At 44.4% G+C, this 144,179-nt stretch overlaps 1 protein-coding gene across 1 annotated transcript; it reads right to left on the reverse strand.

Moving 5' to 3' along the window:
- Positions 1–9,843: 9,843 nt before the first annotated feature.
- Positions 9,844–117,198, reverse strand: LOC137352299 (cortexin domain-containing 1 protein). Its single transcript, XM_068017586.1, has 2 exons — positions 117,140–117,198; positions 9,844–10,077 (listed from the first exon to the last, which is right to left on the reverse strand). The coding sequence occupies exon 2, from the start codon at positions 10,021–10,023 to the stop codon at positions 9,844–9,846; it is 180 nt and encodes a 59-aa protein (XP_067873687.1). The 5' UTR covers positions 10,024–10,077; positions 117,140–117,198.
- Positions 117,199–144,179: the final 26,981 nt, after the last annotated feature.

The raw sequence follows: 144,179 nt of genomic DNA on the forward strand, positions 1-144,179 counted from the left end.
AGCATGCTTGCCTTCATCGGTCGGGGCACAGAGTATAAAAATTGGCAAGTCATGTTGCAGCTGTACAGAACTTTAGTTAGGCCACACTCAGAATATTGCGTGCAATTCTGGTCGCCACACTACCAGAAGGACGTGGAGGCTTTGGAGAGGGTACAGAAGAGGTTTACCAGGATGTTGCCTGGTCTGGAGGGCATTAGCTATGAGGAGAGGTTGGATAGACTCTGATTGTTTTCACTGGAACGATGGAGGTGGAGGGGTGACATGATAGAGGTTTACAAAGTTATAAGCGGCATGGACAGAGTGGATAGTCAGAAGCTTTTTCCCAGGGTGGAAGAGTCAGTTACTAGGGGACATAGGTTTAAGGTGAGAAGGGCAAAGTTTAGAGGGGATGTGCGAGGCAAGTTCTTTACACAGAGGGTGGTGAGTGCCTGGAACTTGTTGCCGGGGGAGGTGGTGGAAGCAGGTACCATAGAGACGTTTAAGAGGCATCTTGACAAATACATGAATAGGATGGGAATAGAGGGATACGGTCCCCGGAAGTGCAGAAGGTTTTAGTTTAGGCAGGCATCACGATCGGCGCAGGCTTGGAGGGCCGAATGGCCTGTTCCCATGCTGTACTGTTCTTTGTTCTTGACTTCAGTTTTGCCAGGGATCCTTGATGTCACACTCGGTCAAATGCTGCCTTGATGTCAAGGGCAGTCAGTCTCACCTTACTTCAAGTGGATATCCAAGCATTTTTAAAATATGATGAGGGTTTCTGCTTCTACCACCCTTTCAGGCAGTGAGCTCCAGACCCCCACCATCCTCTGTGAGAAATGTACTCCTCAACTCCCTTCTAATCCTTCTAGCAATTACTTTAAATATATTCAGCCTGGTTATTGACCACTCTACTAAGGGAAATGGGTCCTTCTTAATCACTCTATCTAGACTCGCATAATTTTATAAATCTCAGTTAAATCTTCTTTGTTCAAAAGAAAACAACCACAGCCTAGCCAGCCTTTCATCATATCTAAAATTCTCCATTCCTGACAACATCCTCATAAATCTTTTCTGTACTCTCTTTAGTACAATCACATCCTTCCTGTAATGCAGTCACCAGAACTGCATGCTGTACTCAAGCTGTGACCTAACTACTGTTTTATACAGTTCCTCAGTGCTCTTATACTTGATGCTTTGTCAAAGGAAAGTATCCCATATGCCTTGTTAACAGTCTATCTCGCTGTCCTGATACCTTCAGAGATCTGTGGACATGCACGCAAAGGTCCCCCTGTTTCTCTATACTTCTCATCATCTGGCCATTTATTGTGTATTCCCTTGTCTTGTTGTCCTAAATGCATTACCTCACACTTCTCCAGATTGAATTCCATTTGTCACTTTCCTGCAGTCCACAGCTTTCTTCCTCACTATCAACCACAAGGCCAATTTTCATGTACTTACCTGGCAGTGGAGTGGCAGACAGCAGAACTGGGAGTGGAGTGGCAGACAGCGGACCCGGGAGTGGAGTGGAGTGGCAGACAGCAGAACTGGGAGTGGAGTGGCAGACAGCAGGCCTGGGAGCAGAGTGGCAGACAGCAGACCCGGGAGTGGAGTGCCAGACAGCAGGCCTGGGAGCAGAGTGGCAGACAGCGGACCCGGGAGTAGAGTGGCAGACAGTGGACCTGGGAGCAGAGTGGCAGACAGCGGACCTGGGAGTGGAGTGGCAGACAGCAGACCCAGGAGCAGAGTGGCAGACAGCAGACCTGGGAGTGGAGTGGCAGACAGCAGACCCAGGAGCAGAGTGGCAGACAGCAGACGTGGGAGCGGAGTGGCAGACAGCGCACCATGGAGCAGAGTGGCAGACAGCAGACCTGGGATCAGAGTGGCCGACAGTGGAACCAGAGTGGAGTGGCAGACAGTGCACCAGGGATCAGAGTGGCAGACAGCAGACCTGGGAGTGGAGTGCCAGACAGCAGGCCTGGGAGCAGAGTGGCAGACAGCAGACCTGGGAGTGGAGTGGCAGACAGCGGACCTGGGAGTGGAGTGGCAGACAGCAGACCCGGGAGCGGAGTGGCAGACAGCAGACCTGGGAGTGGAGTGGTAAACGACAGAACCAGAGTGGAGAAGCAGACAGCGGACCAGGGAGCAGAGTGGCAGACAGCGTACCAGGGAGCAGAGCGGCAGACAGCAGACCCAGGTGCAGAGTGGCAGACAGCAGACCTGGGAGTGGAGTGGCAGGCAGCGGAACCAGAGTGGAGAGGCAGACAGCAGACACAGGAGCAGAGTGGCAGACAGCAGACCTGGGAGTGGAGTGGCAGACAGCGGACCGGGGAGTGGAGTGGCAGACAGCAGACCCGGGAGCGGAGTGGCAGACAGCATACCTGGGAGTGGAGTGGCAGACAGCAGACCTGGGAGTGGAGTGGCAGACGATGGAACCAGAGTGGAGAGGCAGACAGCGTACCAGGGAGCAGAGTAGCAGACAGCAGACCCGGGAGCGGAGTGGCAGACAGCAAACCTGGGAGCGGAGTGGCAGACAGCGGACCTGGGAGTGGAATGGCAGACAGCGGACCCGGGAGTGGAGTGGCAGACAGCGGACCTGGGAGTGGAGAGGCAGCAGAAGACCCGGGAGTGGAGTGGCAGACAGCGGACCTGGGAGTGGAGTGGCAGACAGCAGACCTGGGAGTGGAGTGGCAGACAGAAGACCAGGGAGCAGAGTGGCAGACAGCGGACACGGGAGCAGAGTGGCAGACAGCAGGCCCGGGAGCGGAGTGGCAGACAGCAGACCTGGGAGCGGAGTGGCAGACAGCGCACCAGGGAGCAGAGTGGCAGACAGCAGACCCGGGAGCGGAGTGGCAGACAGCAGACCTGGGAGTGGAGTGGCAGACGATGGAACCAGAGTGGAGAGGCAGACAGCGTACCAGGGAGCAGAGTGGCAGACAGCAGACCTGGGAGCGGAGTGGCAGACAGCGCACCAGGGAGCAGAGTGGCAGACAGCAGACCCGGGAGTGAAGTGGCAGACAGCGGACCTAGGAGTGGAATGGCAGACAGCAGACCTGGGAGTGGAGTGGCAGACAGCGCACCAGGGAGCAGAGTGGTAGAGAGCAGACCTGGGAGTGGAGTGGCAGACAGCGGACCCGGGAGTGGAGTGGCAGACAGAACACCTGGGAGTGGAGTGGCAGACAGCACACCTGGGAGTGGAGTGGCAGACAGCGGACCTGGGAGCAGAGTGGCAGATAGCGAACCCGGGAGTGGAGTGGCAGACAGCGGACCCGGGAGTGGAGTGGCAGACAGCGGATCTGGGAGTGGAGAGGCAACAGAAGACCCGGGAGTGGAGAGGCAGACAGCAGACCCAGGAGTGGAGTGGCAGATAGCGCAACAGGGAGCAGAGTGGCAGACAGCAGACCCGGGAGTGGAGTAGCAGACTGCGGACCTGGGAGTGGAGTGGCAGACAGCAGACCTGGGAGTGGAGTGGCAGACAGAAGACCAGGGAGCAGAGTGGCAGACAGCGGACGCGGGAGTGGAGTGGCAGACAGCAGACCTGGGAGTGGAGTGGTAGACAGCAGACCCGGGTGTGGAGTGGCAGATAGCGAACCAGGGAGCAGAGTGGCAGACAGCGGACCAGGGAGTGGAGTGGCAGACAGCGGACCCTTAGAAAATAGGCGACATGTTTAGATAGAGGATCTGGATCGGCGCAGGCTTGGAGGGCCGAAGGGCCTGTTCCTGTGCTGTAATTTTCTTTGTTCTTTGTTCTTGATATGATGAAATGGCCGAGGCATTGAACAGGTATTTTGTATCGGTCTTCACAGTGGAGGACATCAATAACGTGCCAGTAATTGACAAAGAGACGAACGTAGGTGAGGACCTGGAAACAATCATTATTACGGAAGAGGTAGTGTTAGGCAAGCTAATGGAGCTAAGGATTGATAAGTCTCCTGGCCCTGATGAAATGCATCCCAGGGTACTAAAAGAGATGGCGGGAGAAATAGCAGGTGCACTGGCGGTAATTTTCCAAAATTCGCTGGACTCTGGGGTAGTCCCAGCAGATTGGAAAACAGCAGATGTGACACCACTGTTTAAAAAGGGAGGTAGACAAAAGATGGGGAATTATAGACCGGTTAGCTTAACCTCTGTAGTGGGGAAGATGCTTGAGTCTATTATCAAGGAAGAATTAGCAGGGCATCTCGATAGAAATTGTCCCATTGGGCAGACGCAGCATGGGTTCATGAAGGGCAGGTCATGCTTGACAAATCTTTTGGAATTCTATGATGACATTACGAGCAAGGTGGACAATGGGGACCCAGTGGATGTGGTGTACCTAGATTTCCAAAAGGCCTTCGGCAAGGTGCCGCACAAGAGGCTGCTGCATAAGATAAGGATGCATGGCGTTAGGGGTAAAGTATTAGCATGGATAGAGGATTGGTTGACTAACAGGAAGCAGAGAGTGGGGATAAAGGAGTGCTATTCTGGTTGGCAATCAGTCACTAGTGGTGTGCCTCAGGGATCGGTGTTGGCACCGCAATTATTTACGATTTATATAGATGATTTGGAGTTGGGGACCACGTGTAGGGTGTCAAAGTTTGCAGATGACACTAAGATGAGTGGCAGAGCAAAGTGTGCAGATGACTGTGAAACTTTGCAGAGGAACATAGATACATTGAGTGAGTGGGCAAAGGTCTGGCAGATGGAATACAATGTTAATAAATGTGAAGTCATTCATTTCGGTAGAAGTAACAGTAAAAAGGATTATTACTTGAATGGTAAAAAGTTGCAGCATGCTGCTATGCAGAGGGACCTGGGTGTCCTTGTGCATGAATCGCAGAAGGTTGGTCTGCAGGTACAGCAAGTAATTAGGAAGGCAGATGGAATTTTGTCCTTCATTGCTAAAGGGATTGAGTTTAAAAGCAGAGAGGTTATGTTGCAGCTGTATAAGGTACTGGTGAGGCCGCACCTGGAGTACTGTGTGCAGTTTTGGTCTCCTTACTTGAGAAAGGATGTACTGGCACTGGAGAGGGTGCAGAGGAGGTTGATTCCGGAGTTGAGGGGGTTGTCTTATGAGGAGAGACTGAGTAGATTGGGATTATATTCATTGGAATTCAGAAGAATGAGGGGGATCTTATAGAAACATATAAAATTATGAAGGGAATAGATAAGATACAAGTAGAGAGGATGTTTCCACTGGCAGGTGAAGCTAGGACAAGAGGGCATAGCCTCAAGATTAGAGGGAGCAGATTTAGGACTGAATTAAGAAGGAACTTCTTCACCCAGAGGGTTGTTAATCTATGGAATTCCTTGCCCAGTGAAGTAGTTGACGCTTCTTCAGTAAACGTTTTTAAAGCTAAGGTAGATATCTTTTTGAACAATAAATGAATTAAGGGATACGGTGAGAGCGCGGGTAAGTGGATCTGAGTCCACGAAAAGATCAGCCATGATCTTATTGAATGGTGGAGCAGGCTCGAGGGGCCGGACGGCCTACTCCTGCTCCTAGTTCTTAGTTCTTATAAGCCCAAAGAGAGGGGGAGCAATTCTAGATTTAGTGTTCGGTAATGAAGCTGGGCAAGTAGATGAAGTAGCAGTGGGTGACCATTTTGGAGATAGTGATCATAATCGTGGAAAAGGACAATGATAAAACAAGAGTTAAAGTTCTAAATTGGGGGAAGGCAAATTTTATGAAACAGAGGTGATCTGGCGAAAGTGGACTGGATACAGTTACTTGAAGGAAAATCAGTGGCAAACCAGTGGAAGGCATTCAAAAGCAAGATTCTACAGGCACAGTGTAGGCATGTCCCCACAAAGATAAAGGGCCAAATCTAGAGCCCCCTAGTTATCTGGGGGCTTACAGGGTAAGTTAAAGCAGAAAAAGAACGCTTATGACGATTACAAAAACTTAATACTTTAGAAAGCCTAGAGGAGTATAAAAAGTTCAGGGGTGAAGTATAAAGGGAATTAGAAAACAAAGAGAGGAATGAAAAACTATTGGCAGGTAAAATCCAGGAAAACCCAAAGATGTTTTATCAGTACATTAAGAGCAAGAGGATAATTAAGGAAAGGGTAGGGCCTATCAGTGATGTTCAAGGGAACTTACACATGGATGCAGAAGATGTGGGCAGTGTTATTAATGAGTCTTTTGCCTCTGTCTTCACAAAGGAGAGGGTTGATGCAGACACTGTAGTAAAAGAAGAGGAGAGTGAAATATTAGATATGATAAGCATAATGAGAGAGGAAGTACTAGAGGGTCTGACATCCTTGAAAGTGGATAAATTGCCAGGACTGGATGGATTGTATCCCAGGCTGTTAAATGAAGCCAGGGAGGAAATAACAGATGCGCTGAGGATCATCTTCAAATACTCACTGGATACGGGCAAGGTGCCAGAGGACTGGAGGTCTGCGAACGTTATACCATTGTTTAAAAAGGGTGCGAGGGATCGGCCAAATAATTATAGGCCGGTCAGTCTGACCTCTGTGGTGGGTAAATTATTAGAATCAATCCTGAAAGACAGGATAAACTGCCACTTAGAAAGGCACGGACTGATCAGGGATAGTCAGCATGGATTTGTCTTACTAACTTAATTGAATTCTTTGAGGAAGTAACATGGAGAATTGATGAGGGTAGTGCAGTGGATGTGGTCACCACAATACAGGAAAGACATAATTGCTCTGGAGAGAGTACAGAGGAGATTTACAAGAATGTTGCCAGGGCTTGAAAGTTGCAGCTATGAGGAAAGATTGGATAGTCTCGGGTTGTTTTCTTAATTGAAGTGTACAAAATTATGAGGGACCTAGATAGAGTAGACAGGAAGGACCTGTTTCCCCAGCGGAGAGGTCAATTACCAGGGAACACAGATTTAAGGTGATTGGTAGAAGGATTAGAGGGGACATGAGGAAAAACTTTTTCACCCAGAGGGTGGTGGGTGTCTGGAATTCACTGCCAGGATCGGTGGTGGAGGCAGAAACCCTCAATTCTTTTAAAAGGTACCTGGACATGTATCTGAAGTGCTGTAACCTGCAAGGCTATGGACCAGGTGCTGGAAGGTGGGATTAGATTGGGTGGCTAGTTTTTCAGCAGGCACGTACACGACGGGCTGAATGGCCTCCTTCTGTGCCATAATTTTTCTATGGTTCTATATCATCTGCAAACTTCTTAATCATGTCCCTGACATTTAAGTCCAAAAGATTGATATTTATCATGAAAAGCAAGGGATGGAGTACCCTGTACTACTGGACACAGCTCTTCAAGTCACAGAAACACCTGTCGACCATTACCTTTTGCTTCTGCCACTGAGCCAACTTTAGATCCACTTTCTCTTGGACCCCGTGGACTTTTACTTTTCTGGCTGGAATGCCATCTGGGACCTTGTCAAAAGCCTTGCTAAAATCCATGTGGACTACATCAAACACTACCCTCATCCACCCTCCTTGATACCTCCTCAAAAAATTCAATCAAATTAGTCAGACATGACTTTCCCTTAACAAAGCTATGTTGACTCTCCCTGATTAATCCCTGCCTTTCTAAATGATAAATACTGTCCCTCAGAATTTCTTCCAATAATTTGCCTACCAATGAGATTAAGTCTGTAATTACTCAGTCTATCCCTTCCTCTCTTTCTAAACAATGGTACAACATTCGCAGACCTCCAGGTACCACACCTGCAGCCAAAGATAATTAGAAGATGATGGTCAGAATTTCCACTATTTCTTCACTGCTTCTCTTGGCAGCCTGGGATACATTTAATCCGGACTTGGCGATTTATCCACTTTCAAGGATGCTAACCCCTTAATATTTTCTCCCTCAATATGTTTATTCCATCCAATATTTCACACTCCTCTTCCTTAACTACAATGTCTGCTTCATTGCAAAGCTTTCATTAAGAACTGTGCCCACGTCTTCTGCTTCCTCAAACAAGTTACCGTTTTCAGTCTCTAATTAGCCCTACTGTTTCCTTAGTTATCATTTGCTCTTCATGTATTTATAAAACATCTTTGGGTTTCCTCAATTCTAATTGCCAATATTTTTTAATGCCCTGTCTTTGCTTTCCTAATTTCCTTTTTAATTTCACCCTGCACTTTCTATACTGCTCAAGGCTTTCTGCAATATAGAGCTCACGGTATCTGACAGAAGCTTCCCTTTTTTGCTTTATTCTACTCCGTATGCTTTCTGACATCTGGGGAAGTGAAGGGTGGGGGGAGGGGTCTATATTTGGGAGTCCTACCCCTTTACTTTGTGGGAACATATTTGTTCTGATCCCTCTCTACCTCTTTTGAATCCCACTGCTCTGACACTGATTTATCTTCAAGTAGCTATTTCCAGTCCACTTTAGTCAAATCACATCTCAGCTTACAATTACTCTGATTTATTTGACGCAATTTGCCTGAAATCATCATAACTGAAGCAAACGATTGTGGAATTTTAGCTGTATATTACATTCAGCGCAAATCAAGTTCCTGCGATCTTTTGCGCTCGTTTAAAAAGATCATGCTAGAAGCCAGCCCTGCCCACAAAACTGATTGCACCCAAAACAGAAACTTGACCCCAAAGTTTGTAACTGAATAAAAACCTTTAAGAATTAAGTTTTGCTGACTTAACGACAGACTCCCATTTTGTTTTAGCATTACTGCAGGAGCATTTATATACAATTCTCTTTCATGGTGGTGATGCTGATTATTGAAGAACTTCTGCTCAATGTTCTATGGTGTAGTCCACAGATAACTATTTTCCAATGAAACAAACCGAGATAGACAAATATAGTCTGGCAACCACTTCACCATGAGGGATTGCTCGATTCTCTGAGTTTCACACTCATCCTGAAGCACATGAGACAATGAAAAGTGAATGACAAATACAAGAATAAGTCCACTGAAATCATTGGACACCTGGAAAAATACAATTAGTATTCCGGACTTGCTACCACATAATAAACTGAGTCATGCTGAGGTTTTTAAAAATTGAACTTTATTTTTAAGTTTCTTATATGTATTTATGGCCATTAGTTCCTCCTGCTTGCAGTTTCAACATTAGATGTAAGCTGCTATTGGGATCAGGAGGCATAAACCTTGCTGTTCAGATATTAAGGCCCAAAATGCATAGCTGACTGTTGTTCACACACAGCCAATGTTTAATTAGATCTGTATTATTCTCAGTTTAAGTGATTTGGTCCAGAATGTGAGCGAACAATGATCACACCATCAATGAACAATTTAACCAGGCCAAACCCCTAGAAAACATTGGGTGTACTATTGTGGAATGGATCTTTCAACCACTCATCTGGCGAGACATTCTGATGTGAACACAAAGCATTACTTGTTTTTTAAAGAAGTTTAGCAATTGCAGCCGTAATGAGCGATTGCAAGATTACAACTTGAAGAAAGCACCAACAATTGTAAACAGTTTTCAATAGCAGACCCAGATTCTCACCAGACTTCTGTCACAAGGCAAGTAAATTTCTCATAATGCCTATCAGACTGATGTCATCGCTCCATATTGCTTAAAGAAGAATTCGGAATTTTGTAACATAGGATTTAGCAGGGAAAAGCCGAGGCTTCGTTATATGTTTTTATGTTTAATAGCAGAAAATTGATTCATATTTATCCTATGTTACCCTAGGACTACAATTGATATGCATCAGATATATACAGTTCTATCAATCCAGTGTATTGTACAATATAAACTAAAAAGGTCATTTAAGACAAACATAATCTTTTGCTGAGGCACTTCTACACATGCAATTTTCGGTAAACACTTCCACAGAATTCTTATATTAGGTTCAGTATTTGTAATGAGTCCTGTTTGCTCAAGCGGACTTGTCAGCCCAGTATCCTTATCCATTTGCAGCAGAAGGAATCTCTCTCCTTTTGTCTGCCCCAACATTGCATTCAATCATCCAGGTGCTGCTCCTCCCAGGTGGATGTGGGGATGGCACTGTAGGGGTCCATTATCACCTTAGCACAACGGATAATCATCATAATCAGGAAGAGGCAGAGGAGGACAATGCAGGCTAACGTCAATCCTTTGTCCACATCAATGTACATTGGTTCAGGGGTGGCATTCTCCATTGCTTTGTACTTTCTTCATCAGCCTCTCTCGTCATTGCTACCATCCTGAAATTCCTGGAAAAAAAGCAGGCTTTTATTCAGGATTATTAATCGATAAAGTCGTGCATTTATATCATGCCTTTCATGACCTCAGGAGGTCCCAAAGCGATTCACAGCCGACCAAGTACTTTTTTTGAAATGTAGGTTCTATTGCAATGTAGGAAACTATGAAGCCAACTTGAGCACAGAAAGGACGCACAAACTGCAATGTGACAATGACCAGATAATCTGTTTTAGTGATGTTGATTGTGGGATAAATGTTGGTCAGGCCATCAGGGAGATCTCCCCTGATCTTCTTCAAAACAGTTCCATGAGATCTTTTACATGCACTGAGAGGGCAGATGGGGCCTTGGTTTAAAGCCTGATCTGAGAAGTGGCATCTCTAACACTGTGCACTGAAGTGCCTGGTTAGATTTAGTGCTCAAGTCTCTGGAGTGGGACTTGAACCCACAACATTCTGACTCAGGCAAGTCTGCTACCCACTGAGGTGACATTATGGTCCTCTCTTATTTCTCTCAAGTTCTTCAATCCTTTCCCAGTTGGGAAGAGCAGATGAACTGACTGCTGGAACATCAAAGTGTTTCTGGGATTTGGTTATCTGGTGAAACACTAGCCCCTCCCTCTGTCTCCAGTCCTTCCCCCCCACCCTAGAATGATGGTCCATCGAAAGGCATGGAATGTAAACATCAGACCCCAGTAGCTGTCTAGATTTGGTTTACAGGGTTGAATTCTCAGCATCGATAGAATATCACTATCAACAGAATGCAAACCAACTTTCAGAACCATGAGCGGGAAGTTTAACTCCCAAGTGAGAAAGTGGTCTAGCAAGTGACAATGGGAGGCACAGCTGATTTTAATATCAGGTTGCCAACACTCCAGGATTGTCCTGAAGTGTCCCAGAATTGAAGATTAATCTCCAGAACATTGCTGCAAATAAAACACAGAGAAAAAGCTCAGGAGCATTAAAAAGAGTGTTTTCTTTTCATTTACTTTGAACACTTTTGTTACTAGTTATGAATATATAAGGGTTGGGAAAATAGGCAGTTTCACAGTCATGAAGAGTCTGCTTGCTTTCCAATTGCCGTGGGAAGATGGATTGCCATGCAGTTGGGAGTGTTGGGCAATGGCTGGAATATGGGGGACAGGGCAGTGAGAGGCTGGAATGAAACCACTAGGAATACATCCAACCACAGTTGGTAAACCTATTTTAATGACCGGGTCTCATTAACATGCCACTGGCTTATTTCCTGCCCAAAAGGGGAGGGTAATTGCTGGGAAGTGGCAGATTGTCAGGCCACCCATTGGACCCCAGGTGGGGCCAGTCAGAGGCTCATGATGGGAAGGGTATGTCTGGGCCAGGGGAGGCCTACACTTTACTTTACATACTCCTGCACATTCAGATGTCACAAAGGAAAGTTTTAAACTTACCCGGAAAGGCCTCTTCCGTCTTCAGAACCTGACCTTCTCCTAAAAATGTAGGTATTTGAAAATCAGAACAGCATGGGCATTTTACGCTCTCCATTTTACCTGGGTCAAAATCCTGGAACTCCCTGCCTACCAGCATGGTGGAACTACCTTCACCACACAGACTGCAGCAGTTCACCACTGTCTTCTCAATGGCAATTAGAGACGGACAATAAATGCTGGCCTTGCCAGCGATGCCCGCATCTTGTGATTGAACAAAATAAATTTTAAAAACATTCCCAGCTTCAGATCATTTCTGATAAGTTATTTTTTCCTCACCGACTGCAAGTAGATAAAAAATATATAAGTTTTGTCTCCTCATATACAGATGGAAAAATAAATTAATAAATCGTGCAAGCAACATGTAAGTTACCTTGTAAGTGTCAGCTGTGGGTAGCACTCTTGTCTCTGAGTCAGGAGGTCACAATTCAAGTCCCACTCCAGACACTTGAGCCCATAATCCAGGCTGGCAGCTCAGTCCAGGACTGAGGGAGTGCTGTGCTGTCAGAGGTGCTATCTTTCAAATGAGACGTTAAACCTAGCCCCTGTCTAACTTCTCAGGTGTATGGCAAAAATTCATTGTGATATTTCAAAAAAGAGCAGTGGAGGTGTCCTGGCCAATAGCTATCTCAACCAATAAAACTAAACAAATTATCCTGCCATTGTCTCACTGCTGTTTATGGGAGCTTGTTGTGCACAAACTTGCTACCTGCGTTGTTTCAAATAAAGTTCATGCTTTACTTTGTTTTGATGATTTCATTCCAAAAAAATCAGTCATCTTCAAAGTATTCATTGAATCTAATTATGTCCCCTTAGTTTTTATTACTCTCAAGTCTTTCCCACAGCAGGAAGAGGAGGACTGGGTGCATCTTACTAATGGCAAGTCCTGGCATCTTCTGTGAATGTTGAGTCTTCTGTCAGTCATTAAAAGCAAATCATGGTGCTTTATATATTTCCCCAACTCCAACTGTAGCATTGGGCATTAGACGGAAGGTCGTCTTAAGGTGCATTCTGTAGTGTACAGATTGCTTCTACAGAGTGAGACAGTGCTTTCTGCGAGTTGGGGGTTTGAAGCAAGTCAACCAGGTTTCATTCAGTCCCGTGAAGTAAAGGCCTGGGCTTCTCAGAAAAGGGAAGGGCACCAACAGGAAATATGGTTAGAAATATTTCAAACACATAAAAGGAAACTGCAGAGATACATTTAATCATTTTCATGTACATTTTGTAACTTTTTGTCTCTATTATGTTATGAACGTTCTTTCAATTGTTAAATTCTCAGATCAATCAGGAAACAAGGCGAGGGCCATATGACTGTTATCCTACTTTTACAAACTTAAACATTTATTGTAAATAAAGGGATTATGTTTTCCAATATTGATCCTGTGTTAAGGCTTGTCCTCTAGTTCAGGACTTTGCAAGAAGCTATGAATATGTGCAGCTTTTGATGGCTTCAGCCAAAGATACAGCAGCTGAGCCTACAGGGTTTTTAAAAATGTAGTTCGTGCTCGCTAACATTTTCCCTATTTTATCAGTTGGTGCATCTGCAGACAACTGAGGTTTTTTTTCATTTGGCAAGGAGTCAAAATCATTTAGCTATCAGTGCTTCAGTAAGCCTTTCTACTCCAAACACTATCTCAGACATAAAGCTCATAAGGATTTATTCAAACACTAGGGGCTGGAGGTAACTTTATAATTACATTTATATGAAGCACTGAATGTCTTGGGAAAAAGGTTTTGGAATATTATTCATTGCATTCTTCAAAGAACATTCAATTGTGATCTCAAACCAATTCAATCAATGAAACCTGGCCTATGTAGAAAGAGCTCAGCGAAATATATTTTACAAAGATTGCAGGCATTACTTGAAGTAATGGATTGAAATTTACATCCAGTACTTGTTACCTTTGGCTGTCTGATATTGGTCACCTGTGTCCTCACTGATTGATTTTATTCATGAAGCTAAAAGACTCTCAACTCAAAAAGGAGCTTACTCAGGTTTTGAATGGAAGGTATATTAAACGGGGCCATGTTATATGAATATCACTACATTATTATGGTTCTCTTTTATACAGAGTTAGGAAAAATTGATAATGTTCCAGAAATTTTCTTGAACTGCTGACGATTGAGGCTGCTTATCTGCAAGTCCCACTCCAGACACTTAAGCACACAGCGACACTTGAGGGAAAGCTGCACTGTCAGAGGTGCCATCTTTTGGATAGTACATCAAAACAAGGACCTGTCTTCCCTCTCAAGTGGATGTGAAAAATCCCAGACAACTATTCAAAGAGAAGTTACCCTGGTGCCCTGATCAATATTTATCCCTCAACTCCACATCACTAAAACAAATGGTTGCAAAGTGCCCAAGGTTGGGAAATAAATATTCCAGGGTATATAACATTTTGAAATGAGAGACAGAAGAGAAAAGGAGGCGTAGCCCTGATAATAAAGAATGACATAAGGACTCACACCCTATTTCCTGTAAGGACTCTGTTCCATTCTTTCAGTTTCTCTGTCTCTGTTACATCTGTTCTGATGATGCAGCCTTTCATACCAGCGCTTCTGATAAGTGTTACTTTTTCTTCAACTGAGGATGCTCCCCACCATGGTTGATGGGACCCTCGACCATGTCTGTTCCATTTCCCGCAATTCTGCTCTCACCCCTCTCCCCTCCCCCCAGAAGCACGATAGGGTTCCCTTTGTCCTCACCTTCCACCTTGCCAGCCTCCGTATTCAATGGATCATCCTCCACCATTTTCACCATCTCCAGTGTGATGCTCCCTTCCCCTTTCAGCATTCCAAAGAGACTGTTCTCTCTACAATACCCTGGTTCACTCCTCAATCACCCCCAACAGCCTTTCCCCTTCCCAAGGCACCATTCCATGCAAGCGCAGGAGATGCAACACCTGCCCTTTTACCTCCCCTCCCCTCACCGTTCATAGCCCCAAACACTCCTTCCAATGGAACAGTAATTTACATGTACTTCTTTCAATTTCGTATATCGTGTTCACTGCTCACAATGCAGTCTACTCTACATGGAGAGACCAAATGCAGACTGATTGATCACTTTATGGAACACCTCTGCTCAGTCTGAAAGCATAACTCTGAGCTACCGATCACCTGTCATTTCAGTTCACCATCTCGTTCTCTTGCTGACCTCTCTGTCTTCAGCCTACTGCAATGTTCCAATGAAGCTCAGCATAAGCTTGAGGTACAGCACCTCGTCTTTCAACTAGGCACTTTTCAGCCTTTGGGACTCAACATTAAGTTTAACACCATAAACTCTGTCCCCATTTTGTTTCCATTTCTTTGCATCTTTTGGTCTTACCCTTGTTTTTCGCATGTTTAGCTTTCAGACAGCAGCTTTTCACCATTCTGCCATTCACACCTCCTCTACGCACATCTTTCATTTCTTTTCTGGCCCCATCGCCAATCCCTTTGGCCCTCACGCCTAACCCTTTTGTCATTTAGTCTCTGCTGTCTTCCACCCTATCACAGAGCTTTCTTTTGTTCTTTTTCCCACCCTCCCCCATTTCACCTGGTTAAAATCTATTACATTTCTAACTTTTCCCAGTTCTGATGAAAGGTTATTGACAAATGTTAACTCTGTTTCTCTCTCCACAGTTGCTGCCAGACCTGCTGAGTAGTTCCAGCATTTTTTGTATTTAAGCAGGAAAGGATCTTGGCTCAGAAGATCAGCAAGTAGAATCAGTATTGATGGAGATTCGGAATAACATGGGTCAGAAAATGCTGGTAGGAGTAGTTTATAGGCCAGTATATAACAATAGTTATACCATTGGACAGAGTATTATGCAATAAACAATTGGAGCTTGTAACAAAGGCAATGTAATAATCATGGGGGAATTTAATCTTCATATAGACTGGGCAACTCAAATTGGCAAAGGTGGTCTGGAAGGTGAATTTTTAGAATACTTTCATGACAGCTTCCTAGAACAATACATTGTGGAACCAAGCTATTTTAGATCTAGTATTGTGTAGGGAGGCAGGGTTAATTAGTAAACTCCTAGTAAAAGATCCTCTGGGGGAAAAAGTGATAATAATAGAATTTAATTTAATATTAAGTTTGAGAGTGACATGCTGCAGTCCCAAAAAAGAATCTTAAACTTAAACAAAGCCAATTACTTAGGCATGAGGGGAGACATGGCTAACATTGATTGGTTAAATAGACTAAAAGGTATAGCAGTAAGTAAACAGTGGGAAACATTTAAAGAAATGATTCAAAATGTTCAACAAAATACATTCCATGGAAAAACAAAAAGTCAGTGAGAAAAATCGATCTGTGGTTTATGAGGGAAGTTAAGGATAGTATTAGATTAAAAGAGGCTTATAATGTTGCAAGAATAGTAGTAAGCAGTAAGCATAAGTAGGGAGCCAATCTGAACCTGAGCCACCCCCATTCAAAATGGCTCAGGGTCGAGATCATGGTGGCGAACCAGCACGGAGGCAGGTGGCACCAAACTGTGCGCCTGCCCGCCCGCCTCCGATCCATACCACGCACTGTTTTAAAAATCCAGCCCATGGTTTTGGCAGGAGGTGGGTGGAGGGGGGTCTTAAAGCTGGGGGAAATTGACAGTGCATCAGGAAGCTGACTCCAACCTGCCAACTTCCATACTTAACTGCAGCACATTAGGCTGCATGAAAATAAGCTCCTTGGGAGAGGCGGGTTGTCAACTTCAATGTGTTAATTTGATCAATTGCAATAAGATCAACTTGGCTTTTGCAATTTAACTGTGAGTCCATGGCAATGCTCCTGCTCAGCTATGTGGGTCGTGCAGACCTTGAAATGCACCATGCAGGCCTTGTTCCGTGTTAAATGCCGCACTTGCGAGGCCATTAAAAATGTAAAGGTACCATGTCTTTAGGATAGAAATGCAAAACCTTACTAATGTGCATCCTGGCTTGCTGTAGTCATGTGACCTCTACCATTAAGGCATTCACTCCAGGCAGCCATCACAAATTCAGTTCAATAAAGACACAGTACAAGCAAGCTGTTGTCCTGTGAGCTCATAACATTTTGTCAGAGTGGAGCTGATATTGAGTGTTGAAGAGCTGGATGGAAGAACAGCTACTGAAAGAAGAACACAGAAATGTTCAGAGCTGCTAAAAGCTGCTATAAGCCACAGGAAACTACAAAAAAGGAACAAAGAAACAGGCCACAGATGAAAGCGTGGGGTAAGATACAATGGCTATAAATTTTCCTCTCCTGGCTCTGGTCGAAATGAAAGGTGATATGAAGCAGAACAGGCAGTTTTTCCACTCACAATGACAAAATTATGAAATTGCGACAGATTTAATTAACAAACCAGAGCAGCTACGAGTAGCTACACGTTTATCACTGTTGGGGAGAGACTGTTACAAAGTGTATCCCACCCTAAGTCTCTCAGAAGAACATAAAAAACAGACAGCAGAAATTTTGAAAGGCTTGAAGGTACACTTTGAAACCCAAATGAATGTAACTTATGAACGGTATGTGTTCAATATTTGGGCCAAGGTGAAAAAGAGTCCATTGATCAATATGTGACTGTCTTAACACAGCTCACAGAATCCTGTGAATTTGTGTAACTAAAACATCATCTAATTAAAGGCAGGATTGTATTAGGCATAAGAGATCCCGCAGTGAGAGCACGTCTACTGAGAGAGGACAAACTTACTCTCAGGAAAGCGATTGGCATATGCAGAAGCGCTGAGGTTATAAATACCATATTCATGGCAGAACAGACCAGGCCTTGCATTATACTGATAGACATTCCAGGCTGAAAGGGCTGGAACATCACGTACAAAGGGCAGGATGCAAATCCTGCGGAGAACATCACACAAATGAAAAGAAGGCATTTCCAGTGTGGGGAAAGCAGCGTTCTCACTGTAAGAAGCCGAATCATTTTGCACAGAAGTGTTTGGCTGGAAGGAAGCACAACAAGCAGGTACAAAAGGCCACTGGAGAGATATCAGCCAAAGATTCTGATGAATCACTATACGCCATACAACTGGTTGGTTTAGTCAGGTCAATAGGTGATAAATGGCTTGTGATTGTTGGAATGATGACTGCAGAAGGAGAATATCAAGTCAACATAAAGTGCCAGATAGACACCAGTGCGTCATGCAACATCATGACCTTCACAGACCTGTGCAAAGTGGCTCAACATGACAAATCCAAATATGAAGCTCTCGAAAGTTAAGGTTGAGGCTATATTGAGGCACCATACTAGTGCCAAGAGGACAAGTTACTCTGAGAGCCCAATGCAATGACAAGAACAAAGATCTGGAGTTCCAGATCATAGACGGCAAGCAAAAGCCAATCATCTCAGCCGAAGCAAGTTTAAAGCTTGGTTTGGTAACCCTCAACTTGCAAAAAGAGATCTGCAATGTGTCGCTGCGCACTAAACCATTGACTGTGGAACAGATCCTAGAGTACAATGATGTGCTTACAGGTTTAGGATGTCTTCCTGGAGAATATCATCTCAAAGTAGATGAGAGGGTAAGACCAATTCAGCATCTGCCAAGGAAAGTTCCAGCTACCCTCAAGACCAGCCTGAAAGACAAGATAGAAAAGCTGGAAAAGAAGGGAATAATCAAGAAAGTGACAACCCCAACAGAATGGATTAGCAGCATGGTAGCAGTGAGACAACCTGGAAAGCTGAGAGTATGCATTGACCCAAAGGATCGAAATAAATCTCTGAAGAGATCTCACGACTCCATGCCAACCATTGAAGGAATTTTGCCACAACTTGCAAAGGCAAAAATCTTCACTAGCTTAGATACGAAGGATGGTTACTGGCAAGTGAAGCTGGATGAAAGCAGGAGCTTTCTGACGACTTTCTGGACGCCGTTCGGGAGATACAGATGGTTGCGCATGTCGTTTGGCATTTTCACGGCTCCAGCGGAGTATCAACGCAGGCAGCATGAGATAGTCAGTGATCCTCCCAGAGTGGAAGCTATAGTGGATAATCGGCTAGTTTATGGATGTGGAGGCTCAATGGAAGATGCCATTGCTGGCCATGATCAAAATCTAGTGCAACTGCTGGACAGAGCTCACCAGCTGAACCTGAAGCTGAACAAGTAAAAAATTACACTTAAAAATGCCCAAAGTCAAGTACATAGGTCATGTACTGACAGCAAAAGGTCTTTGCCTGGATCCTGAAAAGGTGAGAGCAGTAGCAGCGATTCGGCAACCAACAGATGTAAAAGTAGTGCAACGATTTGTTGGATTTGTAAACTATTTAGGAAAATTCCTGCCCCATTTGTCACTAGAGTGTGAACTATTATGCCAACTCACTGCCAAGGACACAGAACAAGAAGCAGTGTTCACTAAAATCAAGCAGCTAGTGATGTCAACGTCAATGCTGATATGCTATGACGTAAATGATGAAGTCACCTTGCAGTGTAACGCCAGAGTGACAGGACCTGTGGCAACCCTAATGCAGCAAGAACAACCGGTTGCATTTGCATTTAGGGTGTTAACGCAAACAGAACGACGCTGCACTCAGATCGAGAAATAGTGCCTGGAAGACAAAGTGACAGTCGGGCCCAATCACAAGCCACTTCAAAGCATTTCCTCAAGCCACTATTATCTGTTCCAATGTGTCTGCAAATTATGTTACTCTAGTTACAGAGATCTCTTCTGGACGTGACATAGAAGCAAGCGAAACAGATGTACATCGCTGACATGCTGTTGAGAGCAGCACTCCCTATGAAGAAAATAGAGGATGCTACGACAGAGTGTGAAATCTTCCAGATCCAATGTGAAGCTGCAGCTTGACATGCTCTGGACGTCATCAACCCAGCAGAGACATTGGGCTGAATTTTACCAGCCCCTCGACGCCATGGGTTGTGGCAGTGGGGTCCATAAAACTTTGCAGGGAGAGACCTGCCTCGACCCCCGATGTCGAGAAGGGCCCGCCGCATATTCCCGTGGTGGGGGACCTCGGTCCGGCCCATCACCGCTTGGCGGAAGGGCCTTCATCTACATTTTCAAGACAGCCTAAATTATGTGCAAATGCACTTACCTGCTGGCAGCGGCTGTCCAACGCCGATTTTATGTCTGCTGTTCAGACCTAACGCACCTTTGGAACTCCATATGGAGGCGGGAATGGGGAAAACAATTTTTATTGGCTATGGGGATGGTGGAAAGGGGTTGAGGGTCAAAGGGAACAAATTTCGGGGGGGAAAGTTCAGGAGATTAATAAAAGTTTATTATTGGGGGGAGAGGGCAATTAATGTATAAATTACCCATTGGGGAGTGAGGTACATGATTTACGATTGAAATAACATTCTATTTTTATTTCCCAGAGATCAGGACCTTTAAATTTTAAAATGTAACTGAAGAGCTTGAAGCCCTTTAAAAATGACGGTGGCACCTGCTGGTGGCGCCGGACACCATTTCCGGGGATGTGGCAGCCGCCCCTTCTACATCATTGGGGGCAGCCGCTCCACCCCCCACCCCCCCATTTAAATCTGCCCCCGTGCGTAATATCACAGGGGCTGTATGGCGGCACTTCCATGTCCATAAAGTCCAGCCCATTATCCCTAAGGAGTTGAGAGGAGAGATGCTGAAGCCCATCCATGCAAGCCACCAAGGAATTGAGTCGAGTCTGGGGAAGGCAGTAGAAGTGCTCTACTGGCCAAACATGAGCAATGAAATCAAGGACCACATCAGCCAGTGCAGTGCATGTAACGAGTACCAAGCTAAGCAAGCTAAAGAGCTGCTGATGACATCCCAGACAGACCTTGGATGAAGCTGGGAGTAAACCTCTTCAGTCTCACAAGTAATGATTATCTTGTCACTGTCGACTACTATTCTGACTACTGGGAGGTAAACCAACTGACTTCAACGACTGCTGGTGATCAAGCAAATCTGGCACAGATATAGGCAAGGTAATCCTGAGTGGAGAAACACACCAACTGAAGGCATGAAAAGTAGGCCGGTACAAAGACTAATGTCACGCCTCACCCAAACTACTCTTCCAATAGCAAAAGAGCTACTGAATCCAGAAGTAGTAACAGGCGTGAGTGACAAAATCAAGGTGAAACGGCAGGAAGCCAAATTTCAGTTTGACAAAACTGCCAAACCATTGCCAGAATTGAGCATTGGAGAGCCACTAGGGTACAAACCTTCAACACTCACAACAAGAGTCAGCCCAATGGGCCAAGTGCTGGAAAATGGGATTAGAGTAGATAGGTGCTTGATGGCTGACACGGACATGATGGGCTGAAGGGACTGTTTCTGTGCTGTATAACCCTATGACTCTAAGTGGCAACTTGGGACCAGCGTAGAGCAGTTGTCACCTTGATCGTACGTGGAAGTGAACGACCAGAAAGACTGTTGCAACTGCAGGCACATACACACAACTGGAGAAGTTGTTCCATCATGGCCGATCAGGAAGGTGTGAACTCACTATCTGCACAGAACACAGATAAACCATCAGTCCCAGAGGTCCACAGCACCCTAACAACAGAAATGGAACAACAACAGTTACCGCGGCAACAACAAGTGACATGGAACGACACTCCCCGGAGAAGCCATTGCTCCTCTCCTCAAAGAACAACCCTGGACACCTTTGTCCTTGCAAAATACTGCCCAATCTCCTTTCCCCTCCAAAGTCCTTGAACGTGACATCACCTTTCATATCTGTGCCCATCCTTCTTGCAATTCCATGTTTAATTCCCTTAACCAGCTTTCCACCCCTGCCACAACACTGAAACAGCTCTTATCAAAGTCACAAATAACATCCTATGTAACTGTGAAGAACTATCCCTCCCCATCTTCTCAACCTATCTGCATCCTTGGATACAGCTGACCACACCGTCCTCTTGGAATGTTGCTCCACCATTGTCCAGCTGGGTGGAATTGCCTTTGCTTGGTTCCATTCTTATCTATTGAATCACCTGCAATGACTTCTCTTATCATTACTGAACATTACGTCTGGAGCCCACCAGGGATTTATCTTTGGCCCCCTTCTATTTCTCATCTACATGCTGCCCCTCTGCAACATCATCTGAAAGCATGTCAATTTCTATGGCACTCAGCTCTATCTCAACATCACCTCTCTTGACCCCTCCACTGTCTCTGATTTGTTACACTGCTTGCCCAACAGCCAGTATTGGATGAGCAGACATTTCCTTCAAGTAAATTATTGGCAAGACAGAAGCTATTTTCTTTGGTCCCCACCACAAACTGCTTTCCCTGGCCACCTACTCCATCCCTTTCCTTGGCCACTGTCTGAGGCTGACCCAAGCCATATGTAGCCTTGATGAATTGTTTGACCCCGACAGGAGCTTCTGACCACAAATTCACTCCATCACCAAGATTGCCTACTTTCACGTCTGTAACATTGCCCAAACCAGATTCTGTCTCAGCTCATCTGTTGCTGAAACTCTCATCCATGCCTTTGTTACCTATAGTCTTGGCTATTCCCATGCTGTGGCTGGCCTCCTATCCTCCATCTTATCCAAAACATTGTTGCCTGTATCTTAACCCATACCAAGTCCTGTTTAACAATCACCCCTGTGCTTGCTGACCTACACTGGCTGCTAATCTGGTAACATCCCAATTTTAAAATTCTCATCTTTGCTTTCAAATCCCTCTATGACCTTGCCCTTCCTTATCTCTGTAATCTCCTCCAGGCGTGTAAGTCTTTGAAATACCTGTGCTCCTCCAATTCTGGCATCTCACGCATCCCCGATTTTAATCGCTCCACCATTGGTGGCCGTGCTTTCAGCTGCCTTGGACCTAAGCTCTGGAATTCCCCCCCCTAAACCATTTCATCTATCTCCTTCTCCTCATTAAAACCTGCCTCTTTGATGAAGCTTTGGTCATTTGTCCTAATATCTCCTTTTGTGGCTCAGTGTCAAATCACTTTTGCGAAGGGAGGTTTTACTACATTGAAGGTGTTATATAAATGGAAGTTTAAAGCATGAGTTGCATAATGTCCTATATCTTTGCAATGATGTCTTCTTCCATGAAAAGAGTGACCATCTACAGGGAGCATCAAGCATGGCAATCACATGAGTGCGTACATGCCTTCAACAATAGCTTGCACTGTATGAATTCCACCTTAACTAGGATGAATGATACCCTAATCTTGGCCCTTCATCGCCCCAATGATCTGCAGTTAAGTGTTCTCCAGCACATTGCTGGCGGAGATACTGGGATTGTTCTCCTTACAGTACAGAAGATTACACAGAGATTTAATAGAGGTGTTCAAAATGATATGGGGCTTTGATAGAGAAAATAGAGAGGAACTGTTTCCATTGGCAGGAGGGTCAGTAACTAGAGGACACAGATTTAAGGTGATGGGCAAAAGGGCCACAGGGAAGATGAGAATTTTTTTGATACAGCAGGTTGTACTGAAGTTGTTAAGAGTATATGGAGTTGGATCACACATCAGCCATAATTTCATTGAATAGCAGAACAGGTTGGAGGGGCTAAATGGCCCACTCCTGTTTCTATGTCCCTATGATCTGGAATGCATTGCCTGAAAGATTGGTAGAAGCAGATTCAATAGTAACTTGAGAAAGGGGAACAGAATAAACAGCTAAAAACAACAACAAAAAAACAGGGCTATGGAGAAACAGCAGAGGGAGATGATTAGGTAGCTCTTTCAAAGAGGCTGGATGGCCTTATTTTTTTTTTAGAGATACAGCACTGAAACAGGCCCTTCGACCCAACGAGTCTGTGCCAACCAAGAACCACCCATTTATACTAACCCTACAGTAATCTCATATTCCCTACCACCTACCTACACTAGGGGCAATTTACAATGGCCAATTTACCTATCACCTGCAAGTCTTTGGCTGTGGGAGGAAACCGGAGCACCCGACAAAAACCCACATGGTCACTAGGAGAACTTGCAAACTCCGCACAGGCAGTACCCAGAATTGAACCCAGGTCCCTGGAGCTATGAGGCTGCGGTGCTAACCACTGCGCCACTGTGCCGCCTTCTTCTGTGCTGCATAATTCTATGATTTTAGCATGTCTGTGGGAAGAGTTGATATAATTTGCTATGGGACGACCTTAAGAGCGGACTACCTTAAGAAGCTGTAAGTGAAGGTCACTAGTGGAAGTGATGTTACATCACATATGACCATGGAGTTGTGGGTGTAGCCTGAGAGAGTGAGATCTGTTTAGAGGTGGCTTGTGCAGTAATTGTTTGTATATATATGTTCCAGTTAAAGTATAACAAAAACCCACATTTTCTCTGGATATTACTTGTAGTCCTGTGAATCTTACAGACACACACACTAAAGGAACAAACAATATTATATAATTCAATACAACTAGTTGCATGAACTGAAGAAATAGTGAAGTAGGTATTAAAAGGGGATGTTTTAATGACCTCTATCAGGTTGTTACACACAATTAGGAATTATTAACATGGATTGAGGATTGGTTAATGGACAGAAATAGAGGGTAGGAGTAAATGAACCAACTTCAGGATGGCCGAGGATAACTAGTGAAATGCCACAAGGATCAGTGCGTGAGCGTCCGCTAATTACAATCTATATTAATGACTCAGATGAGGGAACTGAGTGTAATATATCCAAGGTTATTGACAATACAAAGCTAGGTGGGAAAGTGAGCTGTAAGGAGGATGCAAAGAGATTACGAAGAGATTATAGATAGATGGGCTAGAAGGTGGCAAATGGAACATAATGTAGGGGACTGTGAAATTATCCACTTTGGTGGGAAGAATGGCAAAGCAGAGCATGTTTTAAAAGGTGATAGACAAGTAAATGTTGTTATTCAGAGGGAGTTGGGGATCCCTGTCCACAAATCACAGGAAGTTAACATACCTGTACAGCAAACAATTAGGAAGACAAATGGTATGCTTGCCTTTATTGCAAGAGAATTGCTGTATAAGAATAGGGAAGAGTATAGGGCTTTGGTGAGACCACACCTGGAGTACGGTGTATAGTTTTGGCCTCCTTACCTAAGGAATGATATACTTGCATTGGCAGGGCTGCAACAAGGGTTTACTAAATTGATTTCTGGAATGAGAGAGTTGCCCTATGTGGAGAGATTGAGTAGAATGGGCCTATACTGTCTGAGGTTTAGAAGAATGGGAGGTGATCTCATTGAAATGTATAAAATGCTGAGATACCTTGACAGGGTAGATGCTGAGAGATTGTTTCCCCTGGCTGGAGAGTCTAGAAATACGGGGCGTAATCTCAGGATGAAGGGATGGCCATTTCAGACTGATATGAGGAGAAATTTCTGCATTCAGATGTTCGTGAATCTTTGTAATTCTCTACCCCAGTAGGCTGTGGATGCTCAGTCGATGTGTATATTCAAGACAGAGATTGATAGATTTTTGGGCACTAATGGGATCAAGGGATATGGGGATATGACGAGAAAGTGAAGTTGAGCTAGTAGAATCAGCTCGGATCGTATTGAATGATGGAGCAGGCTCAAGGGTCTGTATGGCCTACCCCTGCTCCTATTTCTTATGTTTGTAGGGATATGAGAGCGGGATGATGGTGAAAGGGGATATGGAAGTGAGGAGCTCAAAGCACTTCCACTTCTAACCTGTTGGTCCCCAGCCCCTACCAAGTCAGTACCCCACATGCTGTCTTATTTCTTGATGGGTGAATTTGCCCCTGCAGAGGTGCAGGTGAAGTAGTCTTTATTAGGGCTCTCATGGGCTCCAAAACTCAGAGGATGACAGCCAATAACAACTCAGCAATCAGAGCAGAGATCTGAGCAGCCTACCTCTGCCTCTGTTTGCACCACATAGAAGCAATAGGAAAAGGAAGAGTAAAGATTTGTAATTGCACAAGGGTATACGAATGGGTGTTTGAGACATTGTTATATTGTTTAGTTTCTGTTTTATACAAGAACACACAACACAAGAACACCAAGAAATAGGAGCAGGAGTAGACTATATAGCCCATCGAGCCTGCTCCGCCATTCAAATGATCATGGCTGATCTTAGGATTCAACTCCACTTTCCTGCCCGCTCGCTATATCCCTTGATTCCCCGAGAAACCAAAAATCTGTCCATCCCAGCCTTAAATGTATTCAACGATGGAGCATCTACAACCCTCTGGAGTAGAGAATTCCAAAGATTCACAACCCTTTGAGTGAAGTAATTTCTCCTCATCTCAGTCCTAAATGATCTGCCCCTTATCCTGAGACTGCGCCCCATGTTTTACATTGCCCAACCAGCGGAAATAATCTTTCAGTGTGTGCTCTATCCATCCCCTTTAGAATCTTATGTGATTCAGTGAGATCACCTCTCATTCTTCTAAACTTCAGAGCGTACAGGCCCAATTTACTTAGTCTGTCATCCCAGGGACCAATCTAGTGAACCTTCATTGTACTGCCTCCAATGCAAGTATATCCTTTCTTAAATGTGGAGACCAAAACTTCACACAGTATTTCAGATGTTGTCTCTAATAGTTATATTTGAACCACATTAATATTATTCTTTTGCAGCACTTCCCTATCTTGCCCATACTTGGTTGTTGACCGGCAAGTGGCCTTTCCCACTGTGTGATGTTGAATGGAAAGACATGAACTGATGCTGAGCAATGGGCATCTGCGAAAGGGAGGGTTGGTTGTTTACAGGGCTCCTTTGTGTTGGTGGCATTGTTGGCTGGGGAGTGGCTTTTGAATGTGGGTGTCGGATGGGTGGACTGGTGGAACCTAAGAGAACTTTGCCATTATCAGGGCATCTCCGGCAGTAATGTGGGCCATCTGCATCACCTTCCAACTTCTCCTCCTCCTCTGAATCATCTCACAATGCTCTGTGCCTTCTTCCTCTTGTGGGTCCAAACCTCACTGATGCACAATGTTGTGCAGAGGACAGCACACCACGACCATTTTAGAGACGGTGACTGGAGCGTACTGAAGGATGCCTCCAGATCTGTCCAGGTGCCTGAAGGGCAAACTCAACTTGCTGACCGATTGCTCAATAACGCATCTGGTTGTTATATGACTTGCGTTCTGTCAGTGCTGGGTCTCATCAATTGGGTTCTTTACGGGTGTCATCAGCAATGTTAAGTGGGTGTCCCTTGTTTCTGAACAGTCAGTCATTAAGTTTGCTCAAGGTGTGAAGGGATTAGGGAGGATGGGCTGCTGCAGGATGAAAACATCATGGCAGCTGCCTGGGAATCTTGTTCACAGCTGCATAACGATCACCTTGTGGCTGCACATTGATGGAGAGGAAGCCCTTTCAGTTGATGAACACTCCTGGGTGATCCATGGGCGCCTTAATTGCCACATGCATGCAGTCAATGATGCCCTGCACCTGTGGGAAGATAGCCAGAGCCACAAACCTCATTCTGACTGGCACCATCACCGGTAAAGTTGACGTAATTGGTGGACTTGACATAGAAGACATTAGTCACCTATCTTATACATTTGTGTGCCGCTGATTGTGATATCCTGCAATTGTCTCCATCAGGGCCCTGGAAGGATGCCGAGATAAAGAAGCTAAGTGGGTAGTGGCTTTGACAGGCACTGGTAGAGGTTGTCCACCAGGTCCAGCTGGTAGCAGGTCTTGTTCCTGCAGGCTACAAATGTCTGCCACCACCTGACGTGACACCCTGAACCTCCAGAGATACTGGTATTCAGACATGTCGAGGAACCTTCTCCTCTGCCTGTAGGCCCTGTGTGCCAGGCATGGCCTCCTGCGAGCTGCACCTCTCTGCTGCTCCCGTCTCTCCTGTGGAGCTACAGGTCTGTGAGGAGTAGGCTGGTACTGGAGCTGGTCATCTTGACCTCATCTGCAGTCCAAAGTAAAAGTAAGCAGCAACCACGCTGATCTGATAGATCAGAGCTCCAAAGTGCAAATCAAACTCCTAAAGCTCCAAAGTGTGTAAAGTAACCCCTCTGCATAGGTACTGTGAACAAACCCTATTCCACACACAAATAAGAAAGCAGCTGTGAGGATTCAGTACTTATTGGCATATTTCCCCAACCCTTTCACCTGTTTTTTACCTTATTCTCACTGGTGAGTTCCAGGAAGCCTGGGAAGCTTGGAGTAAAAGTTAAGTGTAAAACCCACGTTAATATCACTCTAATTGAGTGATGAACATCCTGAAATTGACAACCCACCTGGCCTGAGGAGGTTGCTCGCACAGAGCCTTACGCATTGAAATGAAATGCAGACATCAGCAGCTCCCTGATGCACCAACAACATATTTGTATAACGCCTTTAACGTAATAAAATGTCACAAGGCACTTCCCAAGAGCAGTATAAAACAATATACTGAGCCACATAAGGAGATATTAGGTCAGGTGACCAAAAATATGGACAAAGAGTTAGGTTTTAAGGAGTGTCTTAAAGGAGGGAAGAGAGGTAGAAAGGCAGAGAGGTGTAGGGAGGGAATTCCAAAGCTTGGGGCCTAGGCAACCGAAGGCATGGTCACCAGTGGTGGAGCAATTAAAATCAGGGATGCAAAAGAGGGCAGAATTAGATGAGTGCAGATATCTCAAGAGAATTGTGGGGCTGGAAGAGATTAGACTGATAGGGAGGAGGCGAGGCCATGGATGGATTTGAGAACAAATGTGCGAATTTTTAAATCCAGATTTTGCTTAACCAAGAGCCAATGTAGGTCAGCGAGCACAGGGGTGATAGGGGAACGGGACTTGGTGCGAGTCAAGAAACAGGCAGCAGAGTTTTGGATGACCTCAAGTTTATGAAGGATAGTATGTGGGAGACCAGCCAGGAGTATGTTGGAATAGTCAAGTCCAGAGGTAACAAAGGCATGAATGACAGCTTCAGCAGCAGATGAGCTGAGACAGGGGCAAAGTTCTGGAGGTAGAAATAGGTGGTCTTAGTGATGGCATGAATATGTGATTGGAAGCTCGTCCCGGGGTCAGTATGACATCAAGGTTGCAAATAGAGTGACTTAGTTCAGACTGTTGGCAGGGAGAGGGATGGAGTCAGTAGCTAGGAATGGAGTTTGAAGTGGAGACCTAAAACAATGGCATCAGTCTCCCCAATATTTAATTGGAGAACATTTCTGTACTGGATGTTGGATAAGCAGTCCGATAATGTAGCAACAGTAGTGGAGTCGAGAAGTGGTGATGAGGTCAAGCTGGGTGTTGTCAGCGTACATGTGGAAAATAACACTGTACTTTTGGAAGATGTCGCCAAGGGGCAGCATGTAGATAAGAAATAGGAGGAGGCCAAGAATAGATCCTTAGGGATCACCAGAGGTAACAGAGTGGGAAGAGAAGCCATTGCAAGTGACACACTCGCATTCCTCTAGGATTTCACCCCTTACCTGCACCTAAACCCACAATAAATTCCCACTTTTGTATCTACCCTATTGAATTCTTTAAAGAACAAAAGAAAAGAACAAAGAACAGTACAGCACAGGAACAGGCCATTCAGCCCTCCAAGCCTGCGCCGATCTTGATGCCTGTCTAAACTAAAACCTTCTGCACTTCCGGGGTCCGTATCCCTCTATTCCCATCCTATTCATGTATTTGTCAAGATGCCTTTTAAACGTCGCTATCGTACCTGCTTCCACCACCTCCCCCGGCAGCAAGTTCCAGGCACTCACCACCCTCAGTGTAAAAAACTTGCCTTGCACATCCCCTCTAAACTTTGCCCCTCTCACCTTAAACCTATGTCCCCTAGTAACTGACTCTTCCACCCTGGGAAAAAGCTTCTGACTATCCACTCTGTCCATGCCACTCATAACTTTGTAAACCTCTATCATGTCGCCCCTCCTCGTGACTGAACCCCTCCGTCGTTCCAGTGAAAACAATCCGAGTTTATCCAACCTCCCCTCATAGCTAATACCCTTAAACATTTTAATACACTGAATTGATCACCATTCCATTGTCTAAACTTAAGTAAATACAAGCCAAGTGTATGCCATGTGGCCTCATAATTTAATCCTTTAAACCCTGTTGTCATTCGCACCGTAATGTGTAGAACAGATAACTACAATAGACCAATCATTTGTTCCTATATATGTTTTTTCTTTTAATGAAAGCTTTAAACATCATAGAATGGAGTGAGCGTTCCCCACTCAGACTCAGTAGATGAAGGGTTCAAATCCACTCAAGACAGTCCCAAATCTAACTCTGAATTTTGGGTAGACATGCAACGGAATGCTTGCATCCTCCGGGTGTGGGTGTGGGTTTCCTCCCCACACCATATGGGTTGTGGGATTGTTAATTTATCGGTGAATCCTTCCACTGCATCACTCTATTCTCCCGAAGAAGAGTGCAAGGGCACAAATATCACAACAGCCTCTTATAATTTCAAAGAACCTGCTCGAGCGTTAACAGTCACTGGTAAGCTATTAATGCCACTGCATCAGTTCGAGATTACATGAAGAGTCTTCAGACCCACCATGAGTTTCGACAGAATCAGGGGCTCAGTTCTCTGCTTTTGGCACTGTGGCTGTACATGGCAGTAAGGAAATAAATTATTGACCTTTCGATCTCTGGCACACAACGATATTGCATCTATTGGTCTCCTGCTAGCAGCAATATAAAAGCTGTAGAGATCAAAGGATGTGGCTTGGAAATGAAACCAGGAGAGCTCAGTTTACCAAACATGCCCTTCCGTGACTCTATCAGTCCCACAACATTATGTCTGAGTGCAAGCCAACCACTGTTGTGGCTGCGTCCACAACATAGAAGGAGGTCAAAAAGAAAATTGGTGATAAGAAAGTCGCCAAGGTGAGTGAACGGCATCCATATTGTATTACATAATGGGGAGGATCCCCTACTTTGGTGAACCAATAGAATTAGAACTGTCTTGTTGCTATAGTAACAGCTGACCACCTTAAAGGGAAAGAAACAGAAAGACTTGCATTTATATAGCACCTTGCATGATCTCAGGATGTCCCAAGATGCTTTACAGTCAATGAAGTATTTTTGAAGCGTAAACATTGATATAATATAGGAAGTGCAGCAACCAATTTACACACAGGAAGGTTCTGCAAACAGGAATGTGATAATGATCAGATAATCTTTTTTAATGTTTGAGGAATAAATATTGGCCAGGGTACCAGGAAAAACACCCCTGCTCTTCTTCCAAATAGTGGCCCGATTTTTTTTTTTACAACCAGCGCAGAGGACAGACAGGGCCTTGGTTTATGCCTCATATGAAAGATAGTACCACTGACAGTGCAGTACTGCTTCATTACTGCATTGGAATGTCAGCCTAGACTTTGTGTTCAAATCTCTGGAATTGGAATTGAACCCATGACTTCTGACTCAGAGGCAAGGAGCTACTCACTGAGCCACAGCTGTGATAAATTACTTTGGAGGCGAGGGAAAATGGATAGTAATGATTGGTCATCCGTTCTACAGCCTGTCAAATATTGTTTTCCATTGACTTCAGAATATCTAACCCAAGTGGCACCTCAATGGCAGCATATAAAGTGTAAGGTTCTTAAGCTGTGGCCATCAAAACCCATTTCAGGAAACAGGCGCCGAATGTGCATTATGGTAATCTTGTTTGTTGCAGACCAAGGTGGCGTTCACTGCCAGAGGACAGGGAAAACTACTGGAAGAGCAGATGTGCAAAATTATTGGGCAGGAAACTCTCACTGGTCCCCAGCAATGTTGTCTGAGAAGTGACACATCCAGCTTTCAAATGGAGACTTTCAAATGCAACACGTATATCCAGCTTACTTTGTTCCCCAACGCTCTCGCAACAGGTGATGCAGCATGTTAGGCTGGGAGTGAAGAGGTCTTCAGGTGTCTTGGCCCTAAGCTCTGGAATTGCCTCTTTCTACCTCACTCTCCTTATTTAAGATACTCCTTTAAACCTACCTCTTTGACCAACCTTTTGATCACTATCCTAATATCTTATGTGCTAGATTGGTGGTGTCCAATGTTATCTGATAATGTTCCTGTGAAACGCCCTGTGATGTTTTACTACATTAAAGGTGTAATATAAATGCAAATTGTTGTTGCTTTTATTGTTGTTGAGGAAAGGCCATTGCCACGACATACGAGATCCCCACTCTCACATTGACTGAGCACTTTCCAGAGCCAAATAGAACTTCACAACCCCAAAACGATCAGTGATCACCCGGGGATGGTGGCACTGTGGCAATTCAATAATTAGCAAGGTGGACCTATTCAAGTCATAGTGGATTCCAGAATATTATAAAAGGAAGAAATGAAAGGACTTTGTTACGACCAGGTGAGAAAGAGGAATAGGAGTCCCATTCAGCCTTCACCTGGTCTTACTGTAACAGGGTTTTATTTTTAAACACACTGTGTTTTAAGCTCCCTCTTGATGAATACTTATTCACCGCTTTCCAATTATAAGGCAAAGAAACTAGTACAAACAGGCTTTCTTAGGTTTAAAGAAGGAAAGTGAAATTTATTAAACTTAAACTCTAATTCGGTTAATGACTACAGATATATGAACCGCCCACGCTAGCATGCACGATACACACATGCAGATAGGGACATAGAAATGTAGAAAATAGGAGCAGGAGTAGGCCTTTCAGCCCTTCGAGCCTGCTCCGTCATTCAATACGATCATGGCTGATCATCCAAACTCAGTAACCTGTTCCTGCTTTCTCCCCGTATCCCTTGATCCCTTTAGCCCTAAGAACTCTATCTAACTCTTTCTTGAAGATATTTAATGACATGACCTCAGCTGCTTTTTGTGGTAGAGAATTCCACAGGTTTCTCTGGGTGAAGAAATCTCTCATCATCTCAGTCCTAAATGACTTACCCCTTATCCTTAGACTGTGACCCCTGGTCCTGGACTCCCCCGCCATCGGGAACATCCTTCCTGCATCTAGTCTGTCCAGTCCTGTTAGAATTTTGTAGGTTTCTATGAGATCCCTCTCATTCTTCTAAACTCGAGCGAATACAAGCCTAATCGACCCAATCTCTCTTCATAAGTCAGTCCTGCCATCCCAGGAATCAGTCTGGTGAACCTTCGCTGCATTCCCTCCATAGCAAGAACATCCTTCCCCAGATAAGGAGACCAAAACTGAACACAATACTCCAGATGTGGCCTCACCAAGGCCTTGTATAATTGCAGCAAGACATCCTTGCTCCTGTATTCGAATCCTCTCACTATGAAGGCCAACATACCATTTGCTTTCTTAACTGCCTGCTGCACCTGCATCCTTACTTTCAGCAACTGGTGCACAAGTACACCGAGGTCGCGCTGCACCTCCCCCTTTCCCAATCTATCGCCGTTCAGATAATAATCTGCCTTTCTGTTTTTGCCACCAAAGTGGATAACCTCACATTTATCCACATTATACTGCATCTGCCATGCATTTGCCCACTCACTCAACCTGTCCAAATCACACTGGAGCTTCTCTGCATCCTCCTCACAGCTCACACTCCCATCCAGCTTTGTGTCGTCTGCAAACTTGGATATATTACATTTAATTCCCTCATCTATATCATTAATATATATTGTGAACAGCTGGGGTCCTAGCACTGATCTCTGCGGTTCCCCACTAGTCACTGTCTGCCACTCGGAAAAAGACCCATTTATTCCCACTCTTTGTTTCCTGTCTGCCAACCAGTTCTCTATCCATGTCAGTACCTTACCGCCAATCCCATGTGCTTTAATTTTGAACACTAATCTCTAATGTGGGACCTTATCGAAAGCCTTCTGAAAGTCCAAATACACTACATCCACTAGTTCTCCCTTATCTATTCTACTTGTTACATCCTCAAAAAGTTCCAGTAGATTTGTCAAGCATGATTTCCCTTTCGGAAATCCATGTTGATTTTGTCCGATCCTGTCATTGTTTTCCAAGTGCTCTACTATTACATCTTTTATAATGGACTCTAGCATTTTTCCCACTACTGATGTCAGGCTAACCGGTCTATAATTCCCTGTTTTCTCTCTACCTCCTTTTTTAAATAGTGGGGTTACATTAGCTACCCTCCAATCTGTTGGAACTGTTCCAGAATCTATAGAATTTTGAAAAATGACCAGCAATGCATCTACTATTTCTAGGGCCACTTCCTTAAATACTCTGGAATGCAGATTATCAGGCCCTGGGGATTTATCGGCCTTCAATCCCATCAATTCCCCTAAAATACCATTTCCCTACTAATACTGATTTCATACAGTTCCTCCTTCTCACTAGACCCTATGTTCCCCAACATTTTTGGGAGGTAATTTGTGTCTTCCTTTGTGAAGGCAGAACCAAAGTATGTATTTAATTGGTCTTCCATTTCTTTGTTCCCCATTATAAATTCTCCTGTTTCTGACTATAAGGGACCCACATTTGTCTTCACTAATCTTTTCCTCTTCACATATCTATAGAAGCTTTTACAGTCAGTTTTTATGTTCTCCGCAAGCATACTCTCATACTCAATTTTCCCCTTCTTAATCAATCCCTTTGTCCTCCTTTGCTGAATTCTAAACTGCTCCCAATCCTCAGGTTTGCTGCTTGTTCTGGCCATTTTATATTTCTCCTCCTGGGATCTAATACTATCCCTCATTTCTTTTATAAGCCACGGTTGATCCACCCTTCCTGTTTTATTTCTGCGTCAGACAGGAATGAACAATTGTTGTAATTCATCCATGCGCTCTTTAAATGCGAGCCATTGCCTATCCACTGTCAACCCTTTAAGTAACATTCCCCAATCTATCATAAACAATTCGCGCCTCATACCTTCATAGTTTCCTTTATTTAGATTCAGGACCCTAGTCTCGGAATCAACTCTCTCACTCTCCATCTTAATGAGGAATTCTATCATATTATGGTTGCTCTTCCCCAAGAGACCCCGCACAACAGTTAACTAATCCTTTCTCATTACACAATACCCAGTCTAGGATGGCCTGTTCTCTCGTTGGTTCCTCAGCATATTGGTCCAAAAATCATCACATACGCACTCCAGGAATTCCTCCTCTACAGTATTATTGCTAATTTGGTTTACCCAATCTACATGTAGATTAAAATCACCCACAATTACAGTTGCACCCTTATTGCATGCATCTCTAATTTCCTGTTTAATGCCATCCTCTACATCACCACTGCTGTTTGTGGATCTATATACAACCTCCACCCACGTTTTCTGCCCCTTGGTGTTTCTTAGCTCCACCCATACAGATTCCACATCAGGATTCTCTGAGCTAATATCCTTCCTCACTATTGGATTGATTTCCACTTTTACTAACAATGCTACTCCACCCCCTTTCCCTTTTTGCCTGTCCTTCCTAAATATTGAGTACCCTTGGATGTTCAGTTCAGTTCCCATCCTTGGTCACCCTGTAGCCATGTCTCCGTAATTGCAAAAGAGCAGAAGAAAAAATAATATGGAAAGGTTTGAGGCAATCTCTGAGGAGGGTTTTTTTGTTACTGTTCTTCAAGCTTGCTGTCGAGTCCTTGATTGAAGATATGGCCTTGCTTTTCATTGGGGCCCAGTATTCTTCTTAAACCTTGTCCACTGTAGGAGACTTTTTTCTCTCTTGGAGTGCATGTGGCTTCAGTGGGTTTTGGAGTTCTATGAGAAAGAGATGGGAGCAGACAGGAGGAAAGGAGGTCTTTTCCAATCCAGGAGCAATGAGCTTTTTGCCAGTTCAAACACTTTCTCTACAATTTAAAGCTCCCCAAGTTCAAACTCTGCAACAGCCAGTTAGCCATGTGACTAAACTGGTCTGACCGCGTCTGTTTGTGAATTTAATTGGAGTAGGGAGTGGCTGTTAATATGAAAAACTGTTTTTCCAACCGGGGCCTGGCAATTCCTTGTAACAGGCCTTCTCTTCTTCCCAGCAACAATATGAAATTTAATGTCCATGTGGCATGACACCTCCATACACAGGGGAATGAAATGCTATTTGAGGAAAGGTGCATTTCATTAAAAGGTTTGAGAGAAAATAAGATACAGAAACCATGCATTTCTCTCATTCATTGCCATCCATTCATAAATCCTAAAGCTTATTAAAACAGTTTTTTCTTGGTGCCAGCACTGCTTTAATTGCCCCCTTTTTGGCATCCCAGTAAGCATGTATTGCTTTGAGGAAATTTTTCTTCAGTTCGCCCATTTCCATGACTGCCTAGGGCCTTTGCTCCTGCTGAGGTAATTTTCTTTTTCAGGAGAGTTAGTAGTGGGCGGGTCGATCCTGAACTCTCTTTCAGTGCTTTGCTGAGTCATGCAAAGGCTTTTGACTTCAGGAGAAGGGTGGTTCCCTTTTCGTCTGACTGTGGGGGAGGATTCTTTGTTAATCTCCCTTTTGCTCTCTGGGACATTCCTACCTGTAGGTATTTGTGCAGACTCTGCTGAACTCCCCTGTGGCACTTCAACTAGGTGAGCCATCACCGTCACAGCACCTGTGCCCCCTAGAGGTCTTCCTTTGTCTCTGCAGGTTCCTGTAAATGCTGTTAGCAACTCTGGTGGGGTGCTTCTAGTGTCTGCATTTACATAGGAGGATGTGGGGTCTAACTTTTCACATTTTTCGGGGTTGGCTGACTGGACAGTAGGGGTTTTCATCCGAGATGCCTCGTGGACTTCCTTAAACCTGCTATCTTGGTCATCCAAATTTGCTGACGATATATACCCAAATTTGCTGACTATACAAAAATAGGTGGCAGGGTATGTTGTGATGAGGACATAAGGAATCTGCAAGGGGAAACAGATAGGTTGAGTGAGTGGGCAAAACTTGGCAGATGGTGTTTAATGTAGGAAAAACTGAGGCCATGCACTTCAGAGCATGGCTACCCAACCTGAACCCAACGGAACCCGACGACATGAGTCGGATTTGGGTCAGGTCACTCTTCCAGGGCTCGGGTCGGGTCGGACACAGTGACAGCCAGGACTGTCCGCACTAGTCTGCAGTAAGCGATTTCATCGAAGGTAGGGCACAACGTCTTTAATATAACGAAATTTATTCCAGTCGTCGGGACAGATCGGGTCAGGCGTGGGAAAAAATGAAAGGATTCAGGCCGCGTCGGGATCGAGTCGGATGTGGTTCTGTTGGGTTCAGGTCAGCTTTCATTTGCAGACCGAGCAGGCCTTTAATGCATTATGGTAGGAAGAATCAAAAGGCAGACTATTATTTAAATGGAGAAAGACTTCAAAAAAGTGCAGCACAGAGGGATCTGGGTGTTCTTGTGCATGAAACACAAAAAGTTAGCATGCAGGTGCAGTAAGTAATTAAGAAGGCAAATGGAATTTTGGCCTTTATTGCTAAGGGGGTTAGAGTTTAAAAAGAGGGAAGTCTTGTTACAACTGTACAGGGTGTTGGTGAGGCCACACCTGGAGTACTGTGTACAGTTTTGGTACCCTTATTTAAGAAAGGATTAGAATTAGAATTAGAATAAGAATTAGAATATTACAGCGCAGAACAGGCCCTTCGGCCCTCGATGTTGCGCCGACCTGTGAAACAATCTGACCTACACTATTCCATTTTCATCCATATGTCTATCCAATGACCACTTAAATGCCCATAAAGTTGGCGAGTCTACTACTGTTGCAGGCAGGGTGTTCCACGCCCCTATTACTCTCTGAGTAAAGAAACTACCTCTGACATCTGTCCTATATCTATCACCCCTCAACTTAAAGCTATGTCCCCTCGTGTTTGCCATCACCATCCGAGGAAAAAGACTCTCACTATCCACCCTATCTAACCCTCTGATTATCTTATATGTCTCTATTAAGTCACCTCTCCTCCTCCTTCTCTCCAATGAAAACAACCTCAAGTCCCTCAGCCTTTCCTCGTAAGACCTTCCCACCATACCAGGCAACATCCTAGTAAATCTCCTCTGCATCCTTTCCATAGCTTCCACATCCTTCCTATAATGCGGTGACCAGAACTGCACGCAATACTCCAGGTGCGGTCTCACCAGAGCTTTGTACAGCTGCAGCATGACCTCGTGGCTCCGAAACTCGATCCCCCTACTAATAGAAGCTAACACACCATATGCCTTCTTAACAGTCCTATTAACCTGGGTAGCAACTTTCAGGGATTTATGCACCTGGACACCAAGATCTCTCTGTTCATCTACACTACCAAGAATCTTCCCATTAGCCCAGTACTCTGCATTCCTGTTACTCCTTCCAAAGTGAATCACCTCGCACTTTTCCACATTAAACTCCATTTGCCATCTCTCAGCCCAGCTCTGCAGCCTATCTATGTCCCTCTGTACCCTACAACATCCTTCGGCACTATCCACAACTCCACCGACCTTAGTGTCATCCGCAAATTTACTAACCCACCCTTCTACACCCTCTTCCAGGTCATTTATAAAAATGACAAACAGCAGTGGCCCCAAAACAGATCCCTGCGGTACACCACTAGTAACTAAACTTCAGGATGAACATTTGCCATCAACCACCACCCTCTGTCTTCTTTCAGCTCGCCAATTTCTGATCCAAAGCTCTAAATCACCTTCAACCCCATACTTCCGTATTTTCTGCAATAGCCTACCGTGGGGAACCTTATCAAACGCCTTACTGAAATCCATATACACCACATCCACTGCTTTACCCTCATCCACCTGTTTGGTCACCTTCTCGAAAAACTCAATAAGGTTTGTGAGGCACGACCTACCCGTCACAAACCCGTGCTGACTATCGCTAACGAACTTATTCTTTTCAAGATGATTATAAATCCTGTCTCTTATAACCTTTTCCAACATTTTACCCACAACCGAAGTAAGGCTCACAGGTCTATAATTACCAGGGCTGTCTCTACTCCCCTTCTTGAACAAGGGGACAACATTTGCTATCCTCCAGTCTTCCGGCACTATTCCTGTCGACAATGACGACATAAAGATCAAGGACAAAGGCTCTGCAATCTCCTCCCTAGCTTCCCAGAGAATCCTAGGATAAATCCCATCTGGCCCAGGGGACTTATCTATTTTCACACTTTCCAAAATTGATAACACCTCCTCCTTGTGAACCTCAATCCCATCTAGCCTAGTAGCCTGAATCTCAGTATTCTCCTTGACAACATTTTCTTTCTCTACTGTAAATACTGACGCAAAATATTCATTTAACACTTCCCCTATCTCCTCTGATTCCACACACAACTTCCCACTACTATCCTTGATTGGCCCTAATCTAACTCTAGTCATTCTTTTATTCCTGATATACCTATAGAAAGCCTTAGGGTTTTCCCTGATCCTATCCGCCAATGACTTCTCGTGTCCTCTCCTTGCTCTTCTTAGCTCTCCCTTTAGATCATTCCTGGCTAGCTTGTAACTCTCAAGCGCCCTAACTGAGCCTTCACGTCTCATCCTAACATAAGCCTTCTTCTTCCTCTTGACAAGCGCTTCAACTTCTTTAGTAAACCACGGCTCCCTCGCTCGACAACTTCCTCCCTGCCTCACAGGTACATACTTATCAAGGACACGCAGTAGCTGCTCCTTGAATAAGCTCCACATTTCGATTGTTCCCATCCCCTGCAGTTTCCTTCCCCATCCTACGCATCCTAAATCTTGCCTAATCGCATCATAATTTCCTTTTCCCCAGCTATACCTTTTGCCCTGCGGTATATACCTGTCCCTGCCCATCGCTAAGGTAAACCTAACCGAATTGTGATCACTATCACCAAAGTGTTCACCAACTTCTAAATCTAACACCTGGCCGGGTTCATTACCCAGTACCAAATCCAATGTGGCATCGCCCCTGGTTGGCCTGTCTACATACTGTGTCAGAAAACCCTCCTGCACACACTGGACAAAAACTGACCCATCTAAAGTACTCGAACTATAGTATTTCCAGTCGATATTAGGAAAGTTAAAGACCCCCATAACCACTACCCTGTTACTCTCGCCCCTGTCGAGAATCATCTTCGCTATCCTTTCCTCTACATCTCTGGAACTATTTGGAGTTCCATAAAAGACTCCCAACAGGGTGACCTCACCTCTCCTGTTTCTAACCTCGGCCCATACTACCTCAGTAGATGAGTCCTCAAACGTCCTTTCTGTCGCTGTAATACTCTCCTTGATTAACAATGCCACACCCCCCCCCTCTTTTACCATCTTCTCTGTTCTTACTGAAACATCTAAATCCCGGAACCTGCAACATCCATTCCTGCCCCTGCTCTACCCATGTCTCCGAAATGGCCACTACATCGAGATCCCAGGTACCAACCCATGCTGCAAGCTCACTCACCTTATTCCGGATGCTCCTGGCATTGAAGTAGACACACTTTAAACCAGGTTCTTGCTTGCCAGTGCCCTCTTGCGTCCTTGTAACCTTATCCCTGACCTCACTACTCTCAACATCCTGTACACTGGCACTACAATTTAGGTTCCCATTCCCCTGCTGAATTAGTTTAAACCCCACTGAAGAGCACTAGCAAATCTCCCCCCCAGGATATTGGTACCCCTCTGGTTCAGGTGAAGACCATCCTGTTTGTAGAGGTCCCACCTACCCCAGAAAGAGCGCCAATTATCCAGGAAACCAAAACCTTCCCTCCTGCACCATCCCTGCAGCCACGTGTTCAACTCCTCTCTCTCCCTGTTCCTCGCTTCGCTATCACGTGGCACGGGCAACAACCCAGTGATAACAACTCTGTTTGTTCTCACTCTAAGCTTCCACCCTAGCTCCCTGAATTTCTGTCTTAAATCCCCATCTCTCTTCCTAACTATGTCGTTGGTGCCTATGTGGACCACGACTTGGGGCTGCTCCCCCTCCCCCTTAAGGATCCCAAAAACACGATCCGAGACATCACGAACCCTGGCACCTGGGAGGCAACATACCAACCGTGAGTCTCTCTCGTTCCCACAGAACCTCCTATCTGTTCCCCTAACTATGGAGTCCCCAATGACTAATTCTCTGTTCCTCTTCCCCCTTCCCTTCTGAGCAACAGGGACAGACTCTGTGCCAGATACCTGTACCCCATTGCTTACCCCTGGTAAGTCACTGACATTGGAGAAAGTTCGAAAGAGATTCACTAAGCTGATTCCTGGGATGAAGGGGTTGACTTACAAGAACAGCTAAACAAGTTAGGCCTTTATTCATTTGAGTTTAGAAGAATGAGGGTGATCTTATTGAAATATGCAAGATTCTGAGGGGGCTTGACAGGGTAGATGTTGAGAAGATGTTTCCAATAGTGGGGGAATCTCGAACTAGGGGACATAGTTACAGAAGAAGGGGACACTCATTTCAAACTAAGATGCGAAGGAATTTCTTCTCTCAGAGGGTAGCGAATGTCTGGAATTCTCTACCCCACAGAGTTGTGGAGGCTAGATCACTGAAAGTATTTAAAGAGGAGATAGATAAATTTTTGAAATATCGGGAGTTGAGGGCAATGAGGAGCTGGCATGAAAGAGGAGTTGAGGGGCCAAATGGCCTACTCCTGCTCCTATTTCTTATATTTTTCCCCTTCTCTTTCTAAACTTTTGTCAGCCTTGTGCCTGCCTGTCCACTTTTGTTCTCAGCGGGGGTCCCTTACCTTTCACCAGCCCTCTGCTGGAGGGTCCTCCTAACACCAGTACAGGACTTAGGGGTGTAGGTTTCAGTGTAAGTTGGGGTTTCCCCTCAACCTGTCACATGTAGCAACTCCTGCAGTACTCCACCACATCTTTGTGGAGTTTTGGCCAGTCAAACTGCTGTCTTATGCAGGCTTTGGTCTTTCGTATACCGGCATGTACAGCCACTGTAGTCTTATGGGCCCTTCTTACTATTTCTCCCTGGTACCTCTGTGGCACCACTAACTGGTGAACTACTGTCCACTCCTTGCTCTCAGATCTGTGAGGGGAACTCCATTTCCTCATCAGTACCTCATTATTTAAATAGTAGCAATCAGGGACTCCCTCTGCTTCACTTTCAGACTGGACAGCCTGTGCTAACTCTCGCAATACTGGGTCGGCTCACTGAGCCTCCGCTGGGGAAAATCCATTTCTTTCTTGCCCTGGGTCACCTAACTTTCCAAAGAAAGTCTCAGATAGGCAGACCTCATGGTCATCTGCCTACAGTGCCAATTCAGTCTCCTCTGGGGGAGCTAGTTTGATCAGGGTCTGATCCACTACACATTCAGGGAAACTGTAGGGGACCGTCTCCTGCCCTGTCTCTCTGACCACCTGCGGTCTTTTTTTCACTACTGGGGTGGGGGGGGGGGTGGGCTACCACCTTCACCCCCACCAGATCACTACCTAGGAGCAGGCCAAACCCATCCACAGGCAAACTAGGGACAATCCCTACAGTCACCGGTCCCGAAACTAGGTCGCACTCCAGGTGCACCCGGTGTACAGGTACAGGCATACACTGCCCTCCAATATCATTCAGTACCATTTTGGTTTTCCCTGCATTCTCTGGGGGAAAGATCGGGCCTTTTCCCAGTAAAAGGGATCTAGTGGCACCTGTGTCCCTGAGAATTACTATGGGCTTGCTTGCCCCATTCAAGGGGTATGGGCTTACTTTCCCTTCAGACAGAAAACCTTGATAACCCTCAGGAATCCTATTAAGTTTTCCTGCACTTGCAGCCGTAAGCTTCCTGGGTTTCACTCTTACTGCAGTTAAAGCCACAGCTTGTTCTGTTGTGCTGTCCATCAGGTTCCTGTCTTCACTGAGCAGGTGTGCCCTGATTAACCCTATTGTTTACCCTTTAGTTTCCAGCAGTCAGCTTTTAAATGCCCTGCTTTATTACAATGGAAGCACACGTCTCAGGGTCTCACTCTTGCTCACAGCATCTTCCTTTTTGGCTGGAGGAGGGCCCCCTGTGTCTCCTGCTTTCCTTTCTCTCCCAGGACTTGCTTGGGCTCCTGTTACCTTCCCACCCTTTGTCCTTTTCGGATTTGTGGGGGTGATTAGGAATGGTTCTCCCCTGGGAAACTGACCTACAAATTAAAGCAAACTCATCAGCCAGAACCGCTCTCTGGACCTGCTGTTCCTCTACATGAGTCTTTATTGACAGTGGGAGAGAGTTTTTAAATTCCTCCAACAGAATTACTTCCCTGAGATTCTCATAGCTGAGCTGTACTTTAAGAGCCATCAACCACTGGTCAAAAGCCAGCTGCTTACTCCTTTCAAATTCCAGATAAGTTTGATTAGCTTGCTTCTTGAGGGTTCTAAACTTTTGGTGATAGGCTTCTGGTACTAATTCATAAGCCTCGAGGAAAGCATTTTTGGTCAGTTCATAATTTGATGAACTCTCATCTAGCAACAGGGAATAAACCTCATGGGCTTTTCCAGTTAGCATGCTTTGTAGTAAAGGAGACCAGGTCTCAGCGGGCCATTTTAACTGCCTTGCCAGTTTCTCAAAAGACACACAAAATCCCTCCACATCTTCCTCATTGAATTTTGGAATTAGTTGAGCGAGTTAGCAATTTTGTACCCAGCCCTAAATTGTGCTCCTCCATATTGACTATGCTTTCACTGAGATTACTCTGTCACCCCCTAGTTAACTCAACCACTTCAACTCTCTTTTTGTGCAATCTTTCTGGAATAGTCTTTCTCTCTCTCTCTTTCCTCAAATTCAAGTTTCCTCTGTTCCAATTGTATCTTTGCTAACAATACCCTGTCAGATTCTGCTTCTAACACGGCTTCTGCTTCTTCAGATTCAAGGGAAAAATGGTTGGCCACTAAAGCCTGGCTGGAGTAAAAAATTAAAACCTGACCCGGGGCTGACTCGACAACAGCCAACCCGAACCCGACCCAAGCCTGAGTCCTTTAATTTTTTTAAATGCTCGACCCGACCTGAACCCGACACATGTATTCGGGTTTGGTCAGGTAGCCAGGCTTTAGACCAGTGATCGAGTACAGGCGCCAGTTGTTGATGTACCCGTGTTCAACTAACATCATAAAGTTTAAAAAAAAACGAACGCTGATTTCAAACAGGCGAAGCGACCCTGAGCATTCACGGGAAAAAAAGTATCCACTTCAGGAAATCATGCAATGTAAAAAAACAAGCTTCTCAACTGTATCAAGTTCCGATGCCATTAACAAAAAAAAAATCTCCCCAGAGTACTCAGGCTGGGAAGTTTAATCTCCCTATTTCCAGATCATTTTAAATCCTTGGGCCAAGTATAGATTAAAGCAAGAGCTCAGTTAAGGTTTCTGTACTTACTGCAATTACTGGTATCTTCCGCATGGCAGACTGGTACAAAAGGTGAAGTCACACGGGATCAGAGGTGAGCTGGCAAGATGGATACAGAATTGGCTCGGTCATAGAAGACAGAGGGTATCAGTGGATGGGTGTTTTTCTGAAAGGAGGGATGTGACTAGTGGTGTTCCGCAGGGATCAGTGCTGGGACCTTTGCTGTTTGTAGTATATATAAATGATTTGGAGGAAAATGTAGCTGGTCTGATTAGTAAGTTTGCGGACGACACAAAGGTTGGTGGAGTTGCGGATAATGATGAGGATTGTCAGAGGATACAGCAGGATATAGATCGGTTGGAGACTTGGGCGGAGAAATGGCAGATGGAGTTTAATCCGGACAAATGTGAGTAATGCATTTTGGAAGGTCTAATGCAGGTGGGAGGTAGACAGTAAATGGCAGAACCCTTAGGAGTATTGACAGGCAGAGAGATCTGGGCGTACAGGTCCACAGGTCACTGAAAGTGGCAACGCAGGTGGATAAGGTAGTCAAGAAGGCATACGGCATGCTTGCCTTCATCGGTCGGGGCATAGAGTATAAAAATTGGCAAGTCATGTTGCAGCTGTACAGAACTTTAGTTAGGCCACACTTAGAATATTGCGTGCAATTCTGGTCGCCACACTACCAGAAGGACGTGGAGGCTTTGGAGAGGGTACAGAGGAGGTTTACCAGCATGTTGCCTGGTCTGGAGGGCATTAGCTATGAGGAGAGGTTGGAAAAACTCGGATTGTTTTCACTGGAACGACAGAGGTGGAGGGGCGACATGATAGAGGTTTACAAAGTTATGAGTGGCATGGACAGAGTGGATAGTCAGAAGCTTTTTCCCAGGGTGGAAGAGTCAGTTACTAGGGGACATAGGTTTAAGGTGCGAGGGACAAAGTTTAGAGGGGATGTGCGAGGCAAGTTTTTTACACAGAGGGTGGTGAGTGCCTGGAACTTGCTGCCAAGGGAGGTGGTGGAGGCAGATACGATAGCGACGTTTAAGAGACATCTTGACAAATACATGAATAGGATGGGAATAGAGGGATATGGGCCCCGGAAGTGCAGAAGGTGTTAGTTTAGGCAGGCATCAAGATCGGCGCAGGCTTGGAGGGCCGAATGGCCTGTTTCTGTGCTGTACTGTTCTTTGTTCTTTGTTCCCCGGGCTTTATAGTTTCTCCCGGACTTGATAGATTTCAGAGTGCAAGGGGTTGGGTTAATTTCACTCGAGTGCTTTATGTTGGAACTTGTAGCTGTTTCTTTTCTCTCCTTTCCCCCTCCACCCACCCCCCCTCCCACATTCTTCTCACCTGTTATTTCTGTTTGTCCTGATCTCTGCCCATGTCCAACCCGAGCCTGAATTTTGGACCTGGGATAGAAACCCGACCTGACCCGAACCCGACACATGTCATCGGGGGAGCCATGCTTTATTGGTCAATAGTGTTAGGAGTTCAGACTTCCTAACCTTGCCACGTACAGTGATCCCACACTGCTCAGCCATTTTCCTCAACTTCTCCATAAACAGTGCTTTTAACTTATCCCAAGTTACTTCACCCTGGCTTGGAAAGCTACTAGCTTCAGTTGCAGACATCTTAGCATTCAATCACACTCAACCACAAGAACACTGGTATTAGTAGGTGCTATTTGGGTGCTATTAGGTGCTACCAAAGTGGCAATCTGTGTGTGGAGCCGGTGGACATAAGTGAGGTTTTAAATGATTACTTTTCATCTGTGTTCACTATGGAGAAGGACGATGTAGGTGTAGAGATCAGGGAAGGGGATTGTGATATATTTGAACAAATTAGCATTGAAAGGGAGGAAGTATTAGCTGTTTTTTTGCTTGGGAACAATTTGGCTATCCACTTCCAATTTCTCGTTTGTCTGTGGGCTAATTCCAGATGTTAGCACCCAAATATCTGTTGTGACTAGGTGAGAGAAAGAGGTCGAGGGGTCCCTTTCAGCCCTCACCTGGTCTTACTGTAACAGGGTTTAATTTTAGATACACAGTGCTTTTAGCTCTCCCTTGGTGAATCCTTGTTCACCACTTTCCAATTATAAGGCAAAGAAAGGAGCACAAACAAGCTTTCTTAAGTTTAAAGAAGAAAAATGAAATGTATTAAACTTGAACTCTAATTCAGTTAACACCTACAGATACATGACGCACTCACACGAGCATGCATACGCGATACACACATGAAGATGGGGACAGAAACGAGCAGAAGAAAAAATAAAGTGAAATGTTTGAGGCAACCTCTGAGGAGGGTTTTTTATTACTGTGCTTCAAGCTTGCTGTAGAGTCCTTGACTGAAGATACGGTCTTGCTTTTCGTTGGGGCCCAGTATTCGTCTGAAACCTTGTTCACTGTCGGAGACTTTTCTCTCTCTTGGGGTCATGTGTCTTCAGTGGGTTTTGGAGATCTGTGAGAAAGAGTTGGGAGCAGACAGGAGGAGAGGAGGTCTTTTCCAGTCTAGGAGCAAGGAGCTTTCTGCCAACTCAAACACTGTCTCTACAATTTAAAACTCCTCAAGTTCAAACTCTGCAACAGCCAGTTAGTCATGTGACTGAACTGGTCTGACCACATTTGTTTGTGAATTGAATTGGAGCAGGGAGTGGCTCCTTTGTCTACAAGACTGTCTGTTAATATGCAAAACTGTTTTTCCGGCCAGGGGCCTGGCAATTCCTTGTAACAGGCCTTCTCTTCATCCCAGCAATAATGTCAAATTTAATGTCCATGTGGCAAAATTAATGTGCCTCATTCTTGGCAGTTGGGGGCCTGCATGACACTTGTATACAAGTGTCTTCACAGTCTCAGTTTGTCTCAAGATGCTTTACAGCCACCGAAGTACTCTTTTGAAGTGCAGTCAATGGATCGGAAAGCAGAACAGCGAGGTAAACAGAGCCAGCAACTCTTTATCTCCTTAACCAATCAGATTGAAGGGATTGTGAAACTAACAGCGCAAGGACTGAGAAGGAAGCCTAACTTAAAGTGGCTGAATTCAATGTTAAATCAATTACCAAAAGAAAAAAGAAAAAGAGTGAATTAAGAGAGAGGAAAGAGACGAAGGAAAGAAACTTCTTTCAATTACATATTAGGAAGCCAGATGCTATTTTCTTTGGCTCCTGCCATGAACTCCATATCCTAGCAGCTGATTTCATTCAACTCCCTGGCCACTGTCACAGGTTGAATCAGACTATTCGTCTGGACAGAAACCTTTTGATTTCCGTGCTTAAACACGCATCTGCCTATGCCTGAAGTTGTGCTAGCATATGCACACAAATAACAGTGAGCACTATTAGCTTCACCATCATTTTGACAGCAAGTTATAGGCCATTGAATCCAGTTACAAGTCTATTACTGCTGGCTCTGAATCTGAAGTAAAGTTGACTATGCACAGACGCAACATTTTCCATTTAATACAAAGACACCTCATTCAATTCTAAACAAATCTTTTGCTCAAAATCCCAAGGTGTTTTATAAGTATATTAAGAGCAAGAGGATAACCAGGGAAAGAGTAGGGCCCATTAGGGACCAAAGTGGCAATCTGTGTGTGGAGCCGGTGGACATAAGTGAGGTTTTAAATGATTACTTTTCATCTGTGTTCACTATGGAGAAGGACGATGTGGGTGTAGAGATCAGGGAGGGGGATTGTGATATATTTGAACAAATTAGCATTGAAAGGGAGGAAGTATTAGCTGTTTTAGCGGGCTTAAATGTGGATAAATCCCCAGACCCAGATGAGATGTATCCCAGGCTGTTATGTGAGGCAAGGGAGGAGATAGCAGGAGCTCTGACACAAATTTTCAAATCCTCTCTGGCCACAGGAGAGGTACCAGAGGACTGGAGGACAGCGAATGTGGTACCATTATTCAAGAAGGATAGCAGGGATAAACCAGGTAATTACAGGCCGGTGAGTCTAACATCAGTGGGTGGGAAACTATTGGAAAATGTTCTGAGAGACAGGATTAATCTCCACTTGGAGAGGCAGGGATTAATCAGGGATAGTCAGCATGGCTTTGTCAGGGGGAGATTGTGTCTAATTAACTTGATTAAATTTTTCGAGGAGGTGACTAGATGTGTAGATGAGGGTAAAGCAGTTGATGTAGTCTACATGGACTTCAGTAAGGCTTTTGATAAGGTCCTACATGGGAGATTGGTTAAGAAGGTCAGAGCCCATGGAATCCAGGGTAATTTGGCAAATTGGATCCAAAAGTGACTTAGCGGCAGGAGGCAGAGGGTGATGGTTGAGAGTGGTTTTTGTGAATGGAAGCCTGTGACCAGTGGTGTACCGCAGGGATCGGTGCTGGGACCCTTGCTGTTTGTAGTGTACATTACTGATATAGACATGAATATAGGAGGTATGATCAGTAAACTCGCAGATGACACGAAAATTAGTGGTGTCGTAAATAGTGAGGAGGAAAGCCTTAGATTACAGGACGATATAGATGGGCCGGTAAGGTGGGCGGAGCAGTGGCAAGTGGAATTTATTCCTGAGAAGTGTGAGGTGATGCATTTTGGGAGGACTAACAAGGCAAGGGAATATACAATGGATGGTAGGACCCTAGGAAGTACAGAGGGTCAGAGGGTTGTTGGTGTACTTGTCCATAGTTCACTGAAGGCAGCAGCAGAGATAGATAAGGTGGTTAGGAAGGCATATGGGATACTTGCCTTTATTAGCTGAGGCATAGAATATAAGAGCAGGGAGGTTATGATGGAGCTGTATAAAACGCTAGTTAGGCCACAGCTGGAGTACTGTGTACAGTTCTGGGCACCACACTACAGGAAGGATGTGATTGCACTGGAGAGGATGCAGAGGAGATTCACCAGGATGTTGCCTGGGCTGGAGCATTTCAGCTATGAAGAGAGACTGGATAGGGTAGGGTTGTTTTCCTTGGAGCAGAGAAGGCTGAGGGGGGACCTGATTGAGGTATACAAAATTATGAGGGGCATTGATAGGATAGATAGGAAGAAACTTTTTCCCTTAGCGGAGGGGTCAATAACCAGGGGGCATAGATTTAAGGTAAGGGGCAGGAGGTATGGAGGGGATTTGAGGAAAACATTTTTCACCCAGAGGGTGGTTGGAATCTAGAACACACTGCCTGAAGGGGTGATAGAGGCAGGAACCCTCACAACATTTAAGAAGTATTTAGATGAGCACTTGAAACGCCATAGCATACAAGGCTATGGGCCAAGTGCTGGAAAATGGGATTAGAATAGATAGGAGCTTGATGGCCAGCACAGACACGATGGGTTGAAGGGCCTGTTTCTGTGCGATATAACTCTATGACTCTATAACTCTATGACATTTAAAGCATCTCAAGGGGCAGTGCCCATCAAGAAAGGGAAGTTTGGTTGTCCACAATTCCTAGATAGAGCTCATGAACTACATCTCAATTTTCTAACTTGAGCTGGATTAGCATCAACACAGCCACATCGAAGCATGTTATCTGCAGTGAACTCTCTCAAATACCCAATTATATTGGCAAAAATATGAAGATCAAATTACATATTGACAAGTCTTATTGTTCAGCATCATTGTAAAGTTACCATTTCCATGACAGAAGAGAGTTGTGATGAAGTGAAAAGAATGGGAGGATAATAGAATGATTGAAGGGACCGACAGAGAGGGCCTCACCTCTAGTAATTGCTCCCAAAGTGAATTAATTAACTATTAATTAATCCTAATCATCGATAATCTAGTGTTGATACACAAGGAGCAAATAAAAAAATTAAGTGTGAATGACATGATACTCCAACCCGAGATGAGGCAATCCCATTGCAGAGGTAAACTGATCATTTGTTTCATTAGCTTTGGAATCACTGTTGAGGGTTCAACAAGGAGAGCAGCACTATTACAATGTTTGCACTATATGCTGGTCTGAAGCCGGTTTATTTTCAGTATATCTTCAGCAACAAAAGTATCTCAGCATAGCTCTGATAAGAAATATTAGGTTGACTATGCATTGAGATACATCTTTGTTAATTGCATATTAATTGTATTTAATCGTATGATTAAACTTTGGGCATAAACTAGGGATCCACGTCTCCTTCTATAAACACAAACAGACTGAAACTGTGATGGTTGAGTTAGGAGGTGCATGTTTGTAATGTAAATAAAAGCTTATAAATAGTGCAAAGATTAGCTCCAGTTCTATCCTTCACCACCTGGCTATCTGGAATGTAACAAGGTAGCAGAGGATGGCTGTATAAAAGTGAAGTTGGAAAATAAGAAAACATTTTTGAGACAGAAAACTACAATCTTAATGGCAATTGGGGAAAATGTCAGAAAGCAAGTATAAATTTGGGTGTGATTGCCCTCTCATCTTCTTGGAGATTGAAGCAAATGACCAATGGAAGAATGAAGTGGCTATGTGGGGCATGGGTTATATCCCTATGAAAGAGAAAACAAGTATAGCCTTGATGTTGTCACTTCGTCTAAGTAAAATCAGAAGTATTTTGTGAATTGGATGCCCATCAGTTGGATAGTGATGGAGCTTTCGGCCTTTTATTAGAGTTCTTGGATAAAATCTATAAGAAAGATGATCTGTTAAATGCCTATGAATCGTGGCCAGAATTTCATAGATTTCAGATAACAGATATAATCCATGACATATTCTTCCATGGAATAAACAGATCGTATCAAAAATTGATGAAAATTCAGTTTGGAAATCCCTGGATCAGTACTAGCATTTAAATTACTGGATTTTACCAAGTTGTCTTATATGGATAGGCAACTGGTGCTAACTAGTGTTCTGTTCTCAGAGAAGGAGACCCTGTTGGTTCAGATGTCTGCCGCCTTTAAAAAAAATCCTGGGGAAACAAGTCGTTTCCTTCAGACTTCATGGAACAAATGAAGTATTCTGCAGTGACACAAAGGGCAGAAGACTTAATGATTGACAGGTTTTGGAATAGTCTAGATACTAGACGCAGGCGCCAATATAACTGAAGGATTAAAGACAGGCAGAATAAGGATGGAAGCACCTTTAGTAGATCTGGCTATTACAGCAGAAGACAAAATTGGAACAGCAATAATAGGTGAATGAATCCCAGGAATTCCCAAGGAACAGTTAAGAGATGCTTCAGGTGTGAACTATCCAAAATGAAGAAGCAAAGTCCTCGAAATGGCACATGAAAATAATTCTGAGGAAGAGGATGAAAATAATGATGAATCCAAACAAGTTATACTAGTCACAAGGATCTAAGTCCTGTGATGAATGTCTTAGTCATGAGCTCCTTTATCTGTGCAGTACTAGATAGTGCTTCTACTTCGACAGTATGTGGTTGAAATGTTATCTTGATTGGCACAGGGTTAATGAATATAGAAGTACTAGTTGCTTTAGGTTTGGTGAAGACAATACTTTGAGGTCATGAAAGACAATTGTAATTGCATGTAAAATAGCTGGAGTAAGCCATTTATAAAAACCAATGCAATCTCTAGTGTGATACCCATGCTGTTGAGTAAACCTTCTCCAAAAAAGGCACAAATGAAACTTGACATGGAGTGTGATAAGGCAATTATTTTTGGAAAGCCAGTTGTTCTGCAGTTTACCCAGTCAAGACATTATTGTATCCCTTTAACTCATCAGAGTGTTAGACAAGTGTTAATGGCATCAAATCAGAGAGAAAGCAAACAAATTGCCTTCAAATTACATAGACAATTTACTCACCCTTCTTGTCAAAGGCTTAAATTGCTGCTAAAAGATGTAGGTTTACTTGATGAAGAATATATGAGGCTGAAGGAAGAGATTTAGTGAGAATTGTGAAATCTGTGCAAAGTATTGAAGGATGCCGTCACGTCCTATTGTAAGCCTTCCACTGGCACATGACTTTAGTCAGGTAGTTACTATGGATCTAAAAGCATGGGACAAAGACAAAAATATGTTCATCCTATATTTTATTGACCTGGCAGGGAGACATGCAGGGAGACAGGCTTTCATGAGTTTGAGGTCTTGGAGAAAATGCAGAGCGCACTGAGGCTTCGTATAAGACCATTTGAGGCAGAGTTTAAATCAGGAGATTTAGTACACTATAAAATAGAGGGTCATAGGGATTGGAAAGACCTTGGTAAAGTAATAGGTTGTGATGGTACTTAACAAACAGGGCAATCAAACTGTTAAGGATCATTCATCATGATTAATCAGAATTAATTACAAAATCTCAGATGAGGAGAGATTTCTTCACCGAGAATTGTGAACCTGTGGAATTCTCTACCAGGGAAAGCAGTTGAGGCCAAATCATTAAATATAATGGGCTAATGAGATCAAGGGATACGGTGAGAAAGCGGAAACAGGTTACTGAGTTTGGATGATCAGCCATGATCGTATTGAATGGCGGAACAGGCTGGAAGGGCCGAATGGTCTGCTCCTGCTCCTATTTTTCTATGTTTCTATGACTCTGAGCAACTGATAGAAACGAGGCACCTTGTACTTCAAGCGCTCATGTGTTTTGTGATGAATGTCCTGAGGAACAGAGGCAGTTGATCAAGGGCTGGATAGTGGTAATGGGAGCGACTATGAAACTCATGACAGAGCTTTCACATCTACAGGTTGTAATATTCTGATAACTATCAATGAAAGCCCATGGAATAAAGGGGAATGTAGCAGGCTGAATCCAGAATTGGTTCAGGACCAGGAAACAAAGGGTAGTGGTCGATGGATGTTTTTGTGAACGGAAAGCTGTTTCCAGTGGCATTCCACAGGGCTCAGTGTTGGGTCCCTTGCTGTTTGTGGTATATATTAATGATTTGAACTTAAATGTGGGAGGCATGATTAGGAAATTGCTGATGACACAAAAATTGGCCGTGTAGTCAATAGTGAAAAGGATAGCCGTAGACGCAAGAAAGATTTCAATGGTTTGGTTGAGTGGGCGGAAAAGTGGCAAATGGAATTCAATCCAGATAAGTGTGAGGTAATGCATTTGGGAAGGGCAAACAAAGCGAGGGAATACACAACAAACGGGAGGATATTGAGAGGGTAGAAGAAGTGAGAGACCCTGTCCACAGGTCCTTGAAGGTGGTAGGACAGGTAGACAGAGTGGTGAAGAAGGTAAATGGAATGCTTTCCTTTATTGGCCGAGGTATAGAATTCAAAAGCAGGGATGTAATGCTGGAACTGTATAAAACCTTCGTAAGGCCACAGTAGGAGTATTGTGTGCAGTTCTGGTCACCACATTATAGGAAGGATATAATTGCTCTGGAGTACAGAGGAGATTTACAAGAATGTTGCTAGGGTTCAAAAGTTGCAGCTATGAGGAAAGATTGGATAGACTAGGGTTGTTTTCCTTAGAACAGAGGAGGCTGAGGGGTGACTTAATAGAGGTGTACAAAATTATGAGGGGTCTAGATAGAGTAGACAGGAAGGACCTGTTTCCCCTAGCGGAGAGGTCAATTATCGGGAGCACAGATTTAAGGTGATTGGTAAAAGGATTAGAGGGGATATGAGGAAAAGCTTTTTCACCCAGAGGGTGGTGGGTGTCTGGAATTCACTGCCAGGAATGGTGGTGGAGGCAGAAACCCTCAATTCTTTTAAAAGATCATGCACCTGATGCTGTAACCCGCAAGGCTATGGACCAGATGCTGGAAGGCGGGATTAGATTGGGCAGCTAGTTTTTTCGGACAGCGCGGACACGACGAGCTGCATGGCCTCCTTCCATGCCCTGATTTCTCTATGGTTCTATGGTTCTTTCAAGGCTTAGTACAGAATATATAAAAGAGTCTAACAGCTAAATTAATGGGAGTTTATGCTACATGTCTAGCGTCTAAGGTTTCGTCTGCAACTCTCTTCAAGGTTCTGCACAGATTGCATTACATCACTTCCTGTGATGTTGCACACAGTCTATTTACATAATCTGCCCAGTAACAACCACTATATTACATTATACCACTACATTATCTCCCCGCAAGTCTCTGACTTTTCTTTTTAGATTGATCATTTCTGTGGCGTTTTCACAGGTCTGCGATAATGAGTTCTTCTTCCTTTTGAAGAGGTTTGAGGTTCTAGGTCTTTTGGTCCCTCTTTCTGACTCTGCAGTGCTTGAGTAGAACTGTTGGATCACTCAAGTTCTTCGTTCAGGTTGGCCTCTGGTTTAATGGCTGATTGCAGCATCACTGCTTCATCAAAGCTTTGATATGATTGGTTCTCCTGTATTTGTTGCTTCTTTGGTATCACCACCTTTTGTTTCTTCTTATCGTCCCTTGATCAGTTTGGACAATGTGGTGATTGTTCGACCACTTCTCCATACCAATTTTGGTCTCAAACACAAACTGATTCTCCTGGTTGGATGTCTGATGAGTTTCTTTTTCTGTGATGTCGACTATAATTTTCTGATTGATTTGACTGATCTCTATCCTCTCTCTCCCTCACTTTTCCCAGGTCTTCTGCTCATACTTGTGGCTTGAGTGTACTTGTAAGTATATGAAGTTGAGCCTTCAACCTTCTTCCCATTAACAATTTGTAGGTGCTAAACCATTCTGAAGTGCTGTCGATCGATAACGTGGAAATGGTAGTTTTGAAAAATTCGTTTCATGGGACGTGGGTGTCGCTGGCCAGGCCAGCATTTATTGCCCATCCCTAATTACCCATGAGAAGGTGGTGATGAGCTGCCTTCTTGAACCGCTGCAGTCCATGTGGGGTAGGTACACCCACAGCACTATTAGGAAAGGAATTCCAGGATTTTGATCCAGCGACAGTGAAGGATGGTGTGTGGCTTGGAGAGGAACTTGCAAGTGGTGATGTTCCCACACATCAGCACGCCTAGTCCTTCTTGGTGGTAGAGGTCGTGGGTTTGGAAGGTGCTGCCTGAGTGGCCTTGGTATGTTGCTGCAGTGCATCTTGTAGATGACACATACTGCTGCCACTGTGCGTCGGTGGTGGAGGGAGAGAATGTTCATGGACGGGGTGCCAATCAAGTGGACTGCTTTGTCCTGGGTGGTGTCGAGCTTCTTGAGTGTTGTTGGAGCTGCACCCATCCAGGCAAGTGGAGAGTATTCCATCACACTCCTGACCTGTGCCTTGTAGATGGTGGATAGGCTTTGGGGAGTTAGGAGGTGAGTTACTCGTCGCAGGATGCCTAGCCTCTATCCTGCTCTTGTAGCCACGGTATTTATATGGCTACTCCAGTTCCGTTTCTGGTCAATGGGAACTCCCAGGATTTTGATAGTGGGGGATTCAGCAATCGTAATGCCGTTAGATGTCAAGGGGAGATGGTTAGATTCTCTCTTGTTGGAGATGGTCATTGCCTGGCACTTATGTGGCGCGAATGTTACTTGCCACTTATCAGCCCAAGCCAGGATATTGTCCAGGTCTTGCTGCATTTCTACTGGACTGCTTCAGTATCTGAGGAGTCGCGAATGGTGCTGAACATTGTGCAATCATCAGCAACCATCCCCACTTCTGACCTTATGACTGAAGGAAGGTCATTGATGAAGCAGCTGAAGATGTTTGGGCCTAGGACTGAGGAACTCCCTGCAGTGATGTCCTGGAGCTGAGATGATTGACCACCAACAAAAACAGCCATCTTCCTTTGCGCTAGATACAATTCTAACCAGCGGAGAGTTTTCCCCCTGATTCCCCCCTTGAATAATAATCAGCTACTATTAGGAACATTTTACTTCTATGTTCAAAAAGATCCATTCCTAGACATTCCCATGGTCTAGTTGGAAAAGAAGATGGCATGAGTGGTTCTTTTGTCTCTGGCGATTGATAGCACATGTGATGCATCTCGATATCATCTCTTCAATTTAGGTTGTGTTCAAGTAAAAGCAGATCCTGCAATGTTTTATTGGCATCATAAAGGGAACCTTTCAGGCATTTTCTTGATGCATGTTGATGATTCCTTATGTGGCGGTACTGTAGAATTTGAGAAAAATGTTATTGGTAAGATTGGAGTAGAACTTAAAATTAGGAGTCAGGTTTGTGGAGCTTTTAAATATATCAGTTTAGATATTAAGAAAAGTAGGTTTAGAAAAACTTTAAATCAACAATCCTATTCAGAGTGTGTTACTCCCATCCCAGTTAAGTGTACTAGGTCATCACAGAATGATGATGTAATATCTAAAGCAGAGACAGAGCAATTAGAATCATAGAATCTAAGAAAGTTTACAACACAGAAAGAGGCCACTTGGCCCATTTGCAAAGCATGATTGTCAGTTGAACTTGGTGTGCACTCAGACTCGACTAGATGCTAGTTTTGATGTGTTGGAGAATGTTTTAAGGGAAAATAAAACATTAAGAAAGTTAAATCTGGATAAATGTGTACTTTAGTTCCTGTCTTTAGGGGATCGAAAGAACTTGAAACTCATCAGTTTCAATGAAGCTTCACATGCTATTCTTCCTGAAGGGTATTCTGGTGCAGCTGGTTTCATAATATTTCTCTGTGACCCTCTGTTCTATCGCCACCATGGCCTTTGTTATCTCTTGCCCCACTCCCATTTTATTTGCTTAAAAACCTATTACATTTCTAACATTTGCCAGTTCTGATGAAGTGCCACTGACCTGAAACATTAACTCTGCTTCTCTCTCCACACATACTGCCGGACCTGCTGAGCATTTCCAGCATTTCTTGTTTTTATTTCATAATATTTCTGATGGGTGAGCTTTGGAAATATTGTCCTTTAGCCTGAGAAGCTCAGAAAATAAAAATGATTGTTAAAAGTACTCTGGCTGCTGAAACACTGGCTCTTATGGAGGCAGTGGATATGGGATTCCACACCACTCAATTGGATAGCTTATCTTGGCAGCGACAACTGTGGCCATTCCTGCTTAAGTAGCACAGTACCCCTCACTCCACCATGGGTGAAGCACTTGCAATAATGCAAATTGAAAATTACAATGGTTCCTACTATCACTTTTAAGCAGAATGATAAGCTTGTGAAGAAAGATCAGAAATTTAAGGCAGAAATGAGAAACACACAACCTTGTGAGATTACAGTTGGTAGCCGCATTCCACTGAGAAATAGAGCAAGGATAGCGAAGCCCCACATACAGGCCACTTATCTTCAGTGTGATTTGCTTAAAAAGAGATTCCCACCAATGACCAGCAACATATTGTACTTCAAGAAGGTAATCACATCACCAGAATCACCATACATCACACAAACTGTACAGGATACTGACTTCATTGATTGCAAACCAGATGATGCAATACTAACATCCAGAATCAAGCACCACCCATTCCAATCCTCACTTTCAGGAACAAAGAACAAAGAACAGTACAGCACAGGAACAGGCCATTCGGCCCTCCAAGCCTGCGCCGATCTTGATGCCTGCCTAAACTAACACCTTCTGCACTTCCGGGGTCCGTATCCCTCTATTCCCTTCCTATTCATATATTTGTCAAGATGTCTCTTAAACGTCGCTATCATATCTGCTTCCACCATCTCCCCTGGCAGCAAGTTCCAGGCACTCACCACCCTCTGTGTAAAAAACTTGCCTCGCACATCCCCTCTAAACTTTGCCCCTCGCACCTTAAACCTATGTCCCCTAGTAACTGACTCTTCCACCCTGGGAAAAAGCTTCTGACTATCCACTCTGTCCATGCCGCTCATAACTTTGTAAACCTCTATCATGTCGCCGCTCCACCTCCGTCGTTCCAGTGAAAACAATCCGAGTTTTTCCAACCTCTCCTCATAGCTAATGCCCTGCAGACCAGGCAACATCCTGGTAAACCTCTTCGGTACCCTCTCCAAAGCCTCCACATCCTTCTGGTAGTGTGGCGACCAGAATTGCACGCGATATTCTAAGTGTGGCCTAACTAAGGTTCTGTACAGCTGCAACATGACTTGTCAATTTTTATACTCAATGCCCCGACCGATGAAGGCAAGCATGCCGTATGCCTTCTTGACTACCTTCTCCACCTGCGTTGCCACTTTCAGTGACCTGTGGACCTGTATGCCCAGATCTCTCTGCCTGTCAATACTCCTAAGGGTTCTGCCATTTACTGTATACCTCCCACCTGCATTAGACCTTCCAAAATGCATTACTCACATTTGTCCGGATTAAACTCCATCTGCCATTTCTCCGCCCAAGTCTCCAACCGATCTATATCCTGCTGTATCCTCTGACAATCCTCATCATTATCCGCAACTCCACCAACCTTTGTGTCGTCCGCAAACTTACTAATCAGACCAGCTACATTTTCCTCCAAATCATTTATATATACTACAAACAGCAAAGGTCCCAGCACTGATCCCTGCGGAACACCACTAGTCACATCCCTCCATTCAGAAAAACACCCATCCACTGATACCCTCTGTCTTCTATGACTGAGCCAGTTCTGTATCCATCTTGCCAGCTCACCTCTGATCCCGTGTGACTTCACCTTTTGTATCAATCTGCCATGCAGGACCTTGTCTAAGGCTTTACTAAAGTCCAGATATACAACATCCACCGCCCTTCCCTCATCAATCATCTTCGTCACTTCCTCAAAAAACTCAATCAAATTAGTAAGACACGAACAGGAGATCGCGCTGTACTATGTTGCTTAAAGTTCATATTATGTGTTAGAAGGTCAAGTTATTTATTTTTTAAAAAGATATTACATCAGTCTGTCTTAAAGGGAGAGATGTTCGAGATTCATCTATACATTACGGCTCTGAAGTCCCTCTAATTGTTCTCAACCAGTACTGAAAACAGTTCCTACTAATGATTTTTGTTCTAATTTGGCACTACCAGAAAACTCAACATCTGTTTGCAGAAACAGTTACCATGATTAAATCCAACCTCTGTGTTTTCTGCTAGGTTTAGTGCCAACAGTTCTAGTGACTAGCCTGAAATTGGAATATAAAATAGATTTTTGATCTTTTGGAGTCCTGGGTACGACAGGGAAAGCAAACTATGAGCAGTCACACTTGGTTCAAAGTTTGAAAGTGATGTCAAAGTCACATCTCCATTGGTCAATCACATTTTGAAAACAAGAACAACTTGCACTTCTCAGGAATGATATGGAACTCAATCTGACATTGAGCCACATAAGGAGATATTAGGAGAGATGATTGAATTTTTTAAGGAACAATTTAAACAAGGAGTAAATTTGATGATGTAGTAACTCTGCTACAGAGCCTCATGCATTGGGAGTGTGTATTGGGAATGGGAATATGAATGCTGAGTTCATTTGTAGTCTTTATTAAATGAATGAATGGAGAACCGTGAAAGCAATGAATCTAGCTCACTAACCATTGCATTTGAATTCTCCAAGCACTCCCTTAGCATGAAGCATTGGGTAGAATGTTCAGTTGTAAAACTTGCCCTTTCTTCTGAACTCCTCAACTCTGAATTGGCTTAAGTCCACTTTAGACTAGTTGGAGACTGACCAATTTGAATGCATCATACTTGAACAGTTTGTTCAAGATTTCTTTGCCTCGTCTTTGCACAGCTGCCAAAAAAATTCAGATCACGTGGAAGGTGTGGGCTGTCCGTCCCCAGCAATGTCGTCAGATACCTGTGCACAGGTGCTGATGCCATTTTTAAAGGGCTGTCACGTCTACTGGGAAATTTAAATATTTAAAGTGACATGGTATTAATAAAATAAATACATCTCTTTTGCCTCTCTCCTACCCCTCCAATAACAAGTAAATTAATTATTTTCCCTTTGCCTCCACAAAACACTTACCTTTACCTTCCAACCTCCCTCCCAAACTGCATAAACGTTCACCTACAACCCTTCTCACCATCCCCTACACCCATGACGCTAATTTGACTCCAATCTCCCCCACCCACACTGATAAACTTACCTCCCCCCACCTCCCCACAAGTGTTCCGCCTCATTTCCCCAGATGGGGATCCGAAGGTGCGGCAGTGCTGGCCGCCAGGGTGAAGGTCAGGGCGGGACATCAGGAGGCAACGTGAAATTAATTAATTCAGGTATTTTAATTTATTCAAATTGCAGTCCCACGAGGCCTTGCCGCCGCCGGTAATATTGGGCCGAGGCCCATGGCGGGCCTCGTCCGGGTCCAGCTTGAGGACCCCCTGCCACAGATCCCAACATTGAGGCCTCTTTAAAATCCAGCCCATGGTAGTGATAGGGATTCCATAATTAGGGGGATAGATAGCGTCCTCTGCAGCCACGAGCAAGGCTACCGAAGGACGTGTTGCCTACCCGGTGCCAGGGAAAGGCAGCCAGAGAGGAATTTGGAAAAGTGGGGGAGGTCCAATTCTCGTAGTCAGTGTCGGAACAAACAATATAGGTAGGAACAGGGAGGAGGTCTTGCTGAGGGAATATCAGGAATCAGGAGCTAAATTAAAAAGCATGACCTTGGGGATAATAATCTCTGGATTATTGCCCAAACCATGTGAAAATTGGCATAGAAACAATCACTTCAGGAGAATTAACATGTGGCTAAAGAGCTGGTGTGGGAAAAAGGGATTCCTTTTCATGGGACAACTAACACATGAAGGATCTGTACCAATAGGATGGGCTCCACCTGAACCAGACTGGGATCTGTGTCCCAGCAGAATGAGTAAAAAAGGAGGTGGCAAAGGCATTAAACTAGTAGGCCAGGGGTAGGGATTCTACCAGAAATGAAAGAAGCTTAAATATAAACAAAACAGGAAAAGAGAGAGCATGACACAGAATAAACTAAGGGAGGGCATACATGACCAGGAAATAAATAGTTGTAGAACAGGAGTGTATAAAGATGGTTAACATTAAGGTGAGGAACTCCTATTAAAACAAGTTAAACTGTCTGTACAGCAGTGCGCACAGTGTCCATAATAAAACAGGGGAACTGGAGGCAAATAATATGTTGCAAGGAACCAGATATAGTTGGGATTACTGAGACATGGCTACAGAAAAATCAGATCTGGGAATTAAACATTCCAGTGTATAATTCAGATAGAAGCTGGCTGAATCACCAAACTCCACAGACTGTATACCTTTTTATTTTTATGCACTGCAACTCAAACAATCTACCTTTCCCCACTCTGTAACCTATTTTTGCGTGTGCAAACCTCTAGGGGCAAACTGTACTGGTTCCCCGACATCGGGGGTCATGGCGGGGGGCCCAGAAAACATCTCCCGGACAGGCCGGCCACGGGCCTCAAAACCGAGAAGGGCAGACCCCATATTACTGGCAGCAGCGAGGCCTTGTGGCGGTCCCCCCACCGCTCAGCAACAGGGCTGAAATTTAAATATTCTAATGGATGCTAATGAAGGCATAATTACATACCTTGTCGCGCTGGCGAACCCGCTCCCATATTATGCTCGGTGGCCAGCACTCCCACGCTGTCCGATCCCCGAGCAGTGAAGCTTGGCAGAACACTGGTGGGGAGGGGAAAGGAGGTAAGTTTTCAGGGCAGGAGTGGGAGGGAGTGTGGAAAACTATTGCAATTGGTGGAGGGGATGGTGGGAAGAGATAGAAGGTGAAAATTAACAAAGTTCGGAGGGAAAGGTCGGGATCGCAAGGTAAGTTTTTTGGGGGGCAGAGGGCCATTAATAAATTGTTTCGTCATTGGGAGAGGGGCTCGATTCTTTCATTAAATTTATTACTTTAATTGTATCCTGTATATGTCTTTAAAAATTCTAATGCAATGGAGGTGCTTGAAGCCCTTTAAAAATGCCGCCGGCACCTGCGCAGTGGCACCTGACGCCATTGCTGGAGAGGGAGCATCCGCCCCCTCCACGTCATCAGGGGGAAGGGGGCGGGGCGGACCGCCATGGCCATGTAAATGAGCCGCCGGGCTAAATATCACGGCGGTTCCTCGGAGTAAATCTTGCGCGTGCGCACCGCATGGATTTGTGCGCCCTGCCATTTTTGAAGCTCGCTGCCTTTCTAAAATGCAGCCCCTAGTGTGTGTGTGTGAGAGTGAAAGTTGGCATATTGTTTATTATTTTATTAATTTGATTTAGATACAATAAAGTTAACTTCTTTCTTTGTTAACTCAAAAAAAATGTCCGATTGGTTCTTGTTATGATCATAGCAAGTAAGTAATAAAACAGCTACTGAATTGGTCAGTACATCCACTTTAAAAAATAATGAAACCTATTGTGGTCAAACAAGGAGAGGGAAAAGAGGGAAGCCCTTCAACCTCTCCTCATTTGACTGTAACAACAGAAATAGATTCTGTGCAGATGGAGATAAAAGATATTAAATGATCAACAACACTAATAGGTGTAGTCTGCAGACCACCTCAGTGGAAGGGAGGTGGAGGAAGAAATATGCAAACAAATTAAGAAAATGAGTAAAAGAAAAAGCATAATCATGGGGGATTTCAATTACTCCAAACTCACCAAGGCTCCTTCGACAGCACCTTCCAAACCCGCGACCTCTACCACCTAAAAGAACAAGGGCAGCAGATGCATGGGAACACCACCTCCTGCAAGTTCCCCTCCAAGCCACACACCATCCTGACTTGGAACTATATCGTCGTTCCTTCAATATCGCTGGGTCAAAATCCTGGAACTCCCTTCCTAACAGCACTGTGGGTGTATCTACCCCACGTGGACTGCAGTGGTTCAAAAAGATGGCTCACCATGACCTTCTCAAGGGCAATTAGGGATGGGCAATAAATGTTAGCCTAGCCAGCGGCGCCCACATTCCGTGAAAGAATAAAAAAAATTGGTCAAAAGAGGCAGTTAAAGGAGATAAGGAAATGGAGCTCCAATGCACACAGGACTCCTTTCTAATGCAGTATGTAAGAAGCCTTCAAGGGAGGAGACACTGCTGGATCTAGTAATGAGAAATGAGCCAGAGCAGATAAAAGAAGTAAAAATAAGGGAACATCTACGCAATAGTGATTAACATATTACACACTTTAAGATAACAATTAAGAAGGACATAAGGATGAAAAAGACCAGGGAAATAGATGGGAGAAAAGCCAAATTTGAGGGGCTGAAAATAGAAATTGGGCAAATAAAATGGACAACAATATTAGCAAACATGATGTAGAACAGCAATGGGAAACATTTAAAATGGTGCTCAATAGAGTCCAGGAAAAATATATTTCGCTATAAAACCAGAGCAAATAAATATTAATGAGACACCATAGATGAATAAAGATATGAGAAAAATTGAGGATAAGGAAATAGGCAGACCCTAAGTACATGAACAACATGGAAAAGCATGACAAGGGTGAATACAAAGAGATTAGGAAAGAAGTCAAAGAACAACTTGGAAGGCAAAGAGGAACTATGAGATGAATTTAACAGTAAAATATTCTACAGGTACTAAATTTAAAAAAAAGTTTGGGTGGGAATAAAACCACTAAGGAATGGGTGGGAGAAACAAATCAGACAGCAATAGTAAAATGACAGAAATATTAAATAATTACTTTGCTTCTGTATTTACCAGGGAGACAGATCAGGAGGACATGACATCAGAGGATGAGATTAACTAATATAAAGACATTTAAACTAAAGAGGCAAAATTTCAAATAAACCAAACAAATTCAAAGATAAAACACCTGTCCGGATGGATTGCATCCGTGCATTTTAACAGAATCTAGGGAAGAGATAGCTTAGGAACTATTAGACATATCTCATAATTTGTTAGAAAAAGGTGTAATGCCAGAAGACTGGCAGATAGCTAACGTTATATTTACGAAGGGAGATAGGACATGTCCAGGAAACTACAGACCAGTCAACTTAACATTGGTGGTAGGAAAGATAACAGAATCCCTACTGAAGGATAAAATAGAAAAACATCTAGAACCAGAAATATAATGAATTGTCAGCATGGATTTCAAAAGGAAAAATCTTGCTTGACCAACCTCACTGAATTCTTTGAAGTGGTAACAGAGAGAGTAGACAAGGGGGATGCTGAAAATATAATTTACCTAGATTTTCAAAAGGCCTTTGATAACACCACAGAATGGATTAATGAATAAGGTCATAGCATATGGAGTCAGGGGTTAAGTAGCAGATGGATCGCTGGCTAGATGAAAGACAGAAATCAGAAAGTAGGGGCAAAGGGTAGCTATTCACAGTGCCAGAAGATGGGATCCCACAAGGATCAGAGCTAGGACCACAAATACGCAACTGATGCAACTGACTTTGGAATCAAAAACACTATTACTCAATTTGCGGATTACATCTAATTGGCTGAGGGGACAATCAATACTGAGAAGGACAGCAACAAATTACAAGAAGATATTAATAAATTTCCAGAATGGGCATATAATTGGCAAAATGAATTTCAAAACAGACAAGTGTGAGGTATTACATTTTGGTAAGAAAAATAAGATGGTCACATATTACTTGAAAATAGGAATCTAAGAGGAGCAAAGGGATCTGGAAGTACAAATATACAAATCACTAAAATTAGTGATGCAGGTTAATAAGGCCATTAAAACATTTTAAAAATCAAACCAAGCACAAGGATTTATTTCGAGATGGATAGAATTGAAAATGACGTTATGCTAAACTTGTAATAAACCTTGGTTAGGCCACACTTGGAATACTGTGTACAGTTCTGATCACCATATTATAAAAAGCAGATAGAGGCACTGGAGAGGGTGCAGAGAAGATTTACAAGAATGATACCAGAACTGCGAGGTTATACGTAAAAGGATAAACTTGGGTCTCTTTTCTCTTGAAAAGAGAAGGCTGAGGTGTGGCCTAATGGAGGTTTTTTAAATTATGAAAGGTTTTGATAGAGTGGATACAGAGAAAATGTTTCCTCTGTTGGGAAGAACAAAACTAGAGGCCATCAGCATAAGATAGTTGCCAAGAAAACAAATAGGGAATTCAGAAGAAACTCATAATCGGAGAGTGATGAGAATGTGGAACTCCTGACCATAGTGGGTAGTGTCAGGCAAGCCCCCCACCTGCCAAGAATGAGGAAAATTAATTTCGCCACATGAACATTGATTTTAAACTGCCAATGGTGAAGAAAGAACTTGCTTTAAAAAACAATCGGAGTCTTTGGCTGGAGAGAGACATTAGCATATCAACAGACAAGGACTTCAAAGGACAAAGGAGCTATTCCCTGTTCCAATTTAATCCACAATGGACTTTTGATTACCAGACATTGAAGCATTCCAGGTTAACAACTAAGATGGCCGAATACACAAACAGATGTAGTCGGGCCAGTTTGGTCATATGACTGATTTGAATTGGAGCTTCCAACGAGGAATTTGAAAACAAAAGGCTTTTAGCTCCTGGACGGAGAACACCTCGCTCCTGTCTGCTCTTATCTCACTGTCACCAGTTTCGGAAACCATTGAAGATATATGAACCCCAAAAGGGAAAAGTCTCCTACAATGAACAAGGTTTAAGAAGAATACTGGGCCCCAACAAAAAGCAAGACGATCTACAATCAAGGACCCTACAGCGAGCTTGCAGCAGAGCAAAAAAAAACCCTCTTCAGAGATTGCCTCAAACCTCTCAGAAGGGAAGGTGGGAGAATAGGAGAGCGATAGTGATAGGAGATTCAATGGTTAGAGGAACAGGCAGGAGATTCTGTGGTCGCGAACGAGACTCCCGGATGGTATGTTGCCTCCCGGGTGCCAGGGTCAGGGATGTCTCGGATCGAGTCTACAGGATTCTTAACGGGGAGGGGGAGCAGCCAGAAGTCGTGGTACACATTGGTACCAATGACATAGCTAGGAAAAGGGATGAGGACCTGAAAAGCGAATATAGGGAGTTAGGATGGAAGCTAAAAGGCAGGACGAGCAGGATAGTAATCCCAGGATTGGTACCTGTGCCACATACTAGTGAGGCTAGAAACAGAGAGCGAGTGCAGCTGGACACGTGGCTACAGAGCTGGTGTAGGAGGGAGGGCTTCAGATATGTGGATCATTGGGATACCTTCTGGGGAAGGTGGGACCCGTACAAGAAGGACGGGTTGCATCTGAACTGGAGGGGCACCAATATCCTGGGCGGGAGGTTTGCGAGCGCTCTTCGGAAGGGTTTAAACTAGTTTGGCAGGGGGATGGGAACCGGAGCTACGGATCAGTGGATGGGGTAGCTGTTGAACAGGCAGATACAGAGTGCAGAGAGTCTGTGAGGAAGGTTAGGCAGTTGACGGGGCAAAGTTGCAGCCAGTATGATGGGTTGAAGTGTGTCTATTTTAATGCAAGAAGTGTCAGGAATAAGGGTGATGAACTTCGAGCATGGATCAGTACTTGGAGCTACGATGTTGTGGCCATTACGGAGACTTGGATATCACAGGGGCAGGAATGGATGTTGGATGTTCCGGGGTTTAGATGTTTCAAAAAGAATAGGGAGGGAGGTAAAAGAGGTGGGGGAGTGGCATTGCTAATCAGGGATAGTATCACAGCTGCAGAAAGGGAGTCGTCGAGGAGGGTTTGTCTACGGAGTCAGTATGGGTGGAAGTCAGAAACAGGAAAGGAGCAGTCACTTTATTGGGAGTTTTCTATAGACACCCCAATAGCAACAGAGACACGGAGGAACAGATTGGGAGGCAGATTTTGGAAAGGTGCAGAAGTAACAGGGTTGTTGTCATGGGTGACTTCAACTTCCCTAATATTGATTGGAACCTCCTTAGTGCAAATAGTTTGGATGGAGCATATTTTGTCAGGTGTGTCCAGGAAGGTTTCCTGACTCAATATGTAGATAGGCCAACTAGAGGGGAGGCTATGTTGGATTTGGTGCTTGGCAACGAACCAGGCCAGGTGGCAGATCTCTCAGTGGGAGAGCATTTCGGTGATAGTGATCACAACTCCCTGACCTTTACTATAGTCATGGAGAGGGACAGGAGCAGACGGGATGGGAAAATATTTAATTCGGGGAGGGGGAATTACAATGCTATTAGGCAGGAACTGGGGAGCTTAAATTGGGAACAGATGTTCTCAGGGAAATGCATGACAGAAATGTGGAGGTTGTTTAGGGAGCACCTGCAGCGACTGCTGGATAGGTTTGTCCCGATGAGGCAAGGAAGGGATGGTAGGGTGAAGGAACCTTGGATGACAAGAGATGTGGAACAGCTACTCAAGAGGAAGAAGGAAGCTTACTTAAGGTTGAGGAAACAAGGATCAGACAGGGCTCTAGAGGGTTACAAGGAAACTAGGAAGGAACTGAAGAATGGACTTAGGAGAGCTAGAACGGGACATGAAAAAGTCTTGGCAGGTAGGATTAAGGAAAATCCCAAGGCATTCTACACTTATGTGAGGAACAAGAGGATGGCCAGAGTGAGGGTAGGACCGATCAGGGATAGTGGAGGGAACTTGTGCCTGGAGTCGGAGGAGGTAGGGGAGGTCCGAAATGAACACTTTGCTTCAGTATTCACAAGTGAGAGGGACCTGGTCGTTTGTGAGGACAGCGTGAAACAGGCTGATATGCTCGAACAGGTTGATGTTAAGAGGGAGGATGTGCTGGAAATTTTGAAAGACATGAGGACAGATAAGTCCCCGGGGCCAGACTGGATATACCCAAGGATATTACGGGAAGCGAGGGAAGAGATTGCCGCGCCTTTGGCGATGATCTTTGCGTCCTCACTGTCCACTGGAGTAGTACCAGATGATTGGAGGGTGGCAAATGTTATTCCCTTGGTCAAGAAAGGGAATAGGGATAACCCTGGGAATTATAGACCAGTCAGTTTTACGTCGGTAGTGGGCAAATTATTGGAGAGGATTCTGAGAGACAGGATTTATGATTATTTGGAAAAGCATAGTTTGATTAGAGACAGTCAGCATGGCTTTGTGAGGGGCAGGTCATGCCTCACAAGCCTTATTGAATTCTTTGAAGATGTGACAAAACACGTTGATGAAGGAAGAGCAGTAGATGTGGTGTATATGGATTTTAGCAAGGCGTTTGATAAGGTTCCCCATGGTAGGCTCATTCAGAAAGTAAGGAGGCATGAGATACAGGGAAAGTTGGCTGTCTGGATACAGAATTGGCTGGCCCATAGAAGACAGAGGGTGGTAGTAAATGGAAAGTATTCAGCCTGGAGCTCGGTGACCAGTGGTGTTCCGCAGGGATCTCTTCTGGGACCTGTGCTCTTTGTGATTTTTATAAATGACTTGGATGAGGAAGTGGAAGGCTGGGTTAGCAAGTTTGCCGATGACACGAAGGTTGCTGGAGTTGTGGATAGTGTGGAAGGCTGTTGTAGGTTGCAACGGGACATTGACAGGATGCAGAGCTGGACTGAGAAGTGGCAGATGGAGTTCAACCTGGAAAAGTGTGAAGCGATTCATTTTGGAAGGTCGAATTTGAATGCAAAATACAGGCTTAAAGACAGGATTCTTGGTAGTGTGGAGGAACAGAGGGATCTTGGGGTCCATGTCCATAGATCGCTCAAAGTAGCCACCCAAGTTGATAGGGTTGTTAAGAAAGCATATGGTGTGTTGGCTTTCATTAACAGGGGCATTGAGTTTAAGAGCCGCGAGGTTATGCTGCAGCTCTATAAAGCCCTGGTTAGACCACACTTGGAATATTGTGTTCAGTTCTGGTCGCCTCATTATAGGAAGGATGTGGAAGCTTTAGAGAGGGTGCAGAGGAGATTTACCAGGATGCTGCCTGGACTGGAGGGCATGTCTTACGAAGAAAGGTTGAGGGAGCTAGGACTTTTCTCATTGGAGCGAAGAAGGATGAGAGGTGACGTGATAGAGGTGTACAAGATGATGAGAGGCATAGATAGAGTGGATAGCCAGAGACTTTTTCCCAGGGTGGAAAGAGCTATCACCAGGAGGCATAATTTTAAGGTGATTGGAGGAATGTTTCGGGGAGATGTCAGAGGTAGGTTCTTTACACAGAGAGTGGTGGGTGCGTGGAATGCACTGCCAGCGGTGGTAGTAGAAGCAGATACATTAGGGACATTTAAGCGACTCTTGGATAGGTACATGGATGATAGTAGTATGAAGGGTATGCAGTTAGTTTGATCTTAGAGTAGGTTAAAGGTTCAGCACAACATCGTGGGCCGAAGGGCCTGTACTGTGCTGTACTGTTCTATGTTCTATGTTCTCTCCATTTTATTTTTCTTCTGCTCTTTTCTTTCCCTATTTACATGTGTGTATCACGTGCGCGTGCTAGCGTGGGCGCGTCATATATCCGTAGGAATTAACTATATTAGAGTTTAAGTTTAAGGTTTAATAAATTTCATTTTTCTTCTTTAAACCTAAAGAAAACCTGGTGTGCTCATTTCTTTGCCTTATAATTGGAAAGCTGTGAACAAGGATTCACAAAGGGGGAGCTCAAAACACAATGTGTTTTCAATTAAACCCTGTTACAATAAGACCAGGTGAAGATAGTAAAAGACCTCTAGACACCTTTCTCACATGGTCGTAACAGTAGATAGTATCAATGCATTTAAGGGGAAGCTAGATAAGCACATGAGGGAGAAGGAAATAGAGGATTATGCTGATTGAGTTAGCTGAGGAAGGATGGGAGGAGGCCCGAGTGGGGCATAAATACAGCATGGACTTGTTGAGCCAAATGGCCTGTTTCTGTGCTGTACATTCTAAGTAGGTCTATGTAATTCTATGTAACCTCTCAGTTCTAGTATCATCCTTCTGAATTTTATTTGCCCCTTCAGTGCCCCTATATCCTTTTTATAATATGGAGACCAGAACTGTTTACAGCTCTGCAAGTGTGGTTAAACAAACGTTCTACACAAATTTAAAATAACTTCCTTGCTTTTCAATTGTATTCCTCTGGAAATGAATCTTAGTACTTTGTTTGCATTTGCAATGGCTTTGCTGACTCATATTGTTACTTATAATGATTTGTGAATGCTTACCGTAGGTCCCTTTTTCCTCTACCCCATTTACTCTCTTATTTTCCAAGGATACATTTTCCAAGGAGTATGTGGTCTCCTTATTCCTCTTACTAAAATGCACCATCTCACATTTAACCATTTACCATTTGCATACCCATTCTTCAAGTTTATTAATGTTTCCTTGTATTTTGTCACAGTCCTCCTCAGTTTTAACTACATCCCACAATTTGGGGTCATCCACAAATTACAAAATTTTGGTTAAAACTCCAGAATTCAAATCGTTTATGTAAATGGTGAACAGCAGTGGCCCAGCATCAATCCCTCTGGAACATCAATTCCCAACTCCTGCTTATCTTGAGTAAGTAGCTTTAACCACTACTATTTGTGGGCAGTTTACTATCCATTCTATTACTTCTGTAACTTGACTCCATGTGCTTTGACCTTAGTCATGAGTTTACCTTATTGAAGGCTTTTTGAAAATCCAATTACATTATATCTACTATATTACCCTTGTCTACTATTTCTGTTACATCTTTAAAAGAATTCAATAGGTTGATCTAAAATGTCCTTTTCTTTTGAAATCCATGTTGACTATTTTTTATTTTATTATAGTGCTGATTTCTGGGCCCACCAACATCTTCACAGGGTAGCTAGAGTTGGCAATAAATGCCATTCTTGCCAACGATGCCTGGGAATGAACATTTTTTAAAAATTACATGAAGAATGAATCAGAGATGAAAGCGCTCATGCCTACATATTAGAACAATATAGCATATATCCATGACAATATGAAAGGCACAATTCAACATGGTGGCTCCTCATCAGAGCCCTTTCCTATCCTGAGTGGCGTGAAACAGGGCTGTGTTCTCGCACCCACACTTTTTGGGATTTTCTTCTCCCTGCTGCTTTCACATGCGTTCAAGTCCTCTGAAGAAGGAATTTTCCTCCACACAAGATCAGGGGGCAGGTTGTTCAACCTTGCCCGTCTAAGAGCGAAGTCCAAAGTACGGAAAGTCCTCATCAGGGAACTCCTCTTTGTTGACGATGCTGCTTTAACATCTCACACTGAAGAGTGCCTGCAGAGTCTCATCGACAGGTTTGCGGCTGCCTGCAATGAATTTGGCCTAACCATCAGCCTCAAGAAAACTAACATCATGGGGCAGGATGTCAGAAATGCTCCATCCATCAATATTGGCGACCACGCTGTGGAAGTGGTTCAAGAGTTCACCTACCTCGGCTCAACTATCACCAGTAATCTGTCTCTTGATGCAGAAATCAACAAGCGCATGGGAAAGGCTTCCACTGCTATGTCCAGACTGGCCCAGAGAGTGTGGGAAAATGGCGCACTGACACGGAACACAAAAGTCCGAGTGTATCAAGCCTGTGTCCTCAGTACCTTGCTCTATGGCAGCGAGGCCTGGACAACTTATGTCAGCCAAGAGCGACGTCTCAATTCATTCCATCTTCGCTGCCTCTGGAGAATACTGGGCATCAGGTGGCAGGACTATATCTCCAACACAGAAGTCCTCGAGGCGGCCAACATCCCCAGCTTGTACACACTACTGAGTCAGCGGCGCTTGAGATGGCTTGGCCATGTGAGCCGCATGGAAGATGGCAGGATCCCCAAAGACACATTGTACAGCGAGCTCACCACTGGTATCAGACCCACCGGCCGTCCATGTCTCCACTTTAAAGACGTCTGCAAACGCGACATGAAATCCTGTGACATTGATCACAAGTCGTGGGAGTCAGTTGCCAGCATTCGCCAGAGCTGGCAGGCAGCCATAAAGACGGGGCTAAAGTGTGGCGAGTCGAAGAGACTTAGTAGTTGGCAGGAAAAAAGACAGAGGCGCAAGGGGAGAGCCAACTGTGTAACAGCCCCGACAAACAAATTTCTCTGCAGCACCTGTAGAAGAGCCTGTCACTCCAGAATTGGCCTTTATAGCCACTCCAGGCACTGCTTCACAAACCACTGACCACCTCCAGGCGCGTATCCATTGTCTCTCGAGACAAGGAGGCCAAAGAAGATAGCATAAATATACTGGTTACAGTGACATTTATTAATGTACTTTTTAAATAAATGTTGTGGGATGAGTAATGCATTACCAAGAATTAAATGTTCATTTTTAAGAGGTCAATGTTTAAAGCTTTGCACCCAAGTATTCCAAATCAGTGCTTCTGCTGGAGCTTCACCCTCTGGGAAAGTGTAGCGGGGACTCCTATCCTTGTCCCTGTGCAAGAACGGCGCCCATACCAGTGATTGAGGCTTCCCACTACAGCATATAACCAAAAAAAAGGGTTCTGTGTAGCTTAAGAGTATACTTAGTTTTCTATAAACTGTAGAGGAGTCAGCACCAACAGTTTCGGAATAATAAATAGTGTAACCGATCAAACTCTCCACAGCACGATAACATCACATTAAAAAATTATTATGCCAGGCTCCAGATTGTTTCAGCATCATCATCTCAACTCCATCAGACCATTACCAGCCACAGAGACCTTGTCTAGTAAGCCAAGTATAACATACTAAATCAAAGCTTCTTGACCTCCTGTAATACCCTTCATGCTTCATTGTCAAGGAAAGGCATTTTAATTAAATGTATTTTAGTGCATTCAGAAGCTCTTATTGATTCATAATCACTTTTTAAACTCTTCCCATTGATAGACACTGATTTGAAATATTAAGCTTATATTTATTTAGTCTTGTTATTATTGCCAGTTTTAACCTATCGTTGCAGCCTCTGGCTACATTGCGCCCCTAACCCTTTCCATTCCGCCTGATTCACGCTGCACCATTTATTTGCACATTTTCCTCCTGAATCTGTAAATATTGTATGCTCCACACTGGGAGGCAGATTTAAGGTCCAGGCTGATCACAAAGACGAAAATCAGGCTGGAAGGTCTAAATATCCATATACATGTGTGATCCTTGCTGCCCAATTTCCCTCTCTATGCTCGGCCTAGGCGATAGCTCAAGACCAGGCAGTAAAGATGAAAATCTTGTCACGTCTCAGGTCCAGTCTCCACCATGAATAGCGGGTCTGTCTGTGCTGACACGATTTGGCCACTATACATGGTGGAGGTAAAACCGAGAGTGCAGATTAAAGACAGTGTAAGTCATGCTGTAGTATTTGGCCCAAAATAGCATCAAAGGCGCAAAGTTCCAGCAACATCAACAGTCATCAAAATCCTACAGAGGAGAGTCAGAACAATAAAATTCAAGCCCCGACAACAAGCAGATCCCATCACACAGCTACTATATACCACCCTCCCGACAAAAACAGTGGCAAATGTCTGACTACATTGCAGTACTGAAGCACTCAGATTCTACATGCCAATTGAACAGTCAGCAAGATAAGCTGAAAGATGCTTAATCAACACTTCAAATTTGCCTGAAATCAGTGGGCCTTTAAAAATGATGAGCAGATTAAGTAATCGCTCTTTAATGAAGGGCAAAGAGCTCATTCAATTGCCTGATGGCACAGTTAATATTTTGCAAGAGGCCTTTTGTAATTGATTTCTGTTGTGATAGAAAATAGTCACCATTAATTGCCTGACATAGAAAATTTCCACCAGAAACATTGGGTGGAATAAATGGTGGTGTTACGGCTACATAGTGCGACATGGGCGGTTCCCACTGTTCAACTCCCCACTGACCACAGCAAGTGAGAGTTTAGCCCCTTGGTGTTTTATTTTTCAAGTTAATAAACAGCAACAGGCTTTCTTATAGGTTTTAAAAACAGAAAGTAAATTGTTTATTGATCAATATGCCTTAACTGGAAATTGTTGCAACCGCATTCAAGTCCTCTGAAGAAGGAATTTTCCTCCACACAAGATCAGGGGGCAGGTTGTTCAACCTTGCCCGTCTAAGAGCGAAGTCCAAAGTACGGAAAGTCCTCATCAGGGAACTTCTCTTTGCTGACGATGCTGCTTTAACATCTCACACTGAAGAATGCCTGCAGAGTCTCATCGACAGGTTTGCGGCTGCCTGCAATGAATTTGGCCTAACCATCAGCCTCAAGAAAACGAACATCATGGGGCAGGACGTCAGAAATGCTCCATCCATCAATATTGGCGACCACGCTGTGGAAGTGGTTCAAGAGTTCACCTACCTAGGCTCAACTATCACCAGTAACCTGTCTCTTGATGCAGAAATCAACAAGCGCATGGGAAAGGCTTCCACTGCTATGTCCAGACTGGCCAAGAGAGTGTGGGAAAATGATGCACTGACACGGAACACAAAAGTCTGAGTGTATCAAGCCTGTGTCCTCAGTACCTTGCTCTATGGCAGCGAGGCCTGGACAACGTAGGTCAGCCAAGAGCGACGTCTCAATTCATTCCATCTTCGCTGCCTCCGGAGAATACTTGGCATCAGGTGGCAGGACCGTATCTCCAACACAGAAGTCCTCGAGGCGGCCAACATCCCCAGCTTGTACACACTACTGAGTCAGCGGCGCTTGAGATGTCTTGGCCATGTGAGCCGCATGGAAGATGGCAGGATCCCCAAAGACACATTTTACAGCGAGCTCGCCACTGGTATCAGACCCACCGGCTGTCCATGTCTCCGCTTTAAAGACGTCTGCAAACGCGACATGAAATCCTGTGACATTGATCACAAGTCGTGGGAGTCAGTTGCCAGCGTTCGCCAGAGCTGGCGGGCAGCGATATAGACGGGGCTAAAATATGGCGAGTCGAGGAGACTTAGTAGCTGGCAGGAAAAAAGACAGAGGCGCAAGGGGAGAGCCAACTGTGTAACAGCCCCGACAAACAAATTTCTCTGCAGCACCTGTGGAAGAGCCTGTCACTCTAGAATTGGCCTTTATAGCCACTCCAGGCGCTGCTTCACAAACCACTGACCACCTCCAGGCGCGTATCCATTGTCTCTCGAGATAAGGAGGCCAAAGAAGATGCAACCGCATTCACTCACGGATTTGCTCACACACACACGCACGCACGCACACATACATGCAAAGAAACAGATAGAGAAGGGAAGGAGAAAGGTGGTTTTTAGTGTGGGGAAACGGTTACGCTAAACCTGTTGAATTCTTTCGAGAATCAAGTTCTAGATGGATGTGGGCCTGAGATGATTGTAGATTTCTCTCTTGATTGAAGGTTCTGTTGAAGATGGTGGGTTACTTCTAGCTCTCATTGCTGTATACTGTAGATGTCAGATTTTTTCAGCAGGGCACTGTGCTTCCTGGCTTGGCTGGAACTCAAGCTTTTACAAGTAGCTTCATCTCTGAGTCAGTCTCGCTCTCTCTCTGGCTGTCTTTTTTAATGTAAAACTGTATCACCTCTCCCCTCCTGGTAGGAGACATTCTCTTCTCTTCCCCATGGTGATTGCACAATGGCCTCGGACATGGTTACATCACACCTCCTTTGTTTCAGAAGAAGACATTCAATTCTGGAATGTTTTTAGGATAGATGTAAGATGGGTTTCATTACCACCTTTTGGCTTTGAAGATTTATCCTTTGTCTTTGTCAGCCTGTTTGAATATGCAAAAAGTCAATCCCCTTTTTTCGGTGGCCATTTTGGACCATTGTTCACTTTTTTAAAGACAAAGTCTTTAAAAGTTCAGAGTTAGTCTATGATTGTTGTATCATCGCAATTTGGGTGTGCATGACAGTGGGGACTGTACTTTCCACAGATTCTACCTTAAGATGGTCAAAATCTTTGTAATATCCTTTCTCTTTAAAGCAACAAGTTATATTTTCCATTGTTCACATCAGTTGTGTTGGTATTAAAGGGATTGAAAACAATAAAAAAGTGCAAGTAAAGTTAGGGAGCAGTTTTTGCACAATTCCAGGTTTTGTGTCCTATGGTAAAGACAATTTAGTACTAGTAACATCTGATATTAGTTTGAACCCATTACTTCATATTACTATAAGAGTTCCTTAAGGTGTCTTAATTGTGATTGATGCTGTTTGCTATTTCAATAACTTCTCCACTAGTTCCCAATGAATGGGTTTGGAATCATTGCATTCCAAATTTATTAGAGTTCTTTGAGGATGTAACAAGCAGGGTGGAAAAGGGGGAACCAGTAGATGTATTTAGATTTCCAAAAGGCATTTGATAAGGTGCCACATAAAAGTTTACTGCACAAGATAAGACCTCAAGAGATCATGGCGCTGGGGGTTATATATTAGCATGGATAGAGGATTGGCTAACTAATAGGAAACAGAGAGTCAGGATAAACGGGGCATTTTCAGGTTGGCAAACTGTAACTACTGGAGTGTCACAGGGATCAGTGCTGGGGCCTCAACTACTTACAATCCAGATTAATGACTAGGATGAAAGGACCGAGTGTATTGTCGCCACAATTGCTGACGATGCAAAGGTAGATAGGCAAGCAAGTTGTGAGCAGAACACAAAGGGCCGAAATTTATGAGCGCGCCGCAAATCAGAGTGATGATGTGGGGGGTGGGCGGCCACACCATCCCCGGCAACGGAGTCCGCCGCATCCGCGCAGGCGCCATTTTTAAAGCCCTTAGATGAAATTTTAAATTTTAAAGTAATATGATGGTTAATTGTGTTGGAAACATTAAATGAAAGCTGGAGGCCCTCCACACCACCCTCCCCCAACACCCCGCCAATGGTTGCTTTTGGGCCTACATCACGAAAAGTAGCTTTATCCCCAAACTGAACCTCCCCCCCAACCTCGTAACATCTGCCCTTCAGCCCCTTCTCACCATCCCCACAGCCAATAAAAATGGTTTTCCCTGCTCCCCTCCACTCCTGCCCTGATAATTTCACTCCTGCCCCTTCCCCACCAGTGTCTTGCCTCGGAACTCTGTTCGGAGTTCTGAAGGCACGGGTGTTGCAGCCAGTGGCAGTAATATCAGCATGCCAGAACAAGGTAGGTTAATTTGAATGATTTTACCCTAATTATATTAAAATGAAGGCCCCACCACTCGGCGGTGGGAGGCCACAGTGAGGCCTCGCTGCTGCTGGTAAAATGCAGCAGGGCCTTCTCGGCATTGGGGGTCGTGGCGGGCCTCTCCTGGAAGAATTTTCCAGGCCCCCCTACCACGACCCCCGATGCCGGAGGCCTCATAAAATTCACCCCAAAGAATCTGCAAAGGGATATAGTTAGGTTAAATGAGTGGGCAAAATGGTATATAATGTGGGAAGATGTGAGTTTGTCCACTTTGGTGGGAAGAATAGAGAAGCAGAATATTATTTACAGACTGCAGAATGCTGCGGTACACAGGGATCTGGTTGTTCTCGTACATGAATCACAAAATTAGGAAGGCAAATGGAATGTTGCCGTCTGTTGCAAGGGGGCTGGAGTATAAAAGTAAGGAAGTGTTCCTACAACAATAGAGGGCATTGGTGAGACCGCACCTAGAGTACTGTGCTCAGTTTTGGTCTCCTTACTTAAGGAGGGATATACTTGCATTGGAAGCAGTTCAGAGAAGGTTCACTAGGCTGATTCCTGGGATGAAGAGGTTGCCTTATGAGGAAAGGTTGAGCAGGTTGGGTCTATACTCATTGGAATTTAGAAGAATGAGAGGTGATCTTACTGAAACATACAAGACTCTGAGGGGACTTTGCAGGGTAGATGCTGAGAGGATGTTTCCCTTCATGGGGGAATCTAGAACTCGAAGGCACAGTTTCAAAATAAGGGGTTTTCCAGTCAAGATGGAGATGGGGAGGCATTTCTACTTTCAGAGGCTCATTAATCTTCAGAATTCCCTTCCCAGAGAGCAGTGGAAGTGGGGTCAATGAATAGATTCAGGACTGAGTTAGACAGATTTTTGATATTGTTATGGAGGGGGTCAAAGGGCTTCCTCTTTTCCCTCTCCTTGTTTGACCACAACAGGTTTATTTCTATCTTACTGTGGATGTACTGGCCAATTCAGTAGATGTTTGTTTACTTACTTGCTATAATCATAACAAAAACCAATCGGACAGGTTTTCTTGAGTTAACAAAGAAAGAGATTAACTTTATTGTACCTAAACTGAACTAATAAAATAATAAACAATGCACCAACCTTCACTCTCACACACACACTAGAGGTTTACACACACACAAATAGGTTACAGAATGGGAAAAGGTAGATAGGTTGAGTTACAGTCCATAAAACAGGTATACAGTCTGTGGAGATTGGTGATTTGGCTGGCCTCAAGCTGAATTCAGTGGTCCTGAGGCTTTTAGTTTAAAGAGGTAAATGACTGGTTCGTTGAATCTCTTGGAGATATACTTTGTATAATACAAGTATCATACAAATACTTGTATTTGCAAGTATTTCTTGCAAATACTCCTAATTGCAGCAGGTGTATGCAAAGGTGGTCAGTCAACAAGCAGGATTTGAAAGCTTTCGAGCTGGAATGGAGCAAGAGAGAGAAAGAGGGACCCCCACTTAGGGTCTGCTCATGTCAGAGTCCAGTTGCTTCTCCTTTGCTGCAGAGAAAAACACAAGCTTAACCACAGATGGGGAGAGGCTTATCACATGACAGTCACTCAGTGATTCAAACATAGCAGTCAGCAGTATTTCTCTGCTTGCTGAAAAGAACAGGTAGTTCCTTTAAACGTCCTGGGTCTTGGTTCTTGCTGGGAAATTAGCTGACATTTTGTCTCCCTCCTCACAGTCATTTGCAATGTAGGATACAATGTAGCAAACTAGGTGATCATCTTATGCTGCCAGCAGTCATCCTGTTTTAAATGCTCTTTGGTAAATTTCTTCAAAAAAAATATAAATCCTGATTGCCAGTCAGTGGACCAAAGAAAATTATCATTCAATAAAACACATTGGCATAACAAACTACAAGGGGGGCAGGTAAGGAAGTGGAGTTAAGGCCGCAGTCAGATCAGCCATGGTCATATTGAATGGTGGAGCAGGCTCAAGGGGCCGAATTGCTTACCCCTGCCCTATTTCTTATGATTTTATGATCTTATGATCAGAGGTAGGTAAGAACATTGGTGAGCATTACAGAAGCAGCAACAACCTGCATTTATATAGAAACTTCAACACACTAAAATGTCCCAAGGCGCTTCACAGGAGTGTAATCAGACAAATTTAAACCTGAACCACACAAGCAGGTATTGGGACAGATGACTAAAAGCTTGGTTGAAGAGATAGGTTTTAAGGCACATCTCAAAAGAGGAACGAGGTATAGAGGTTTAAGGAGGGAATTTCAGAGCTTAGAGACCAGACAGCTGAAGGCACAGTCGCCAATGGTGGGGTGAAGAAAAACGGGAATGCACAAGATGCCAGAATTGGAGGAATGCTGATATCTTGGAGGGTTGTAGGAGGTTATAGATATAGGGAGGGGAGAGGCCACGGAGGGATTTGAACACAAGGATGAGAATTTTAAATTCGAGGCACGTGGAATTTGAATTGATGAGAGCTCAGAAATATTAACTCTGTTTCTCTCTCCACAGATGATGCCAGACCTGCTGAGTATTTCCAGCACTTTGTTTTGATTTGAGATTTCCAGCATCCACAGTATTTGCTTTTGCATTTAATTTTGAACTATTCATCAACACAAATTGTGTTGTAATTTCTATGTAATTTTATGTAATGTGCTGTCCAGCACTGCTACATGAGGCACAGGCAGAGCGTGAGTGAAGGCTACACTCAGCCCTCATTGCCAACCTGCACCAAATACCATTCAGGGTCATCTGTACAGGTCAAGAAACAGCAACCGATTCCTAATCATAATATCATCAAAATTTCAGCACAGAAAGAGGATTACATAGGATATACGGCACAGAAACAGGCCAGTTCGGCCCAACCAGTCCTTGCCGACGTTCATGCTCCACTCAAGACTCTTTCCATCTTTCCTTATGTCAGGCAAGCCACCCACCTGCCACGATTGAGGAAAATTAATTTTGCCACATGAACATTGATTTTAAACTATTGTTGGTGAAGAAAGAACTTGCTTTAAAAAAACAGTTGTAGCCCCTGACTGGAAAGAAATTTGCATAGTAACAAACAGTGTTGGAACAAGGGACCCAGTCCTTGCTTCCCCAATGCACAGAAGAAGTGGTCAGACCAGTTTCGTCACATGACAAGCTGACTGTTAAGAACTTTTTGAATTTGAACTTTCAACAGGGAATTTTAAATCAGGAAGATGTTTTCTCCTGGACTGACAACACCTGCATGTGTGTATTGCATGTGCAGGCAAGCGTAGGCACATGTATATCCGTAGGCATTAACCGTATTAGAGTTTCAGTTTAGGGTTTAATAAATTTCACTTTTCTTCTTTAAACCTAAGAAAACCTGTTTATGCTAATTTCTTTGCCTTATAGTTGGAAAGTGGTGAACAAGGATTCACCAAGGGGGAGCTCAAAACACTTGTGTTTAAAATTCAACCCTGTTACAATAAGACCAGGTGAAGACAGTAAAAGACCCTGAGACACCTTTCTCACCTGGTCATAACACTCATTTAAATCTATCATCGTAGCCCTCTATTCCGTTCTCCCTCATATGCTTGTCTAGCTTCCCCTTAAATGCATCTATACTATTCACTTCAACCACTCCCTGTGTGGGCACCATTCAGTCCACCATGTCCGTGCTATTGCTAGGTCTCTACTTTAATCCTGAATACTGGCTCTTTTCTCCTACCCGTTAATATTTTTCTTCAAAATTAATTTCCTCTCAAATATTGTTTAGAAGTTCTGATGAAGGGTCACTGACCTGAAACGTTAACTCTGCTTCTCTCTCCACAGATGCTGCCAGACCTGCTGAGTATTTCCAGCATTTCTTGTTTTTATTTCAGATTTCCAGCATCTGCAGTATTTTGTTTTTATTATATTGGCATTCACAGTTATTTATCTGTAAATGGTACAGCAACTTCAGGAAGGGAAAGACACACGGTAAAACGCAAATATCCTAGTGTTGCTGTCTGAGTGCCTCTGGTCCACCGTTACTTCGCGAGACAGCATCTCGCTGTCTTCCTCACCATCAACATGGGTCGAATGGCGTGAAGTTGCTGTATTTGCATGTTAGATATGAACTAAACTCGATGCAGATATTTAGGGCTAGTAATCTCTCTAGTGCCTCTGCTATCTGCCCTAGCTTCTAGTAGTAAGAGCAGATGCAATCCATCCAGATCAATGGTTTTGGCATCTCCAAGTTTGATTAGTTTATTATATTCCCCCTTCCTTTCTTAAATATCTTGATGTTTTGTCTGATCTCTTCATATAATATCATGTCCATCTTGTTCGTTTTAAGCACATAATCTCATCTGACACTTCAGTGCAGTTCTGAGGGACTTCTGCACTGCCGAAGGTGCTGTCCTTTGGATGAGACATAATCCCATAGGACTATTCAAAGAAAAGCTGCTGAGTTCTACTGGTGCCCTGGACAACATTTAGCGTTCAGCAATAGCACTAAAATTGATTGGTCATATCTCACATTGCTGTTTGTGGGAGCTTACTTTGCAAATTGGCTGCTGCGTTTCCTACCTTACAACAGAGACTAGACCTCAAAGAGTACATCATTTGTTGTGAAGTGCTTTGCAGCAGCCAGGTTGTGAATGGAGAGGCTTTTTAAACACATAAGTGGTGGTGGCAGTGAGAGCAGGAACAGGCGAGAGGAGCCAGGACCAGAGACCAGAAGCAGTGGTGGCGAAAGCGCTCTGTTCAGTGGAACAGTGAACCTGCTAGACCAACAAAATCAAAGTGTGACGTCACAGGAGAGCTGGTAAGTGATTGGTGAATATTTCTTCCGTGTTTCTTTTTTGTTTTGGCCAAGTGAGGAGACATCATTATAGGTTAAGACTACACTAAAATAATTCATTTTATTTTAAATACTGAGATCCAAATTAATCAATTAAATAGAATAGAGCTGGCTGGGCAGGCGATGTGTTACAGCTGTAGTATGTGGGAGCTGGTGGACGCTGGTGCGATCCACGGTGACCACATCTGCAGCAAGTGTTGGCTGCTCGAGGAACTTCGGCTCAGAGTTGATGAGCTGAGTCTGAGCTGTGGACACTATGACACATCAGGGAGGGGGAGAGTTACCTGGACACTGTGCTTCAAGAGACAGTCACACCCCTTAGATTAATTACATCAAATTTCGACCTTGGTCAGGGACAGGAGGGTGTGACTATGAGTGAGGCAGGTATGGGGATCCAGAATTTAGCTTTGGAGGAGCCTCAGCCAGTGCCCTTATTCAATTGGTACAAGGTTTTTGCTCCCAATGTGGACGAGGGCACAAACTGCAGGGAGGATGAGCAAACTGACCACAGCACCATGGTTCAGAGCGCCATTCAACTGGGGGGAGAAAAGAGATTTGGTAGTAATAGTGGATAGCATAGTTAGGGGAATAGATACTGTTCTCTGCAGCAAAGATAGAAAGTCCCAAAGGGTGTGTTGCCTACCTAGTGCCAAGGTTAAGGACATCTCTTCTGGGCTAGAGGGGAACTGGGAGTGGGAGGTGAAGGATCCAGTTGTCGTGGTCAACGTAGGTACCAACAACATAGGTAGGACTAGAAAAGAAGTTCTGCTGAGGGACTATGAGCAGATTGGGGCTAAATTAAAAAGCAGAGCCACAAAGGTAATAATCTCTGGATTACTAACTGAGCCTCATGCAAATTAGCGTAGGGTAAATAAGATTAGAGAGGTAAATGCGTGGCTCAAAGATTGGTGTGGGAGAAATGGGTTCTGATTCATGGGACACTGGCACCAGTACTGGGGAAAGAGAGAGCTGTTCCGTTGGGATGGGCTTCGCTTGAGCCATGCTGGAACCAGTGTCCTGGCAAATCATAAAACTAGGGTTGTAGATAAGGCTTTAAACTAAATAGTGGGGGGGAAGGGTTCAATTGAAGGGAAGTTTAAAAAGTCGAAAAGAAACGAGGGAGCAGAGGTGCAGGGTAGTAAAGGGGAATACATTAATCAGAGTGTGACAGGAAGGGACAGAGAATACAAGCATAAGAGTACAGCAGAAAGTAGAACCAGAGTAAGTAAAAAAGATAGAAAGTCAAAGCTTAAGGCTCTTTAACTGAATGCACGTAGCATTTGTAACAAGATAGATGAGCTGACGGCACAGATAGAAACAAATGAATATGATTTGATAGCTATCACAGAGATGTGGTTGTAGGATGACCAGGACTGGAAACTCAATGTTCAAGGATATTCGACATTCCGGAAGAATAGTCAGAAAGGAAAAGGAGGTGGGGTAGCTTTGTTATTAAAGGAAGGGTTCAGTGCAGTTGTGAGTAATGATATAGGCGTAATAGATCATGATGTAGAATCAGTTTGGGCGGAAATTAAGAATAGCAAGCGGAAGAAATCAAGGATGGGAGTGGTCTATAGGCCCCAGAGGAGTTGCCTCTCTGTAGGACAATGTATTAATCAGGAAATAACGGAGGCGTGTAAGAAGAGCACTGCAATTATCATGGGTAATTTTAATCTGCATATAGACTGGACAAACCAAATTGGCAAGGGTAACATGGAAGATGAATCTGTAGAGTGCATCAGGGATTGTTTCTAAGAACAATACGTTACAGAACCTACCAGGGGACAGGCTATTTTAGATTTGGTCATGTGTCATGAGGTAGGATTAATAAGAGATCTCGTAGTTAAGGATCCTCGAAGCGATCATAACATGGTAAAATTTCAAATTCAGTTTGAGGGTGAGCAACTCAGGTCTCAAACCAGTGTTCTTAACTTAAACAAGGGCAATTACAGAGGTATGAAGAAAGAGTTGTCTAAAGCGGGCTGGGAAAATAGACTAAAAGGAAAGTCAGTCGATGAGCAGTGGCAGACCTTTAAGCAGATATTTCATAAAACTCAGCAAACATTTATTCCGGTCAGAAGGAAGGACTCGATGAGAATGATGAACCACCCGTGGATAACAAAGGCAGTTAAGGAAACTATCAAATCAAAAACAAAGGCATACAAAGCGGCGAAAGTAGGCCAGAGGATTGGGATTTTTTTAGAAACCAGCAGTGGATGACTAAAAAAATAATAAAGAGGGAGAAAATTGATTATGAGAGTAAATTGGCAAGAAATATAAAAACAAACTGTAAGAGCTTCTACGGGTATATAAAAAGGAAGAGAGTAGCTAAAGTAAGTGTGGGACCCTTAGAGGATGAGACTGGGGAATTAATAACAGGGAAGAGGGAAATGGCAGATAATTTAAATCAATATTTTGCATCGGTCTTCATGGTGGAGGACATTATAAACATCCCGACAATAATAGATGAGCAAGGTGTATATGGGAGGGAGGAACTTGTAATAATCTCTATCATGAGGGAAAAGGTGCTTGACAAACTGATGGGACTAAAGGCAGACAAGTCACTAGGACCTGATGGCCTGCACCCAAGTGTTTTAAAAGAAGTGGCTGCAGAGATAGTGGAGGCATTGGTCAGAATATACCAAAACTCACTGGATTCCGGTAGGGTATCCAGCGGATTGGAAAGCCGCTAATGTGACACCCCTATTCAAGAAAAGAGGGAGACAGAAAGCAGGAAACTACAAACTAGTTAGCTTAACATCAGTCATTGGGAAAATGCTAGTGTCCATTATTAAGGAAGAAATAGCAGGACATTTAGAAAAACATAATGCAATCAAACAGAGTCAACATGGTTTTATGAAAGGGAAATCATGTTTGACAAATTTGTTAGAGTTCTTTGAGGATATAACAAGCAGGGTGGATAAAGGGGAACTGGTAGATGTAGTGTATTTGGATTTTCAGAAGGCGTTCGATAAGGTGCCACATAAAAGGTTATTGCACAAAATAAGAGCTCAGGGTATTGGGGGTAATGTGTTGGCATGGATTGAGGATTGGCTAACACAAAGAAGGTAGAGAATCAGGGTTAATGGGTCTTTTTCAGGTTGGAAAGCCTTAACTAGTGGGGTGCCACAAAGATCGGTCCTAGGGCCTCAACTATTTACTATCTATACTAATGACTTGGAGGAAGGGACAGAATGTAGTGTATCCAAATTTGCTGATGATACAAAAATAGGTGGGAAGGCCTATTGTGATGAGGACACAAAGAATCTGCAAAGGGATGTAGATAGATTAAGTGAGTGGGCAAAAACTTGGCAGATGGAGTTCAAGGTGGGAAAGTGTGAGGTCATCTACTTTGGTAAGAAGAATAAAAAGGCAGATTATTATTTAGATGCAGAAAGACTATAAAATACTGCAGCACAGAGGGATCTGGGTATTCTTGTACATGAAACACAAAAAGTTAGCATGCAGGTGCAGCAGGTAATGAGGAAAGCAAATGGAATTTTGGCTTTTGTTGCTAGGGGGTTAGAGTTTAAAAATAGGGAAGTCTTGTTACAATTCTACAGGGTGTTGGTGAGGCCACACCTGGAGTACTGCGTACAGTTTTGGTCCCCATATTTAAGGAAGGATAGACTAGCATTGGAGACGGTTCAGAAAAGATTTCCCAGGCTGATTCCTGGGATGAAGGGATTGTCTTATCAAGAACGGCTAGACAGGTTAGGCCTTTGTTCATTGCAGTTTAGAAGAATGAGAGGTGATCTTATTGAAACATATAAGATTCTAAGGGGGCTTGACAGGGTAGATGTTGAGAATATGTTTCCATTGGCGGGGAAATCTTGAACTAGGGGACATAGTTACAGAATAAGGGGGCACACATTTAAAACTGAGTTGTGAAGGTATTTCTTCTCTCAGACAGTGGTGAATCACTGGAATTCTCTAATCAGAAAGTTGTGGAGGCTAGGTCACTAAATGTATTGAAGGAGGAGGTCGATAGATTTTTGAAATCTCGGAGAATCGAGGGTTATGCTGAGCAGGCCCGAAAGAGGAGTAGAGGCCTGCGACAGATCAGCCATGATCTTTTGAATGTCAGGGCAGGCTTGAGGGGCTGAATGGCCTACTCCTGCTCCTATTTCTTATGTCCTTATGTTCTTTTCAGGGTCAGGAGATGAGTCACTTGGTGTACACAATCTCTGCCCTGCACTCGTAGCCACGATGCAGATATGACTGGTCCACTAGATCACATGCTATTTACAGATAAGGAAGCAATTCAGCCATCTTAATTCATCCAGAGCAATAGAAAGCCCCTTCCTCTACAGATAATTCCCTGTGTGAAGAGAATTTATACCATCCTTCTCCAGTTTAACCTGTCCCTTCTAATTCTACACCTGCAATTTAGTTCAAAATATTCTGGGTTAACTTTTTTTTTAGTAAACTAAATAACCTTATATCCTATTATTATATCACCTCTCAGATGCCTCTTTTCTAGATTGAAAAGCCCAAGTTTCTTTGGTGTTCCCTCATAACTCAAACCCACACTGGGTATCAGACCCATGCATTCTCTGTCTCCAGTGCTTAAATGTCTTATATTACTTGGCAACCAGTGTTGGACGTCACATTCAAGGTACAGTCCAACCAGAGCCTGATCACATTCATCACTAAGACCGCCTATTTCCACCTTTGTGACATCACTTGACTCCGCCCCTGCCTCAGCTCATCAGATGCTTAAACCCTTATTCATGCCTTTGTTACCTCTAGAGTTGACTATACCAATGCACTCCTGGGCAGCCTCCCACATTCTACCCTCCATAAACCTGAAGCCATCCAAAACTCAGCTGCCCATGTCCTTACTCACATTAACATAGAAACATAGAAAATAGGAGCAGAAATAGACCATTCGGCCCTTCGAGCCTGCTCCGCCATTCATTATGATCATGGCTGATTATCCAACTCAGTAACCTGTTCCCACTTTTGCCCCGTATCCTTTGATCCCTTTGAACCCAAGAGCTATATCTAACTCCTTCTTGAAAACATACAACGTTTTGGCCTCAACTGCTTTCTGTGGTAGCTTATTCCATCGGTTCACCACTCTCTGGGTGAAGACATTTCTCCTCATCGCAGTCCTGAAAGGTTTACTCCATATCCTTAGACTATAACCCCTGGTTCTGGACTCCCCCACCATCAGGAACATCCTTCCTGCATCTACCCTGTCAAGTCCTGTTAGAATTTTATAGGTTTCTATGAGATCCCCCCCCCCCCCACTCTTCTGAACTCCAGCGAATATAATCCTAACCAACTCAATCTCTCCTCATACGTCAGTCCCACCATCCCAGGAATCAGTCTGGTAAACCTTCGCTGCACTCCCTCTATAGCAAGAACATCCCTCCTCAGATAAGGAGACCAAAACTGCACACACTATTCCAGGTGTGGCCTCACCAAGGCCCTGTATAATTGCAGCAAGACATCCCTGCTCCTGCACTTGAATCCTCTCGCTATGAAGGCCAACATACCATTTGCCTTTTTTACTGCCTGTTGCACCTGCATGCTTACCTTCAGTGACTGGTGTACGAGAACACCCAGGTCTCGCTGCATTTTCCCCTCTCTCAGTTTATAGTCATTCAGATAATAATCTGCCTTCCTGTTTTTGCTACCAAAATGGATAACGTCACATTTATCCACATTATACTGCATCTGCCATGCATTTGCTCACTCACTCAACTTGTCCAAATCACCCTGAAGCCTCTTTGCATCCTCCTCACAATTCACCCTCCCACCCAGTTTTGTGTCATCTGAAAATCTGGAGATATTGCACTTAGTTTCCTCATCTAAATCATTAATATATATTGTGAATAGCTGCGGTCATAGCACCGATTCCTGCGGTACCCCACTGGTCACTGCCTGCCATTCAGAAAAATACCCATTTATCCCTACTCTTTGTTTCCTGTCTGCGAACCAATTTTCGATCCATCGCAATACACTACCCCCATGCACTTTGATTTTACACACTAATCTCTTATGTGGGACTTTGTCGAAAGCCTTCTGAAAGTCCAAATAAACCACATCCACTGGCTCACCCTCATCAACTCTACTAGTTACAGAGATAGGGAGGGGTGAAGCTCACCCATCATCCATGCTTGTTTACCTACAATGGTTCTCACTTAAGCAACACCTCGATTTTAAAATTCTTGTTTTCAAATTCCTCCACGGCTTCACCCTTCCCTATCTCTGTAATCTCCTCCAGCCCCACAACCCTCTGAAATATCTGTGCTCCTCTAATCCTGGATTCTCGAGCATCCCCAATTTTATTTGTTCCACCATTAGTGGCCATGCCTTCAGCTTCTAAGATCCTAAGCTCTGTAATTCCCTCCCTAAAACTTGCTGTCTCTCTACCTCACTTTCCTCCTTTAAGGCGCTCCTTAAATTCTAACTTTGACCCAAGCTTTTATTTATCTCCTTACATGGTTTTGTGTTGAATATTGTTGTATAATGCTGTGAAGATCTTTAGAATGTTTTATAATGTTAAGAGTGCTATGTAAATATAACTTCTCTGAATTACAGTCTGCTCCTTTGGCTGTGTGCTATTCAATATCCTATTAGCTTTGTTGATTGCTGCCCTGCATTGGTTGGACATGTTTAGCATCAAATCTACACATACCTTCTTTCAGCTTCATCCTGAGCCACCTCAGTCCGTGTCCACATGCAGCAAGACCTGGACAACATTCAGGTTTGGGCTGATAAGTGGCAAGTGACATTCGTACCACACAAGTGCCAAGCAATAACCCTCTCCAACAAAAGACAGTCTAACCATCTCCCCTTGACATTCAATGGCATTACCATTGCTGAATTCCCCCACTATTAACATCCTGTGGATTTCCATTGACCAGAAACTTAACTGGACCAGCCACATAAATATAGTGGCTACAATAGTATGTCAGATGCTGGGAATTCTATGGAGAGTAACTCATCTCCTGACTCCCCAAAGCCCGTCCACCATTTACAAAGCACAAGTCAGGAGTGTGATGGAATACTCTCCACTTACCTGGATGAGTGCAACTCCAACAACAGTCACGAAGCTCGATACCATCCAGGATAAAGCAGCCCGGTTGACCGCCACCCCATGCACCACCTTAAACATTCACTCCCTCCACCACTGGCGCAGAGTGACAGCAGTGTGTACCATCTACAAGATGCGCTGCAGCAACTCACCATGCCTCCTTCGACAGCATCTTCCAAACCCTACCACCGAGAAGGACAAGGGCAGCAGACACATGTGAACACTACCAGCTGCAAGTTCCCTTCCAAGCCACACACCATCTTGACTTGGAACTACATCACCATTCCTTCACTGTCGTTGGGTCAAAAACCTGGAACTGCCTTCCTAACAAGACTATGGATGTACCTACACCAGGTGGACTCCAATGGTTCAAGGCAGAGGCTCACCACCACCTTCTCAAGGGCATTTAGGGATGGGCAATAAATGCTGGCCTTGACTGCAATGCGCACATCCCATGAAAGAATAAAACAAAGCACTAATCATCGAGTACATCTGTATTCTACAATTTTCTTCATTGAATTTCACGAGCCATCATTCTTCCCACTTCTTCCTTCAAAGACACAATGTTCTTTGTCTCATTTATTCACTTTAGCAATGTATTCCATGCTCGAATGAATCACTTTATAAAGAAATACCTCTCTCCTCACTCTCAGTGACAACTTTGAATTGATGACCATTTGCCTTCGCTTAACCAACCAGAGAAAATAGTCTATTAACCTTATCAAATTCCTTTTAAAACCTCAATTAAATCTCCTCTTAGCCTTCTCTGCTCCAGTGGAAATCTTCTCCCTTAGTAACTCCCATCCCCAATCCTTGACCTCATCGTAGTAAATCTATTTTGAATACTATATAGATTTAATATCTATTACATAATGAGGCATCCAAAATTGCACCCAGTACTCGAACAGAAACAGCAGTGTAGACATGACGGGCTGAATGGTGGACCATGTAGTAGCTGTTTCCGAAATTGAAAACTGATTGAGGCAATGAAAAGCAGTGCAACAGCTGAGCATTTTGCCGAATCTCCACATTTACAATTTGCTAGTAAATTGCTTAGGGGATTGGGTATGGTTGGTTAACGAATCTAGGTTTTTGTTTTAAGATACAAGGTGGAGACCGAGTTAAGAAAGAGTCTTCAGAAATGTTCCCCATAATCAGCTTGTACCAGAGAATACAGCTACATCGTGACAGCAGATACAGGAAAATTGAATGGGAAATGTTGATAGAGCAATTTTCAATCATGCATGTTTATAGAAATGCATGACCAAAATCACAACTACAGAAGTGAAATTTTCAAACAGAAAGTGCACTTTCTATGTGAGATTTATAGATCATTTCAGCTAGTGGTCCAGTTTCTGGGGGGTGGGGGGAAGCTAACCATCACTATGTGGCTTTAATTTCATCAACTTAATAAGTTCACATAAAATTCCTGGGTATTGTTTATGCGATTGTTGACCTGTTTATTTAAAAGCAGCATACAAAGGAATCTTGTGAAATACTGACAGGTGTATTATCTGTTAAAATCCAATGGCTCTAAATCATCCTCTGCTGTGCATATATCTGCTGTCTGTGCCTTATGGAAAAAAGATTACAGGGGTATACTTATGAACTCATCCTCCCACTGGGAACAAATACTGAGTGCATCTTTGTATTTCATGCATATGTAGTTCTGCAACGGGCTTCCTATGTGTTAAATCCTTCCATTGCCCATTAGTGACATTGAATAATGGTTGTGAAATTAAGGCTTTCAGGCCATTAAAGATAAGTTATTGCCTTTAAAGCTATTCTCGGTTGACCATTACTTTAATTCATTACACAAGGTGAGTGAGTACATTTTACCATTTTGTACTGTCAATGCAGTTTCATTGGTGCTTTGTTCTAGGGCCCCTCTCAAATCCATGTCCTTTACCACCCAGAAGGACAAGGGTAGTAAGTGCATGGGAACACCAGAACCTTCAAATCACACACCATTCCGAGCTAGACATGTCATCACTGTATCCTCATCATCGCTGAGTCAAAATCCTGAAACCTTTTCCCTAACAGCCCTGTGGGTGTGTCCTCACCACACAGACTGCAGTGGTTCAAGAAGGCGGCAGCTTCACTACCAGCTGCTGAAGGGCAACTAGGGCTGCGCAATACATACCAGCCTTGCCAACGATGCCCACATCCAGAGAATTTCTTTTTTAAATTACAGATACATACATTGGGAATTCTGTATTAAGGTCAGTGATTCCAATTTGCTTCCCATTAATTGGATAGAAAATCATGCGAATCAGCTCTGCTGAACTTTGTGCCTGAATTTCCGATATGCCCTCCCATCATATGCATCACCCCAAAGTTTTGTAGCCAAACTTTGGACAGTCTATGAGCTGTGGAGAGAGGTAGTAATGAAGTGGTAATTAATAAATTAATGTGTTCACCATCTGTAGGCAAGAATGACAGAATCACAGGCCTGTAAATAGCATTGTTGTGACAAACGATGTAGTAAATGTCAACTGTTTTGCAAATAAGTCACCTGATTATTTCAGTGTCGGCAAATAAAGATCCTGTAATAAATATAATTCTTCTTGAATTTCTAAATTATTGACTTTTAAAAACTGGGTCTGTTCAGAAATCACACATTGATCTAATTCAGAATGTGAAATTCACCAAAATGGATTAGTGAATTGCGGGTATTTGAAACATGGCACAATTATAGAAAGCACAGAAATCTACCAGTTATTTGTGACATCATGATTTAAATCTCAGGGAATCAGAGGGTTTTGGAACTGAAGAGTGGGAAAATTACAATTTTTAAATTTTAATTTAGGTGAAGATGTAGCTCCCAATCTGAAACAGTCATCGCCCCATTTTTAAAATTCATTCTTGGATGTGGGTCTTGCTGGCAAGGCTGTCATTTATTGCCCATCCATAGTTGCCCTTGAGAAGGTGAGCCAGCTTCCTGAACCACTGCAGTCTGTGTGGTGAAGGCGTTCCTACAATGCTGTTTGATTGGGTCAAAATCCTGGAATTTCCCTGTGACGATGAAGGTGCAACAGTATATGTCCAAATTGGATCTGTGTGGGACTTGGAGGTGGTGGTGTTCCCCTGCACCTGCTGCCCTTGTCCTTCTGATTGGTGAAGGTTGTGGGTTTGGGAGGTGCTAGTGAAAAAACTTTGACAAGTTGCCGCACGGCATCCTGTAGATGGTGTGTGCCAGTGGTGGATAGAGTGAATGTTTAAGATGGTGAATGGGGATCCAATCAGGTGGGCTGGTTTGTTTATATGTGTTGGCTGCTCCTGGCTGCACATCAAACTCTCCTAGCCACGATAGCTTTATACCTGCACTTATCTGTCAGACATAAAGCGCAGAGTAATTCCAGAGGGTGCATGGCACTGCTCATTTTCTCAATGTATTTTAAAAAGTTCTGTGTGAGATTGTAAGATGCTAACTAAAAGGATCTCCCTGGGCACTAATTAAACCTGAAACCTGATAACTCCAGGATGTCAAAATCAAGCAGTGTGAGGATGCATCTTTCGTGGTGGGGGAGGGTCCCACACTATCCCCTCCAGAGTCATGTCAAACACAATGACACTGGTCTAGTAGTATAACTATGCTCATAATCTCTCTTCATAGGAAGATGCTATGTGTCAAACAGAAGATGCAAATGAGCAATGCAAAATACAGACAGGGATTTACATTTGAATGCACCTCTAGTTTGGATTTGTACAATCCTGTCCTGCACAGCGAACTGATGCTCCATGAAACCACTCCTGAAAACTTTGCTTATATCAGCAGCTTGATAAAGCTGCAAGTTGATCAAACCTTTACGTCATTCTCACTCAAGTTCTGCTTTTCTACGTTTGGGATGACCCTAGTTGTTAGTTTATAGCTGTAGTAATATTTGGAATGCTATTGTAGTCCCTTAGAGATTGCAGCCATGGCAACATCATTAGCATGTTAATGGGAAATTATACTTGATGCTCGTTGATCGTCATCAGGTAAAATGGTTCTGAAGGTACTGTGTCATGTATACGCACAGACCTCATGATTGTGTTTCAAATGATTTGGCAAAGTGAAGGCTTCCATATTTCTTAAAGATTCTAGATCAAATGGACAAATAATTTAAGCTGCAGTGACCTGTATTCTCACCTTGCCCAATCTTTTGCAGATCTAAGGCTAGAGTTCTGAAGTTTATATTGAGTCTACTTTAAAGATAGTGCAGCAGCTTTTCCTGCAACAGAAGGATCTCGAGTATACACCATAATTTTTGATGACACTGCCATTCATAGCTTACTCCATGGGCAGGACTTTCCCTCCGGGGTTCTGAACCCCACTGTCAGACTGAAATGTGGGTGAGAAGTCCACACTGAGGGCTGGATTATGTGCTGGAGGTGGGGCTCCTGGCACCGGCCCCAAAAGGCAGGGGAAAGCCCGCCTTTGCCTTTTCGCACTCCCCCCGGAGCAATCCTCCTGTCTTTTTAAATCAATGTTTCAGGAGCCGGGATCCTCATTCCTTTAAAGACGGGGATCCCGGCTTTAAGAGCTGCCAGCCAAACAGAGGGCCGGCAGCAAAGCGCCACCAAGAGTGGTGGCCAATGCCGGTACTGCAGAGACCTCAGTCCCAAGCCCAGCGCTGGAACCCCGGAAACAAAGTGAGTGAGACGGGGTAGCCGGAGCCAGTCCGGAAGACCCTGGTGAGGGGTGTTGGGGTGGGTGATTGTGTAGTCTGGAGGGAGGGATGTATCAGGCCATAAACTGGTTCCCCATGGGGGTCCACCGCGGACTACGGATTGCCCACAGAGAAGGAATCCCCCAAGCCTGCAGGGAGGGTGCCTCATGTTGCAAGGCATCCTCCCCGCACAGTGGAGGCACCCCTGCTGCCATGGTAAGATCTCAGCAGTGGTGGGAAAAGGCCCTTAATTGCCGTTAATAGGCTACTTAAAGGCCTCAAATGGCCTCTAGGTGGGAAGGCTGTTGTTGGCCAATCCCACCCCAGGAAGATCACTTGGTGATGGGGAGACGACAGGCCCTCCGACTCCCCGCCACCCGGCTACCCGGCGCGATACACTGTGCCCCCCCACCTCAGGGGGCCACACAAATTCCTGGCCTGTAAAGGAAACAGTCATTGTAATTTTCCCAGGGGTGGCCAAGTAATGGCCAGAAGACAGGCTTACCATCCAATTAAGGACAGCGGGCAGGTTCTCAAAGCTGCAGGGCCAATCAGAGGCCTTCTAGCTTGAAAGCTACAGCAGGCTGCAAACGATATCTCATTGAGGGAGAGGGTGCTTCAAAATGGAGGGGCTCTCTCGCCAACTCTTTTAAAATTTAAATTAAAAAATGGCTTTGGCAGCCAGGCCACCACTGCGGTGGGGGTGGGGTGAGCCCCTTTACATAGCAGCCTGTGGTGGGTGTGGGGGAGTCCCTCGACACAGCAGCCTGTGTTGGGCATGGGGGAGCCTCTCGACACAGCAGCCTGTGGGGACCTAGAGGCCGACTGGGATTTTTCAGTCGGCCTCTTTTAATTGGCCTTAATAACCAGGAAGTCCTGCTGCCCACCCTCCTTCCCCACCCCACCCACCACATCCCACCTCCACAAAAATGGCCCAGGGGCGGGATGTAGTTAGGGAACTGGCATGTAGGCCAGCGCCACTATTTTTACCGCCCACTTGCCACTGAACCTGCTCTAACGAGGCCAAAAGATCAAGCTCCATATTTTCCTGCATTTCTAATTAGAATACACTGCACTTGAGAATTGGAAGTGACACAGCCAATCATCAGAGAGATGTCCCAGCACAAGCACTTTGGTTTCGAGCCGAGCACATATTTCAGAGAGATTGCCCCAGAATTTGCTGGGGCAGTGCATTGTGTGGTGTGCCCTGGTAGACATTTTCCTGCACCCTTCAGCTTGAAAAATGTTGCTCTGTAAGTTGTTGGATGTGTGAGCTGATAATGGTACAGCAAGGACAACAAACATCTGGGACCATGGTGTATGATAGAACTGTTGGTCCAATATCCTCAATAAGATTTAAGGATTGAGAAAGAAATAGAGGAACAATGGAGAAGAATGGTGAATTAGAGTCAAATCAGGTGCAGAAACAGAAATAAGACAGAAGGAAAAGAAACACTGGATTAAGAGAGAAATTAGAATAGGAAAGTTAAAAAAATCAAAAATTTAATTTAAAAAATTCCTCTAGTAACAATTTGCTACCTGCAGGAGTGAGACTCCAGTGTCAATTGTTTGCTTTCTGGGCCTTAGAGATTGAGTGACATTGCAGCAACACAACTCACATCATTAAAAGGGTCCTTACAACATTAAATACCAGTCCTAAATATCTGCAGTGAGATTAATTTATAATTATGGTGCAAATCCAGCAATTTCTTGACACTCTCGGGAAGGTTGGTGTTGAGCTACAGTTTGTGAGGCCAATGGCAAATCATCCAGAAATTCATGGCGCTTCACCTCTCACGGGGTATCTCTTCCTCACCACAAATTGCTGGGGTTTTATTGTGCTTTAATGATGCTACAGGTGCTAAACTCACCATTACTTTCCCAAAACTTTCTGTGCTCATATTTCTCTGAACTAATTGGATTAGACTGCAGCAGAGATTCGCAGCTAATGATTTATTTCCACAGGGAGATGGAGACCAGCATTCAACACCACACACTCCTTGGCATCAGGGGTCAGTACCTATTTTAGAGAAGAAGGGTTGCCCATACTCTATAAATGTGGGAACCAGAAATTGTAACTGTTTGATTACTTTGGGTTTGACATGTCCCAATGTGGAAGGGAGAATCAAAAACATAAAGTGTTGGCAAGTTAAAGTAAATTGTTCGAATAAGGAATTCTGAACAACATTTTCTGCTAAAGAGCTCATTCAGATTTATCAGTATCAAAATGTTTGCCTTGGCAACAGATCCAGGGTCTGGACAGTGGGGAGATCAATGGCCAAAGAGGCTTAGTATCAGGAGCCATCTCTACTGGACAACGGGATCATGTTTCAACTTAATGCCATACAAAGAAGCCCAGGGAAAACCATAAACTGTTCCATAACCTGGAAATGCATTTAAAAAATGACAATAAAAGACTTATCCAAACACATATAAAATTTAGTGGACTTTAACAAGAATAAAATGCTAGTCGAAGTAATGATGATCATGAAACTACTGAACTATTGTAAAAGCCCATCTGGTTCACAAATCTCCTTCAGGGAAGGAAATCTGCCTCCTTACCCGGTCTAGCCTACACGCGAATCCAGACCCATAGCAATGTGATTGACTTGTAGCTGCCCTCTGAAATGGTCTAGTAACTCATTCAGTTGTAGTTGTTTAGTAGTACAGAACTTGAGTATTGCTGAAAATAGAAACATGTTGTCGAAGCTTTTTGTCTTGCACTCATCGGGACAATATGAAAGAATACCAATGTAAGGGGAAACAACAACTATCCTGCATGAGAAGAGAGTGCTGATTGGTTGGCAAGTGAACTCTGATTGGTAGAGGTGCTGCCATGGAGAATGCACCAGTTTACGGTGACTTACAGTTAACTGCCAAGCTTTGTTTGAAAACACGTCCGCAACCTAAACTCACTTAAGCAGAAGCGGTTTGGCAATGCAATTAATGATGCCACTAAACACGTAACAAATCTCTCTGACCTTTTACCCTCAGAAAATGAAGAGTTTGTTCTTGCGCATGGTTTCAATTTTGGTGTGCCTTCATCCCAAATTAAATTGGAAGAGGTATTTGCTGAGTTCGAACTCCTCTACTCCCAAATTTCCCGCCACAAACCAGTGTCCACTGAAGACGCTGAATCCTTGAAAGTGCACCTCGCTGATCTAGTGCACACATATTGCAGGATTCCGAATGACATGTCTGATTTCCACATGCAACGTGAATATCCGACAGCGTTGCAAGGCCTTAAGACAAACCCAGACATACACATCAGTAAACCTGACAAAGGGATGGAATAGTCATCCTTAACAAGTGTGACTATATCAACAAAATGCACACCATTCTTAATGACGGGTCCAAATTCGTACCTATTGGACCTGCCGCTCAGCAGGACAGGACAGCCTTGCTCGAAAGTAAGCTTAAAAAATGCCTGCTGTACTTGTGTAAGAGCAATCAGCTGTCGGGTGATATTTATGACAGGGTTCGTCCTCATGGCTCGCTGTGTCCATGTATGGGCTACCCAAGACACACAAAAGTGATGTCTCTCTACGCCCTATCTTATCTATGACCGGTTCTGCACAACATGAATTGGCCAAATGGTTGGGCGAATTGTTACAACCAGTTTTGAGCAAGTTCTCCACATATTTGGTGAAGGATTCCTTCACATTTCCGAAGACCATACAGGACTTGCATATCGATAGCAACACCGTGTCCATGTGCTCATTTGACATTGCTAGCCCATTCATCAATGTACCATTTAAGGAAGCCATAGATATTTGTAGCAGGAGCACTATATCACGGCAAGCTAGACCCGCCACCATTGCATGAATCAGTATTCATTGAAATTATGAACTCAGCAACTCGCGCAGTTGAGTTCAGTTTTAATGACACCATGTCTGCCCAAATAGATGGTGTTGCCATGGGATCCCCTCTAAGCCCAGCTCTCGCAAGCATCTTTGTTGGGTTCCATGAGAAATGTGTCTTTGAGGGAATGACACCTAACCTCCGACCTCTTGCATATTTCCAATATGTAGATGATACGTTTGCTATATTTGAATCCGCAGCTGCATGCAATAATTTCCTTACACGTCTTAATGGGCTTCATCCTGCGCTCAAATTCACCTTTGAAATGGAGCAGTCATATGAGCTCCCTTTCCTTGACATACTAATTGAGAAATCTGTTAAGGTGTTCTCTACCATGATCTACCGCAAACCTACCTTCACTGGTCAATACACACATTGGGATTCTTACAGTTCCACACGCTATATCATTGGCCTCATCGGCAACCTCGTAAATAGAGCCCGAGCCATTTACTCACCATGCAACCTTGATACTGAAATAGGGCGAATCAAAGACATCCTGCGTGACAATGGCTACCCTGATCCGATCATTTCTCGCTGTATGTCCCGCAAACTTATGAACAGGCCTAAGGCCATCATTTTCGGCCCTGAAAAGTGCCCAGTCTACCTTAAATTACCTTGGAAGGGTAACGTATCCCAAAATTTGAGCAACAGGTGAAGCTAGCTGTTTCACGCTGCTACTATGCAGTAGCAACACGTGTGGTGTTCACCACTAACAGGATGCTGCCGTCAAGCCAAAAAGACATTCTGCCTATCACACAAATGAGTAATGTGATATATGAATTTCAATGCCAGTGTGATGCTAGGTATATAGACCGTACATCCCAAAGACTGGTGGATTGTCTCAAACAACATTTCCCTTCCGCTGTTCGCAACAGGCGAGGTACAGGCCGTACCCAACCAGCCCGTGCTTACAAAACTCAAAATACAGTGTCCAACATTAGATGTGATTCCGCGATTGGACAACATTTGCTAAATAATCTGCAGTGTGCTAAGAATTACACTGACAACCAATTTAAGATGGTCAGTGGGACTCGCTGTGTGGAGCATTTGCGCGTACTAAAAGCTACATATATTAATACACAGGGTCCTGTTCTTTGCAGACAGAAAGAACATATACAGACATTGCGGCTGTTTCAGCTGAACAAAATAAGTGACAGCCATTGGCTGGTTCATTCCTCAGGGCAATGCCTTGACCAATCAGAGTCAAGCTGCCTGGTTTAAATTTCAAACAAAGCTTAGCAGTTAACTGTCAGTCACTGTAAACTGGTGCATTCTCCATGGCAATGCCTTTACCAATCAGAGTTCACTTGCCAACCAATCAGCACTCTCTTCTCATTCAGCATAAGTTGTTGTTTTCCCTTACATTTGTTATTCTTGCAGATTGTCCTGATCAATGCAAGACGAAAAACTTTGACACATGTCTCTATTTTCAGCAATACTCATTCAGTTGTATCAAACTGCTACAGAAAGGTTGAATAAGAATAAAATCGGATGGACTACCCAGCATCAACCTAGGTATTAGATATAACAAAGGCACACCCTGCCCAGCCGACCCTGCAACTCTCATTAACATCTGGCGACTTGTGTCAAAATTGGGAGAGTTGTCCCAGAGCTGAGTCAAGCAATAGCTTGACATCGTCATACTCACAGACAATGTCCCAGATGCCTCCATAGCCATCTTTGGAATTGTCCTGTCCTACTGGCAGCACAGATCAGCCAGAGGTGACAGCACAGTGCTCTACAGTCATGAGGGGATTTGCCCAGGCTCCATGAAATCTCATGCTATCAGGTTGAACATGGGCAAGGAAACCTCCTGCTAATTAACACCTACTGCCGTCCTTCAGCTGATGAATCAATACTGCTCCATGTTGAACACCACTTAGAAGAAGCACTTAGGGTAGCAAGAGTGGGGACTTCAATGTTTATCACCAAAACTGGCTCAGCAGCACCGCTACTGACCAAGCCCTGAAGGAGATATCTGCAGACTGGGCTTGCAGCAGGTGGTGACCTCATCCTCACCAATCTACCTGTCATAGATGCATCGGTCCAGGACAGTATTAGTAGGAGTGACAAAGTCCTTGTGGAGACAAAGTCTCATCTTCACACTGAGGATACCCTCCATCATGTTATGTGGTAAATGGGAGAAATGGGATAGATTCAGAACAGATCTAGCAGCTCAAAACTGGGTCATAAGCAGCAGCAGAATTGTATTCAGCCACAATCTGTAACCTCATGGTCCCCTATATCCCTCACTCTACCATGACATCAAGCCAGGGGGCCTGGTTCAATAACGACTGTAAGAGAGCATGCCAGGAGCAGGACCAGGCATACCTAAACTTTACATGTCAACCTAGTGAAGCTACAACACAGGACTACGTGCATGCTAGAAAGCGGAAGTAGCATGTTACAGACAGAGCAAAGCGAACCCACAACCAACGGATCAGACCAAAGCTCTGCAGTCCTGCCACATCCCGTCATGAATGGTGGTGGACAATTAAACAACTAACCAGAGGAGGAGGCTCCAAAAACATTCCCATTCTCAATGATGGGGGGAGCCCAGCCCGTCAGTGCAAAAGACAAGGCTGAAACATCAACCATCTTCAGTTAGGATTGCTGAGTGTATGATCCATCTCAGCCTTCTCCTGAGGTCCCCAGCATCAGAAATGCCAGTCTTCAGCCAATTTATATTCACTCCATGTGCTATCAAGAAACGGCTGTCGACAATGGATATAGCAAAGGCTATGCCTCTGACAGCATCCCGATTGTAGTACTGAAACTTTGTGCTCCAGAACTAGCCATGTCCCTAGCAAAGCTCTTGCAGTACAGCTACAACACTGGCATCTACCCGACAATTTGGAAAATTGCCCAAGCATGCCCTGACCACAAAACGTAGGACAAATCCAATCCAGCCAGTTACCATCCAATCACTCTGCTCCCGATCATTAGCAAAGTAATGGAAGGTGTCGTTATCAGTGCTATCAAGCAGCACTTAAACAGCAATAACTTGCTCACTGATGCTCAGTTTGGGTTCTATCAGGGCCATTCAGCTACAGACCTCATTACAGCCTTGGACCAAAAATGGACCAAAGGGCTGACTTCCATAAGTGAGGTGAGAGTGACTGCCCTGGTCATTGAGGCAGCATTTGAACGAGTGTGGTATCAAGGAGCCCTAGCAAAATTGGTCAATGGGAATCGGGGGGAAAACTCTCCACAGGTTGGACTCATACCCAGCGCAAAGGAAGATGGGTGTGGTTGCTGGAGGCCAATCATCTAAGCCCCAGGATATCACGACACAAGTTCCTCAGGCTAGTATCCTAGGCCCAACCATCTTCAACTACTTCATCAATGATCTTCCCTCCAACATTAGGTCAGAAGTGCGGATGTTCCCTGAGGATTGTATGATGTTCAGTACCATTCACAACTCCTCAGATACTGAAACAGTCCATGTCCACATGCAGCAAGCCCTGGACAACATTCAGGCTTGGGCTGGTCACTGACAAGCAACACTTGTGCCACACAAAATGCCAGGCAATGACCATCTCCAACAAGAGAGAGTCTAACCATCTCCCCATGACAGTCAATGGCATTACTATCGCTGAATCTGCCACCATCAACATTGAACAGAAACTTAACTGGAGCAGCCATATAAATACTGTGACAACAAGAACAGGTCAGAGGCTGGTAATTCTGTGGTGAGTAACTCACCTCCTGACACCCCAAACCTTTCCACCATGTACAAGACACAGATCAGGAGCGCCTGGATGAGTGCAGCTCCAACTCTTGAGATGCTTGACACCATCCAGGATAAAGTAGCCTGTTTAATTAGCACCCCATCCACCACCTTCCATATTCACTCTCTCCACTACCGATGCACAGTAGCAGCAGTGTGTACCAACTTGCCAAGACTTCTTCAACAGCACCTTCCAAATTCATGACCTCTACCACCTAGAAGGACAAGCACAGCAAATGCATGGGAACACCACCACCTGCAAGTTCCCCTACAAGCCATACACCATTCTAACTTGGAACTATATCGCCGTTCTTTCACTGTCACTGGGTCAAAATCCTGGAACTCCCTCTCTAACAGCTATGTGGGAATACCTGCACCAGATGGACTGCAGCGGTTCGAGACAGAGGCCCACCACCACCATCTCAAGGGCAATTAGGGATGGACAATAAACGTTGGCCTTGCCAGTGACATTTACATCCCATGAATGAATAAAAAAACTCTCCAGATCTCTCCAAATTTAAACTGAAACATTTTATGCAAAGGTGAGACAGTGCCATATATAAACCCCCCAAATGACCCTTTTAACCAGAGCTCAGCTGCCCCATTGTTTAACCATTTAAAAGATCAACTATTGTTAATTTAGTGAAGCTACCACCTCCGTTGATTTTAATAGGGGTGGAGGAAATTTTGACAGACCATGAGCTGACTTAAACCATCATTTCCTGGAACTTTTAAAGTGCAAGTCCAACCCTATGATGCCAATGTATCAATCTGATAGCGCAGGTCTCCAGGAAAATCCAGGCCAGTTTCACTGCACTCTCAGATAGCTAACCTGTTCTTTGAAACCTGTAGAATGTTCTCTGAGGGCTGAAAGATGAAGTAATTAATGTTGCTTGGCTCAGTTCTGCACTTTCTTCACATTTTCTGGTAGAAATGTTTAATCTGCAACTCTTAAGGACACACAAAATCTTTGATCCTTCGAAGTCCAGTCTTTGAAGCCCAGGAACTCTGTCCTATTTGTGTTTGCCTGTCTTAATTTTTTTTTAGCCATTTGAATTGTGAGAGCTTAATGCTTTACAAAGGGCTGCCCGTAACATTGACGGATAAATCCAAAATAAGAACAAGAGTGGTCAGTGCCAGCAACTGGTCACAGGATCTCTTGTGCCAGGGTGAGCGGTGGGTGAAATAAGGCCTGTACATGCCCAAATATGGCACATTAGGAAGCAGGAGGGGCATTCTCAATTGCTCCGCCTCAACTACTTCTTCATCTCACCACCGTTGCCAGCCAAGCCTTCAGCTGCTTAGGCCCCAAGCTCTGGAATTCACCCCCTAAACTTCTCCGCCTCTCAACTTCTCTCTCCCCCTTTAAGTCACTCCTTAAAACCTACCTCTTGTGATGGTGGCAGCGGAAGACCAGGAATCTGCTTTTCAGAGTGTCTGCTCACATCCTGCCTCAGCTCTAGAGCCCAGGGATTCAGACCTCACGGGGCCCGAATGTAGAAGCAAATTGTTATCTGAGCACAAGCGTCTTACAAACACACAAATAATGATGGGCAGGTAAAGACCCTCTGGTTCATTTTGCTTGTCCCACACAATTATGATATATTGTGCATCACTAAATATACACTCTCCTCCCAGTCTATCACAGCCATTTAACACTTTCCAGAAATCCCCTGAGCAGTGACAGTGATGGAATGCACCTGTTATCTGTTATAGTTTGTTGGAACTGCGCTCCACTCATGGAGCATGTGGCTACTGCATTGGCTTCTGCGGCAGAGTCCCCAGCAGGGGACTTCCCTCACATAGTGGGAGAATCTTTCCTGATTGCTTCCCGCTGTAGGAGGCCTTGGCCTCTAAAGTACAGCAGGGTCTTACATCCAGCTTCAACATGTTGGTAGATTAGATCAATGCTCCAAGGTGCCCAGAAGTCTAGTGCCACGCAGATTAGTAGATTTGGTGCAGGAATGCCTACCATGAGGGGCATAGCTAGAGCAGGTACAGATGAGACTTGTGTTTGTCAGGTAACACCACATCTGTGCCACCCAATCCTTCCTGACAATGACAAAAGATATGTAGGAACATGCAACCTAACACTGCAGCATCAAATCTGGCATTACCAGTCACAAGGTCATTTCTTAACTTGGTAAGAGGAGATGCAGAATTGCTTCAATTCCAAGTGGATCTCACTCACACTCAGAAGGCAGCCTCCTCCTTCTGGCTGCTTCCCCACTGGAGAAACTAGGACAAGTTCTTGCAGAAACACATTGTGCATTCTCCAGAGGAAAACAGCCAGAGATATATATTAGTCACTCCGAGGGTAATAAGCTGTTGCACTTAGTGTCGGTAATTTTAACTTATTTATTAAAATATGGAGAGAAAAAAAGTAATCATTTTTGATTAATTGCTGTCAAATATTGAATACAATAACTCATATTGTATGAATGGACGGCACAGTGGCGCAGTGGTTAGCACCGCAGCCTCACAGCTCCAGGGACCCGGGTTCGATTCTGGGTACTGCCTGTGCGGAGTTTGCAAGTTCTCCCTGTGACCGCGTGGGTTTTCACCGGGTGCTCCGGTTTCCTCCCACATCCAAAAGACTTGCAGGTGATAGGTAAATTGGCCATTGTAAATTGCCCCTAGTGTAGGTAGGTGGTAGGGAATATGGGATTACTGTAGGGTTAGTATAAATGGGTGGTTGTTGGTCGGCACAGACTTGGTGGGCCGAAGGGCCTGTTTCAGTGTATCTCTAAATAATAAAAATAAATAAATAAATTGTTCCAACAAGCATGAACATTCATATAATTCCCTTCATGCAATGTAATTATTAATTAATTTGGGCAATGGTTTTAAATGGAGGATAGAACTAACTGCCTATCATACACCATTGAAGTCAATGGAAATGGAAATTGAGTGAGGTACAGAACAAGGAAAGAGAGGTCCAAAGCTTTCCTGTGGAGCCTGGAAGAGCACTCCACACTCCACACTCCTACTCCACAATGAACCTTTAATAAGTAAACTCACCTTACTGGGCGCCTACTGGCCCCCAATCTACATTATTGAGTTGAGATAGTCATGAAATAAAGATGATGAGTTCAGATTTTTTTCCCAACTGAAGACAACCATAAACTCCATCAAGTATGAATCTGGCTCTTCATTCATTCATTGTGCCATTGGACCCAGTTCCTGAGCTAAAGAACACTTTCTACTTTTTTCATTACAATATTTGAAAGCAGGAAATACTAGAGCAGCATGTAGAGGCAGTTAGACACCCTGACTATAAGATACTTTTGCTCTGCAGGGAGGCTGGTCCATGGAGGATGCCAAGGCATAGCACAGTAGAAGGATGATAATGAACACTCATGCACCAATGCACCAAACACTCATGCAGGAAGCCAACCTATAATTATCATGATAACAAACCCATCCTTCCTCAGAGGACTCAGCTACTGGACAATCCCCCTCACTGCCCTGCCCCCACTGCACCCTTACCCCCGCCACTCTTTGTTCTGTTCCTTTATAAATGCCATTCATCTACATTTCATGCAGTTAGAACGAAGGATCCAAATCTGAAACATTACTCATCTGTTCTCACCACAGATACAGAGTGTTTCAGACATTTGCTCTTTTTGTTTTTTAAGTTTCTTGCAGTCTTTAGTATTAACAACACACAGCGCTCTAAAATTCTAGAGAACTCAGACTGCAAAAAAGAAACCTTCTTGTGATAAATAACTGTAAATTAAAGTAATTCATTTTTTGCGACTAATGGGTGCGAAACATTACAAGTGGATATAAGAGGGAGGGAGTCAATAAAATAAACCATTTTACCCAAGAGGATTATACTCTCACTTTCATCTTTATTTTATTCTTCATGTGTTTCCATTTACTGCAGTCAGAACTAATTAATTATTAAATATGCATGCAGGGAAATATAAGAATTTCCATGCTGTTGGAACATTAATTCCAATAAATGAGTTATTGAATTCAATATTTGACAACACTTAAAAGTTATCCTTTCCTTTTCCATTAACAATAAAACTAACATTTATTTTTCCCTCCCCATTTTACAGAAAGTACCAAAGGTTTTTGTGACTTTAGAATCAACATTTCACTAATATCTGAGCAGTTGAGTACTAAACATGCTTCTATCTTCTCTAAAATTCCCAAATGTGCTCTCACTACCCAGCTTCGTGCCTAACTCATCCATCAAACCCTTACCATCTTCCCCTCTGCCCACAGCACTGAAATGACCAAGTCACCAATGGCATCCTTGATAGCTCTCATTCTCCTTGGCCTCTCTGATGTCTGATAGTCAACCACTCCATCCTCCTCTACTTTTTCTCATCTCTCCACTACTGCCTCTCCCAGTGAAGGCAGTACATCTCTGTCAATGGCTTCTTCTGCCCTTACCCAGTCACCTGCTGGTGTCCAAGGCCTCCATTCTCAGACCCACTTTCCCTGGTCTACATTCTGTCCCTTGGTGACAATGTTTGTAGGCATGGGATAACCCTTCATGTGACGTACAGAGCTATCCCCATGTGCACAATTGATTCCTCAACCAGTTCCGATCTGTCTGGCTTCTGAGGTATGTAGATAAGCAAAAACTTCCTCAGTAAAACATTATCTCCGCGACAGCGCGTTTTGAACTCGGTGGCCTTCCGACATGGAAGTGCCTCCAAGGAGCCCCCACGATATTACGCAAAGGGCTCATTTAAATGGAGGGGCGGAGTAGCCGCCCCCGATGAGGTAGAGGGGGCGGCCGCTGCATCCCCGGCAATGGCATCCAGCGTCACTGTGCAGGTGCCAGCACCATTTTTAAAGGGCTTCAAGTCCTTCACTTCCATTGATTGAAACATATAAGATCCTGAGGGGTCTTGACAGGGTGGATGTGGAAAGGATGTTTCCCCTTGTGGGAGATTCTAGAACTAGGGGTCACTGTTTAAAAATAAGGGGTCGCCCATTTAAGACAGAGATGAGGAGAAATTTTTTCTCTCAGAGGGTCCTGAGTCTTTGGAATTCTCTTCATCAAAAGGCGGTGGAAGCAGAGTCTTTGAATATTTTTAAGGCAAAGGTAGATAGATTCTTGATAAGCAAGCGTCTGGAAGGTTATCGGGGGTAGGTGGAAATGTGGCGTAATCAGATCAGCCATGAACTTATTGAATGGTGGAGCAGCTCGAAGGGCTGAGTGGCCTACTCCTGCTCCTAATTCATATGTTCGTATTGTAAAATTTAAAGGTCCCGATCTCTGGGAATTAAAAATAAAATGTTATCTCAGGTGTCATTCACGAATCCCACCCCCCAATGGGTAAATCCTAACCTAACCCTAACATTAATACATTAATTGCCCTCTACCCCCATGATAACATTTTATCAGCACCCCGAACTTTCCCGCCGACATTTGTTCCCTTTGACCCTCAGCCCCTTCTCACCATCCCCAAAGCCAATAATACATGTTTTCCCCCTTCCTCCACCCCTCCTGCCCTGAAAATGTTATTCCTCTCCCCCTCCCTCGCCTCAGAACTCCGCCTGCAGGTAAGTCTACTTACATGTCATCTGGGTTGATTTAAATATGCAGGTGAAGGGCCCGCCACCAGGCAGCAGGGGGGAGGCTGCACTGAGGTCTCCCCGCCACTGGTAATATGCGGTGGGCCATTCTCGATGTTGCAAGGCAAGGCGGGCCTCTCCCCACATAATTTTACCGGCCCCCCCCACCAGGCCCAGTGGTGTTGAGGGGCTGGTAAAATTCAGCCCAATGTGTCTGTAGCAGCCTTTCCCAAAGTTATATTTTTGTTAAGGAGTTCCCAGTTCAATTTGGACTTGATTGATGTTGCATTCTTTCTTTGGATCAATGGAAGGCTAAATTTTGGATTGGATTGTATTTTAATCAATATCCTTCGGGATGTTTGAGAACACTCCAAGTTACCACCAGAAGAATTCACCACAATTCACCCATTAGATGGAGTCGAGATCAACAGCCTAGGACTGAGACTTTCTGTTTGAAATATGACATCAGTTTCCCCTCCCCTTGTGTGCTTTTGTTTATTAGGCAGAATTTGGGACACATAACATTGAAAACAATTTGTAAAACAATAACCAAAGGAAGTAGTAACCATTTGATTTACATTTTGGGCAAAGATAAACTTCTGCTTCATTAGCTATTTCACTTGGTTATTTGCATAAATTATATCTATTATTTGCCATTGATTCCTCATGCCTGAGACCAACAAAGATGTCATGTTTGTTTATGTAGCTAAATAAGTTATTTAATGGAACTCTGGCTATAGCTACAAAAAGCATCAATACCAAGAAATAAATACCTAAATGTTAATTTTTTTCCTTGGAGAAGGTTGAAAGGAGATTTGATAGAGGTGTTCAAAATCACGAAGGGTCTGGACAGAGTAGATAGAGAGAAACTGTTCTCATTGGCGGAAGTTTCAAGAGCCAGAGGACATCAATTTAAGGTGATCGGCAAAGGAACCAGAGGGACACGAGGAGAAACATTTTTATGCAGTGAGAGGTTAGGATCCAGAATGCACTGCCTGGTGGAGGCCGATTCAATTGTGGCTTTCAAAAGGGAATTGGATAATTATCTGAAGAGAAAACATTTATAGGGCTATGGGAAAAGGAATAGCTGAGTAGCTCTTGCAGAGAGCCAACATGGACCCGATGGGCCAAATAGCCTCTTTCTGTACTGTAACCATTCTGTGACACTATAAATTATCAAAAAAATTGACTTTATATTATATATATCAGAAATAATGAATTTCATACTCCCAGGCATTCAAGTTTGGCAACAGGGAAAGGGAAAAAAATCTTGGCCCACATCGGCCTTGGCTTGGCTCAGGAGATTGCCGGTTAGTATTTGTGATCTATCTACCAGAATCCATTAGTGTCCCAGGCTTGGTTCTATTCTAATTACCATCTACTTAATGTCATCCATATATTAGGAAAACGTGATCAGATTTCGGAAGCTTCTAAACCATTTTGAAAGTGCTCATCTGAATTTAAAACAAATCGTGCATTAATCAAACAGGATCTTGTATGTGTCGCAGCTTGTACTGGACTGGGGAGCTTTGATTTGTATTTATATTTCTAGCTCAGATTAAATTGTTCTGATTCTGATCCATAGTTACAGAAACTTTAGACATGCACAGAATCCGGGGAGTGAAAAGGAAGGTTTGCATTTATATAGCGCCTTTCATGATCACTGGATATCCCAAAGTGCTTTGCAGCTAATTAAGTACTTTTGAAGTGTACTTAATTTATAATGTAAGAAATGTGAGTGGGGAGAAATTAGAGAAAAGGGGGGGGGGGGGGAGGGCGGAGAAAGGATAAGAAATAAATAGAGCAAAGGTGCTCTATGAAAACTTTCACACTCGCTCACATCGGCTTTGTGAGCAAATGTAGACCAGAAGGACCCAGATCCAATCCCTAGCCTATCTGACATCAGCTGATCTTGCCCCTATTTCTTCTATCAAGACAAAGTAATAGGAAAATCCTAGATAGTAAACGTTTTTGAAGGAGCTGTGCTCAGCCATTGGGGTTAGATTAGATTTAAAGGTTGTGATATTTCTTTAATTAAAAGCCATGTCCTTTACAGACATCAAGCACTGTGCTGAGTTAGAACTCGTACAAGGTAGGGATTAATCTGCTAACTCTCTGGGTTTATTTCAGCCAGTAGTACAGAGACCCAAACATTAGTAACAGCCATCACACTGAGTATTTCTATTTAAATCAAGAATGTTCTTAGACCTGAACCAGTACAATAAATAATCAATATCACTCCTCAGTCACAAAATTACATTTATCAACAGCTGACTGCACTTCAGTGAATTTTGAAACTCCCTAAAGATTTAGAAGAAGTAATGAGAATAGTATCATAAAACACAACAGCACAAAAACAGACTATATGGGCCACCTAGCCTCTATATCACATAATGTAATCCCAGTCTCCTAGTCGCTCCCAACAATCTTCAATATTCATCCTTGTTATGGCCAGGTGAGGAGGGATCATAGGCTCCCCTCTAGTCCTTCCTCTTATTTGACTGCGACAGGGTTTATTCCTTTTTAAACAGTGGATGTGCTTACCATCTCAGTAAGTGTTTTATCTTTTACCTTTGCTGTGATCGTAAAAGAACCAATCAGACAGGTTTTCTTGAGTTTAAGCAAGAAAGAGGTGAGTTTATTATACTTAACAATCTAAACCCAATCTAAATAAAATAATAAAAAATACACTACACACATGTTAAAACTAAGGCTGGAGGAGTGCACTGTCTTTCTCTAGTTCCACTTCTCCATGGGTCACAACATATATTTAAATGTTTTACCCAGTTACCAATATGGCCAATTATATACTTTATCTATTTTAGTTTCAGAATAAAATCCACCAACCAAGTTTCTTTAATAAACAACAAAATTATTAATTTATTATAAAACAAGACGTATTTAATAAAGATGTAAAGCTTATTAACACACAGGTTGAAATATGAAAGTTCCCTTCTACATTAACCCAACACACACACACACACACACACTGGTTAAAGAAAAAATAAAGAAGTTTTCTCTGCATAGGTCTCTTTACAAAAAAGAAAAAAAATACTTTGGCCAAATACTTTTGTTAATTCTTGAAAGAAAAGGATAAGATATTGTATGTTCCCAGGTGGTCACTTATTCTGGTGTTCAAATATGCAGAGACAGCTGTCACTGGGATCTTTTTGGAGAAGTTCTTGTCAGGCGACATCGAGGATTAGTCTGGCAGCCTTTCCAGGAGAATCACTGCATCAGGGATTTCAGCTATCACACTGGATTCTCAGGGTTTCTCAAACAGGTGGAAAAAGAATAGTTTGTGACTTCTCTCTTAGCAGGCTTACCCCCAACTAACTCAAAACAATATCCAGAAATGAAACCAACTCTTGACCACCATAAATCTTGACATGTCACTTCTCTGTAAACAATTCCCATAGTTATTAAAGCTCCTGCTGTCTACTTAGCTTAAGACATGTGACTTCCAGTAAGGGTTTGTTTTTACACAAAGTCCCAAGTCCTTCCAGTGACCTTTTTTTAAAAAACAAAACAAAGTCCAGCATCTATAGAATCTCTTCAGTCTTTCAAATGAATCAATTTCCAAAAGTCCTAAAAAAATATAAAAAGGAAGCAATTTCATAACACATACAGTCAAAGGAGAATCTCTCTCTCACACACACAAATAGATAGTAATGAGGAATAGATTTGTGGTTGGATTAGAGTCCAGAACAAATAAATATTAATACACAATCTGTGGGGTTCGGATGATTCCGTTGTCTTCAGGCTGAAGTTGTGCTCTTAAAGTCTGTGGCTGGCCCACCTGGCTCAGGGTTTTCTTGGAGGCAGACTTGTAGGTGGCTTTCTTCCCCTGGTGTCTATGTCTTGGATCTAGCAACCAGCAGCTCGGCTTCACATGCCCCACCAGGCCTTCTGGAGAGTCAGAGACAGAAAGAGACAGACAGAGAGAGACAGACTGACAGAGAGAGTCCTTCTGGCTTCTGCCCCGTCTGAGTCACTGGTTTGTCTGCCTTGTTCAAGGGAAAGTCCCAGCTTTCGTAGAGATGGACAGACAGTCACATGACTGCCTCAGTGTATTCTCTGGTGCCTTCTAACGAAATTCAAGTTTAGGAATTGCAATCTCTTATGCCTCAGGATGCCAATATTTATATTTGGAGGGGTTTGCCCTTTCAATGTTAGTGTTCCAGGATGGCATTAAATGTCATGCTAATGAAACCAATCTCAGGTAATTCAATCAATAGAGCAAGCCATTGTTTTGGGTGCAGGCTCATCAGACCTTGGAATGTGCATGGTGTTTCAGATACAAATTGCAGTGGCCATCTTGGCTGTCAATTTTTTAAAAGTTAACTGTAGGATTTTGTTTTCATTAAAAGTTTAATGTAAGTTTCCAACCGATAAATTAAAATTCCTCATTTGGTGTATCATGTTTTTTTGACAAGTTCTTAAAAGAAACTAATTCTCTTCTAGAAGAAATTGTAATGGAATCTTCTTCAAAAGCAGAGTGTTGGATTTTGTTCCCAGCCTGACGTCAGGTTTCATGGTGGGGGGGGGGGGGTGCTGGAGAATCAGAGTGGCAGCAGCTGCCACGGAGCCCGACGCTGGGATTGCCAGGCTCAATGTTCCCTGCAGCAGTGAGGCTTCGTGGTGGCACCTCCAGCACTCTGCGATGGGGCCCTTTAAATATTTAAAATACCACTCTGCATAAATTTAAATTTAATTCCTCATGATCTTACCTTCAGTTTGCAATCTTGAGCATGGCGTGCAGCACTCACGCGCCTTCACATTCCTGTCCAGGAGAAGCTGGAGGTGGGGAAGGGGTCAACTCTGCATTATTTACTGTACGGGGGTGGGGTAAGAGGTCACCTCTGCATTATCAGTCTGTACAACGGGGAAGGGGTCAACTCTGCATTATGTTGAACTGTTTGCAGGGCTGGCAACCTTTTAAAAATGGCACCAGCACCTGCTCCTTCATCAGGTGACGCTGTGAACGGCGTCACCAATGCTGCCCCCGCCACATGATTGGGGGGTGCAGCCATCGTCAATATGTTAAGTGGCAGCCTGCTGTGTAATTACGATGGCGCAGCTCCCATGCGGGGCTGCCGACAATTTCTGCACCTGCTGCCATACCATTTCTGCCAGCTGCAGCGTGATGCCACCACCAAACACATCTTCCCCTCCCCTTCCCTGCCAGCATTCCAAAGGGATCATTCCCTCCACGACATCCTTGTTCACTCCTCCATCACCCCCAATACCACGTTCCCTTCCCAAAACATCTTCCCATGTGATCGCAGGAGGTGTAATACCTGCCCCTTTACCTTCGCTCTCTTCACTATCCAAGGCCTCAAACACTCCTTTCAGGTGAAGCAGCGATTTACTTGTACTTCTTTCAATTTAATTTACTGTATTCGCTGCTCACAATGCAGTCACCTCTACACTGGGGAGACCAAACACAGATTGGGTGACCGCTTTGTGGAACACCTGTACTCAGTCCGAAAGCATGACCCCGAACTTTCGGTTGCTTGCTGTTTCAACACATCCTGATGCTCTTCTGCCAACATTTCTGTCCATGGCCTGCTGCAGTGTTCCAGTGAACATCAACGCAAGCTCGAGGAGCAGCACCTTGTCTTTCGATTCGGCATTCTACAGCCTTGCGGACTCAACATTGAGTTCAACATTTTCAGAGCATGACTGGTCATTTTTTAAATATATTTTTTATTTATGTTTTGAATTTTTTTTTTTAACCATGTGCCTGTTTTTCATCTTATTCTTTTGGACAGAGCTGCTCATTATTCTGCCATTACCATTCTATCTGGACTAATGCTTTGTCGTTCACCAAAACCATTAACACTCTCTTTGCCTTTGTCCCAGGACATCTTTGTTATTTAATCTCTTCTGCTCTCTGCCTTATCACACACCTTCCCTTTTGTTCTCTTCCCCATCTCCTCCCCACCCACACCCCCACCCCTCTCCTTCACTTGCTTAAAACCAATACTTTTCTAACCTTTGTCAGTTCTGATGAAAGGTCACAGACCTGAAACATTAACTCTGCTTCTCTCTCCACAGATGCTGTCTGACCTGCTGAGTATTTCCAGCACTTTCTGTTTTTATTTTAGATTTCCCGCATCTGTAGTATCTTGCTGAAATTCATGTATTTCACTTGCTGTTTGTAATTGACGGCTGTGTTACCCACATTACAACAGTTATGACACAGTACAACTGTAACACACTTTGGCACACCCAGAGAATATGAAAGGCAGGTTCTAACGCACCAAGGCTACTCAGGCAGCACCTTCCAAACCCACGACCTCTACCACTTAGAAGGACAAGGGCAGCAGATGCATGGGACCACTACTGCAAATTCCCCTCCAAGCCACACACCATCCTGACTTGGAACTATATCACCATTCCTTCACTGTCGCTGGGTCAAAATCCTGGAACTCCCTTCCTAATAGCCTTGTGGGTGCATCTACCCCACGTGGACTGCAGCGGTTCAAGAAGGCAGCTCACCACCACCTTCTCAAGGGCAATTAGGGATGGGCAATACATGCTGGCCTGGCCAGCGACGCCCACATTCCATGAAACAAATTTTTAAAAATGTAAAGCATAGGAATGAACCAATCAAACCAATTTCTCCCAAATTGCATTTCTACCAATCGAACAAATGTTCCATCCTAATCTGGAAAATTCCACACTCTTAATTTACATTTTGTCCTTAAAGCATTTCTCTTATTACAGGCTCAAAATTGAACAATAGTCACAAAGCTACATTTATCAACACGTGCTCACAGTGAGTGTCAGATACTCAAATACCCACCAGCTTCCGCCAATGTTCTTTCTCCTGATATCTACAGATAATTACAGTAAGCTAAAACAAAAGCAGATAATTCGACACTCAGTGAGTCTGTCAGCATCTATAGAGAGCAAACAAGCCAATGTTTTAGGTATGGATCTTTCATCCCAACTAGAGAATATTACAGAGCATTTAAACAGGAACAGAACAAAAGGAAGTGAAAATGTAAAACACACAGATATGAGACAGGAAGTAGAATGGCCTGTAAAGATCTTAAATGGAAAGCAGAAGATGGTTAAATGGCTTAAGTGATGGTAACAAGAGAAAATAGGAAAAAAGATAATATAAGAAATTGAAGGCATTTAAGAGACACAGAGCAGGTATAAACAGCTGAGTTGGAGTTTGTTGAAGGAACATAGGGTGTTGATGAAGGTAGTGCAGTAGAGGTTGGAGATATGGATTTTCAAAAGACATTTGATGAAGTATCACATAACAGAGTTATTCATGGTATTAAAGGAATAGTGGTAACTTGGGTATAAAAGCAACTTCCCCTGCAATTTCCCCTCCAAGCCACACACCATCCTGGCTTGGAACTATATCAGCGTTCCTTCACTGTTGCGGGGTTAAAATCCTGGAAATTCCTTCCGAACAGTACTGTTGGTGTACCTACACCCCAAGGACTGCAGCGGTTCAAGAAGGCAGCTCACCACCACCTTCTCAAGGGCAATTATGCATGGGCAATAAATGTTGACCTTGCCAGTGATGCTCACATCCCAAGAACAAATTAAGAATAAATTGGCTAAAGGATTGGAGACAGAGAGTAGTAGTGAACAGATGTTTCTTTTGACAGAATTATGCAGTGGGGCCACCCAGAGATCGGTATTAGACCATCACCTTTTGTGTTATATTATTAATGACCTGGACTTAGGTATTGGGGGTACAATTTTGAAGTTTGCCAATGATACAAAACTTGGCAACATAGTAACTAGTGACCAGGACAATGGCAGATTTCAGGAGGACATAGACAGACTGATGAAATGGGCAGAGACACGGTAGATGCAATTTAATGCAGATAAGTGTGAAGTAATGCACTTTTGGAGAAACAACATGGAGAGCCAGTATAATGTAAACAGTACTGCTTCGGGTTGGAGGGAGGGTGGTGTTCTAAGAGGAGAGAGATTTCAGGGTGCATACTTACACATCCTTGAAAGTGCCATAGCAAGTTGATAAGGCAGTTAAGAAAGCATTTGGGATACTTGGCTTTATAATGAGGGCATTGAATATGAAAACAAGGAACTTATGGTAAACCTTAAAGAATCACTGGTTAGGCTTCAGCCGGAATATTGTGTACAACTCTGGGCACCGCACTTTAGGAAGTACGTCAAGACTGTTGGAAGGGTACAGAGTTTTACTAGGATGATACCAGGGATGAGCGAGTTCAGTTATTTGGAGTGACTGGAGAAGTTGGGATTGTTCTCCTTAAAGCAGAGATGGTGAAGGGGAGACCTAATAGAGGCATTCAAAAATTATGAGGAAGTTTGTTAAAGCAAATGGGAAGAAATTATTTCCTCTACCAAGTGGGTCAGTAACCAGAGGTCACAGGTTTAAAATAATGGGCAAAAATATAGAAGGAAAATGAGGAGGAAATTATTTCATATGGAGAGTTGTTATGATCTGGAATGCACTGCCTGAAAGGGTGGTAGAAGCAGATGTCATAGGAACCTTCAAAAACAATTGGACATGTACTTGAAAAGGACTCATTTGCAGATTTCTAGGGAAAAAGCTGGGGTGTGGGACTAATTGGAAAAACTCCCAAAGAGCCAGCAGAAGCATGATGGGTCAAATGGCACCCTCCTGTGCTGTAAGATTCTATGATTGGATAGAATTGAAATGGAAACAGGAAAAGCTGTTTAAAAAAAACAGAACCCAACAGCCCAGGAGAAGGAAGCAGGCTGACCCTCTCCTGCAGCGTGGTGTTTCCCAACCCATCTCCAAACTTCCCCTCCCCTGATATCCAGACACACACATTCCCAGCCTCTCATATCAAAAAAGTGTGCATTAAAATTGAAATCTGATGTTATTAAAACGTCAATGGTAAGGCCTAAGACCCAATTTGTCGAGAGCACAGAACAGTTATTGTTTCATGTGTCAAGCTCATGAGGAGCTTCATTGGAACAGTGCAAGAAGCCACAGATGGAGATGTCAGAGTGGGACAGGGGATTGAATGGAGCATGACAGGGAACTCAGGGTTGTATTTGCAGACAGTTAATAAATGTACATTCAGTGAATTATGTTTTACTCCACAATATTTACCACATTTACAGCCCAGATGAGCCTATCTGTTTCTGTATAACCTGCCATGTAAGTTCTGCTCTGTCAACAACATACCAGAGTGCTGCAACAGAACAGTAAGAAACAAATCATATTTTGACAATATTCTGTTGCAGTTGTTAATTATTTAAGCATTCTTTTTAACAGAAGATCCATCTCTGGTGGTGGCACAATGTTAGTGTGCTAGGTTGATAGTCCTCAAAAATGGAAGAGCACTGGTTCTCACTCTGGATTCCACCCACTGAGTTCCCTATCTCAGCTGCGCTGATCAACAGGTTAAAGGGCCAATGCAGAATCGATGGGCTGAATGACCTCCTTCTGTGTTGTACTTTTTTATGATTCCAGAACAGGGACCAAAGCAGGGTTTTTAAAAAATATATTTCATGGGATATGGGTATTGTTGGCAAATCCAACATTTCTTGCCCATCCAAAATTGTCCTTCAGAAGGTGAGCCACCTTCTTGAACTGCTGCAGTCTGAGTGGCGTCAGCCTTGTGGGTTGAAATTGGAGGGGGCAGGTGATACAGCTCTGACTTATGTATCAGTAACTAGTTCAGGAAGCAGGATATTTGCTTAACCGATAGTTTGGAAATTGTGTATAGAAAGGGGTGAGTGGGGGGGGGGGGGGCTCATGAGGCAATGGGAGAATTTCTGTGATAAATGTAGTTTGACAGTCTTGCTAATATTTAATCATAAATTTGTGATAAAATATTCCATAGGTTAATAAAACACACACTTCATTCAATTATAAACGTCCGCATCATCTTCTAAAGTCTAATAAGGTTACATTGACTGTATGCAGGCAGTCGGCGTTGCGTTCTCTTTGTAATTCTGGTTTGAGTGCCCAGAAATAATTGTGGGGAAGACAGACCTCAGGCCCGACAATATGTCCCACCTTCATTGTCAGTAGCTCGTCTGACATCTTGACAAAGCAGCAGGGAAACGAGCTGCACTGCCCGAGGGGATTCGCTGGCATCGGCCCATTCTCATTTCAGCAATGAAATTCCAAACACCTATTGTTTAACCCGGGTGACGCCCTGAAGCTGCCGACCCCCTTTCCCCCAAATCCACTCCTAACTTGAAAAACCAGAGCTTGCCGCCGCCTGGGACTAACGCAGGAGCAGGGTTTCAGGAGGTGAAATATAGCAAAACAGTTGAAATAACTTCGGAGTGAGAAGTTATCAGCGCGAAGTCTCCCATTAAAAGAGATGACTAAGCATTCAGTTGTTTTATTTACGCTCAATGTAATCGTGCGGAGGCCTCCCAAAACTCCACAACTTTCAATAATGGCTCTTCTACAATTTTCCAATTAGAAATTAATATACATTTAAGACAATCAGCTTAAAAAACAAATCGATTCATTTTTGGCTTGTGTATTATTTAATATATCAGGGGGTCTCTTAAAGAACAGGATTCCCTCCACCCGCCCCCAATATTCTCCATTTATTAACCCGAATTAAGTGTAAAACCTGTGGTTACTGCCTCGTCTACTTCCCACCTGAGTTGATTATATTAAACCACATTATCTTCCATCCGCCACTGCTTAATAAATGTGTCCTTATCACCTCTTTACAGGCCAATTATTCTGTGGCTCTTTAACCCTCTGCTAAATAAAAATCGATGTTTAGATGATGATGGACATAAAATTATCTGGTGAGTGGGAGAGGTTGTGTCCTGTGGTAACAGATGTGTAAAGATTCGGATCCCACCCACAGAGACTTGTCTATAGATCAGCGGAGACAATTCTTTAAAAAAAAATCCTCCAACGCGCTGGGGTGTCTCAGGGGCGAGAAGGTCAAAAATTAACCCAAAAGCGTTTTTTGTTTTGTTAAACGACGCATTTCCCATTGGTCTGTTGCATTTATCACAGTCGAAGACACTCCGTACCACAAAAAACAAACGGACTGCAGTTGAACACAGAGAACAAACTGCTGAACAACTGAATAGCAGCTTTGTAATAACTTACAGGAAAGAATGGCAGATTCAAGTCTCAAAGCTCCACACTTAATGGACAACTTTAAAACTGTGTAACATTCCAGAAACTAATTACTGCGGTAGATGGGAATACAGGAAAATAATTTTCTAAGACTTATACGTGCTAAATATTTGTTCTTATATTCTGGACCCCATCTCCAGGTAATCTGTTAGCTGACACAGTCCCAATTGTAAAAGACATTTCGAAATAAAAGCCAATCTGTGGAAAGTTTAAATGTGACTGCCTTTACTCCCAGACATGAGAGTCAGGTGCTTGCCTGATTATGATCAGTTCACCCAGAACTAATTCATCTTCAAGCCACACACAACATTCTCCCGGAAACAGCCCTGCTTGTCTCAGTCACAGGGTGCAACTTCACTGGTACATTAAACCTGTCCCTAAACTCGGTTCAAGCCGCCCGGCTGTATTGCCATTGCCACTTACTGCATTGCCTCCTGTGTACACTCCGCAGCGAGCGACCCTTCCAACCCCACATGCTGCTGTCAACCGAAGGCGTTCATTCAGCACTTCCCAGCTCGCTAGTGTCGGCTGCGGTTTCACATCGACCTATCCATGGCTTTATGAATCTGCTGGGTAAGCACTGGCAGCGTGTTCCCACAGTGAAACGATCAGGAGGCAGTGCCTTCACATTAGAGAGTGTCCTCCTCATCGGCTGTTTCTGCAAAGTACAAAGAGGAATCTATGTAGGAAGGGCAGCAAGATCAGAATGTGAGCAAAAATAAGAGGATGTTGGTCCAAAAAGCTTTGAGAGATGTGTAATTGTTCTGGATGTCGAAATGAATAAGATTTGCTTCACACTGTCATCGGCAGCTGGCCAATGGCTAAGCCATCAGTCTCGACTTTTCCTTTAATGGGAGTCTCGAATGACTAGTGTCAGTTTGTAAGCTCCGGGAAAATGGCCCAGTGATAGCCGCTTTAAACTGCAATTGGTCGCAATAATCCTCTCCTCTTTCGTTGTGATCATAAAGCAAAGGAGTGAGCGAGGAGCAGGAGGGCTTTCGATCATGAGGTGGAGTTTATCCGCCACAGCATGTGAACGGGGTGTAGGTTCCAGTTGTCACGGTTGCTAAGATTATCCAAACAAAAGAACCGAATGCAGAAGTGAAAGGCTTTCATGTGATACGTGTTGTCAGGAACCGTGAACGTGGAACAATACTGCACATTTTTTTCATTCTCGACGTGACCAACGGGATGGAATATTGTACCCCCAAAATATATAACGTCCCATGAGGACAATATGGTGGAAATAGAGACTACCAGGGCTAAATTAACACCCCATTTACAGGACCCAACCATTCTGATGGGATTGCCCTCCTGGTAAAAAAAAGTCTGGAGTTGTGTTTCTTGGAACAGAGAAGGCTGAAGGGAGATTTGAATGAAATGTACAACATTGTGCAGGGCCTGAATAGAGTGGATGTGAAGGGCCTATTTACCTTAGCAGAGAGGTCAGTGACAAGGGGGCATAGATTTAAAGTGATTGGTAGAAAGATTAGAGGGGAGATGAGAAAAATGTTTTCACCCAGAGGGTGGTGAGGTCTGGAACTCAGGGTAGTAGAGGCAGAAACTCTCAACTCATTTAAAAGGTATGGATATGCACCTCAAGTGCTGTAACTTGCAGGGCTATGGAAAAAGTGCTAGAAGGTGGGATTAGGCTGGGTGGCTTGATTTTCAGCCGGCGCAGACATGATGGGCCAAGTGGCCTCTTTCTATGCTGTAAACCTTCTATGACTCCATGAGTTTTGTATGTTCCTATTTTTACTTATAGGAAAACAAATTGATCACAGACAGGTAAAACCATTGGATCACAGAGAATACACATTCACATAGATCCATTTCATCTGCCATTGATGAAGATACCCCACTGAAGCACAAGTGAAAACATGCGACTTACACTCTGACACTTACACTTGCCACCAGGATCACTTCAAAAGGTGGTTCACCTATCAGCCTTCTCTAGCTAGCATCAATCAAAGACAAGAAACCACAGGCACTTCTCTGACATCTTGCAATAGGAATTTTTCCAAAAGCCAGATTATGGAAGATGATACAGCCTGTTTCAACAAACAATAGACAAATAATCATTTCATTGAGCTCCTGCTTATTACTACAGTTGGGATCTAAGAGGTCCTCCATGTTCAACACCACTTGGAGGAAGCACTGAGGGTGGCAAGGGCCAAAATATACTCTGGGTGGAGGACTTCAATGTCCATCACCATGAGTGGCTCGGTAGCACCACGACTGATCGAGCTGGCCAAGTCCTAAAGGAAATAGCTGCTAGACTGGGTATGTAGCAGGTGGTGAGGGAACCAATAAGAGGGAAAAACATACCTGACCTCATCCTCACCAATCTGTCTGCTGCCGATGCATCTGTCCATGACAGTATTGGTAGGAGTGACCACCGCAGAGCCCTTGTGGAGACGAATTCCCGCCTTCACATTGAGGATACCGTCCATCGTGTTGTGTGGCATTATCACCGTGCTAAATGGGATAGATTTCGAACAGATCTAGCAATGCAAAACTGGGCATCCATAAGGCGCTGTGGGCCATCAACAGCAGCAGAACTGTACTCAACCACAATCAGTAGCCTCATGCCTGGCATATCCCCCACTCTACCATTACCATGAAGCCGGGACACCAACCCCAGTTCAATGAAGAGTGCAGAGGGCATGCCAGGAGCAGCACAAGGCAAACCTCAAAATGAGGTGTCAACCTGGTGAAGCTACAAGCCAGGACTACATGCATGCCAAACTGCGTAAGCAGCATGCGATAGTCAGAGCTACGCGATCCCATAACCAACAGCTCAGGTAAGCTCTGCAGTCCTGCCACGTCCAGCTGTGAATGGTGGTGGACAATTGAACAACTAACTGGATATACCACTGTTGTAGCTGTACTGGAAGAGCTTGGCTCAGGGTGCGGCAAGTTCTGGAGTAAATATCCACAAATATCCCCATCCTCAGTGATGGGGGAGCCCAGCATATCAGTACAAAAGACAAGGCTGAAGCATTTGCAACAATCTTCAGCCAGAAGTACCACGTTGATGATCCATCTCAGCCTCCTCCTGAAGTCCCCAGCAGCACAGATGCCAGTCTTCTGAATTTGATTCACTCTGCATTATATCAAGAAATGACTGAAGGCACTGGATACTGCAAAGGCGATGGGCCCTAACAACATTCTGGCAATAGTACTGAAGACCAGTGCTCCAGAACTTGCCGCACCCCTAGCCAAGCTGTCCCAGTACAGCTACAACAGTGGTATCTACCCAGCAATGTGCACAAAAAGCAGGAAAAGTCTAACCCGGCCAATTACTGCCCCATCAGTCTACTCTCAATCATCATTAAAGTGATGGAAGGTGTCACTGACAGTGCTATCAAACGGCACTTGCTCAGCAATAACCTGCTCAGTGATGCTCAATTTGGGTTTCGCCAGGACCACGCAGCTCCTGACCTCATTATAGCCTTGGTTCAAACATGGACAAAAGAGCTGAATTCAAGAGATGAGGTGAGAGTGACTACCCTTGACATCAAAGCAGCATTTGACCGAGTATGGCATCAAGGAGCCCGAGCAAAACTGGAGTCAATGGGAATCAGGGGGAAAACTCTCCACGGGCTGGAGTATTACCTCGCACAAAGGAGGATGGTTGTGGTTGTTGGAGGTCAATCATCCGAGCTCCAGGACATCACTGCAGGAGTTCCTCAGGGTAGTGTCCGAGGCCCAACCATCTTCAGCTGCTCCATCAATGACCTTCCTTCAATCATAAGGTCAGAAGTGTGGATGTTCGCTGACGATTGCACAATGTTCAGCACCATTCGCGACTCCTCAGATACTGAAGCAGCCCGTGTGGAAATGCAGCAAGACCTGGACAATATCCAGGCTTGGGCTGACAAGTGGCAAGTAACATTTGTGCCACACAAGTGCCAGGCAATGACCATCTCCAACAATGGAGAATCTAACCATCTCCTCTTGACATTCAATTGCATTACCATCGCTGAATCCCCCATTATCAACATCCTGGAGGTTACCATTGACCAGAAACTGAACTGGAATAGCCATATAAATACCGTGGCTACAAGAGCAGGTCAGAGGCTAGGATTCTGGCAGTGAGTAACTCACCTTCCGACTCCCCAAAGCCTGTCCACCATCTACAAGGCACAAGTCAGGAGTGTGATGGAATACTCTCCGCTTGCCTGGATGGGTGCAGCTCTAACAACACTCAAGGAGCTCGATACCAACCAGGACAAAGCAGACCCATCTACAAACATTCATTCCCTCCACCACCAACTCACAGTGGCAGCAGTGTGTAACATCTACAAGATACACTGCAGCAATGCACCAAGGCTCCTTAGACAGCACCTTCCAAACCCACGACCTCTACCACCTAGAACAACAAGGGCAGCAAATGGTTGGGAACACCATCACCTGCAAATTCCCCTCCAAGACAGTCAGCATCCTGACTTGGAACTAAATCGCCGTTCCTTCACTGTCACAGTCAAAATTCTGGAAATCCATTCCTAACAGCACTGTGGATGTCCCTACCCCACATGGACTGCAGCGGTTCAAGAAGGCAGCTCACCACCACTTTCTCAAGGGCAATTAGGGATGGGCAATAAATGCTGGCCTAAAAGCGACACCCACACCTTTAGCAGGTCTGACTTTTACAGTGGAAGACAGAGTTGGAACAGCAAGCATAGGTGAATGAATCCCAGAAATACCCAAGGAAAGTTAATAGGTGCTTCAGATGTGACTCAAATTAGCATTGTGCAATGAACTGCCCTGAGTGGAGGGGCAGAGTCCTCAAAATAACACATGATACAGAGAATTCTGAGGCAGAATAAGAAGATACTAATGAATCTGAATGAATTGTGCTAGTCACAAGAAGTTTTAGTCCTTTGATGAATGTGTTAGTTGCGGATTCATTCAACTGTGCTGTATTGGATACTGCTTGCATGTCGACAGTATGTGGAACTGATTGGTTACAATGTTGTCTGGATTCACTTAGTAGTGAAGATTGATGCAAGGTTAAGTTGTATAAAAGTACTACCAGCTTTAGGTTTGGTGATGACAACACATTGAAGTCATTGAAGAGAGTAGTAATTCCATGCAAAATAGCTGGAGTAAGCCATTTTATCAGTACTGATGTAGTCTCTAGTGAGATACCTTTACTGTTAAGTAAGCCTTCAATGAAAAAGGCACAAAGGAAACTTGATATGGAGCATTATAAGGCAATTGTGTTTGGAAAGTCAGTGAATTTGTAGTTTATCCAGTCAGGGCACTATTGTATACCCTTAACAAAACCTGATGCTTCTAGTCAGTGTTAGAACAGTATTAATAGCATCAGGTGTTAAGAATCAGAGAGATAAAAGGCAAATTGTCTTCAAGTTACACAGCCAATTTTTTCACCCTTCTTGATAGTGATTAAAAACCCTGCTAAAAGGATGCAGGTGTGATTGATGAAGAGTACACGGGGATAATAGAAGAAAAGTGTGAAATCTGTAAAAAGGAGGACACCATCATGTTCTATTGTCAGACTTCCATTGGTATGTGATTTTTAACGAGGTAGTTGCCATGGATTTTAAGGTGTGGGACAAAGACAAGAATATTTTCTTTCTACATTTTATAGACCTACCAACTAGATTTAGTCTTTCTTTAATAATTAATAGCAAGGATAAAAGGGTGATTAAAGACAGAATTATGGAGAAATAGATTGGACTGGACTTGGGGCACCAGCTAAGTTTCTGACTAATAATGGAGAGGAATTTGCCAATGACAAGTTCAGAGACATGTGCGAAAACATAAACATTATGGTTATGAAAACTGCAGCTGAAAATCCTTTCAGCAATGGGCTCTGTGAAAGGAATCACACAGTGGTTGATGAAATGCTGCATAAAATCTTAGCCTACCAGCCAAACTTCAAGTTGACAACATGGGCGGTTCATGTAAAGAATTCACTTCAGATGGTTGGAGGATATAGTCCCTATCAATTGGTCTAGGGGTGGAATCCCAAATTGCCTTCTGTACTGTATGACAGTCCTCTTGCTCGAGAAGGTACTGCAATTAGTTTCATTTTTCCTGCAAATTTGAATGCTTTACATGCAGGGAGACAGGCTTTCATCAGGGCTGTGAGGCATTGTATAAGGATATTTGGTGTATTGTGAAAGAGAGGGCCATAGGGAATGGAAGGGCCCTGGTAAGGGTAATCGGTTGGGATGGTAAGACAGTCGTTATCAAGCTTGGAAATCAAACTGCTAATGTTCATTCATTGTGATTGATCAGGGTTGATTACAAAATCTCAGAATCTGAGCAGTTGATAGAGGGAAATGATGCATCTTGCACCTCAAATACTCATGTTTTGTAATGAAGGTCCTGAGGAACAGAATAAGGTAGATCAAGTATTGGATAGTAATGTGAGGGATCATGATGCTCAAGAAAGAGCTATCACATCCAAAGGACCATTGCCCCAAGTAGGTACTCGGGCGACATATATTGCAGAGGGGTCTAATAGATGGAGGGATGCAACAATTGTGGGACGTGAAAGAAAATCTACAGGCAAGTTTAAATATTGGGTAAATGTTCAAGTTGATGGCCAAGAAGCAAGGTCCATGGACTGACAGAATGGGTTGAAAGAGTGGAGGGTAAGAAAGTGCAGTGCAAGTTCTAATAGTGGGTCTGGGAGTGACTCTTGCTTAAAGAAGCGATCACATACTGGAGAAAGAGCTTCTGATAATGTGCGAGGGAGATCTTCTAGCAATAGTCCCAAAAGACATCAAAGTGCTAATAGAGGCGGCGGTTGGAGCAGATTCCACAATGAAATGAAGGCTCGAGAGCAGTCGCGGAATCGAACTAGAAGCAGAAATCCTCATGACTGTGAAATTTTAGTGGCCGCCAATAAACTTGAGGATCAACTAATAAGAGAAGCAAAACGTAAGAAATTAGAGAGTTGGAGAGAGTTTGGAGTCTATTCTGAGGTACCAGACAGGGGACAGCCAGCCTTGTCGCATAGATGGATTTGTACTGAAAAAGTCCTTCCCGATGGAACTTATAAGGCTAAAGCGAGGCAAGTTGCGAGGGGTTTTGAAGAGCGACTGGGTGAGACCGATGTTAGAGTGGACTCTCCTACAGCTGGAAAAGTAATCTTGAAAATCTTTTTTGCTCTTTTGGCCAGATTTACATGGGAGTGTAAATCCATTGACATATAAGCTGCAGTTCTGCAGGGTAATACGTTTCAGAGAGAAGTGTTTCTGAAACCACCCAAAGAGGCAGCAGATGCTGAAGGAAAACTATTGAAACTGAACTAATACAGCTATGGGCAGCACAGTGGCGCAGTGGTTAGCGCCACAGCCTCACAGCTCTAGTGACCTGGGTTTGATTCTGGGTACTGCCTGTGTGGAGTTTGCAAGTTCTCCCTGTGACCATGTGGGTTTCTGCTGGGTGCTCTGGTTTCCTCCAAAAGACTTGTAGGTTGATAGGTAAATTGCCCCTAGTGTAGGTAGGTGGTAGGAGAATTGTGGGGATGTGATAGGGAATATGGGATTAATGTAGGATTAGTATAAATGGGTGGTTGATGGTCGGCACAGACTCGGTGGGCCAAAGGGCCTGTTTCAGTGCTGTATCTTTCTATGACTTTATGTCCTTAATGATGCTTCCAGGGTATGGTATTTCTCGGTGAGATCTGTTTTGTTGAAAATTAGTTGTGTTCAACTAAAAGCAGATCCTGCAATGTTTTATTGGTATCATAAAGGGAAACATTCAGGCATCTTCATGATGCTTGTTGATGATTTCTTATGGGGTGGTACTGCGGATTTTGAGAAATATGTTAATCATAAGATTAGGGCAGAATTTTAATATTGTGAGTCAGGCTTGTGGGGCCTTTAAATATATTGGTTTAGATATTAAGCAGGCCATGGATATGGATTCTATTTGTCAAATATTTTGGGTGAAATTCTGAACAAGGGACAGACTGAAGATAGGATACCCATTGAATGTTATGTGGATAATCGTTCTTTGTGGGACAATGTACAGTCTACAAAAAGTGTGAGTGAGAAAAGATTACATATTGACCTTGCTGGATTGAAACAAATGCTGGAGAGAAAGGAACTCTCCAAAATTAAATGGGTAGATGCAAATCATCAGCTATCTGATGCTAGTACAAAGAAATTGTTAGGGGTGCTAGGGGAGGGGCATCTCACGATGTAATACGTTGTACCCAGTATGGAATTTTTTGTGATTTATTTTGAAATGTTCTTTGAGCATGTTAAAGTTTGTTCATAATATGGAGTTTATTTTGAAATGTTTGAGCATATTAATCCACATTGTATTATAAAAGAAAGAAGGATATCTGTTGATTGTGTATCAATTGTTTGATTATATGCAGGTGGAGGTTGTTAATTGAGGTCTTACTTGAGCACTTATACTGCCACTTACTGAGACTGGTGGAGGGTTTTGAATGAGGAGCTACATGTTTGTAATCCTTTTACTCTGTACAATAAATGTGAAACTGAGTAAAGATCGGCTCCAGCATTATCCGTAACAAGCTTTCTGGAGTTTAACATCTATATCCCTTTGTAGCCTCCTTATGTCCTCTTCACAACTCACTTTCCTACCTATCTTTGTGTCATCAGCAAATTTAGCAACCATACCTTCAGTCCCTTCATCCAAGTCATTTATATAAATTGTAAAAGTTGAGCCCCCAGCACCGATCCCTGCAGCACACCACTCTTAATATCTTGCCAACCAGAAAGTGACCCATTTATGTCTACTCTCTGTTTCCTGTTAGCTAGCCAATCTTCTGTCCATGCCAATATGTTAACCCCTACACCATGAGCTTTTATTTTCCACAATAACCTTTGATGTGGCACCTTATCAAATCCCTTCTGGAAATCGAAGTCTAGTACATCCACCGGTTCCCCTTTATCCACAGCACATGTTACTTCTTCAAAGAACTCCAATAAACTGGTTAAATATGATTTCCCTTTCACAAAACCACGTTGACTCTGCCTGATTACCTTGAATTTTTCTAAGTGCTCTGCTATAACTTCTTTAATACTAAATTCCAACATTTTCCCTAAGACAGATGTTAAGCTAACTGGCCTGTAGTTTCCTGCTTTCTGTCTCCCTCCCTTTTTGAATAAAGGAGTTACATTCTCCATTTTCCAATCTAATGGAACCTTCCCCAAATCTAGTAAATTTTGGAAAATTAATGAGCCAATTAATGCTAAATTTGTCCTGTGGACTCATATCCACAAGCAGCTGGTATGGGAGTGCCCAAACTAATTTTACTTGGGGCATTCTGACTGGCAGAAGGAGGATACTTTTGTCCTATTAATCACAGCTTCAAAAATAAGCCTTAGCTACAAAAAAGAATGTTCTACCCTCCTGTGCCACCCTGCCCCTTGCCATCTGTTTTTTTCCGAATAATAAATTGCCTTGTTCACTGAACATCTGAACTCTGATTCGATCAATAACTCGGTTCATCTTCATTCCAAAGGTTATCCCTTGAACAATTTTTGCTTTCTGAAACAGAGTCCATTGTGATCATTGTCAATTACACGAATATTTGAGGTGTGGAAAGCCGCCTGTGGCCATGATCAACTATTCCACAGTAAAATGTTGACAGCTGTGCCCAGCAGTTGGAAAAACATTCGATTGATTCATTTCCTTTGACCAGCTCTGTACTGCGATTGATTGCTGACTCTATTTCAGTTTCTGGCAGGTGTGGCTTCCGTCACACCTCCACATCCGGCTGAATGAAATGCAACATTAGGAGAGCATTTCATTAGAAAATAGAAAGAAGAGAAAGTACAGGAAACACACATGCATTTCTCTCATTCATTCAGAAATCTTAAAATTGTTACAGCCTGTCTTTCCTTTGTAACTGTGCTGCTTTAAACTGCCCCTTTTCCCTTGGTGGTTCTGAGATAGCTCTGTGTTACCCAAAGGGGTTTGACATTTCTTCACTATCAGCCTGCAATACGTTGGGAATGGGCATCCCAGTAAACATGTGATTTTTGGGGAGGTTTGCAATTTGGACATTTCCATGACTGTCGAGGGTGCCTTTGTTCCTGGTGAGGTCTGCAGGGGGAGGGTTAGATTTAATCAGCCCTGGCTTGGATTACTGATCATGGGAGTCAGCAGTGGGTGGATCCACTCTGATCTCACTTTCAGTGTTCTGATGAGTCATGCAAGTGCTTTTCACTTTGACCGTAATTGTTGACAACGCGATCAGTAGGTGGCGCTGTTTTGGCACATGCGCAAATACAGCATGTGCCACGAAAACGTCACAGCCTGCGACTGTAGCAGCTGCCAGGACTAAAGATGGCGCTGCTCAAAAAATCACAGAGATGAAACCTAACAAACACGTGGCAGAATACAATGGCCGGAGTGAGAGAGTGGAGCGGGCCGGGGAGAGCAGCGCGGGGGCCGGGGAGATCAGCGCGGGGGCCGGGGAGAGCAGCGCGGGGGCCGGGGAGATCAGTGCGGGGGCCGGGGACAGCAGCGCGGGGGCCAGGGAGATCAGCGCGGGGGCCGGGGAGAGCAGCGCGGGGGCCGGGGAGATCAGCGCGGGGGCCGGGGAGAGCAGCGCGGGGGCCGGGGAGATCAGCGCGGGGGCCGGGGAGAGCAGCGCCGGGGCCGGGGAGAGCAGCGCGGGGGCCGGGGAGAGCAGCGCGGGGGCCGGGGAGATCAGCGCAGGGGCCGGGGAGAGCAGCGCGGGGAGACCAGCGGTGCCGGGGAGGGGGGGGAGAAAGAGGGGGGGGGGGGAGAAAGAGGGGGGGGAGAAAGAGGGAGAGGGAGGGGGGGAGAAAGAGGGAGGGGAGAGGGGGAGAAAGAGGGAGGGGGGAGAGAGAGGGAGGGGGGGAGGGAGAGGGGAGAAAGAGAGAAAGGGGGAGGGGGTGAAAGAGGGAGGAAGGGGAGAGAGTGGGGTGGGGGAGCAGCGGAACGGAAGAGGAGTGCCTTTTTCTGTGCATGCGCCATAAACACAACAGCAAAAGACTTACTGGCCAGTCCCTGGACCCGGCGACACCAAGGTCTTCGCACGCTCGCTCCCCGCGGCTCTCTACGGCCTCTTGCTTCTGGCCCACTCCATTCAGCCGTTCCCTCCAGCTGCGGATGCCCAATCCAGTTGCTTTCTCTACTTCTCCTCAGTACTTCAGGCATTGCAACTGTTTGGTCCCTGCATTTTGCATGCTCCCTCTCCCCACCCCTCCCCGCACTCTCCACCCCTCCCCCTCTTCACCCACCCCTCCCTCTACCCCCCCCACCGTAGTTGAATATCTGAAGTGCTGTTGCAAAGTCGGGGAAATAGCATGCAAAGCAAAACCTCAACAATTCTGGGTTTAATTATTGAAAAGTTTTATTAAGTTCATTAAGTATCCGAGGAACTGCTGTGCATGGATACATGAGTGTTGTGTCCAGCATTCCCGTTAGACAGACAGGCCGAGTCTCTGCGATGCACAGCTAAAGAGATTGTTCCTGGAGAGCCTTGTGGTGAATAAACGTTTGGCTCTCTATTCCACTACTGTATTGTCCATGTGAAGAAGGCAAAGTCACAAGAGTCTGAGCTCAGTCTATTCTTGGTGAATGTTCCCCAAATGCATCCCAATGTGCATTCCCAATTCATCCATAAATGCAATGTTCCTTTCCACATCGTGACCAGCTCCGCAGCATGATCCAGTTGCCTTCGTTGCTTGAATGCTGACCTTAAGTCTCAAGGATTGTTTTCTCGACGGCGTGTTTTACATGAAAAGAAATAAAGCAAATCAGAGTCAGAGCTTGCCTCCCTCCATCCACTAAAATTACTGTTGCGCACACCTTTTTAAGTTCTGCAGTGAAGGCACCAATTGATAACGTCGCCAATGAAGCACTTATTACGCACCTCAGATGCAGGAATCATCACATCCTTGCGTCATCTCCTGCACTGCCTCCTTTGCTGGAATGCCGTCCTTAAGTGTCAAGGATTGTTTTCTCAAGGGCACGTTTTACATGAAAGGAAATAAGGAAAGAACATCAGTGTCAGAGCTTCCCTCCCTCCAATGATATTACTGTTGAGCATGCTTTGTGTTCTGCGGTAAAGGCATGTACTGATAACACCGCCAATGAATCACTTAGTACCCACCTCAGCTGTAGGAGGCAGGATGATGTTACTGCCCCTATCTCGTGATGGTTCAATGCTGCTCTCAGGGAAAACATGAATGATGTGAGGGTGCTGGAAAAGAAGCACATTTCTTTTGGGCTATGAACATAAAGCTGGCCATTTAGCCCAGCAGTTCCCTGCCAGTGGTTATGTTACTCGTGCGTCTTTCCATCCATTCCCATTTAATCCTGCCTACTACTATCACCAGTTGTGTTCACAGCAAGAGCATTCACATTTCTGCTACCACTGGACACGGCATGCTTGTTTCTTTTAGTGCTCAGTCTCTTCTTGCTGAATGTTCCCCAAGTGCTTGACCCCTTTGGACGCCCTCTCTGCTTGACAGGCAGCAACTGGCAATTGCGGAGTCTCACAAGGCTCTGCATGGTTGTTTCAACGTCGGATGGGGTAACAGGTGGCTGTGTGCCCATGAGCACTGCCCTGATGGGTGTAGGAGCAGGTAACTGTGTGTCCATGTGCACTGCCCTGATGGGTGTAGGAGCAGGTGACTGTGTGCCCATGAGCACTGCCCTGATGGGTGTAGGAGCAGGTAACTGTGTAACTGAGCAGCAAGGAGAGGGTACCGCAGGTAGGGGAAGTGGAGATTTGAACAGGTAGGCATATGTATGGTCCATCAGATCATTAGGCCAGGGGGTGAGACGCTCAGGATCCAGGGTTTGCGACACGTGACTGATGTCCAGCGTGCGGCCACCTCCATCCGAAGGTGCTTCCGGGCAATTGTTGGGCATAGTAAATGGCTCCATCTCATCAGCCAGTCCTTGCTGCCAGCGGAGAGTCTGTTGCCGCAGCCAGTCCAGTCTCCTCATGAACGCTGCCGTTCCACTCTGCAGAACAGCCTGTTGTAGCTGGTACAATTGATCTGAAAGCAAGCGGTATTTTTCATTGTGGCTGAGGGGCCTTGGCTGTTCCTCTGTAATCACAATGGCAGCAGCCATGCCTGTCGTCGTTGGTGTCTGAGATGCACGCCAGCGACAATTGGGGGCGAGCCTGTCCAAAGGCAGACCCAGATGCCTCTGCACAACAACAGCATGTTTGCAGGGCAACAAAGTCTGAATGGAGAAGATGCAGCTGCAGGTAGCCTGGCCATCATGTATCTGCAGTGTGTACTGTTTGGCGCCAGAAATCACAGTCACTGTGCCTTCATCCTGCTACATGCGGTGGCCCAGACAATGGAAATGTTTTCAGAGCAACTTACAAAGGCAGAGCAACTTACCTTGGAACAATCTCCTGTGTCAAATAAAAATGAAGCAAGTCTCCAAAACGAATAAATAATTCAGATAAAATGCCCGACGAAACCTCCCCTCCTTGCACTTTCAAAAAGTCGCGCCGAAGCTTTGACGCATGCGCAGAAGCCAAACAGGCGCGTCCGCGAGAAAGACGAAATAACTCGATGACGTCATCTGCGCATGCGCACATGACCGGCAGGCCGGACCGCAGCGCATGCGCAGAGATGAGGAGACTGTGTGCGCATGCGCGTACCGCGTCGTCTGCACATGCGCAAAGCGGTCCTGGTAAGCCGGACCACAGCGCATGCGCAGTGGGCATGAGACCGTCTGCGCATGTGCGCACCGCGGCGCATCCTGATGACGTTGTCCGATGAAGTAGCGTTGTCATGAATTACTTTGTTTCACTTTAGGGTATGGTTGTTTGCCTTCTCTCCTGACTGTGGGGAGGATTCTTTGCTAATTTTCCCTTTGTCCTCTGGGACATTCCTGCTTGCAGGTATTTGTCCATATTCAACTGTATCACCTACAGCACTTTAACTATGTGAGGCATTGCCCTCACAGTTTCTCTGCCCTGTTAAGGACTTTCTTTGTCCCTGCAGGGTTCTGTAAATGCTGTCAGGAACTCTGGTGGGGTGCTTCTCGTGTCTGCGTTTATGTGGAGGATGGGATCTAATTTTTCCAACATTTTGGGGTTGGCTGACCGGACAGCAGGGGTTTCCATTTGGGAACCCTCACTGGAGTGCTGACTTGGGTTGTATTAGAGTATTAAAGTGGAAGTTTGGTGACTGAGGATAATTAAGGGTTAATTTTATCTTAAGTCTAGTCTGTCTCCTATTTAGCAGATTAACTTAACAGTTGCTGTTTGGGTTGGAGAAGGTGAGTTTTAGACCAGCTTTAAACAGAGTTCACTCAGGCTCTGCTTGCAGCTGCACCTTGTTAATTAGAGAATTGGCTTAAACCAGTTTTCAGGAGTTAGGGTCAGTCAGTATAAAAGTGGGCCATCATACAGTGCTGACCTTGTTTGCACTAGAGTGCTGACTTAGGTTGCATTAGAGTGTTAAAGTGGAAGTTTGGTGACTGAGGAAGTTCAGTGAGGAGGGAGCGAGGAGCTCCTTTCATTTCCTACCTGTCCTCAGAGTGAGGGGAGCTGAGAGTCTCCAAAGAGCACAGCTGACTGGTGAGTAAGTCCTGGTGGGTATTTTTCAAAGTGGATTGAATTGTAAGTCATTGTTTTAGCAAGACTTAATTGTTTTTATAAATTATAATCTTCTAAAGCTTTATATTTAAAGGGTTTAGTCAGGGCAGGAGAGCTTGAAGCCGTAGTTTGCTCCTCTTGCTGCATGTGGGAATCTGGGAACATTTCCAGTCCCCGGGACCAGCATCTGTGCAGGATGTGTGTCCAGCTGCAGCTCCTGGAAGCTCGGGTTTCAGTACTGGAACGGCGGCTGGAAACACTGTGGAGCATCCGTGAGTCTGAGAGCATTGTGGATAGCAAGTGTAGAGAGGTGGTCACATCGCAGCTGAAGGGACTTGAGGAAGGAAGGGAATGGGTGACCACCAGGCAGTCCAAGAGAATCAGACAGGTAGTTCAGGAGTCCCCTGGGCTCCCACTTGCAAATCGGTATTCCATTTTGGAGGCTGATGAGGCTGGTTCCTCCAGGGAGTGCGGACAGAGCCAAGCTTCTGGCACCACAAGCAGCCTGTCTGCACAGGAAGGGGGAAAGAGAGGAAGAGCAATAGTAATGGGGGATTCTATAGTCAGGGGAACAGATAGGTGCTACTGTGACTGTCAATGTGACTCCAGGATGGTGTGTTGCCACCCTGGGGCCAGGGTCTGGGATGTCACTGAATGGCTGCAGGGCATCCTGAAAGGGGAGGGTGATAAGGCAGAGGTCATGGTACATGTTGGTACCAATGACATCGGTAGAAAGAGGGATGAGGTCTTGCATCAAGAATTCAGGGAGTTAGGCAGTAGACTAAAAAGCAGGACCTCTCGGGTTGTAATCTCTGGATTACTCCCAGTGCCACGTGCTAGCGAGTGTAGAAATAGAAGAGCACAGATGAATGTGTGGCTTAAAGGTTGGTGCAGGAGGGAGGGTTTTAGATTCCTGGACCACTGGGACCATTTCTGGGGAAGGTGGGACCTGTACAAGCGGGACAGTCTACATCTGAACCAGAGGGGGATTAACATCCTTGCTGGCGGGTTTGCTAGTGCTGTTGGGATGAGTTTAAACTAATTTGGCAGGGGGAGGGGACGCAGACTCCTAGCAGAATAGGGACACAGCTAAACACAGGAAAGCGAATATGTCAGAGGGAATGCAGCGGAAGTAAGTTTCAAGGGAGTAAGACCAGGATGGAAGGCCTGTACTTTTTAATGCCAGGAGTATTGCAGGTAAAACGGATGAGTTAAGGGCAATGATTGACACGTGGAATTGTGATATAGTAGCCATCACGGAGACATGGTTGAGGGAGGGGCAGGATTGGCAGATATAGAATCTTCAGGCGAGACAGAGGAGGGGGTAAAAGAGGAGGGGGCATTGCAATATTAGTTAAGGAGTCAGTTAATGCAGTAAGGAGAGATGATGTCTTGGAGCGGGCATCAAATGAAGCTTTATGGGTAGAGTTTAGGAATAAAAAACGGACAGCCACATTGCTAGGTGTTTATTATAGACCCCCAGATAGTCAGCGGGAAATTGAGGAGCAAATATGTGTGCAATTTGCAGAGGTATGTAAAAATAATAGGCTAATTATATTAGGTGATTTCAACTTTCCTAACATTAATTGGGATAGTCATCGTGTTAAGGGCTTATGTAGGAGAGGAGTTCTTAACATGTAAACAGGAGAACTTTTTAGCTCAATATGTAGAGGATCCAACAAGGGAGGGTGCAGTGCTGGACCTAATTCTGGGGAATGAAGCCGGACAGGTGGTTGATGTGTTGGTGGGGGAACATTTTGGTGATAGCGACCACAACATGGTACAATTGTTATGGAGAAAGAAATAGACAAGTTGCAAAAAAAGGTTTTGGATTGGGGGAGAGCGAATTTTAGTAAAATAAGGCAGGATCTGGCCAAGGTAGACTGGAAAGAGTTACTTGTTGGGAAATCTACAGAAGAGCAGTAGGGGGCATTCAAAAAGGAAATGGGGAGGATACAGACCCAACATGTTCCCTCTAGGGTAATAGGTAGGAGCAACAAGCCCAGAGAACCATGGATGACCAGAAACATTCAGGGTACGATGAGAAGGAAAAGAGAGGCTTTTAGCAAATACAAGGGGAGCAAATCAATGGAAGCATTACTGGAGGACAGAAGGTGTAGGATGGAGCTTAAGAAAGCAATTAGGAGAGCAAAGAGGGGATATGAGAAAGCTCTGGCTGGTAAAAGTAGGGAAAATCCCAAGATATTCTATAAGTATATCAATGGGAAGAGGATAACCAGGGAAAGAGTAGGACCCGTTAGGGACCAAGGGGGAAATTTGTGGGTGGAGCCAGAGGACATTGGTAGGGTGTTGAATGAATACTTCACATCTGTCTTCACCCAAGAGAAAGAGGATGTAGATATGGAACTTAGAGAGAGAGACTGTGAGGTTCTTGAGCAAATTGTCATAGGGAGTGACAAGGTATTGGAGGTTTTGGCAGGCTTAAAAGTGGACAAATCTCCAGGTCCGGACGATTTGTGTCCCAGGATGCTGTGGGAGGCGAGGGTGGAGATTGCAGGGGCTCTGACCCTAATTTTTAATTCCCCTCTGGCCGCGGGGGAGGTGCCAGAGGACTGGAGAACAACTAATGTGGTCCCACTACTTAAGAAAGGTTGTAGAGATAAGCCAGGGAACTACAGACCAGTGAGTCTCACATCAGTGGCAGGGAAACTATTGGAGAAAATTCTGAAGGACAGGATCCATCTCAACTTGGAGTGGCAAAATTTAATTAGGAATAGTCAGCATGGCTTTGTCAGAGGGAGGTCATGACTAACAAATTTGATTGAATTTTTGAGCATGTGACCAGGTGTGTAGATGAGGATAGTGCAGTTGATGTAGTTTACATGGATTTCAGCAAAGCCTTTGAAAAGGTACCACATGGGAGACTTATCAAGAAAGCAAATGCACATGGGATACAAGGTAACTTGATAAGGTGGATTCAAAATTGGCTTCTCTGTAGGAGACAGAGTGATGACAGACGGCTGTTTTAGTGACTGGAAGCCAGTGTCCAGAGGCGTGCCACAGGGATCTGTGCTGGGTCCCCTATTGTTTGTCATTTATATAAACGACATAGATGACTATGTGGGGGATAGGATCAGTAAGTTCACGGATGACACAAAGATTGGCCGAGTGGTTAACAGTGAGGTGGAGTGTCTTGGGTTACAGGAAGATATAGACGGGATGGTCAAATGGGCAGAAAAGTGGCAGATGGAACTTAACGCTGAAAAGTGTGAGGTGATACACTTTGGAAGGAGTAATGTGACACAGAAGTATTCAATGAATGGCCTGACACTGGGAAGTTCCGAGGAACAAAGGGACCTTAGCGTGTTTGTCCATAGATCTCTGAAGGCAGAAGGGCAGGTTAATAGGGTGGTGAAAAAGGCATATGGGACACTTGCCTTCATCAATCGAGGCATAGATTACAAAAGCATGGAGGTCATGTTGAAGTTGTACAGAACTTTGGTAAGGCCACAGCTGGAGTACTGTGTGCAATTCTGGTCGCCACATTATAGGAAGGATGTGATTGCATTGGAGGGGGTGCAGAGGCGATTCACCAGGATGTTGCCTGGGATGGAACATTTAAGCTATAAAGAGAGGTTGGATAGGCTTGGCTTGTTTTCCCTGGAGCAGAGAAGACTGAAGGGTGACCTGATCGAGGTGTAGAAGATTATGAGGGGCATGGACAGGGTGGAAAGGGAGAAGCTGTTCCCCTTAGTTGAAAGGTCAGTTACGAGGGGTCACAAGTTTAAGGTGAGGGGCGGGAGGTTTAAGGGGGATTTGAGGAAGAACTTTTTTACCCAGAGGGTGGTGACGGTCTGGAATGCCCTGCCTGGGAGGGTGGTGGATGCAGGTTGCCTCACATCCTTTAAAAAGTACCTGGATGAGCACTTGGCACGTCATAACATTCAAGGCTATGGGCCAAGTGCTGGCAAATGGGATTAGGTAGACAGATCAGGTGTCTTTAATGCATCTGTGCAGACTCGATGGGCAAAGGGCCTCTTCTGCACTGTACTATTCTGTGATTCTGTGACTCTGGATTTCCTTTAACTTGTCCTTTGTCCCCATTTTCCCTTTCCTTTCTGACTTCTTGGCAGTGGTCCCTTACAATTCACCAGCCCTCTGCTGGTGAGTCCTCCAAATGCCGGTACAGGATTTAGGGTGCAGATTTCACTGTGGGTTGGGCTTTCCCCTCAAGCTGGCACATGTGGCAACTCCTGCTGTACTCCACCACATATTTGTGGAGTTTTGGCCAGTCAAACTGCTGTCTTATGTGGGCTTTGGTTTTTCGTATACCGACATGTACAGCCATTGTAATCTCATGGACCATTCTTACACTTCTCTCCGGTACTTCTGCAACACCACTAACTGTTGAACCACTGTCCACTCTTTGTCCTCAGGTCTGTGAGGAGAATTCCACTTCCTCATCAGTACCTCATTCTTTAAATAGTAGTAATCAGGGACTCCCTCTGTTTCAACTTCAGTCTGGGCAGCCTGTGCTAACCCTCAATAAAAGCAAAATACTGCGGATGCTGGAAATCTGAAATAAAAACAAGAAATGCTGGAACCACTCAGCAGGTCTGGCAGCATTTGTGGAAAGAGAAGCAGTGTTAACATTTTGGGTCAGTGACCCTTCTTCGGAACTAACTCGCTCAATACTGGGTCAGCTCACTGACTCTCAGCTGGGGAAGATACATTTGATCCATTCCCTTGGTCCTCTAACTTTCCAAAGAAAGTCTCAGACAGACAGACCTCATGGTCATCTGCCTGAAGTGTCAATTCAGTCTCGTCTGGGGGAGCTGGTTTGGTCATGGCCCGATTCACTACACATTCAGGGAAGCTGCAGGGGACCGTCTCCTGCCACTGCCCTGTCTCTCTCTGACCTCCTTCGGTCTCTCTATCACTACTGGGGAAGCTACCACCTTCGCCCCGCCAGATCATTACCTAGGACCAGGTCAACCCCATTCACAGGCAAGCTAGGGACAATCCCTATGGTCACCAGTGCTGAAACTAGGTCACACTTCAAGTGCACCCTGTGTAAAGGGACCGGCATAAACTGCCTTCCAATACCATTCACACCATTCTGGTATTTACTGCACTTTCTGGGGGAAAGGTCAGGCCTCTTCCCAGTAAAAGGGATCTCATGGCCCCTGTATCCCTGAGGATTACTGTGGGCTTGCTTGCCCCACTCGAGGGATATGGGGATACTCTCCCTTTAGACACAAAATCCTGATCACCTTCAGGAATCCTGTTCAATTTTCCTGCACCCGCAGCAGTACGTTTTCTGGGTCTTACTATTGCTGCAGTTAAAGCCATAGCTTGTTCAGCTGTGCTTTTCCTCAAGGCCCCTTCTCCTGCACCGAGCGGGTATGCCCTGATTAACCCTACAGACTTTCCCCGTAGTTTCCAGCAGTTAGCTCTTAGATGACCTGCCTTATTAGAATGGGAGCTAACAGTTCTCCGGGTCTCACTCCTACTTACAGCACCTTCCCTTTGGGCAGGCAGCGGGCCCCCTGTGTCCTGCTTTTCTTTCTCTCGCAGGACTGCTTGGGCTCCTATCACCTTCCCACCCTTTGTCCTTTTTGGATTTGTGGGGGTGACTGGGAAAGGTTTTCCCCTGGGGAACCAACTTGTATATTAGAGCAAACTCATCAGCCAGAACTGGGGCTTGCCTTGCTCTATGCACTTTTTGTTCCTCCACATGGGTCTTTATGGAGAGTGGGAGAGAGTTTTTAAATTCTTCTAGCAAAATTACCTCTATTAGGTTTTCATAACTGGGCTGCACTTTGGGAGCCCTCAACCACTGGTCAAAAGCCGGTTGCTTACTTCTCTCAATCTCCAAGTAAGTTTGATCAGCTTGCTTCCTGAAGGTTCGAAACTTCTGGCGGTAGGCTACTAGCTCATATGCCCTGAGGATTAACATTTTTTGTCAGTTCATAATTTGATGAACTCTCATCTGGCAACAGGGAATAAACCTCATGGGCTTTTCTTGTTAGCTTACTTTACAACAGAAGAGTCCAACTCTCAGTCGGCAACTTTAACTGCCTTGCAAGTTTCTCAAAAGATACAAAAAATGCTTCCACATCTCCTTCATCGAATTTTGGAATTAATTGGGAACATTTTAAAAGTTCTGTCCACAGCCCCGCGCTTGTATTTTCCATGCTTTCACAGGGGTTACTCTGTCGCCCCCTAGTTAACTCAAGCCACCTCGGCTCTCTTTCCTCCCGTTCCTTCTGGAAATTTATTTCTCTTTCTCTCTCATCTCTTTTTTTTTTCTCCTGTCTCTCCCTTTCTCTCTCTCTTTCCCTGTCTTCTAATTAAAGGTTCCTCTGTTCCAGTTGTGTCTTTGCAAGCAATACCCTGTCGGAGTCTATTTCTAACCTTGTCTCTGCTTCTTCAGATTCGAGGGGAAAATGGTTGACCACTAGACTTAGGAGTTCTGATTTCCTTGCCTTGGCACGTACAGTGATCCCACACTGCTCAGCCATGTTTCTCAACTCTTCCATAGACAGTGCTTTTAACTTATCCCAAGTTACTTCATCCTGGCTTGGGGAGCTACTGGCTTCAGACGCAGACATGTTAGTATTCAAGCACACACAACCACGAGAAAACCTGCATTGAAATCTTTTCTCCTTTTGATTGGATCAATTTGACTTCCCACTTCAGATGCTAGCTCCCAGATTTCTGTTATGACCAGGTGAGGAAGGGATCTAGGGCTCTCCTCTCAGCTTTTTACTGGTTTGGCCGTAACAGGGTTTAACTTTTAAAACATGGTGTTTTTAGCTTCCCCTCAGTGAGTCCTTGCTCACTGCTTACTAAGTTTATTAACCTTAAAACTCTAACTCAGTTAAATCTACTAAATACACGACGTGACCATGCTAGCATGCATACGCGATAAACCCACACGCAAATAGAGGCAGAGGAGGAGAAAGAATTAAAGGGGAAAGGTTTGAAGTAATCGATGGAGTTCAGTTTCTGGTTTTGGGTTGGATGTAAAGTCTTTGTTAGGTTTTGCAGTTCTCATTGGGGCTCAGTGCACACTTTCAAACTTGTTTCGCTGGTCTTCTGTCTTGAGGCTTAAGTTACTTCCGTGGGTCCCTGGAACTTTGTGAGAGTGAGAGAGACAGAGAGAGAGAGACCTCGCTCCTTGAAGTTCAATTGCAGTCTCTTCCTTTCTGTGTCAGGCACTATTCAAAAAGCCCCAGGTTGGCCAGCAGGTTAGTCATGTTTAAAACAAGTTAGGTTCAATGTCCAGTTAGTGTTCAAATAATGTTGCATATGACAAAATAAATATATTTCCATCTGGCAGGTGTGGTTTCCGTCAGTCACATCTAGTCAAATGCTGCCTTGATGTCAAGGCCAGATGCTCTCGCTTCACCTCTGGAATTCAGCTGTTTTGTCCATATTTGGACCAAGACTGTAATGAGGTCCTGGAGGGACGCAAACTGAATAATGGTGAGCAGGTTATTGGTGAGTAAGTGCTGTTTGATAGCACAGTCAATGGCACCTTTCATCATAATATAAAAGCAAAATACTGCGGATGCTGGAAATCTGAAATAAAAACAAGAAATGCTGGAAGCACTCAGCAGGTCTGGCAGCATCTGTGGAAAGAGAAGCAGAGTTAACGTTTCGGGTCAGTGACCCTTCTTCGGAACTTTTCATCACTTTGCTGATGATTCAGAGCAGACTGATAGAGCGGTAATTAATTGGATTGCATTTGTTCTGCTTTTACTGGATAGGATATGCCTGGACAATTTTCCACTTTGTCAGATAGATGCCAGTATTGTAACTATACTGGAGCAGCTTGGCTAGTTCTGAAGCACAGGTCTTCAGCATTACAGCCAAAATGTTGCTCAGTTGGTAGCAATCTTGTCTGAGTCAGAAGGTTGTGGGTTTAAGCCCCCTGGTGATAGCCCTTTCCACCCTGGGAAAAAGTCTATGACTATCCACTCTATCTATTCCTCTCATCATCTTATACCCCTCTATCAAGTCACCTCTCATCCTTCTTCGCTACAATGAGAAAAGCCCTAGCTCCCTCAATCTTTCTTCGTAGGACATGCCCTCCAGTCCAGGCAGCATCCTGGTAAATCTCCTCTGCACCCTCTCTAAAGCTTCCACATCCTTCCTATAATGAGGCGACCAGAACTGAACACAATATTCCAAGTGTGGTCTAACCAGGGCTTTATAGAGCTGCAGCATAACCTCGCGGCTCTTAAACTCAATCCCCCTGTTAATGAAAGCCAACACACCATACGCCTTCTTAACAACCCTATCAACTTGGGTGGCAACTTTGAGGGATCTATGGACGTGGACCCCAAGATCCCTCTGTTCCTCCACACTGCCAAGAATCCTGTCTTTAAGCCTGTATTCTGCATTCAAATTCGACTTTCCAAAATGAATCACTTCACACTTTTCCAGGTTGAACTCCATCTGCCACTTCTCAGCCCAGCTCTGCATCCTGTCAATGTCCCGTTGCAACCTACAACAAACCTCCACACTATCCACAACTCCAGCAACCTTTGTGTCATCGGCAAACTTACTAACCCAGCCTTCCACTTCCTCATCCAAGTCATTTATAAAAATCACAAAGAGCAGAGGTCCCAGAACAGATCCCTGCGGAACACCACTGGTCACCGAGCTCCAGGCTGAATACTTTCCATCTACTACCACCCTCTGTCTTCTATGGGCCAGCCAATTCTGTATCCAGACAGCCAAATTTCCCTGTATCCCATGCCTCCTTACTTTCTGAATGAGCCTACCATGGGGAACCTTATCAAACGCCTTGCTAAAATCCAAAAACACCACATCCACTGCTCTTCCTTCATCAATGTGTTTTGTCACATCCTCAAAGAATTCAATAAGGCTTGTGAGGCATGACCTGCCCCTCACAAAGCCATGCTGACTATCTCTAATCACACTATGCTTTTCCAAATAATCATAAATCCTGTCTCTCAGAATCCTCTCCAATAATTTGCCCAACACCGACATAAGTTTGACTGGTCTGTAATTCCCAAGGTTATCCCTATTCCCTTTCTTGAACAAGGGAATAACATTTGCCACCCTCCAATCATCTGGTACTACTCCAGTGGACAGTGAGGACACAAAGATCATCGCCAAAGGCGCGGCAATCTCTTCCCTCGCTTCCCGTAATAACCTGGGTATATCCCGTCTGGCCCCGGGGACTTATCTATCCTCATGTCTTTCAAAATTTCCAGCACATTCTCCTTCTTAACATCAACCTGTTCGAGCATATCAGCCTGTTTCATGCTGTCCTCACAAACGACAAGGTCCCTCTCACTAGTGAATATTGAAGCAAAATATTCATTTAGGACCTCCTCTGACTCTAGGCACAAGTTCCCTCCACTATCCCTGATTGTCCCTACCCTCACTCTGGCCACCCTCTTGTTCCTCACATAAGTGTAGAACGCCTTGGGATTTTCCTTAATCCTACCCGCCAAGGCTTTTTCATGTCCCCTTCTAGCTCTCCTAAGTCCATTCTTCAGTTCCTTCCTGGCTACCTTGTAACCCTCTAGAGCCCTGTCTGATCCTAGCTTCCTCAACCTTAAGTAAGCTTCCTTCTTCCTCTTGACTAGCTGTTCCACATCTCTTGTCATCCAAGGTTCCTTCACCCTACCATCCCTTCCTTGCCTCATCGGGACAAACCTATCCAGCAGTCGCTGCAGGTGCTCCCTAAACAACCTCCACATTTCTGTCATGCATTTCCCTGAGAACATCTGTTCCCAATTTAAGCTCCCCAGTTCCTGCCTAATAGCATTGTAATTCCCCCTCCCCCAATTAAATATTTTCCCATCCCGTCTGCTCCTATCCCTCTGCATGACTATAGTAAAGGTCAGGGAGTTGTGATCACTATCACCAAAATGCTCTCCCACCGAGAGATCTGCCACCTGGCCAAGCACCAAATCCAACATAGCCTCCCCTCTAGTTGGCCTATCTACATATTGAGTCAGGAAACCTTCCTGGATACACCTGACAAAATCTGCTCCATCCAAACTATTTGCACTAAGGAGGTTCCAATCAATATTAGGGAAGTTGAAGTCACCCATGACAACAACCCTGTTACTTCTGCATCTTTCCAAAATCTGCCTCCCAATCTGTTCCTCCGTGTCTCTGTTTCTATTGGGGTGTCTATAGAAAACTCCCAATAAAGTGACTGCTCCTTTCCTGTTTCTGACTTCCACCCATACTGACTCAGTAGACAAACCCTCCTCGACGACCTCCCTTTCTGCAGTTGTAATACTATCCCTGATTAGCAATGCCACTCCCCCACCTCTTTTACCTCTCTCCCTATTCCTTTTGAAACATCTAAACCCCGGAACATCCAACATCCATTCCTGCCCCTGTGATATCCAAGTCTCTGTAATGGTCACAATATCGTAGCTCCAAGTATTGATCCATGCTCTAAGTTCATTACCCTTATTCCTGACACTTCTTGCGTTAAAATAGACACTTCAACCCATCATACTGGCTGCAACTTTGCCCTGTCAACTGTCTCACCTTCCTCACAGACTCTCTGCACTCTGTATCTGCCTGTTCAACAGCTGCCCCATCCACTGATCCGTAGCTCCAGTTCCCATCCCCCTGCCAAACTAGTTTAAACCCTCCCGAAGAGCTCTAGCAAACCTCCTGCCCAGGATATTGGTCCCCCTCCAGTTCAGATGCAACCCGTCCTTCTTGTACAGGTCCCACCTTCCCAGAAGGTATCCCAATGATCCACATTTCTGAAGCCCTCCCTTCTACACCAGCTCTGTAGCCACGTGTTCAGCTGCACTCGCTCTCTGTTTCTAGCCTCACTAGCACGTGGCACCGGTATTGGGTGGATATAAAAGATCCCATGGCACTATTTTGAAGAAGAGCATGGGAGTTATCCCCGGTGTCCCTCAATCAACATCAAAAAAACAGAATATCTGGTCATTATCACATTGCTTTTTGTGGGAGCTTGTGTGCAAATTGGCTGCCATGTTTCCTACATTAGAACAGTGACTACACTTCAAAACTACTTCATTGGCCCAAAAGTGCTTTAGGATGTCCTGAAAGGCGCCATATAAATGCAAGTCTTTTTTTAATGTTGTAGGAGGCCATAGCCTTTACTGTATCCAGTGCACTCAGCTATTTCTTGGTGCCACATGGAGTGAATTAAATTGGCTAAGGATGGCAGGGATCTTAGGAGGAGGTTAGGAGGGATCATTCCCTTGGCACTCACATTGGGTTACATCATCGTTGAGGGTGGGGATGTTCACAGAGCCTCCTCCTTCTGTTAGTTGTTTAATTGTCCACCACCATTCATGACTGGATTTTGGCAGAACTGCAGAGCTTTACCCTGGTCCATTGGTTGTAGGATGCTTAGCTCTGTCTATAACATGTTGCTTCCTCTGTTTGGTATCAATGAAGTCCTGTGTTATAGCTTCACCAGGTTGGCAATTTATTTTCAGGTACTCCTGGTGTTGCTCCTGGCATGCTTTCCTACACTCCTGTTTGAAACAGGGTTGATGATCTGACTTCATGTAATGGGATATACCAAGCCATGATAATACAGATTGTGGTGGAGTACAGATCTCCTGCTGCTTATGGTACACAGCACCTTGAGGAAGCCCAATTTTGAGCTACTAGATCTGTTCTTGATCTGTCTCATTTAGCACAGTGAGAGTGCACACAACATAATCGAGGGTGGCCTCAGTGCGAAGACAGAACTTAGTCCCTTCAAAGACTCTACACTGGTCACTTTTATCAATACTGTCATGGATAGATGCATCTGCAACAGGTAGATTGGTGAAGACGAGGTCAAGTATGTTGGTTCTCTCACCACCCTGTTGCAACTCCAGTCTTGCAACTTTCTCCAAGATTCAACCAGCTCAGTCAATGAGGACACTACCAAGCTGCTGTTGGTGATGGAAATGAAGTCCCTCACCCAGAATATAATCTGTGCCCTTGGTACCATCAGTGCTTTTTCCAAATGCTGTTCAATACGGAGGAGTACTATTTCATCAGCTGAGGGAGGATAGTAATTTGCAGTCATGGAGTCAATGTTGAGGACTCCCTGGGAAACTCTCTCCTTACAGTATACCACAGTGTCTGCATCTCTGTTGGTCTGTCCTGTGCTGGGATAGGACATACTAAGGGATAGTGCTGGAGGAGTCTGGGACATTATCTGATAGGTATGATCCTGTGAGTGTGGCCATGATAGGCTGTTGCTTGACTAATCAGCTTTCCAAACTTTGATACCAGTCCCCAGGTGTTTGTGAGGAGGGCTTTGTGGGGTCAGCTGGGCTGGCTGTGCCTTTGTCATGCCTAGGTTGCAGCTGAGAGGCCCATCCGGTTTTGTCATATTATTCTTTTGTAGAGGTTTTAATACAACTGAAAGGCTTGTTCGGCTACTTCACTGGGTAATTAAGAGTCTACCATGTTGGTGTGCCTCTGAGCCGGCACCATGAGGGCAGGAGCTGGAATTGCTCACAGATTCTTTAGAATGATACAAGGACTTAAAGGATTAAATTGTCAGAACAAGTTGCTTGTATTCACTTGAGTTTGGAAGTTTGATGGTTGATCGAATCGTGGTGTTTAAAATGTCAAAAGAATTTGATTGGATCGATACAGAAAAACTATTTCCTTTGGTGGGGTAATCAAGGACAAGTGGGCATAATCTTAATATGGGTCATTCAGCAGGGAAATCAGAAAGAACATTTTCACAAGATTGGTAGCAGAAATCTGGAATTCTCTCCCACAAAATACTTTGGATGCTGGGACAGTTGGAGCTTTCATCACTAAGATCAATAGATTATTGTTCAGCAAGGATATCAACAGATAGATATAGAGCAAGGTGGGGGGGGCGTGGCAATGGAGTTGAGGTATACGTCAGCCACAATCTAATTGAATGGCAAAACAGCC

This window comes from Heterodontus francisci, chromosome 38 (genome assembly GCF_036365525.1).
Source record: "Heterodontus francisci isolate sHetFra1 chromosome 38, sHetFra1.hap1, whole genome shotgun sequence".
Lineage (NCBI taxonomy): Eukaryota > Metazoa > Chordata > Chondrichthyes > Heterodontiformes > Heterodontidae > Heterodontus > Heterodontus francisci.

Excerpts from the sequence above, each read along its gene's own strand:
- LOC137352299 (XM_068017586.1), bottom strand. The coding sequence starts at position 10,023 with ATGGAGAATGCCACCCCTGAACCAATGTACATTGATGTGGACAAAGGA.